The sequence below is a fragment of the Rosa chinensis genome, chromosome 6 (genome assembly GCF_002994745.2).
Source record: "Rosa chinensis cultivar Old Blush chromosome 6, RchiOBHm-V2, whole genome shotgun sequence".
Lineage (NCBI taxonomy): Eukaryota > Viridiplantae > Streptophyta > Magnoliopsida > Rosales > Rosaceae > Rosa > Rosa chinensis.
Window position 1 is genome coordinate 53,452,531 of NC_037093.1, and position 141,337 is coordinate 53,593,867.

General features: G+C 38.7%; 14 protein-coding genes and 2 long non-coding RNA genes across 20 annotated transcripts; 6 read left to right on the top strand and 10 right to left on the bottom strand.

Moving 5' to 3' along the window:
- Nucleotides 1–2,397: 2,397 nt before the first annotated feature.
- LOC112168721 (vicilin Cor a 11.0101) lies at nucleotides 2,398–4,746 on the bottom strand. Its single transcript, XM_024305621.2, has 3 exons — nucleotides 3,842–4,746; nucleotides 3,575–3,750; nucleotides 2,398–3,494 (listed from the first exon to the last, which is right to left on the bottom strand). Exons 1-3 carry the CDS (start codon nucleotides 4,506–4,508, stop codon nucleotides 2,640–2,642), a joined length of 1,698 nt encoding a protein of 565 aa, XP_024161389.1. The 5' UTR covers nucleotides 4,509–4,746; the 3' UTR covers nucleotides 2,398–2,639.
- A 154-nt stretch (nucleotides 4,747–4,900) lies between these two features.
- On the bottom strand, nucleotides 4,901–7,576 carry LOC112168722 (50S ribosomal protein L24). Its single transcript, XM_024305622.2, has 6 exons — nucleotides 7,449–7,576; nucleotides 6,464–6,542; nucleotides 6,277–6,372; nucleotides 5,601–5,704; nucleotides 5,363–5,499; nucleotides 4,901–5,265 (listed from the first exon to the last, which is right to left on the bottom strand). The coding sequence occupies exons 2-6, from the start codon at nucleotides 6,521–6,523 to the stop codon at nucleotides 5,183–5,185; spliced, it is 480 nt and encodes a 159-aa protein (XP_024161390.1). The 5' UTR covers nucleotides 6,524–6,542; nucleotides 7,449–7,576; the 3' UTR covers nucleotides 4,901–5,182.
- Nucleotides 7,577–13,577: 6,001 nt separating this feature from the next.
- On the bottom strand, nucleotides 13,578–18,241 carry LOC112174159 (serine/threonine-protein kinase AtPK2/AtPK19). The gene is made up of 3 exons (XM_040508582.1): nucleotides 18,060–18,241; nucleotides 16,489–16,855; nucleotides 13,578–14,639 (listed from the first exon to the last, which is right to left on the bottom strand). The coding sequence occupies exons 1-3, from the start codon at nucleotides 18,239–18,241 to the stop codon at nucleotides 13,641–13,643; spliced, it is 1,548 nt and encodes a 515-aa protein (XP_040364516.1). The 3' UTR covers nucleotides 13,578–13,640.
- On the bottom strand, nucleotides 17,730–19,970 carry LOC112173707 (non-specific lipid transfer protein GPI-anchored 16). Of its 2 annotated transcripts, none has more exons than XM_024311386.2 (5): nucleotides 19,577–19,970; nucleotides 19,432–19,458; nucleotides 19,266–19,328; nucleotides 18,025–19,164; nucleotides 17,730–17,931 (listed from the first exon to the last, which is right to left on the bottom strand). In XM_024311386.2, exons 1-4 carry the CDS (start codon nucleotides 19,890–19,892, stop codon nucleotides 18,974–18,976), a joined length of 597 nt encoding a protein of 198 aa, XP_024167154.1. In that variant the 5' UTR covers nucleotides 19,893–19,970; the 3' UTR covers nucleotides 17,730–17,931; nucleotides 18,025–18,973. The 2 variants fall into 2 exon arrangements, with proteins under 2 accessions (XP_024167154.1, XP_024167153.1); XM_024311385.2 differs by having other exon boundaries at nucleotides 18,025–19,167.
- Nucleotides 19,971–20,981: 1,011 nt separating this feature from the next.
- Nucleotides 20,982–22,300, top strand: LOC112174136 (non-specific lipid transfer protein GPI-anchored 5). Of its 2 annotated transcripts, none has more exons than XM_024311855.2 (3): nucleotides 20,982–21,382; nucleotides 21,465–21,605; nucleotides 21,997–22,300. In XM_024311855.2, the coding sequence occupies exons 1-3, from the start codon at nucleotides 21,064–21,066 to the stop codon at nucleotides 22,122–22,124; spliced, it is 588 nt and encodes a 195-aa protein (XP_024167623.1). In that variant the 5' UTR covers nucleotides 20,982–21,063; the 3' UTR covers nucleotides 22,125–22,300. The 2 variants fall into 2 exon arrangements, with proteins under 2 accessions (XP_024167623.1, XP_024167624.1); XM_024311856.2 differs by having other exon boundaries at nucleotides 21,468–21,605; nucleotides 21,997–22,299.
- Nucleotides 22,301–25,989: 3,689 nt separating this feature from the next.
- LOC112174338 (non-specific lipid transfer protein GPI-anchored 5) lies at nucleotides 25,990–27,063 on the top strand. Of its 2 annotated transcripts, none has more exons than XM_024312078.2 (3): nucleotides 25,990–26,415; nucleotides 26,491–26,628; nucleotides 26,801–27,063. In XM_024312078.2, exons 1-3 carry the CDS (start codon nucleotides 26,097–26,099, stop codon nucleotides 26,929–26,931), a joined length of 588 nt encoding a protein of 195 aa, XP_024167846.1. In that variant the 5' UTR covers nucleotides 25,990–26,096; the 3' UTR covers nucleotides 26,932–27,063. The 2 variants fall into 2 exon arrangements, with proteins under 2 accessions (XP_024167846.1, XP_040365530.1); XM_040509596.1 differs by lacking the exon at nucleotides 26,801–27,063 and adding an exon at nucleotides 26,734–26,765.
- Nucleotides 27,064–30,136: 3,073 nt separating this feature from the next.
- Nucleotides 30,137–34,061, top strand: LOC112172822 (F-box/kelch-repeat protein SKIP30). Of its 2 annotated transcripts, XM_024310310.2 has the most exons (3): nucleotides 30,138–30,438; nucleotides 31,239–31,289; nucleotides 32,597–34,061. In XM_024310310.2, exon 3 carries the CDS (start codon nucleotides 32,675–32,677, stop codon nucleotides 33,710–33,712), a length of 1,038 nt encoding a protein of 345 aa, XP_024166078.1. In that variant the 5' UTR covers nucleotides 30,138–30,438; nucleotides 31,239–31,289; nucleotides 32,597–32,674; the 3' UTR covers nucleotides 33,713–34,061. The 2 variants fall into 2 exon arrangements, with proteins under 2 accessions (XP_024166079.1, XP_024166078.1); XM_024310311.2 differs by lacking the exon at nucleotides 31,239–31,289 and having other exon boundaries at nucleotides 30,137–30,438.
- A 683-nt stretch (nucleotides 34,062–34,744) lies between these two features.
- LOC112174523 (protein AGENET DOMAIN (AGD)-CONTAINING P1) lies at nucleotides 34,745–35,369 on the bottom strand. Its single transcript, XM_024312305.2, has one exon. It carries the CDS (start codon nucleotides 35,286–35,288, stop codon nucleotides 34,830–34,832), a length of 459 nt encoding a protein of 152 aa, XP_024168073.1. The 5' UTR covers nucleotides 35,289–35,369; the 3' UTR covers nucleotides 34,745–34,829.
- A 1,236-nt stretch (nucleotides 35,370–36,605) lies between these two features.
- On the bottom strand, nucleotides 36,606–38,305 carry LOC112171559. The gene is made up of 5 exons (XM_024308720.1): nucleotides 37,896–38,305; nucleotides 37,738–37,797; nucleotides 37,400–37,631; nucleotides 37,009–37,270; nucleotides 36,606–36,919 (listed from the first exon to the last, which is right to left on the bottom strand). The coding sequence occupies exons 1-4, from the start codon at nucleotides 38,303–38,305 to the stop codon at nucleotides 37,172–37,174; spliced, it is 801 nt and encodes a 266-aa protein (XP_024164488.1). The 3' UTR covers nucleotides 36,606–36,919; nucleotides 37,009–37,171.
- A 501-nt stretch (nucleotides 38,306–38,806) lies between these two features.
- On the bottom strand, nucleotides 38,807–49,898 carry LOC112169118. The gene is made up of 2 exons (XR_002924568.2): nucleotides 49,809–49,898; nucleotides 38,807–39,323 (listed from the first exon to the last, which is right to left on the bottom strand). It is a non-coding gene; the product is annotated as an uncharacterized LOC112169118 (long non-coding RNA).
- A 3,387-nt stretch (nucleotides 49,899–53,285) lies between these two features.
- On the bottom strand, nucleotides 53,286–54,802 carry LOC121050037. The gene is made up of 2 exons (XM_040508583.1): nucleotides 54,318–54,802; nucleotides 53,286–53,811 (listed from the first exon to the last, which is right to left on the bottom strand). The coding sequence occupies exons 1-2, from the start codon at nucleotides 54,800–54,802 to the stop codon at nucleotides 53,346–53,348; spliced, it is 951 nt and encodes a 316-aa protein (XP_040364517.1). The 3' UTR covers nucleotides 53,286–53,345.
- A 1,366-nt stretch (nucleotides 54,803–56,168) lies between these two features.
- LOC112171560 (zinc finger BED domain-containing protein RICESLEEPER 2-like) lies at nucleotides 56,169–57,800 on the top strand. Its single transcript, XM_024308721.1, has one exon. It carries the CDS (start codon nucleotides 56,169–56,171, stop codon nucleotides 57,798–57,800), a length of 1,632 nt encoding a protein of 543 aa, XP_024164489.1.
- Nucleotides 57,801–61,006: 3,206 nt separating this feature from the next.
- LOC121049718 lies at nucleotides 61,007–63,072 on the bottom strand. The gene is made up of 4 exons (XR_005801139.1): nucleotides 62,961–63,072; nucleotides 62,589–62,849; nucleotides 61,377–61,556; nucleotides 61,007–61,099 (listed from the first exon to the last, which is right to left on the bottom strand). It is a non-coding gene; the product is annotated as an uncharacterized LOC121049718 (long non-coding RNA).
- A 305-nt stretch (nucleotides 63,073–63,377) lies between these two features.
- On the top strand, nucleotides 63,378–68,053 carry LOC112171561. The gene is made up of 4 exons (XM_024308722.2): nucleotides 63,378–63,451; nucleotides 66,136–66,605; nucleotides 66,653–67,147; nucleotides 67,524–68,053. Exons 1-4 carry the CDS (start codon nucleotides 63,378–63,380, stop codon nucleotides 68,051–68,053), a joined length of 1,569 nt encoding a protein of 522 aa, XP_024164490.2.
- An 11,847-nt stretch (nucleotides 68,054–79,900) lies between these two features.
- On the top strand, nucleotides 79,901–80,737 carry LOC112171562. The gene has a single exon (XM_024308723.1). The coding sequence runs from the start codon at nucleotides 79,901–79,903 to the stop codon at nucleotides 80,735–80,737; it is 837 nt and encodes a 278-aa protein (XP_024164491.1).
- A 19,552-nt stretch (nucleotides 80,738–100,289) lies between these two features.
- LOC121049816 lies at nucleotides 100,290–103,000 on the bottom strand. Its single transcript, XM_040508021.1, has 3 exons — nucleotides 102,274–103,000; nucleotides 100,460–100,552; nucleotides 100,290–100,353 (listed from the first exon to the last, which is right to left on the bottom strand). The coding sequence occupies exons 1-2, from the start codon at nucleotides 102,944–102,946 to the stop codon at nucleotides 100,482–100,484; spliced, it is 744 nt and encodes a 247-aa protein (XP_040363955.1). The 5' UTR covers nucleotides 102,947–103,000; the 3' UTR covers nucleotides 100,290–100,353; nucleotides 100,460–100,481.
- Nucleotides 103,001–141,337: the final 38,337 nt, after the last annotated feature.

Below are 141,337 nucleotides of genomic sequence, written 5' to 3' on the forward strand. Positions count from 1 at the left end.
TAAAGCGAATAGAGTAGCCAGAAGTGCACTCTTCGCTAATTGGTGCATGTTAGAATACATATTTTTTATTGATACTCTCGTTATTATCTCGAGATGTTCTCCTTATGCTTATTGTAATTTGGGGTTCATGTATCATGTCCCCCCCCCCCCCCCCCAATGTATTCTACGGTTTCATTAATGGTAAAGGCTTAAGAGCTGCCGTTCTGGCCCTCTTTCAAAAAAAAAAAAAAAAAAGAGAAGATTCTTCACCTTGATATTGTTTATCAGGCAATAATTGACAATATGAGGTGCCAATTCAGGAAATATATTTGTTAGTCCGTGCTCAAGTTCATCTAGGGTCAACTTCTCCACAACACTGCATTGATAATTACAATTAGTAATCATATTTTTTGCGAATTCCAACATTCCTAGAGCATTGTCCTCATTTGGTTGTCTATTATACTATCTGTTTTGGTAGATCATTTGAAATGACCTCCCAATTTTCCTGGCAATTCTGCTAGACGTTCGTGGATCTTGTGGTTTCTAGGTTAATTCTCAATTGTAGACTTGAAACTTTCTTTCTAGCCATGATCTTTTATCAGCTTGAGCCAAAAGTGATATATGTATAGTACTTTTTCCCTCTTGTACTGTTTAGAGGAGGGTAAATTAGTTATTCATAAACATCCCTGCAATGAACAACAAAAATCATTGAATTAGTGAGTATTAAATCAAAAGGCAAGACAAAAGTGTTATGAATATCTTGAAGGAAAACCTAAAAAGTATGCTACTTTGCAAAAAAAAAAAAAAAAGAGTTGGAATTGAAGGTAAAATTGAAACACCTCTAATATGGTGATAGGCTGACGAGAACGAGTTGCTAACTCAAGCAACTTGTGGAAAATGATTCACAAGTTTAACTTTATGAAGAACTTATAGTGGCATTGCAGATCGGACTAATTGGGCGAAGTGTTTCATCTTAATGTTTGTGTTGAAAAAGATGAAGAGAAAATCTAACCAATACGAAGAGTTTATTCATTTCAAGAGTATAATTCTTTTTTCTATATGATAATGAAATAAATGATCATGGTAGGGGACTTATGAGAGATTTCTATTTGTTAATTTTGGTTTCAAAATTGTTTCCATTGCTTGTCGGTGTTTTTTTTTTTTTTTGATTGAGAATGTTGTTGGTGCTTGTTATTTAGGTATATAATAGAGAAAAGTATACCGATACATAATATAAATTAGTTTGATCTAAAGGTAGATTGACACCATAAATTAGTGGGACTAGTTTGAGACTACTTTATCTTTGTATCGAACTAATTTTTTTCCTTTCTTTTGATGTATCGATACATTAACGTACTATAGAAGAATCTTATAAAGAAACGGTTCGGAAACTTTTCTAAACCATTATACAATTTTAATCTTCACTCCATTTGCATTTACTCATTTGCTTTGAATAAGTCAACATTTCTTTCTTCTCTAACTTTAGGTTACGTTCGGAGGGATGCCTTGCACCATCGTGTTTAAAAACATAACAAAAAATTCAACAATTAAGTTGAGATGTGATATCTCCGATTAAGTTGTTTAGAACTACTTGGAAACAAATCAGAAAAAAATTTGGTGTTGTTCAATACACTTCTGTTTTTCAAATGAAGTTTACTGATCGATCTATTAAACTGAAATTCATCAAGTAGCTGCTCTGCCTTTCTAGTTGTCTCAAACAACACCGTGCGAGCCGCATTGTCGAAACCAGTAGTATTAGGCTCCAAGGGCACTCAAAGGCGCATTGCATTTCTTGTGTCTCGAACCAGCAATCTCGGAACAAGTAACCTACCTCAAGAATGAACTCGGCAGCAAGGTAAGCCCCTTGAGCTGTCCTATATATATGTGGCAAATGTAGCAGACCAAGAAGCTACAGAAGGAAGTTGTTCCATTTCTAGTTTTCTACCATCTTTCTCAAATACAATCCAATGCAGGAAAGGGGGTAGCCCAGAAAAATCAGTGCCTGCTTCTCCCAAAAGTTGATCTGTTTGCTTTCCTCAATAGCCTCTGTTCTACCAAAGCCCTGCATATGCTGCTCATGCAATTTCCATTCATCATTTAGTCGACTATGCTCATCATTTGCATTTTTTATCTCCACATTTAGTTTATCAGGGTCTGGAGCTTGGACCAGGATTTTTCTCTCCATAGTCGAAACGAAAAGAAATGTCCTTTTGCAGATGAGAGGATCCAACCAAACTCAGAAATAGGCCTCGCATGTGAATAAGCTGTAAGCTGGATTCGGACATCCAAAAGAGCCCTCCACCATATGGCATAATTCCTTCAAACACAACATTTTAGACAGAACAAGTTCCAACAATCAACTCACTACCAACAAGCAAGAAGGCGGCATTGCAAGTAGAAAAGCAGGTAACCAAAGGGATCAAACAGAGCTTAAAATGATGAGCTAAAGTAGAAAAGCAGAAAGAGTCATCCACTTATTTAAGGGTGCTTAAACCCTACAGTTACATTGGAAGACGTACATATTTACATTCTCATTTCTCGTAGTCATAGAACCGAGTACTATAATATACATATCAGTATTAGCAACCTCAAAACTGCAGCAGTCACTTATTAGGCCTTTTCTTCACACCTTCCCACACAAAACCTCTGCTTAATTATTACTAAACCACTGACCACATACGACCCTGCTGCTGATTGTTCGGTCCCTCCAGGAAAAACTCGCCATCTTGCTTGTTAAAGATGCGGTCCACCTCTCTCACCGGAACACCGAATGCCAACTCCTTTGCCTCCCTCTCAAACAGACTCACCACATTCTTCTTTCCAGCCAGAGGGAACCTCACATTGTCTTTCGCATTCACCTCAAAGCAGATGACTTGTAGGTTATTGTTGCTCGAGGCAATGGCAGTCACCGGATGGCCAGCCGGCACAATAAAAACGGTACCGCGTCTCAAGTCCCCTCTTACATTCTGGTAGCTTGGGCTGCTGCTCCTCCGCTGACGTTGCTGTTGGTGTTGGGAACCTCCTTGGGAAGCAAGGTGGGGGCAGGCCATCTCGAAGAAGCCCTCACCATCCAAAACAAAGGCAATCTTGGTGGCTTTGGAGTTGAAGGATGGAGCAGTCATGGACCCTCGAGTAATGTTAGCAAAAGAGATTTGGAGGTCGAGCTCCTCGAGCTGTTTGTAGTCATTGGAATCGGCTTCAAAGAGACGTCCGTGTCGGTTTGACTGAGAAGGCCGCTTTTTGAACAGATTGAATGGGCCTGATTTCGATGATGATGTTGAAAATGGTGTTGATGGTTCATCACCATGGAAAGGCCAAAATCCTTCGCGGCCACGAGTACTGTGGCTCATCTTCTCAATTTGCTCTCTGGAGGCCTTCATGATGCTGCCTTGCCTCTGCTGCCCGAATAGCCTCTCCAGCTCATCTCTTTCAGTCTTGAAAGCCGCTTGAAGTACCTGCGGACTGAAAGCTTTGAAAAATGATTCTGGATTTTCACCACCTCCCTCATAAAATGTCTGTATATGGTACAAAACGAAAGTGTTACATATTGAATTTATGACCGAAAATCGCAACAGGTGGTTTGATTTTTATGTACCTCAAACTGATCAGGAAGGAAGACTGGGTGGAGGAGTTTCACAACAAACAGCTTTTCATTATCGTCCCTATTGATAATATAAACAGGTGTACCAGCTGGAACCCTGAGTATGTCTCCACGTTCAAGGTTATGGCTCTCTCTCTTCTCCCCTCTCACCATAGTAATGGTTGGTCGCCCTTAAATTTCACAGAGGGTAAAAAGTTAAAAGACAGATAAAGAGCACCTTGATGAACAAGAAAATGAGCAAAGGGGTTTAAAATGACTTACCCTGGAAGACGAAGAGAACACAGTCAGCATCATGATGGTGTGGAGCAACAAAAGAGTGAGGCTTGGTGACAAGAGAACCAATCCGGAAATTCTCAATGCCGCGCAGAAGATCAGACTTGTCAGTGAACTTCTGAAGAATCTGAACTCGGCCTTGATCTGTTTCAATTTGGGTCTCGAAATCCTGATCTTCAAACAAGTAGGGATTCTGGTCCTGTTGTTGTTGGCCCTGACCCTGATACTGATCCTCGTCATATCTATAAAAACTAGTACCTCCTCCTCCTTCTCTCCCTCGCTGCTTCTCTTCCTGCCTCTTCTGCTTGATGTAGTCATCGCATCGCTGCTCGCAGAGTTGCTTCTCTTGCTCATCATATCCTCTCTGGTGTTTGCACTGGTGCTTGCACTGCTTCAGCTCAGGGTCTCTCTCCTTATAGTCCAGACTAGCACTCACAGCAAGCAAAACAGAGAAGAGCAAGACAACCAAACAAAGCTTACTTTTCAACTCCATGTTTTCAGTTCTTGATGAAGAAGACGATCGTGGAAATGCTATATATATAATAAGCAAGGTGAAGATAATTAGATAAGAAGAGGGTTGAGGCCATGCATTGTGACGAGTGTCCGATTTACGTGTCATTATTGGGGTTTGGGTGATGACCATTATCGTCTCCATTGCCTCTTGCTAAGAACAGAACAGAGCTTCAAAATAAGATCTTTCATTTTGGCCTTTACATTATGTCTTGTAGTTGATCAGGACAAAAGCGAAGATGGGCGTTTGCAGTTTTGATCAACATGCAAAAGGGTTGGGAACTAGGGATAGCCGTGTCTATCTAATAAGACTTTAACCATGTCCATGTGAACTCACATGGCAGCAGCAACAGTACGGACAGTACGGCCTACCAAACAATTTCTCTGTAGACTTCTGACAAGAATATATAAGTGATTATAGTGGATAGAATTTCTGTCAAGATGAAGATGGTTAGAGCGATCTCATACACGTACTTTCCAGAATCTAGTTGAAGAAACTAAATTTGCAAAACCAACTGGATCAAGCGTTCACAAAGGAACAAGAAAACCAATACGCTTCATACTATTATTTGATGCAAGAACAGAGTGATTGATAATGGTTGTTCGTGAACTCATGACCTTGAATCTAAGAAGTTCCTATAGCAAACTGGTAATCTGGCCATGTAGTCTGTACAATATTCCAACAAAAATACGAATTGAAGCAGAAGTTCAGTACAAGAAATTCTTAGTCATTAGCCAGACTACGACTACTATTATGGCTGCCATCTTTTTTCTGCAAAATTTTCCATCTGACCTGCACTGACATTAAAACTAGTTCTCTCAAAGTTCAGGCATGCCCTTTCCTGTTTTGGCATCATATGTCTTCTCCAACACAAGATTCATAGGAGTATCCTTTGGACCAGCTGCAACCAAAGTTTATCACAAAAATATCAGCACAAGATTTTTTTTTTCTTTTTCTAGCAATAAAACATTAAAGATCTCAGGACTTCAGATACTTACCAACGGTAGGTCTTGGGGTAGTCCTCATCTTCAAGATTTCAGGTCGAGGGATTATAGATCCTGATGCTCCTGTGCCCCTTGCTACTCTAACTTTTGTTCCATCCTCAAGATATTTAACCCCAACCTTACAAGGCCTCCTGTACATTATGAAAATATTTAATCACCACACTAGAAGTGTAAGCAAATAATAAAACTCAACAACAATTGCCAATGTACAATGTTGTGATTACTTCCATACCCAGTTACTGGATCAACAACTTGCACATTTGAGGCATGAAGAGGAGCTTCGACAGTGAATATCCCGCCTTCATGACCTTGGCCTTGCTTGATATGTTTCTTTACCTGAAAAGGCAGAGTACTTGCTAACCAAACCCATCCCATTCATTGGAATACCCAAAAGCCTTGGTTTTGGAACAATTTATTTAAAACTAAAATATCAAAAGATCAGGGTTTCTCATATGGTTCATAAAAAATCATATGCAAATTTTTGATTGGATGATATACTTCCAGCCCTTGGTATAAAAGAGGCTGGATCTGAAATTTAAATCCTTCCTGCAGTTGATGGGAATGGTCCTAGATTTGAAGTCTAAACCCATTGGATGTTTCTGACAAGATGGGACTAAGATGAGCATCAAATGGAGAACTACAGAACTTTCATTAGTAATATTCCAACCATTAAAGACATATGGCACAGTTACCCAAAATCTTTTAGACCATATCTCTTAGACTATCAAGCATTCACAATGACAAATTCCTCTTATTCAATGGAGTAACAAAAGTGATGGAAGTCTTGACAAGTTCTCTCATAGAAAAAGTGTTGTGAGAATGAAACGGAATATAAGTTGCTCCAAAACAAGTGCAAGATAAAATAAGATTTAATCAAGAATATACCAATAATAGAGCAAGATTGATACCAGATTTTTGCCCTCCACAATTACACGATTCTGAGAGCGAATGACTCGCTTGATGACACCGGTCTCACCCTTGTCTTTGCCTCTTATGATCATCACCTGCAAATGAGATTGGAACACAGTTAATTTACAAATAAAAAAAAAAAAGACGAGAGGCAGAGAAGGAGGAATCTTCATGCATGGCCCTCACATTGTCTCCTCTAAGAACCTTCCAGTGCCTAATAAGTTTCTCAGCTGCTTTCCAACCCATTTGAAACAAAATCAGCTATCTGCAGAAGCCATGCACATACATTAACACAAAAAAATGTGCTCTTACACAGTTGATTAACAGCACTTCAAATCCCATAGCACAAGAAACAAGCACAGATACTTGCTTGCTTTTCTATCCTGAAATAAGGCCATTTTCTCATTTCAACAAGCAGGTTCACCAAATTGCAAGTTACGTTCGGAGAACGAAACACATGAAAGCTAGCACAGCGAGATTTGGTCCATTTCAGTGTAGGGTTTTGTAGGAATTTTGGGTTTTTCTTACTTAGTACTATTGAGACTTGCCTATTTCAAATCCACATGGTGATAAGAACAACCACTGAACTTGAGTGAAAGATAAATTTTCGTAAGAACGATGCCTGACAAGTGAATTAGCAAGTAACCAGTAACCAAATGGAAGAGGCCATGACTGGCAAAGGACCAATTACCAGTAACATTGTAAATTTAGTTGGAAGTCCTAATATTTAACGAAACATCCAACAAAGGAATTGCTACATACTTAACCAGATTTAACTTCAGAGCAAATTAGCAATAGTGTAGATTACAAATAAAGCAGATACTGAATGAAGAAACACACCCAAAGCAAATAAGAACAAATTGTAATCTTAGGAAAGAAAAGCAAACTGAAAGAAAATTGGAACTGGATTCTCAGCAATCTCAATCTAATCCATCAACAAGATGAGTTTTCAGTCTTGGAGCATATGGTGGAATATAGTTGGGCTCTTTTTGTTGCAAGTTCAAACTGATTGTTTGCTCTTATAATTTCATAGGTGATGCTAAATGAGACCACACACGGGAACAGACCCAAACCCTAAAAACACTTAGCAAGCTCTAAATTCATAGAAGCATAAGTGGAGAGAGTTATGAAAAAATTGAACTTGAAAGAGTAGAAATTGAAAGAAGCTTACCTTTGTAATCAGGTCCGGAAAACGAGAAATGGGAACGGAGAGATGAAAGGCGGGTTGGGGAAAGAAAGAAAAGCACAGACTGCAGCCGTGAGAGGATGATGGCGATGGAGATTACGAGGGTATATTTGTAATAGCCTCAGAGTATCTAAGGTTTTACCCTTTCTTTTTTTTTTAATATTTTTTTTTTAATGATTTTACTTTAGGAAATAGGAAGGGTATGAAAACTTTCACTTTAGGGAAGAGCATGGAAAAAGGTCCAAATAATTGGCATGGTGAGGTGGTTTCACCTCGAAACTTCTTTGCAGATTGAATGCCAAGGAGAATATAGAAAGTTGGTTTGAGAATATATAGAAAACTAGCCATCACCACATTTCTCTCAAAATAATTTGATGTGAATCTTCGTTATTTAAATTGACGTTTGTCGAATAACTCTCTCAGTGTTAAAATTAGTATGTGACTCACATTTTTTGTAAGAGAGGTATATATAGTCATTAGTGACATTGACGATTGTTGAGAGAGAGAGAGAGCTCCAACAAAACAGGGGAGAACTAGGATTTGGAGAGAGTAAAGGGATTTCTTCCGCCTGTTCGGCGGCGTCCCCGAGTCGACCATGGCTCTCTACTCATTGACGAGAAGCGGGTGTTGTCGGACGAGATCTTGGGATCGTAGGGTCTTGCTCTGTGAGTCGATTTGCTGGTTCAGGTCGAGTATGGCTCTTCGCTTCTATCAGGCGACGGTGTTGGTGGGGAAGACTGATGGTGGGCGATCGACGTGGAGGAAGGAGCCAGAGGCCAGATCATGGCAGCGGTACGCCATGGATAGTATGGCACTGATTTCTACTCTACGGTGTGTTGCTAGACGGAGGCAGCAGCTGTGGTGGATTTGGGCTCTCAAGATGGTGGGCATGGTGGCGGCACGGTACGGTAATTTTTCACCGATCTCCCGGTGGTAGAATTGGTGTGGCTTGCCACATGGTATCATCGACTTGGTATAATTTTCCGGTATCTAAATTATGGTTATTGGACAGTTTCGTGGCTCGTGGATGGAGCGGAAGTGTTTTGGATGAATTTCTATTCGGAAGTGTTTCGGACGAATTTCTATTCAGAAGTATGACTTTAGGGGGGGGCTCAAGGTTGACTTTTTATACGTTGGGATTCTCCAAAAACTTCCTTCACGAAAGTTGTAGAGCGCGTCGATACGAGTTCGTGGATATCTGGAACGCAGAATCAGAGTTCGTATGAGAAAGTTATGGCCATTGGAAGGAATTTCCATTTTGGTATAAGTAGAAGTTTCCCAAGTTGGAAACTTACTATTTCATTACTTCCATTTTCGGAAGTTCACTTTCTGTCTCTCTTCTCTCTCGGCTGCACCTTCAGAATCGAAGATATCCGGCTCACCCGACCCGAACCCGGACGATCCGACCCGACTTTTCCGGCGACGAAACTTTCCAAATAGGATCGTCTCCTCCATCTGGTCGTCCCTTTGGTGTCCTCTAGCGCCGATTCTCCTCCACTGCGGCGCTGCAAGGCGGTGCAGTTTGAGGATTTCGGACCATATCGGAAATCCTTGTTCCGACGTTGGCAAGGCTTCAAGTCTTCTTGGTTGAGCTCAGATCAGCCTCGTCGATCAATCCCTGGTGGTTGTTTGGATCGATTCACGTGAAACCTTGTTCAACTTAGTGTGGATTACTGTTCATGGCTTGTGAGGTAGTTTTCAACCCCTTATGCTTGTTTTCTGACTTCGAGCTAGTTATGAGAATTCACAAGCATGCTTAGATGAAGAACTTTGATGTTGGGAGTTTTGTGAAATAATGAGTTTTTAGCCGTCTGTGGTGGCGTTCCGGCGGTGTTCCGGCCACTTAAGGAACTGTTTTTGGTATTATATATGTTCCACTCGTTGATACGAGCGTTTCGATATATAATATGCACATTTTGGAGTTCATATGGAATTGTTATGATTTTTGCAGTTTCATACCAATCGATTTAGTCGATCCGTGAGAATTCGAGCGTCCGATCGACTTGTGGTTTGGTCACATCGATCGTGGACGAATTTCGGGGACTTTGGGAGGTCTCGGATGTGGTTTTGCCTCATTTGGCGTCACATTGGGAATTTTGGTTCGATTTAGGGTTTTGAACGTTATTCCTTGTGATTCGTTGACTGAATGAGAGCTATAATTCCTTAGGTACGTGACGAGGTATTCTTTGGATAGCTATTTTGGGTGGTTTGGCTGCCTTGCTCTGTATTGAAGACGCAGCGGGAGATTCAAGGTGAGTAATCTCACAAGGTTCATTAGTGAACGAATTACCTTTATCGTTTGTTGAGTAAATCTCACGATATTTGTTATAAGTATGATCGATATGTCGGAAATCCTTGTTTCGACGTCGGCAAGGCTTCAAGTCTTCTTGGTTGAGCTCAGAGCAGCCTCGTCGATCGATCCTTGGTGGTTGTTTGGATTGATTCACGTGAAACCTTGTTCAACTCAGTGTGGATTACTGTTCACGGCTTGTGAGGTAGTTTTCGACCCCTTATGCTTGTTTTCTGACTTCGAGCCAGTTATGAGAATTCACAAGCATGCTTAGATGAAGAACTTTGATGTTGGGAGTTTTGTGAAATAATGAGTTTTTGGCCGTCTGTGGTGGCGTTCCGGCGGTGTTCCGGCCACTTAAGGAACTGTTTTTGGTATTATATATGTTCCACTCGTTGATACGAGCATTTCGATATATAATATGCAAATTTTGGAGTTCGTATGGAATTGTTATGATTTTTGCAGTTTCATACCAATCGATTTAGTCGATCCGTGAGGATTCGAGCGTCCGATCGACTTGTGGTTTGGTCACATCGATCGTGGACGAATTTCGGGGACTTTGGGAGGCCTCGGATGTGGTTTCGCCTCATTTGGAGTCACCTTGGGAATTTTGGTTCGATTTAAGGTTTCGAACGTTATTCCTTGTGATTCGTTGACTGAATGAGAGCTGTAATTCCTTAGGTACGTGACAAAGTATTCTTTGGATAGCTATTTTGGATGGTTTGGCTGCCTTGCTCTGTATTGAAGATGCAACGGGAGATTCAAGGTGAGTAATCTCACAAGGTTCATTAGTGAACGAATTACCTTTATCGTTTGTTGAGTAAATCTCACGATATTTGTTATGAGTATGATCGATATGTGTTATGAGCAGGATCGATATTTGTTATGAGTAGAATCGATATTTGTTATGAGCATGGTCGATATTTGTTATGAGTAGAATCGATATTTGTTATGAGCAGGATCGATATTTGTTATGAGTAGGATCGATATGTGTTATGAGCAGGATCGATATTTGTTATGAGTAGGATTGATATGTGTTATGAGCAGGATCGATATTTGTTATGAGTAGGATCGATATTTGTTATGAACAGGATCGATATTTGTTATGAGCAGGATCGATATTTGTTATGAATATGGTCGATATTTGTTATGAGCATGACTACCCTATTGTCTTGGAGTTATTAGGTTAACTACGACTATAGTTGGTGTTAGTGGCATTCTGAGTGGATGACTATGTGTGTCTATATATATATATATTATGGGATATATATACATATGTATTCATGTATTAGTGGTTTCGTGGTGAATCTTTGTGATGATTGTCATGTAAAGCTTGTGTAGGAATATTTGTGTAATGAATCGATGACATCAGTATAGTGAATCTTTGTGATGATCGTCATGTAAAGCTTGTGTAGGAATGTTAATAGGATGGTAGATATATGTGTGATGACTGGCGATATCTGCGTGAATCTATGTGATGATCGCTATCTACATGATGACCAACGATATCTATGTGATGATTTGTAGGATGATTTCTATCTACGTGATGACCGGCAAAAATCTGTGTGATGATCAGTTGGACAATAGAAATCTATGTGATGATCAGTAGGATGATGGCAATCTGTGTGATGATCGATGAAATCTATGTGATGATCAGTGTGATGACAGCTCGGTAGCGGAGTTGAATTGTTATTAAGTTAACAAAGATCGAGAGGACTACTGTGATGGTCAGGGTTACCTACAGACGTCAGAGTGTAGGATTACTATGATTTGAATTGCTTGACTTAATGTGACCTCCTGAACTAAATTATATGCAGGGGTTACTATGAATTGTTTGGCTTGTTTTGATATGTGATTGCCTTTTTTCTTCTTGATTGTATTGATTGATGGTTTGATTTTCTTAAGAGCCACAGTGGTGACGAATTGTACCCTGTGTTGAGGATAGGAAGGTGATTCATTGATTTTCGCCTTTGATGTCATGTTGATGACAAAAGCTCCTAAGGGGGGAAAAGGGAATGAGTGTAATGTTGGAATTCGCCGTAGTGCTTTAGGATGGCGTTAAACATTGCTTGAGGAAGTCTTGTTTGACCGAAATTTGTGTAATTGGATGCTAGAATTGAGGTTCTGAGCATGAGGCTGTAGTCACCAGTTGACTTATGTAAACACATTATGGAAGGATATGGAATTGATAGCCGTAGGTGTGAACTGTGTGTATATCGTGTTTAGGTTGAGGTGACTTAAGAAATGTGTTTTGCTTTGTGGTTTTGAGTTACTCATACGATCTTCATAAGCTTACCGGATTTGTTGTGTGGCAACCTGGTGCACTATTCAATAGAATGGTGTAGGGGTTAATCCTGCAGGTCAGGGAAATCGTGACTGAAGCTGAGGTGGCGCCATTGCAGCTTTACGGTAGGAAGCTATCCTTGTGACTTTACCTTTGATGAGGACTTCCGTTGTATAGTTACTCTGAGCAGCCCTTACGTTTTATTTTGTTGTTGACAATTTAATTCGTAAGTTTGTGTAATATATAACTCTATGGAGCGAGTGTATATTAACTTTGAGGGTTCATGGCATCGGTTTAAAGGGAAAAAGATTCCAGGAATTTTGTATTGATGACTGAACGTTCACACATGTATAATTATGAGATTATATATATCGATTTTCTTGTGTGTAAAATCAGGGGAGTGACAGTGGTGGTGGCCTGCTGGCTGGGTTCCTGATGACAACGAAGAGGAGTACTGCGGCATCGTTTCTCTTTTATTGTTTAGAGTCTTGTTTTTGGTTAGGTTGGTTAGAGTCTTGTTTTCAGTTAGGTTGGTGGCTAGGTTTTTTTGGTCAATAGTTGGTCCGTCCTCTGTTGAGTAAGGGTTGGGTCAAATTGATGTGCCATGGAGGTGGTGTCTTTCCTGGGGACGAGTTGTTTTATTTTCGGTTTTATCTTATGGTCAATGTGCTGACAAGCGATCCTTGCACAGCACATGATCTGGCTTCATTGAGACACGGTGTGGAAGAGGGCGTTGGTTTTTATGGCGGTTGTCTTTGAGGTGTTATCGATATTCTCAGGATTATCTATAGCCTGTGACGTTGAGCGACTTTGTTGGTTAGAGGTTGAGCTCTTTTGGCTCATGGAAGTCATTCTTGACAATGGACCCGTAACTGGTTCGGCTTTTTGGGGAGGAGAGTGGGGAGTTCATGTCCACCACTGGTCATTCCCATTTGTAATCTTTGGTTTTGTTCAATAAAGGTCTCTTATTTTCTAAAAAAAAAGAGAGAGTCATTAGTGACATTGTTACTTAACATTTTTGGAGTCAATATTTAATTGTGATATCTCCTCTTGCTGCGCATTTTGTTGTTGAATGACTTAATAAACATTACTTTGTCTTAGCAATGATGCAATTTTCATCTCAGATCATTTTACCAACTTAGAAACATAAGACAAGTAATTGAATCAGAACTATATATTAAGCAGCTAGCTTGTAACCTTTCCGTGTTGCACCACATAAACTTGACAAAGCATTCATAAACTTGTTCAACCTTTGAGCCAACCTACCCTTATTGATCAGTCCTTTCTGGTGAAGTTATATGGTTGCACTAGCTGCAATCTGTTTCTTTGACAAAGCCACGTTATTGAGTTCAAGCTGTTTTTTTTTTTAAATGATACGAGCAGTAAATTTGTCGTAAACAAAAAATGATACTAACTCTAGAAATAATATAATTAATGAATCCATTAACTTGATATATAAATTATCCAAATGGTACTACTTTCCAGCAACATACGTAAAGAGTTGTTTATAATCAATTTTATGTACGCGGGGAAAGGGAAACATAGCTCAAAAAGGTTGTATGAGAGAGAAAACAGATAGAACTCAGTACATGCATGGTCTTAATTAAGAGGCTGCAGACCTAACATAACTAAAGCCGGAGAAGGGATTTCCAGACGAAGCCTTCGGACTAGCAGCCGGGGAGTCCACAAGTGGCATGTCAGTCCAGTAATTCTCAATGTTGGCAATGCAGTGCTGCCCGGGAACGTTAGGTCGGAAGCTCGGTTTGATTTCACGAGCATCCAATTTCTTCCAATTAATTTGCTTGAACCATTTGTGCTGCTTGACTTCATCACCTCCCAGAGGTCCACAACCTAGGCGCTTGCTTGTGTCCTTCGCTAACAAGCCTTTCAACAGAGAATGTGCTTCACTTGACAAAAAACTTGGCAACTTAATTTTCTCCTTTACTATCTTCTCTTGACATTTCTGACGGTTCCCAGTAAAAGGAAGCTTGCCAGTAAGCATCTGAAACAATACAATTCCCACACTCCACCAATCTGCTGCCTTATCATGGCCATTTCCCTGAACTATTTCCGGTGCCATGTATTCTACAGTTCCACATAGAGAATTAGACCTCGTGTTTTCGTCAAAGCTCTTCGCAAGCCCAAAATCAGTTAAAATGGCATGGCCATCTGCATCCAATAGGATATTTTCAGGCTTAACATCTCTATGCATTATGCCATTTGAATGAAGGTGAGACACCGCAGAAACAATCTCGGCTGCATATATTCGTGCCAGCTCCTCCAAAAAAAGGCCATGGTGGTAGAGTTGAAAGAAAAGCTGACCTCCGTTGACAAAATCCAGCACAAGATATAGTCTGTATTTGGTTTGGAATGAGTATCTAAGCTTGACAATGAATGGATGATCAACTTTTGTTAGTATATCCCTCTCAAATTTCATGTATTCAGCAAGATTATTCTTCATGATCTTGTCCTTTCGCATTACCTTCATCGCGTATATTTCCGAGGTTCCCTTCTTCCTCACCTGATATACTTTTGCAAATCCACCCTGCCCAACAATCTTCAAAACCTCAAAATCTTCGATGCCTACACTCTCACAAGGTGCCTTATATAGGGCACATAGAATAAACTTAATACAACTAAAAAACAAAAAAGAACAATTTATTATAGACTAAAACTAGGAAACCTAATTAAATAAAAATCGGAAATAAAATCCTAGATATTAAAGAATATTACGCAAACATATATTTGGAATCTCAACCAAGATTTCGCTCGAGAATCCCGGTATATCCAAAAGAGTAATTTATGATTAATTCCATCATTAAGAAGCCTATTTGAATACCAATTTTCAATATTCAAATCATTCTTCTTAATGTGCAGACGCTTCTTTCTTTTCGAGATTCTTTGTTGAAGTTGGCTAAAATCTCGTCCTACATCAGTCTCCTCCACCTGAAAAGAACTCGACCTCGAGTTCCTCTTGTATGCAGCTTGATCGTTAGTAGGAATAAAACATGATAAGCCATCAACTTCAATATTTTCGAAATTAAAAGGTATCACCATGAATCCAATACCGTAGACAAGTTTAGAATAAACATCTTGAAATTTGAACTCCTCCACTTGAAAAGGAATGGGCATTGACTTCTCCTTGGGTTGATCTTGAACACAATTAGGCATGCATGACATGGATATCGGTGTGATGAATGAATCAGCTTCCGTGTCCTTAATGAGTTTCTCTTCAATCTTCAAAGTGCCTTCTTCATGTTCCTTTTCACACACCTCAGGATGGTCATTCTTGATGTTCATCCTTTCAAGCTTGATTTTAATTTTGTGTGACTCCCACTGAAATAAATATGTGTTGTCTTTGCAAAAACCACCTTTGACGCTTTCATGCCATGGTATTCCAAAAAGCACATCAGTGTCGTCCATGTCGATCACATGACAAGTAATCTCTTCTTTATAAAATTTTCCCATAGAGACAGGAACTTTACAAACCTTTGTTACTTGTGCATATTCATCCTCTCCAAATGGAATCCAGTATGGATCACTCAGCTTCACTGTCGGTAATTGAAAATAATCCACAACTTTGTTTGCTACAAAGTTCTCTCGTAAACCACTGTCAATTATTACAGAGCATACCTTGTCTTTGATGACACATGTAGTTCGGAAGTCGTCGTAATCCGGCGTTGTGAATATCCAACGTTCCATGTTTTTTTTTCTTCTCTCTCTCTCTCTTTTTTTTTTTTTTTTTTTGGGATTGATGAGGTTGTCCTAGGGCGAATCCCTTGGCATGTTCCTCTTCAACGAAACTTTCTTTGATAGATACTCTACGACCAGCGTCGTTGAGGTTGGTGGTAGTGAACTTCTCCCTTGGATCGTCGTCTGCTAAGAAGCGGGCGATACCCGCTCTGATACCAAATGATGCGGGAAGCGTGAACACGATAGTAAGAGGCTCCGTCAAGCGTCGAAAGCCATATGAGATCAGGTAGAATCCACTAGCAATTACGGACACATCCGTAAGAAAGATAGAGAAACTTCTCTAATATTTGGGTTTTTATTGATAACTTGAATGAAAATTACAATCGAAAAGGTGCCTTATATAGGGCACATAGAATAAACTTAATACAACTAAAAAACAAAAAAGAACAATTTATTATAGACTAAAACTAGGAAACCTAATTAAATAAAAATCGGAAATAAAATCCTAGATATTAAAGAATATTACGCAAACATATATTTGGAATCTCAACCAAGATTTCGCTCGAGAATCCCGGTATATCCAAAAGAGTAATTTATGATTAATTCCATCATTAAGAAGCCTATTTGAATACCAATTTTCAATATTCAAATCATTCTTCTTAATGTGCAGACGCTTCTTTCTTTTCGAGATTCTTTGTTGAAGTTGGCTAAAATCTCGTCCTACATCAACTCTCACTCTTCAAGAAACTCTCTTCAACATTTTCTAGAGGATGCCCAATGACAGGGTCACCAACAAAAGGTTCCTGAGATTCTTTGATGGTTTCTTCATGGAGACAGTACTCTGCTAGGTCCACTGAATCTTCTGTGTTATAAATAGTCAGTTTGTTGAGGTTCAGTGAATCGCTTACATAGAATGAAGGACCAATCAAAGAGTGTGACCGGTTGTGAATGACGACGGGATCCGTACTATCTTGGAGAGAGGCAGAATTAGCTGAATCCACTAGGGTCTGAACTGGTACAGGACCAAATACATCTGAAAAGTCATGCTCAACTTGATGTGGAACTACAGCATCCATCATGCAAATTGGAAAATGCAACCGAGTCTGAATTGGTTTGCACTCGGGTCTGAAAACCATATTTCAAGTTTAAAGCAGGGATGCTAATTGCAGCGAGACAGCTTAATTGATCCTTGCATGGGTACATAACCCTCCAAGACAGGTGCTCAAATAGGAAACCTAATTCCTAAAGCAAGTTCTATATATTTTAGCTAGGAATAGGAAAGCTAGTTCTCTTGCCTTGTTTAAATAGGATAAGTATTTCCTTAAGTATTTCCTATTCCTATTTTGGCTAGGAATAGGAGAGATAGTTCTGTTTTCCTAAAGCAAGTCGTATTTTGGCTAGGAATAGGAAAGCTAGTTCTCATTCAAGGAAATCCGATGTGGTAATTTGTGGAGCATGTGGGCAAGAGCTTGGTCAGCCTGTTGGGGCTTGTCCTCTGTTTTGTTGTGCCGGAGAATATATATGGTATTTATTGCCAAGTCCTGCCACATGGGAAGAGATTGCCTGCGCAATAAAGCAGCCGGCATCGGAGCAATTAGTGATGATTATCCTTCATCAGAACCAGAGGGGGACAGATTGTTGCCCATATGTGCGCTTAACTTACCGTTCACCATATATATATAAGCAAAATAGAAGTCGAAGATGGCAATTTGCTTGACCTATATATTAGGTGCTTTGCAGGTCGATGTTAATGTAGATAGACATATATAATCAAAATCTATATTATCATGTAATACTTGTCTTGGCTAAAACCAACTCTGCTCATAATACATTGCTTCGCATTAATTGTAATGAGGTCGGATTGGGGTTTCCAAAGTTTTGATTTCGTTAGCTTGTTTCCTTTGCTGCATTTTATGATTTATGGGAGCTTTTGGCTTAGTTAGCTCTCCTCCCTTTTCAATTTTCATTTTGTTTAATTAAAGTTGGAGTATCTCGTCCCTTTTCAACCAAATTAAAAATAAAAAGACAACAAATTGTTTATTACATGTGAATTGATCAAACAGGTAGGAGTATGCAGCAAGATTTCTACATGAAACCTCCACCACAAAAACAGAAATTTAATGCATATTATTTAAGTGCTTGATGAATTTCTCATAGCTCTTCCTCAGCCATTGTCCAAGTTTTGATAGCGTTCAGCTAGCCTGCACCACAATGCAAATTCCACAAGTACAGATGGGGATTGTAATTAAATCTTCAGAATTGACTTGATACTATAGTTAGTAGTTAATAATTACCTCTAGTCTTTTCTTGTTCACATTGACCGACACACTTCATCTTACACTCAGAGTTGGTGATGCGGCCGACGCCATCTTCGGCTTCACAATCTTTCAAACAGGCGGCTTCGCATGCCTTGAAATTTTTCCCTTTTTTGTCAGCAGCCTCAGCCTTCCAAGTGTGTACTGCAACAACCACCACCAACGTCAAAAACACTGCAAGAAGCTTCTTCGCCATATTGGTCTTGTTATCTTTTTGCTTGTTTCCTCTGTTGTTTCTGTCTTTGTTTGTTACTTGTGGGAGGAAGGTATATTTATAGGGAGGTATTGCAGCTTATTTTAGACAGCACATACCTATACATGTGGAACTATTTACAAGTGGTTTACTTTGTCCAAATGCCTTCTAAAAACGCACCAAGAAATGGTCCTTTGCCTCACTTTCTTTGCATCCAAGCTAGGCATTTTCTTTTCTTGGGAAATGACAGATGTTTCACTGACACCAAAGAGGTGTTACATCGTCAAGGCGTCAAGCCAGACTTGATATCCAAAATGGCCAATCGTGAAGATTTATTAATGAAAATCAGGGCCGGCACAAAAGGGAATGCAAGGTGTACTACAGCAAAAAGGCGTCCAAATTTTTAGTCCATGTATGTTATGCGAATTTTACATATAAGAATTCATTTTAAGTCCAAAGATCATGCTCTATATTGGATGCAATCGGGACCAATATAACATACAAAGAAATTTTACTTCATACAAAAGATTGACTAAGAAGAACCCAAGAGGTTTATTCTAGAATTCCGTACGGGGTTTTCAAAATCTCATGGATGGATCCGACTCAATCCTTCAACGTCAGAACATCTTAGTTAAAACACTTGTGACAAGATTTGAATGTGGTATATATTTTAACATTGCAGAAAGGAACAGAGAGGTTAAGGTAGCTCCTAGCTGGCTGGCATGCATTCATTAGCTAGTAGGATTTATAAACCATGATTCCTAAAACTATGAGTAGCAGAGGTTGTGGAGAAACAAAAGATAGACTAGAGGCTGCAGTTGGTGTCAGCAGTGGTCGATTGATCGCAGTTGTCGGAGCTTCAGGTTCAACTGATGGAGATTCTGCTTCAGATTGTGGTGCAGGACCTGTTGCTACTGCTTTAGAAGCTGCTACGCGACCAAAATATGAATTAGTGCACAATTTCTTGGGAAGCATTGGTGGACAATTTTGAGTGAAGCTAGTTTCAAATAATCAATTGGTGAATTACCTCTTGGACTTAAAGGAGAATCAGCAGCTGTGGGGGAAATAGTTGGTCCTAGTAAGGAAGGACCTGCAAGTTCAAAGTATTTTAATAAAACATTAATTAATTGGTTACAACTTATATATGAGTATGTTCAAGCCTTACTAAAAGAATTACAAGAACTGAAGAATACCTGGGGCAGCTAAAGGAGTAGCAGAAGCTGCAAAATAACAACAAATGCAATATAAATAAAGTTAGCATAATTTCGGGTACAAACCGAATTGGCACCTAAAGAAGAACTCTTAAGAAAAATTCAAAATTGCGAGTCTCTCATTTACCTTTGCATTGTAGTGGCACACTCCCCATTTTACATGCTTTAGGAAGAGAGAGAGCAAGGGTTCTGTTAATGGGCAGTTGGATTGGAACATTGGCGGTTACTAAAAGGCAAGCGCAGTCCATGCTGGTCTTTAGGGCATAGCAACAGTCCCCTGTTGGCGATGAGCCATTGTTGGTACTCCCAGTTATATAATTCAAGCATGGAGTTAAGGTGCTAAGCTTTGAGGCTGTGCATGGTGTACTAATCTGCCCATTAACTGAAATTAGCAGTGAAATGAGTACTACAAGAACTGAAAGAAAGGGCTTGCAGGGTTCCATGATCTTGACCAATTAGGCAACCAATGGTCTTCGATAGAAGACTCTGGAATACTACTGCTTGGTCTGAAAACTGAGTTGGGTTTTGGGTGAAACTGAGGAGGCAGTTTATATTTTACTTACTTGGGGCTTAAACTATTAAAAAGTGGGTTTAGGTGGGTTTTGGAGTTGAACTACTCTTAACTAATTTTTTTCATGATTAGAGGAATCGGTTACTTGTAGAATTTGTTTTTTCATGGGGCGACGCAAGCTCTAGCTGTTGGCTTGATTCTGTGAAATGTGAATGCAAATCCTGTGGCAAAGTACTTGTATTAGTCTTTATCGTATCTGAGTTCATAACTCTAATTAATAATTTTTTTTTATTTTTTAGAATACATAACTCTAATAAATTAGACATTATGTTCAAGAAAATGCTTGGCATACAAAATTTGTTTTGTAGATATTGTATCACTACAAGACACATATTCTATTACAAAGAAAAAAAATAAAAAACTATTACAAAGAAATAAAGGTGATAGTGAATATGAACTAAAATATTGAGACATTATATGCCTATTAACTAGCTTCGTGTTACTTTCCACATTACTAAGATATCGAGTTTGATCAGCATCCAAGCTCAAAATATTGATTTAGACAATAAAATTCCCATACTATTTGGTGGAAAAAAAAATTACATACTTCCATGATGTAAGATTGTTATTGGGTCAATCGATCTAAGATACAGGTTTGAAATGAAAATGGGCATACTCTTTTCTTTTCTTTTTCTTTTTTGGGGTCAATGGAGCATATGTTTTTTTTTTTTTTGGCGGGAAATGGAGCATATGTTTTAGGCAGGCTATATACTACCAGCTTATTTTCTGGTGCACACTAGTAATGACAATATCTTTTAGAAGAATGACAATATCTTTTCTAACATTCGAAAGTTGTGACAGTATCTTCTCTAACATTCGAAAGTTGTTGTTTTTAGGTGCCCGCATAGACCTATCTAGTAGAAGTTGGCCACCCAAATACACCAATTTCTTTGTCTTAACAGAAAAGGTTTCCTATATAAATTCGATTCCATCTTTTCTTTATCCACACTCAAACCTCAACTTGAATTTTAATCATCATCTCCTCCAATCTTCTTATTCAGACTTTTGATTAAGGCTGCAAGAAACGCTTATAAGCGATCAGCATGGCATTCAAAGGAATTGAGATGGGTCTAGCCCTGATCCTAGTGACCATGCTACTGGGTCGAGCCACAGCTCAATCAAGTTGCAGTAGTACACTCACAAGCCTGTCTCCATGCCTAAATTACATTACAGGAAACTCATCAAATCCATCGTCTTCTTGCTGCTCACAGCTCTCAAATGTTGTTCAGTCATCGCCGCAGTGCCTATGCTCAGTGCTTAATAGCGCCGGTTCCACATTGGGCATCACAATAAACCAAACACTTGCTCTGTCTCTTCCTGGTGCTTGCAATGTGAAAACTCCACCCATTAACCAGTGTCAATGTAAGTAGTCCAATTTCATCTATCAACTAATGAGGTAGTTAATTTTTACTAGTTAGTTTGATTTTGAATGTGGTGAATTTAGCAGCTGCCAATGGACCTACAACTTCTTCATCAAGTACTCCACCAGCAATTTCCCCAGCTGGTTCCTCAAATGAAACCCCTGCAGATGCAGATACCCCTGAAGCTGCAATTACGCCTTCAGCTTCGGATGTTCCTTCAACAGGTATACGTTTAAAAGTTCAAAACTTCAAATAGTCAAAATGAAATATTAATTTGTTACCGAACTGTCAATTTGCACTACGAATGAGGCAATTCTATTTTGCAGTAGGGTTACAGGTATTAAATAGTATATCGATACAAGATGTCACATATTCTCATAGCTGATTTAGGTCCACTTTTAGTGTATTAACAAAAGATCCAAGACGTTATGGGGACTCGAGATGACCTAATTAGACCCAGTTTCTCTATTAGATGTTTTGAAACTCGATATGTTAAGCTTACACGCAAAATGAGGCTCGCATCTAATTTTGCCGTTAAGACCATCTCTACATATATATGCATTATCTTTAGCATTGATGCTAAATTCTAGCTTGATGGTCGACTAATGACTCCAGGAGGATCTAAAACAGTGCCATCAACAGACGGTAACACATCAGATGGAAGCAGCATCAAAGCCCCCCTTCATTTTGTGCTCTTCTTCATTTTCGTGATATCTTGTGCTTCAAGTTTCACCAAGTTTTAAGTCTTCTATAAAGATTTTCGACCTGTTCTGGTCCTTGTAATACTTCATTACTCTTTATTCTGATTGTATTTGGGAATTTGGTTGTTCTTGATATCCTGTTTTTTTTTTCCCTTTCTGTTTGGAATCTTGAGGATGGTGATTATTCTTTGTACTTTTACTTATTGAATGCAGTAGGGGATCGATAATTCTCTTGGTCCCCTCATTTTTTTATAATCATGATCTACCGCTGCAAGAGCAGTAGATTAGGCTTTTGTTTGTATACGATATTTGATTTGGACAAAAATCCATCCATCTTGCTAAAAAAGAAAGGAAAACAAACTGATGTAGGACGAGAATGTGCCCAGTTTAGCCAGAAAACCATAAAAGTAAAGAAGCGGCGTAGAATCAAGAAGAGTGATTGGAAAATAGGTAACTCACGCGTAATGAGATTATTAGCCGCTGGAATATTCAAGAAGATTTGGTTTTGGACCTTTCGAGTTACTCGTACAAAAAGTCAGGTTTTGATTTTGAATCAGATTTGACTAACTTTTGGCCAGAATGTCCGTTTGAGACGCATGATAGCTTTCTAGAATGGGAACGACGAAATCTTCAAGACTCACTTTAGTGAGCCCTATCAGATTTAGGCCAAAATATATCGTCTTAATTATCCGATTCGTGATTTCATATTTTTAGGCTAGTTTTACATTCTTTTTATTTTAGGTTTTCTAGTTTATTTTGGATTTGTTTTGTTTTAATCCGTGGGCTTTAGGGTTTCATTGTTAGTCGCCCTAGGGTTTCTTTCCCATATATAAGCAACCTTAAACGGCTGTAGAACTATCTTTCATCTTTTATCAATTAAATTGAGATTATTCTCTTTTATCTCTGGTGGACTCCAGAATTTTTTGCTTAGGTTTATTGCTGGTAAACCTAGTTATCAATCCGACTACGTCACAAACAATTAATTTGTGAATTCGAACATCATATTGAAAGAAATTTCACTAGGTACGCAGAGTGCAATTTACAATTTAAGTAAATTTATCACTCCTAGAATGTCTTTACTGACTTGGAAGGTGCTACGGGGTAGGATACTATCAGACGATTTTTTACAAAGAAGAGGAGTGGCTTTGGCATAGAGGTGTGGTCTATGTGGCAGGAACTCTGAATCATTAGCTCATATTTTTCTAGAATGTTCTTATTCCAACCAGATTTGGTGCTGCATGTTTTCTAAATTTGAGTTAGGTACTGTCCCCAGTTCATTAATTGAGGTATGGCAAGTGGGATTGGTTAATTGTAGTCCTCAGTTGAAGGAGTTGTGGTTGGCATGTTTTACCACTATTCTATGGTTTATATGGCTAGCAAGGAATAAAATGAAGCATGAAGGTCAAGGTTTCAATGTGGCAATAATTTGCCGTTTAATTGTTGGGCATGTTCAAGCTGCAAGTCGCATTGCTTCCGGCTATATGACCAACTCTCTTCTTGATCTTCAAGTGTTGAAGCATTTCGAAGTTCAATGCAAGCCGCGCCGTACTCTATCAGTTATTGAGGTTAATTGGTTCCCTCCTCCTTTTGGGTGGGTGAAAATAAATACTGATGGTGCTTGGAAGCAAGATTCAGGCCGTTGTGGTTATGGAGCCGTTTTTCGTGACTACAGAGGAGAATTCATTGGTGCCTTTGCTTCTAATCATAACATTCCTAGTTCGATAGCGGCAGAGGTAATGGCTGTAATTAAGGCTATTGAGCTAGATTGGATAAGGGACTGGAAACATGTATGGCTAGAAGTTGACTCTTTCCTAGTTCTAAACTTTCTGCAGTCCCCGGATTTAATGCCTTGGTAGCTTCGTATTGAGTGGGGTAATTGTTTATATCCTATTTCTCAAATGCAATTCCAATCTTCACATATCTTTAGGGAAGGGAATCGCGTTGCCGATGCATTAGCGAATTACGGTGCGACTTCTAGTGATTTGACTTGGTAGGATCTAGCTCCTCCTTTCATTGACAGACATTGTCAGAGTGACAGTTTGGGAATGCCAAATTTCCGTTTTTGTTAGTTGTTTTTTCCTATAGCTGTTTTCTGTTTGGTGTGGGAGGTTTTGGTTTTGGTTCCCCCTCCCTTTGTGTATTTTTTCTTTCTTCTTTAATAAATTCTCAAAAGTTAAGGTGGCTCCTTGCCTCTCTTAACCTTTGACTTCAGCCAAAAAAAAAAAAATTACAATTTAAGTGAACTTGAAAAGAGGGCATCATATGCTTTACAATTTTTCAAAAACCCCATAGCCAGAAAATTGGGGCACATCAAAGAGCCCAAAATAGAGTTCAACATAGCACGGAAGGAACTACAATTGCAAGTAGATACCAAACTCAAAGTGCCACGAGTTGTTCACGCCTCCCCTTCAAAGAATACGGTGCGAACCTGTTCGAAGAAACTGGGGCACTCTTTTTCTTGGAGGGAATCCACTGCTCATTGACGCAGTTCATATGAAACCTCAACTTTGAAAGTGGGCAAGCAATCTCTTCCCCAGTGTTTTCAAAGAAAACAACGTAATAATCAGAGTCTATCTTCCTGGAAATAGTTCCAACCCACCAAACGTCGTTGAGAAAAGCATCGACCCTCTGCCCTTTAAGACTAGAATACCTAGAAGGCACGATATTAGGTGGTAGAGGCCGCAATTCTTTCACCTTGAGAGTCTCTCTCAGAGGTGTAGATTCATCGTGCTCCTCCACAAAATGCTTGTACTCAACCAAGTAGTTGGTAACTTGGTACCCATATTTGCGACTATAGTTGCTTCCCAATATGAGCCAAGAAACCCTTCCGAGTTGCAGCACACTTCGACTGCATCTCCGATTTGAAATGTGCATTTTGATTGAAAAGCCATTAATAAATGTGAGAAAGAGTCACAATAATAAAAGACGAAGATTGTTTGCTCTTGAGATGTTCCAACAGTTGTCCTTATAGAGGAAAAGTTTTCCTCATATTATAAGGATACAACAATTCAATTAGCTTTTTCCAATTCCTCAAGGAAAATGATTCCTAATGTATAAGAGGGTTGGGATTCCTATTATTCACGAATGAACAATATTATTTAAAAAAAATTAACAATTTTATTGCACGAATCATGACCAGCATCAAAATAGTGGTAATCTGCTAATTAATTTATGAAATTATGTACCATTCAAACAAGTAGAGTTCTTTGCGATTCTAATTAATTAATTTGCATATTTTCAGTTCATAAGAATCTTAATTTGAGACCCTAAGTTTGATTGATATATGTCCAAACTCAAAACCCTAATATAAAGAAGAAACATTTTCATATCATTTGGTTTGGTGATGTAATAGTATTAATCTCCTGGTGTATCGCTCGTTAATATAATGACTTTGATTAGTGACACATGTTCAATTTTTTTTTTTTAGCTGAAAGATGAGTGAAAGAGAGGAGTAACCTCCCTAACACTCTAATGAATTAATCAAAGAAAAAGTAGATAACAAGAGAGGGGGACAAAACCAAAACCTCTTGAAGCAAACTAACAATTAAACAAACCTAGCAAAACCGAAACTGAAGAAGACCCATAATGTCACTATTACAATATGACAAAATAAAAGATGGAGGCACATCCCACCACACCAGCTAAGTTAACGACGTACCATGATTAGCCAATGCATCTGCAACTTTATTCCCTTCATGAAAAATATGAGAAGAGCGAAAAGTCATATTTGAGATGCAACTTAAACAATTAAGTCAACGAACATGTTCACTAGTATTGGGAAGCTGTTCTTAGGTGCCAACAACACCAATATAGAGAAGTTGGTCACCCAAATACACCAAATCCCTTATCTTAACACAGAAGTTTCTCAATATAAATTCATACCATCCCTCCCCATGCCATTCCACACAATCAACCTCCACTTGAATTTTAACCTCCATCTCCTCTAGTTATCTCTCCTTATTTCAGACATTTGATGCAAGCAACAAAAGTTTTAAGGCTCACATAGTGGTCAATATGGCGTTCAAAGGAATTGAGTTGGGTCTTGCCCTGGTCTTAGTGATCATGCTACTGGGTCGAGCCACAGCTCAATCAAGTTGCACCAGTACACTAGCAAGCCTGGCTCCATGCCTCAACTACGTTACCGGAAACTCATCAACCCCGTCGTCTTCTTGCTGCTCACAGCTCTCAATAGTTGTACAGTCATCGCCGCAGTGCCTTTGCTCATTGCTCAATGGCGGAGGTTCCACATTGGGCATCACCATAAACCAAACACTTGCTCTATCTCTTCCTGGTGCTTGTAATGTGAAAACTCCTCCCGTTAGCCAGTGTAAATGTAAGTAGTCGAATTTCCCTTTTTATATATCTAATGAGGTAATTAACATTTACAAGTTAAATTGTGGTGAAGCAGCTGCCAATGGACCTACAACTTCTTCAGCAAGTACTCCTACAGCGAGTTCCCCAGCGGATAATTCCAACAATCAAACACCCGAAGATGCAAATACACCTGAAGCTGCAATTACACCTTCAGCCTCAGATGTTCCAGCAGGTAGCTAGAAAATTTATATATATACGTACTGTATATGTCATGTTACCAAACTATCAATTTCCACTAATAATCAAGTGAATCTTTATGTGTTGTCCAATTTAACAGTCTATCAACAATATTAAGCATTTGATAGATGCTGAATTCTAGCTTCAATTGGGTTTAATTATCGCAGGAGGGTCTAAAACAGTTCCATCAACAGACGGCGACACATCCAATGGAAGCAGGAGCATCAACGCACTCCTTCACTTCGTGCTCTTCCTCATTTTCGTTGTATCCTGTGCTTCAAGCATCACCAAATTTTGAGTCTTTGGCAACTATATATATTGTGGTTATAAAAATATTTCGACTAGTTGCCCCAGTGGATTACGTGTTCCTTTATGTAATTTGTTCGAACTATATATTATGAGAAGATCTTATTAGAAAAATAAAATATTATGAGAAGGTAATAAATGATCGATCTCTTGGTGCCTTCGTTTCTAAATTCATAATCTAGTACTCCAGCAAGTACATAATTTTTTTTATTTTTATTTTATTTTTAGAAGAAACGAAAACACTTTCATTAAACAAGTTGACAACATTATAAATAAACTTGCCATAAACATGGTCCAATCAAAATAAGTTCCTCACACATAATATTATACTAACACAAACATACGCACTAACAAGGAATAAGAGATAAAAAAAAATTTCAGCAAATTGCAAATTTTGTTTTAAATGTATAATTGGTAACGCATGCTAAACCGGTTCCGAATTGGTTTGGTTCAGTGTACAACCATATTATAATTGTTAGAATTATGGTCCAATCAAAATAAGTTCCTCACACATAATATTATACTAACACAAACATACGCACTAACAAGGAATAAGAGATAAAAAAAAATTTCAGCAAATTGCAAATTTTGTTTTAAATGTATAATTGGTAACGCATGCTAAACCGGTTCCGAATTGGTTTGGTTCAGTGTACAACCATATTATAATTGTTAGAATTACTACACCAAACTAAAACTTATTTGGTCGATCGGTTACGATTAATTAATCGTCAAAATTGAACAAGATATCGATCCATTCCCAACAGATAGATCCTGCATGCCATAATGATATGCTAACGACCGGCCTCGAAACCAAAAGCGCCGCTAACTTGCTCGTTGGAGTACAAGCCACTAGCCGAACTAGACCAGAGGCTCTTCCGGCCAACACCATGATGCTACCTAGACGCACAGAAATACTATAGGCAAGTTTACTTACTTGAAATAGGAGGGAATGATTACGGGGTAAAAATATTCCTGCGTTTACTAACACATAAAGAAATCAGAATGATCAGGTAAAACTATTCATTCATGTGTTTACCAACACATGAAAAAATCGGAATGGGTGTAGGTCCTAACTCCTTGTCAAGAATTTGATAACAAAGGGGGGAGATGGATTCAATAGTCAAACCCTCCGGAATCAAGATCGATTCATTTTCTCTCCAATTCCAGTTGTTTCTGATTCATGATTTTTTTTTGTTTCCATTCTAAATAAGTAACCGTGTCATATATTCTCTAGCTACCTATATCTACGAACAAACAAAGTTAGGAATACCTAGAAAAAAGAGATCCATGAGAGAGAAGAACACAATAAGAAACGAGGTTATGAAAAAACCGACACCAAAACTAAATCTAGAAGAGCGGTGCCCTAGAACGTTCTCGATAGACACTTTTATTATTTCAATATACAACTATTAATTAACATTCAAATACCCAAATTTGAATTACACAGAGCATGAAATTAATGAATTACAATTACAAGTCAAAGAAAGTCCAAGCACATTATAACAAGTCATATTCTAGCACAGAAGCTGAATCCCAAAGAAAGATATCAAATCCATCAACTCCAACCACATAATAGGAAATCCTATAATTCCATGAGTTCGCTCCTCTCCTCAAAAGAAACTGGCGTGAACTCCTCTGAAAAAGCTGGTGCACCCATTTTCTTCGGTTTCTTCGAAGAAGTTGGTGCGAACCTTTTTTTCGAAGAAATTGGGATGCACCTTTTGTTGGGAGGAACCCAGACCCCATTGAGCCACTCCATATGAAACCTCAACTTTGAAAGCGGGTAAAGAGTCTCTATTCCAGTGGTTTCAAAGAAAACGAAGTAGTGGTCGGGGTCTTTCCTCCTAGAAATAGTTCCAACCCACCAACCGTCATTGATCAATGCATCGACCCTATACCCTTTAAGACTAGAATATTTAGATGGCACAATGACAGGTGGTATAGGCCGGACATCTTTCGCTATGACAATCTCTTGTAAAGGTGTAGATTCATTATCTTCGTCCACAAAATCCTTGTACTCAACCAAGTAGTTCGTACCCATATTTGCGACTATGATTGCTTTCCAATATGAGCCAAGAAATCCTTCCGAATTGCAGCACACTTCCACTTCATCCCCTATTTGAAGGGTGCATTTGGAGCAAACATTCATTAATGTGTATGTTATTTTTTAGATATTCTTATTATCTCGTTTTAATTATAAAGTTATACTTGCTCAATATATACGAATAGGAGAGAGCCCCTTCTTATAGGTAGATATTATGATCAACCCAAATACCCAATTGCTCAAGGAAAAGGGTTCCCAATCCTAATATATGATGGAAGAGAAGCCCGACTTCATCAATTATAAAAAAAAGTTATTCCTAATATAATAGGGATCGAATCAAAAGGAGAAGCTTTTGGCGGTGGGTTCACTTTCCTAATTGGTACTCATGGAATTGAAATAAAAATTGACCATCTCTCATTTGCTATCGACAAGCAGAGAACAACAACAAACAATATTATCAACCAGACAACCATGAAATCATGACTTTTGACCATTAAATTAATCATAGTCTCTAATCGTGTTCTGTAAGGCTTCAGCAATTTATTATATTTAAACTAGTCTATCAAACTTTCTTGCATTGCTTCTTTTACACGCAGAACACATCCATTTATGTTGCCCCTTCTATTTTGCAGTCAAACACCAACCTATAGCTTTCCACACACTTTTTTTTTAAATTTTTTTTTAAAGAGGATCAAAGGATTTCACTCATGCGCCCATGATAACTCGAACCTACGTACATAGGTAGTAGGCGCTCTAACCACTAAGCTAAAGAACCTGCAAATTATTATTTTTGCAGATCTTAAAAAAAAAAACAAAACACCAAAAATTTCATAGAAATTGTATATTAACATATCTCCTTACAGTCAAACCCTAATTCGAGATCTAATTAAGAAGTAATTCACACGATCAACCTATTTCTATATCAAACTGATATACGTAACGTAAAGAAATTTCATTATTTTAACATGGAAATACAATACCAACCAAAGAATCAAAGATCATGAAGAAAGCAAGGTCTTGGCCCTTGTTTAGGGGTGAGATTTTTCAACCACGTGATATGCACGTTTCACCTAAGAAGAAAGAAAAAAAAATAACGAAAATGCCATGGACTGAAGGAGATGAGAAGGAACAAGATAGTAGTAGTAGGGAATTAGGAATATCCCCAAATGTTGCTTATTGGGTTAATTTATTTTTAGGGTTGAGTGAATCAAAACACAGAAATTGAATTCCCATATCCCTTGTTCTGATATAACGCTCACAAACCACATTTCACCATACACGCAAACAACACAAAGCATTGATTTTTGTAACTCGGCGTTTTCCTCAGCTCCTCCTCTGAAAAGTCATCATCTTGGGCTTAGCCTTGAAGAACCAAACGCTACCCTTTATCTCTCTCTAGGAATTTGAGCACAAAGCCCAAATCTTTGTGTTCTTCACCCGTTGCTGTCTTTTCAGGTACATCCACTCTCTCTCTCTCTTTCTGTGAGGCAATTACAGTTGTTCACACTTGTGTTTATGGCCGTAGTTTGCGTTGTTTGTCTGAAATTGGTGTTTATCATCGAGTTTATCAGATACCCAGTTGGCCTTTTGTTCAATTCGAGATGGGTTTATGATTTTGTGAAATGGGTTTATGTTGAATGTGGAGAATTGTTCTTGGTTTACATGACTGGATGGTTGTTGAGCTGTTTGCTGGGACTTTGTTGAGTGTCAAATTTCTGTGCTGGTATAGATGAATGGCTTTGATTGGTTATACTTTTGGGTTGAGACTAAATATTCATATGCTTTGTTACCTAAGTAGTAATGTAGGTAAATGAAACCAAGTGCATAGATGGTGGAGTACGATGTTGTTTGATGAATTACCTGTTTTCTTTTTTGGTCTTGAATTTTATCTTTAAGGCATGAATTATGGAATCGTGATAGATAACCGGTATGTATTAGTTTGTTAGTTAGCCAGTTGCTGCTGAACCAGTTATGCAATTTGTATTTTCGCCTGAAAACAAATGGTTATGCTAACCTGAGAGTGGTGTCTGCGTGAGAGTTGAGATGCTACATGAGTTTGTCTGTCTGGTGTGTTTAAGTACTTGTAATCTTGTACTTGGAGATGTCTTGTTCAGGTTTACTGACAACAGCAAAGTTTCAATTGAACCTAAAAGGCATAGCAGAGTGTTGTTTCATTGTTTACCACATCATTTATATAACGCTATTATATTTCAAAGTTCAAAAGTTCAAAGATTTAGTTTTTTGTTTGTTTGCAGGTATTTCTGCCTAGAGAAGAGAATTGGGTGGTTTACGTCTAACATAAGCTGGTAAGTAAAATAGTAAGACGCTCATGTGGCTATGTGTCCTTTAGTATATCAGTATGAGAACAAATCTCAGTGGCTCTGACATGGGCATTTTCTCCTTTCCTCTCACTGAATTCACTAGAACTATTTTGATCCCTTTTATTTGTCTAGGGCAGTTGGGTTGGGTTTGATGTTTCTCACCTCATTTTAGTTGCTTTGCCCTTACTGAATATTTGTTTCTTTTGAGTGGGTAATTATTGTCAATAAAAGACCAAATGTTGTTATGTATTTGAAAACAATGGAGATCTTAATAGTTTATGGTCTTTGTGTTGGAAGTTAAGGAGTGTGTTAGCTCTGAAAGATAAAAGTCTTTGGTACAGCTTACCATCTTCAAGAGCAATGGTGGATGCCTTTTACATATATCTTGTATTTCTGAATGACTTTTCGTTCTGAAAGTTTTTGTTTATTCAGGACAAATTTAGCCAATCTTGCAACTTTAGTTTGTGCCTAAGATATCATATTGCTTATTGAAAATAAGGGTCATTTCATCTTTAGAGTTTGCTAGGGTGGTGATTGTCTTTGGTAACTGAACTTGCACACAAGGGCAATCCAATACACTTGATGATGTGATTTGTCTTGTTTGAAATTTTGTTAAGAATTCTTCTGTGGAGTTTGTTTTAGTGAACTGTATGATTTTAGGACATAAAAATAAGAATACAATTTGTCCTTTTTGAGCATTGGTGTCTGTAAAACTATGTCAAGAATTCTTGATGGGTGATTATCATGCTTGAATTTTGTTAAGAATTCGTCTGTGGAGTTTGTTTAAGTGAGATTTATGATTTCAGGACTTAAAACTAAGAATACAAATTGTCCTTTTAAGCATTGGTGTTCTGTATAATTTTTAAACTGAAAATGATGAACATAGCTCAAACATTGGGTGAAAACTTAAACTGCTGAAAACAAAAGGTAGGATTCTCTGGGTTTCAATCCTCAGGATTATTTGGTTGGAAAAAAAAATGGATCAATATTCAGGAACCACTCCTGTAAAAATGCTGACTGGAATTTGGGGTCAAAGCTTAAACTATCAAATTGAAGTGATTTGAGTAAGCAGTTAGTCCATCCTAGTTGATGGGTTACCTTTGGACATCTTGGCATTCCTTGGGCCGAGTCATAAGATGAGAAACAGATGTTAAAACATGTCACTTTATTAAATATTTGCATACACTTCGAAACTTTAATTTTGAGTTAAAGGAATCAATGTATTCTCTTCTAAGAGTCAAAGGAATCAATGTATTCTCTTCAAAGTGTAACCTTGTATTTTGATGCTTCAGATTGCTTGTGCCAGTGCTGTACCCAAGTAGCAACAATAACTGTGACGTATCATCTGAAACAGATGCACTGTGATTATTATGTCTGAACTGATTGAAGGTCTTCCTGACGCCGTTGCCCTTAGGTGCCTTGCTTGGGTTCCCTTCCATCTCCATCCTAAGTTGGAGCTTGTTTCCCGTTCCTGGAAAGCTGCAATTCATAGCCCTGAACTGTTTAGAGCTCGACAGGAGCTTGGGTCATGTGAAGATTTATTATGTGTGTCTGCTTTTGATCCAGAGAATTTATGGCAGCTGTATGACCCTCTTCGAGACCTTTGGATTACACTCCCTGTTCTCCCTTCTAGAATTAAAATCCTTTCTAATTTCGGTGCTGTCTCCACTGCTGGAAAGCTGTTTGTGCTTGGTGGTGGTAGTGGTGCTGTCGACCCACAGACCGGTGACCAAGATGGGAGTTTTGCAACCAATGAGGTGTGGTCATATGACCCTGTAATTAGGCAATGGAACTCACGTGCATCTATGCTTGTGCCTCGTGCAATGTTTGCATGCTGTGTTTTAGATGGAAAAATTGTTGTTGCTGGCGGTTTTACCAGCTGTCGAAAGTCAATTTCTCAAGCCGAAATGTATGACCCTGACAAGGATGTGTGGATTCCAATACCTGATCTCCATCGTACTCATAATTCGGCATGCTCAGGAATAGTGATCAGAGGAAAGGTGCACGTCTTGCACAAGGGTTTATCAACGGTGCAAGTCTTAGACAATGTGGTGAATGGGTGGACTGTAGAAGATTATGGTTGGCAACAGGGTCCAATGACGGTTGTTAAGGGTGCACTTTATGTGATGAGCAACGGACTCATCTGCAAGCAAGACAGGGAAGTGAGGAAGGTTCTGGTTTCAGCATCTGAGATTGGTCGCAGAATTGGGTTTGCAATGACTGGACTTGGGGATGAAATTTATGTGATTGGTGGGGTGATTATCCCTGATCAGTGGAACTTGGAGATCAAGCCAATGTCTGATGTTGATGTTCTGACAATTGGGGGTGAAAGACCTACTTGGCGCCAGGCAGCTGCAATGACACGGTGCCGTGGAACTATTCTTGGTTGTACACAGTTGAGAATTTAGGTATCCTTGTTATCTGGTGGTTAATTTTAGTTCGCATCCTAACGCTTTTCATTCCTACTACTAGGAATTAGCCTTTCCTGGCTCCCTTTCCTCTTTGTTTTTTCCTTTTTCCTTTGTAATCCATACTCTCCGCGATGTTTCATGTTATGATTAGCGGCTCGAGTTCGCTTGGAACTCCTATATACCCAGGTAACAGTAAAAGGTTCAGGCACCATTCGGAAGAGGCAAAAATTTAGGGGTACAAGAATTATATGAACTATTTGTCATGGATGAAGCACTTCTGTTCTATTTTGCTTTTTGTTTTAGCGTTAATGAACGAAGATTCTTCTATGTCACAGTTTTTCTTTTACATTGGTTTCGTTAATGTTGATTTCAGTGAGGAAACCTATCTAATCTACCACTTCGCCGGTTAATCTTGGTATGTAAATTTGATTAGGGAATCAAACACGAGAAGGTGAAGATAGAAAGTATATACGAATGGTGGGAGCCTCTCGCAACTATTCACCTCCCTCGACTTCGTTTCTCCCCACTCACGTCTCCACATCTGATCTCACCCCAGTCCCTCCCTCGTCTGCCCTCTCTTCTTTTTTCTCCTTTACCTCCCCTCCAAGGCGATATGGCCATTGTAGCCATGACAGCGAGATTGGCCGCTGCACTCACTATTCATGATGGCAGTGCATGGATTTAGCCATAGGTGATAATCCCTCGCCCGCCTTGTTCTTTCCTACTAGCTCGCCAATGAAGAAGACTTTCAGGGAAAGTATACTTCTTCAAAAAAGAGGAAAGCAGCGAAGGGTTTGGCGTGCCCTCACAACAATGGTAACCTCATACATTGTTGGGAGATTGGGACTCCTTGGATTCATGATTTAATTGTTGAATTTTCTTGTAATTGAAGTTGTAGCTAGGGGACAGTTTCTTTTGGAGCTGGCGCGCTGCTCTTACCTTTTTTTTTTTTTTTTTTTGGGAGCTGCTATTACCTAAATCAGTTTATGAATAAAGCTATTTCGAATAATAATAATAATAAAAAACAAATAACAAAGCCATCAATCAAATTGAATTAAGCGTCATATCTTTGGTACATAATAGGGGTTGTGTATTGGGACATCGTAAAAATTCATTATTCATCATCCATCTTGCGCCTCTTTTTGGAAGGCTTCTTCTGAGAAATCCACTTCCCGTTGCGCCAGTCTAGATGAAACCTCAACTGCGAAATCGGGTAAGCAATCTCTTCCCCGGTGGTTTCAAAGAAAACATAGTACTTATCAGACCCTTCCCTCCCAGAAATCTTTCCGACCCACCAACCGTCCCTGTCAAACGCATCAACCTTGTTATTATCGGAAAACCGAGAAGCCGCAATTCTAGGTGGCAGAGGCCGGACCTGGTTCGCCATGATAGTCTCTCTCAGAAGTGTAGATTCATCATGTTCCTCCACTAGATCTTTGTACTCAACCACGTAGTTTGTACCCATATTTGCAACTATGGTTGCTCGCCAAAATGAGCCAAGAAACCCTTCCATATTGCTAGACACTTCCACTTGATCTCCTCTTTGGAAAGAACGTTTTGAGTGAAAAGCCATTTCTAGCCAAGGATTGGTGAAGAAGAGTTATTACTGAAAACTATATTTTCCTTTGTGTTGCTCTGGCTGCACCTCTGGGCTCTGGAGACGCCTATACCTCTATACCTCCATTTTATAGGTAAACGGGTCTCAAGTCCTTGAGGAAACAGGAATTCTACACCAACCCCAAATCCACCTATCGCCCAAAAGCACTTTTGAGGTCAACGTTCTTTTTTAATTTTTACTCTTATTTGAGTACGACTACTTTTCACGAGAATATATGTTTTTATGACTAGTATTAAAAGATAAAAGATCAGTGGGCAAGTTTGGCATGGCTAGCTGTTTTATGGCACATAGTTTAAAAAACCTAGTGAAAAAATAAAATAAAAATAAAAATATTTTTCTATAGGCGGCATTGACCTAAAATTTAGAATACGCATATTTACCTCTCAGAAGGAAAAAAAAAAAAAAAAAATCATATTTCATAGTTTGGCACTTACACCAAAGATCAACTCGGAAGTCACTATGTTGAATTTGTATTTTCACATTAATGACTAAGTAACTACACCATTAAAATGAAGAAAAACAATTATCACGACACTACATTTTGGGTCACTCACCACTCCCCACAATGACTCGTCACTCTCACCTGCCTCCTCTCCTTTTAGGTCTGATTGAGTCCCTCAAGTGATCGGAAAAACTAAAAATTTTACAGGTGGGTTGCGACATCAAGTCCCCGTCCTTCTTCCAAAGCATGAGGTCGTTTCCGTTCTCTAGTTTTACAGCCTCACAAAAGGTAGGGCTTACAGCCTCAATCTGCCAAGAACTAGAAGAAAGCTGTCCTTTTTTCCTTCGATGGCTAGTAACAATATCTAAAGGATTCACCATTACTCTGTTGCATCTTCTAGATCATCATGTCCCAATTAATTGTTGCCACTTGCCACACCCTCAGATAATTAAGACTGATATGAGAGATTTTGGGAAATTTGAATGTAGAGAAGGTTATCTTATCGTCCAGCCCTTCTTCAACATTTAATTACAGAGTCATGCTTCAAAAGATCACTTGTGTGTAATTTTCTAATATTTTATGTAGTTGACAATGCATAGTTAAATATCATTTTTGTTTTTTTTTTTTTTTCGCTAAATCTTTAACCTCCGCATACTGAACTGAAATTACAAAATCTAATATTTTCGATCCATTAGATGTCTCAGAAAATAGGACAAAGCTAATTTGCATCTGGCAAGACATAAGCAATCCTTGGGAAATATTGAACACGCAGGGAAGAAGCATTCTACTTATTTTCTTCCTTCTCAGCCTCAGCGGCCTTCCTTCCATGACGGACATTGACCCACTCAGTAGAGAAACCACTAAATTAATTGTAACACATATGCCCTCAATCTTTTCCTTCAAGTAGCCAAGGTCAATAACCAAATTTTCTGTAGCAAACACACCTCTAGTTTATTGTTTATTGTCTCTGTAACGATGCTCATGAACTAGAATGAGGCTCTCTTGTTCTCCGTCAGATGAGTCCTCTCCATTCGACGAGTCATCATCATCGCATGAAGCATCAGTATCAGCTATAAACGAGTCAGTCCTCAAAAACATATTGTTCCTTACTTTTATGTTCCTCATTCCCATCTCTATGTCACTCCTTCAATAAGAGAAACAAGCCAAGCTCACAGAATAAGAGAAAAAATAAAGGTAGATAATAACTTGCAAGCATTTAGAAATACAACTTACAGAATGACTGATGAACTTCTTGCTGGCACTGCCTTCTTCCAATTTTCCAGAGCTCACCTTTCTTGGCTATTCTTCCGATCAATAGTCCAATTCATTGTTGGTCTGGCGATCTTCATCAGCTCTGTCACCCCGGAGTCAGGTCAAAACAGCCTAACATGTTTGTCTAATACCAGCAGCTCCAACAACTTGCCACAATAATGATCCTCCATTGTGATTTCCATTCATTCTTCAGTACATCTCTCAGAACCTCCTTAGCATCATTCTAAAGTAGGATTTTACAATAACCACAATGAGAAATTAAGTAAAAGAGGATGAACTTGTTTTTAAATGAAACGGATAGATTAAGTAATACCTCTGTATCTGATAAAAAAAGAAAAGAAAAAAGTAATACCTCTGTGTACATTCCAAGCATCAAGTGCATAAGGGTATGTGAAATTAGGTCTTCATACTCCGCCATGTCAATATTTCCCTCCTTATCAATTAATGGCCATTGCAGAGGTGGAAGGTCGGCATCAGCATCTGCAGACCATTCCAAGTATGGATGGAACTCCTTGCTTATTATCTTGTGACTTTTGTCATCCTTGAAAGCTTCTTTTTTGGTAGAGGAATCCTTCGAGGAGAATCTGTAAACAAACATGCTTTCAAATGGATTAACACAGGTCAATGACAAAAGTGTTTTCATTTTTTTTTTATAAGTCAATAGCAGAACCTGAAAGCATGTATACAGACCTGAACTTTAAATCATCAGTAGCACTTGAGTTGGCAGAAGTCTTGTCTCCATCACCAGAGCTATTTCATGAGAAAACATAAAGAAAAAAAGCATCAACTTTATCACAACTAGCAAACAACAATTGGACAAATTTTCTTATCTAGAATGCAAGCAATACCTGATTTGATACAGGTCGATGTGAAAAACCCTTTTAAGGAAATCTGGAAAGGGCTCGGGCTGAGTATACCAAATTGTTTCTTTTTCGAAATTACCAGTTTGTTGATTGAGCCTGATACCCTTAAACTCCAGTTGGTAAGTTCCATTCCATTTGTGTTCTTCACTTAGGACCCAAAGCTTGGTATACAAGAAGGCAAGGTCAGTGACCAAATTTCTGTCCAAAGCAAACAGACCTCTACTTTCCTGTTCATTGTCTTTGTAACGATGCTCATGAACAAGGATGAGGCTCTCTTGTTCTCCGTCAGATGAGTCCTCTCCATCCGATGAGTCATCATCATCGCATGAAGCATCATTATCAGCTATAAACTCGCCAAAGTCCTCAAAAACATATTTTATCTTCCTCGCTTCCATCTTTATGTCGCTTCTGCAATAAGAGAAACAAGCTAAGCTCGCTCACATAATAAGAGAAAAAATAAAGGTAGATAATATTAAGTGAAAAGTTACAACACTAATACTGCCATTATTCATTATGGTATGATAGATAATTGTGATGATGAAATGTATTGTGGCATGGTTCAAATAAGAGATGGTGTGAGTTATGAGATCAGAAATCAGGACAGGGCTATACTGCCTTGTTCGTGTATTAGCTTCCAAAGAGTTCCAAAACTCTAGAGTTTTAAAAATCAAGCCTTCTTTGATATCCAACAGGAGACAGAATGTGTACAAAACCAACCTAGATATGTATCAAACTCAGTTCCCTAATTCTTCTAACATTACCAAAAGATTGCCAAATTCTGTTTATGCAATTTATGGCCAGAGGTAATACCCTTCATCAACATACCTTAAGAGGGTTTATACTCTCCAAACCAGCTTTGACCGGATTAACCCTTGTCACGAACGAACTGCATTGCCTGAAAGGAAAAGAAAAGATAATCGATTAATAAAGACGTTGATGCAAAGTAGCAAACAAGTACGAAATGAAGTAAATGAAGAAAAAGGCAGCCAAGCGCCCAAGGCCATCCCTACTGCAGAGTGAATGGTGAAGAGAGATGCAACCCACGCAGCCCTTCAGGGCAAGCCATATTGTTGTGCAGCCTCCTCATCCAGACATTTACACAAAGACCAAGACACATACAGGCATGTAATTGCAATTAGAACTCACTAGTATCGGATCGAAACCCTCAGTTTTCTTAACCACAGCTAGAAGAAATTATGTTAAAAAAAAAAAAAAATCCAATGAAGAAGTTTTTGTCGCCTAGAAGATGGGAGCGGAGGTTCAGTAGATCAATTAAGACTAGGTGTATCCCGTAATTAGACTGGTCCATGAATACAAAATGGAGCATGAACCAACAACATTTCAGTCCAGAGTTGTATTTATCAACTGGTTTCTTCCCCTAACTTATTGGCTCAGGATCACTACCACACAATCCTGAAACAGTGATACTTATAAATACACACGAGTTAGAAAAATGTTCCCAAATTATTATATCTTAATGAAACTGAGCTAATCTATTAAATCAACAAAAACTAAGCTAAAGCATTCTTCCCAACTAAGGAAAATACAGAATAGGAAATTATCGAAACAGCCGGCTTTATCATCCTTTCGTTTCCTACAGTTTCTTAGTAGCCAAACAAAATATCCTCGTCAATACATAGTGCTGAATCATTTATCATTTTCACACCCTGGCCTCAACAAAAGAAAAAAGCGCAAACAGACCAAAATTCTAACCAAAGCTCTTGTGGTACCAATTTCCTGAATCTATATATGTTTCTTGAACGAGAAATCAATAATAGTAAAATGAAAATGCTCAATAAATAAAAAAAATAAAAAATTCTAGGAAAATTGGCAGGCATGCACGAATTCAATCTGAGCTTCCTTAATTTTCCGGTAAGCAGTATCTCAAAAAAAAATTCCGGTAAGCAAAAAAAGAAAAAGTGTAAAAGTAAAATGGGAAATGGAATTGTCTACTCATTTCATTCATAACCCCTTTATATAGGGATAAGATTACAACGGAAATATCAATTACATTTATGATACTAAATGCTGATTGAGCTGTGATTTGTAATTGCTTGATTCTCTCTTCGTCTGTTTCTTTGACGAAGGCACACAATATGTTTTTCCTTTAACACTCCCCCTTGTGCCAAGTCAAAGACGAAATGGTGCATGAGTTGTTGCCTCACTAAAAACCTTGCCAAGTAACAATAAAAACCCTGTGGGACAAAAATAAAACTTGGTCGAAGGAAAAGAGCACAACGCACCTTCTACATTTGAGAATGACATGTGTGTGTTAGACTCCCCCTGACGTCTACACCTCCCCCTGATACTTACATTAATCTAGGGAGCTTGGAAAGTCTTCGCATTCCTATGCTTTTCACATGTTTCTCATGACAGGACCCGCCCCGAATTTCACCCTGAAACCCGAGGTGGCCCTGTGGGGCCCACCTTAGGGATAACTCTACCAAAAATTCGGCAGAGTCACCTCTAAAATGGACTACCCGAAAACCTGTAAAACACACAAAACTCAAATATACTAATCCCAAAGGTTATGCAGAGCAATACTACTATACACAGGGATATAACAGAGGAGTAAAGGATCAAGTGATCCTACACTGCGGAAGTAGTGACAACTATGCCTCAAATGTCATGTACGCCCGACCTCCACTAATTCGCCTGCAAACTGGGCATTAGAAACCGAAAGGCACAGGGGAAAGTAGACGAAAAACGTTAGCGTGAGTGGACAAAATAAACAACTCAAAGGAAAAAGGATTTCATACTTTCCCACATTTATTCTCTTTAATAACCGATGCATGCAACAATTAAAAAAAATACATTTAGCTTTAAATCCAAGAATTTCAAAACGATAAATTGACTAGCCTCGCTAGTCACCACATTTGAAAACTATATCGTAAAACCGAAATCTCATTTCTCAAGAAAATAAGACCAGCCCCGCTGGATACAGTGAAAATCGGACTAGCCCCGCTAGTCAAGCAACAATAAAATATGGGGAAGAAGTTTCACCATACGAAAGAAGGGAGCCTCCCAGGCTCGGGTCGGAGTGTCCCACACTCTGGAGCATCCCATGCTCTGCTCTTACTCGCCCACAAACACATAGTAAGTAGGGAGGAGTTCTAATAGGCTAGCTAGCAATAAATATATATATAACGACCCAGGTATGGTGGGTAAAAACTAATAAAATCCCATAAATCTTTAAGGCTTCCCCATGTCCCACGAATAAAGAAAACACGGGTACGATTCCCAACCGTACCCGGAAATTCTCGTAAAGTCGTATAAATTAACAGCGTGTCCCACACGCTAAATAAATAAATAGGTTGTCAATGAGGCATTCCCAATGCCAAAACCAATGATCAAATAAATAAACACGAAAATAATTCCATCGAAATCCCATTTCGAAAATCTTTCCAAAAATCTCAAATCCACGAATAGGAATATAATATAAATAGCATAATTCCGGAAATCACCTCGGAAATAATTCGTCAAAAATCAACATCAATTATAAATTCGAATCCGAGCATAACAACTTAATAACCGAAACTCACAATCGGTATAAATCATAATTATTCATGAGAATCATTATTTAAAAGCAAATCCATGAGATCATTCGCAATCAACTTTATATGCTCGGAAAATAATATGTTAATAAAATAGAACATGCTTTAATAAATAAATGCATGCATCACTTATTTAAAACAAACGTCCACTCACAGTACTATTGGCAACCACGCAAACGAGTTCCTTCATCTAACCGTAGCTCGCGACATTGCCCTGTACACAATTATATTTCCGTAAACGGCAATCCGATAAAATAATTACGAACTTAAACGAAATCCAAAAATCCCTATCTCCAATACTTCTCAAATTCAACCCAAATCTCGTCCACAATTCTAATTCCTCAATTTACATATTCCATAATGAAAACGAGGGAAATCCGACGGCCGGATTTCCCATAATTCCACCACAAAACTCCAAACTTCGAAAATTCACAAACAATTCCAAACTCCTCCAAAATTCACCAAACTTCATATATAAGCTCTATGATAATTATAGAATTTAACTAGCTAAAAATTGAAATTTATAAACTACCCTAGCCGCCGCTACCGCCGCCCACAGTGGCGGCGCCGCCGCCACCATCTCCGATGGCCACCAAAATTTGGCAGTAGCACCTTCTCAACACACTGATTCAACTTCTCAACTACAACATTCCCAAATAACAATTAAAAATGGCCGAAATCGATTCAATGAACAAAAACCCAGAAATCCTCAAGAACCCTAGAATTTCAATTCGTCGATTCGGCATCTACACAACAAATCGTGATACAAGGCCATAGGGGAAATGATCAGTGATGAAAACCGAACCTTCGACGGCGATATGGGGACCGGAGGTGGCCGGAATCGCCGAAAATCGGCAAAAGCTTCAAACTGCAGCCGGAGGAGTTTTTCCTTCGATCCGTGGTTTTCCGGCCAAATCGTGGAAAACCAAGGTTGCTAGGGTGCTCGGAGGGAGGAGGCGCTCCTCTGGTGACCGGTGGCACGCCGGTTGGTGGCCGGAATCGCCGGAAATCGGAGGGAGAGGGAAAATGGTGGAACCGGAGAAGAGAGAGGTCGGGGGAGAGGAGAGAGAAAGAGCTGGGGTGGGTTTCCGGAAATGGAAACCTACCCGGGGTAAATTTCTATTTTAATCAAAAATTACCATGAACAGTAACTTCACATTTTTGGCCATAACTCTCGCATACGAAGTCCGATTTTTACATACCACATATGCACGCGCTCGGTTTAATGTCCTCTACAACTTCCATGAAGAACATTTTCTCAAATTTTGACCCGAACAAAAAGTCAACTTTTAGGGCCACTAAAAGTACTAAACCGAAAGTAAAAGTGAAAGTAAAGGTCGTTTACCGTCCCAATGACTAGTAAACCGGTGAATTTAGGTTCGGGATGTTACATCTCAAATGTGTCCTTAGGCAATGATTTGGTGAACAAATCTGCCACATTCTCCTTAGACCTTACTTGATTCATTTGAATCTTGAGGAGAGTCTGTTGTTGCTGATTGTAGGACAACTTTGGCGATATGTGTTTTGTGTTATCACCCTTAATATAACCTAGCTTCATCTGTTCGATGTCAGCTGCATTGTGTTCGTAAATGCAAGTAGGCTCTTCAGTGGTAGAACTCAAACCACTAGTCCCTCGAATATGTGCAATGATAGTTCTTAACCATACACACTCAAGAACCGCTTCATGTAGAACAATGATCTCTGAGTGGTTCGAGGAGGTAGCCACAAAGGTTTGCTTGGTTGATCTCCAAGATATCGCTGTGTTCCCATTGGTAAATACATAACCAGTTTGGGAACGATATGTGGGTCAGATACGTATCCAGCATCAGCAAAACCGACCAAAACGTCATTTGGCGTTTTAGTGTAGTGAGTGGCGTTTTCGCCATCAACATTTCCTTTAGGGATTGCAGTTCCATCTGCGGTCCCTCTTGTCTCTCTGCAGGGAAAGAACAGTCCTAAGCCAATGGTTCCTTTTAGGTATCGAAAATGTTCTTGATACCATTCCAGTGACACTGCGTTGGCGCTGAGCTAAATCTAGCTAACAAGTTCATTGAGAATGCAATGTCTGGTCGAGTAAATTGGACTAAGTACAATAATGCGCCTATTGCACTTAGATAGGGAATTTCAGCTCCCAATACTTGTTCGTCATCTTCCTTTGGACGAAATGGATCTTTCCTTGCATCCAAACTTCGACCGATCATGGGAGTGCTAGTAGGATGTGCTTTGTCCATGTTATATCACCTGACTTTTGGACATATGCAGACTGGTGGATTAACATTCCACAAACTCGGTGTTCTAGTTCACGACCTAGATAGAATCGAGTTTTCCCAAGATCCTTCATCTCAAATTCGGATTTCAAGTAGCTCGCGGTTTCTCTTATTTCATCAAGAGTACCAGTTATGACATATACTACTACAATTTGCAAATCCGGAACTTGTTTTCTTTATGAATACGCAGGGGCATAATTCATCGTTCTTATATCCCTTCCCAATCAAGTAGTCACTTAGACGGGTATACCACATCCGTCTGGATTGTTTCAATCCATAAAGTGAGCGTTTCAACTTAATTGCAAACGCACTCTGTGGTTTAGAGTCACTTGACTTGGGTAATGTAAGGCCATCAGGCACTTTCTTATATATATCTGAATCTAGATCCCCATAGAGATATGCAGTAACCACATCTATGAGCTGCATTTCCAGTCCTTTGGAAACTACTGAGCTAACTAAGTAGCGGAACGTTATAACGTCTATTTTGGGAGAGAATGTCTCCTCGTAGTCAATTCCAGGGCGTTGTGAGAAACCTTGCGCCACAAGGCGAGCCTTGTACCTTAGGACTTCATTCTTCTCATTACGCTTTCTGACAAAGACTCATTTATGTCCTACAGGCTTTACACTTGGTGGGGTTAGCACTACCAGACCAAATACCTGTCTCTTTGTCAGAGAATCTAATTCTACCTGGATTGATTCATTCCATTTAGGTCAATCTGCTCTTTGTTGACATTTTTCAACAGAGCGTGGTTCGATATCATCGTGCTCTATGATTCCTTGAGCAACAGTATATATCATCAATGTGTATGGAAGATCTTTCTATCAACTCATGCGTACTCTCGTAATCCTTTGAGATTTCTTTGTTCTCTGGAATCATTTCAAACATCGGAGCGTCCTCCAGTATTGATTCATGGACATAACTATAATCAGAGACAATCTCATGAGAGGGATTCTATACATTGATGATTGGTTTGTGCCTTACTCACCCTCTTCTTCCTTGGGTGAGTGTCAATCGAACCAAGTGACCTCCCCCTCTTCCTTGGGGAGCCACGGCCTCAACCACACCTCCACTAAGTGCGGTTGTAATGCCTCTATCTGCGGCATCGTACCCCTTGTTGGGGACTTCTAACCTTGCAGGCACATTTGCAGCTGGTATATGTGATCTCGTCACTTTTACGATATCAGTAAATGCATCAGGCATCGAATCTGCTACATTCTGAAGATCGATTATTCTTTTCACTTCACTTTCACTTTATGAAGTGCGGGGATCAAGATGAGACAGAGTGGGGACAAACCACGACAATTCCTGTCGTTCCCTTGGAAAATCCTTTTTCCTATCTCCCCCTAACGACGGGAAGACTGTCTCATCAAAGTGATAATCCGCAAATTTAGCGGTAGAGAGATCGCCTGTCAAGGTTTCCAAATAGCATATAATTGTTGGGGATTCGTATCCAACATAAATACTTAATCGTCTCTGAGGACCCATTTTGGTGCGCTGTGGGGGCGCAATAGGCACATATACTGCTCAACCAAATATGCGTGAGTGTGAAGTGTCAGGCTCATATCCAGTTACCAACTGGTACGCAGAAAATGGTTGGCTAGCTGTGGGTCTTAAACGAATAAGTAAAGCTGCGTGCAATATTGCATAACCCCATGCAAATATAGGCAGGTTGGTGCGCATAACCAATGCCCTAGTCACCATCTGTAGCCTTTTGATGGTGGCTTCTGCGAGACCATTTTGTGTATGCACATGGGGTACAGGATTCTCTACATCGATCCAAATAGATATGCAATAATCATCAAATGCTTTTGATGTAAACTCTCCAGCATTATCAAGCCTTATAGACTTGATAGGGTGATCAGGGTGGTGAGCCCTTAAACGTATAATCTGTGCTAGGAGTATTGCAGCATTTCTTGTGGACAATAAAACGACATGTGACAAGATTGTCGAAGCATCCACCAGAACCATAAAGTACTTGAATGGTCCGCATTTTGGATGGATAGATCCACAGACATCTCTTTGTATCCTTTGTAAGAATGGAATGTTTTGTTTTGTATCTTTAGCATAGGAAGGTCTCGATCCTGTTTTTGCTAATGAGCAGGCTTTGCAAAACGAGTGATGTGCTTTTGAAATAGTCAATGAGGCATAATGGGAGGGAGGTAGAGCTTCTGGTACTTCAGAAAGCAATGACTGCATTTGAGCAATCCTAGAACCGACACCTTGCAGTGTGGCAGATTTTTCTCCTATTTTTCACTCGAAAGAAGGGATGTCCGTGTGAGTTCTTGAAAAATACGGATCATCATGTCACGACCTCGGTGCCATAGGCGGTCATGCAAAAGCCTGTATGAGTCAGGGTCCCACATTTCGTTGTTGGTGACAATATAAGATTCAATGATCCAAATCATAGTGAGGTACAGTCCACTAGATTGACTCATAAGTTTCTCTAAAATGCGTTTCCTTCCACATTCATTAGAGTTAATATCAAGGTATTCAGTTCCATTCTCACGGTGTGTTGTTACATGATAACCGTTGGCACAAATATCTTTGAAACTTAACAAGGTTCGATTAGCTCTTGGTGCATATAGAGTGTCTATGACTTGAAATGTTGTGCCATTAGGCAGCAAAAATTTGGCAGTTCCTCGCCCTTTTATTAGTTGTGATAATCCAATCATCGTAGTCACAGAGGAATTTTAGGCTTATTAGTTCAATGAATAATTGCCTATTTCTTAATATTGTGTGGGTAGTCCCACTATCAATTAAGCACTCAAGTTCTCCTCCATTCATTCCTACAAATAAATGGGAGGTATTTAGAAAATATAACTCATATTCTTTAGAGTATTTCTTATTTGCGTAGGATGGTATTCTTTTCATTCTAATAAATTTTTTTTCTAGATGTATTGCTTTACATCTTTATAGTGCTATGTCGAACCATGTAAATATGTGTAGTAAATAAATTTGAATAAATTCAGTGCTTCAGAATAAAATTCAAAATTTATTAATAAGCCAACGATAATCAAATCAAGGTCTTGTTCAGAAATCTTATTCATCAATCCATGATTGAAAATAAACTTTAAGACCAAACAATAGTCTAATTAAAAATGAGGCATTATGCCTTCACAACTGTCTTTGGAAAATAAAATGAATAAAGCAGATCAGTCAAGATTGAGAGCATCCATTGACTTAGCAAGTTCCTCTTTGCCATTGGAGTCTGCAACTGTAAGGTTGACGTCTAGGTCATGACCTCCTTCTTCCATATAGTGAGCCACTTGTTCTTTAGACTCTCTATACCTCTTGTAATTGGCTGCTACTCTGTTGTTTGCTTGGCAGTTCTTGTACCAATGCCCAATAAATCCACACCTATAGCATGGTTCATTGTCAACTCTTTCCTTTGGCATCTTGTTTCCATGATCCCTGTGTCCCTTTCCACGTGGTGCATTGTTGCCACGTGGGTAGGGATCAGCACGTCTAAACCCCCTTACATTGGAGTTATTTCCACCTTTCATTTTTCCATAATTAGCCTCGGGAATTTTCTTTGTCCCAGTGGGCCTGGCATTGTTATTCAAGAGAATCTTATTTTGTCTCTCAGCCACTTGCAGTAGGCTTATCAACTTATTGAAGGTTGTGATTCTTTTGTTGTCATAATCCAACTGATACTGGTTCGCTAGTATAAAAGCTGAATTAGGAAAGGTGGTAAGATTCTTGTAGATCATATCATCTTCTGTGATTTCCCTTCCACAGAAATTGAGACGTGCCTTTAGGCGCAACATGTCCTTGTTGAAGTCATTGACCTTTTTATAGTCAAGCAAGCGGATTCCATTCCACTGAACAGCCAGTCCTGGGAGCAAAGTATCGTGAATGTTCCCAAAACGTCCTTTAAGGGCATCCCACAATGCTTTGGGTGTCTTCAACTGAAGGTACTCCCAGCGAAGGCTGGGATCAATATGTCGCCTCAGAAAAATTAAGGCATCTGCTTTCACCTTATTAGATAGTTCATCATCTTTGGGATCAGTAATGGTGGCGGTGTAGTCTTTTGCCACAAAGGCAGTTTCCATATCGGAAACCCAACGATGGTACTCAAGTCCTTCTGAGTCCAAGATGTCAAACTCAGGTCGAGTTGGATTAGCCATCTACATAAAACAAGAGAGAAGATATAAATTACGCAGTCATAAAGACATCCACGTAAATTATTTTCCAAATATATGAATTAGATTTCAAGACCAAGATTCGTAATGGTCACATTTTTTTTCCGATGCTATGTGAAAATACTTTATCACAGTAAGTGTGTGTATAATGCGCATGAATTTTCATTATCATGGCAAAATGGAATTTTATATGTCGTATTACAAAAATAACTATAATACATTTAATAATAAATAAGACATAGCATATATAAAAATAAACTACATGACATGCTCAAATTGCACAAATATATAACAAAATATATGCTACACATAATAATAGCAATAATATATCATGCGTAAAATAAAATGTAAACAATAGCATAATATAAAGGCATGCTTAGGAATAATTATATAAGAGTAAATAAAATTCACAAAACATGCTCACAATTGCATAATAAAAACATAAGCAATAAAATATAAAGCATGCTTAAACATAATTATAAATCATGCCTAAATATAATGATATAAAACATAAATAATAAGGCATGCTTAAAATGATCAAATTTATCTAATTAAACATGCTTAATAACAAAATAAAAGCATAAACAATAAAGTATAAAGCATGCTAAAAAAAATATAAAATTCACATGCTTGGTTAAAATCATAAAAGAAAATAAAGAAAACATACTTGATTTCGAGAAAATAAAACGATCCTAGCACACGCGAGTGTTGATGCAGGCGTGCGTAGCGATGTTTTTGGACTTGAGGTTTCTCCCTTTCTCTTTTCAGCAGTGGGCCCGGAGGCCCTTTTTTTTTTCTTTTCTTTTATTGTTTTTGTTTCTGGGCCGGTGGCCTGTTTCTATATATATTTTTTCTTTTCCTCTTTTTTTTTTTTTTTTTTTTTTTGTGTGGGCCGCAGAGGCCTGTTTTTATTTTTGGGCCGGGTCTTTACTTTGGCCCTGGTCAAGTCCTTTTTTTTTTCTTTCTTTTTCTTTCCTGTCTTCTTCTTTCTCTGCTTCTCCTTCAGGGGCTGGGCCGTGCTGCTCCGGCGTGGTGTCCGGCTGATCGATCTAGAAGTGCTGCCGGGCGCTGGTGTCCATCGGATCGATCTGGAAAAACAGCCGAGCGCTAGTGGGCTGTGCAGACGATGCTGGTCTGCAGATGGGTGGACGCGAACGCAGGGGCGCTGGGTGCGGGGCTGTAGGCAGCGAGGCTAGGCTGAAGCTGATGGAGGCCGTGACTGGGGTTTGGCTGCCGGTCTGTGGAGCGGTGTCGCTGGGCTGCTGCTGCAATTCTGGTGCAGCTGCAAATCAGAGGCGCTGCTGGGAGGAGAGGGCGGTGCTGCAGGTGAGCGACTGGGAGGACGGCGCCGGATTGTGCCGGAATTTGGTCTCAGTCGGAGCTGGGCTCGGAATCGTAGCCGGGTCGGGCCTTGGATGAGTTGGGTGCCCTTAGCAATTCGATAGAGATGGAGGCTGGACCGGGCGGGGCCGATCTGGTGGTCGGGGAAGGAGTGCAGCTCTGGGCAAGGCTGAGGCTGGCCGGTTGAGGGTAATCTGCTGCCGGATCGAGATGGGCTAGGCTGGTGCTTGGCCGGAGAAGAAAAGAATTTTTTTTTTTTTTTGGGTTGCGGCAGAAAGAAAAGGAAGAGATATTTTTTCTCTTCTAGGGTTTTTTCTATTGGCTATTTGCTCTGAGCGTGCTGATAACGTGTAAAAGTAAAATGGGAAATGGAATTGTCTACTCATTTCATTCATAACCCCTTTATATAGGGATAAGATTACAACGGAAATATCAATTACATTTATGATACTAAATGCTGATTGAGCTGTGATTTGTAATTGCTTGATTCTCTCTTCGTCTGTTTCTTTGACGAAGGCACACAATATGTTTTTCCTTTAACAAAAAGAAAAATCTCAGATTTATCATTACAAGAGTGATAAAAAAAGAAATACCTGGCATCACCGATTTCATTAAAATCTTCATTGTAAAAGGATGGGTCTATTCCCAGGGCTGAGTTCAGACATCTTTACGGAAGAAGAAGAAGATGATGGACAAGAAAGAGGCGACACTGGGATTTGGTTAATAGGGTTTTGATAGTGAGGGGAGAGAAAGAGAGAGAAGGGGGCTGATATCAATGTCAGAAAAAATCAAAGTTAAAATCTGATTGCAGAAACTTTTTGAACAATAATTTTGACCAAAGTAGACTAGTGTACGCTAACAACTACTTAGGGCTGGGACAGTTCGGGTTTGATGATTTCTAAAGTCTGAAACCGAGCAAAACCCGAACCGACATGGATCGATTCGGTTTCACGATTTTTTGGTTCCATTTGTGCTTGAATCTGATCTAACTCTATTTGAATCCCAACATCTATAAGACTGAAATAATTGGTACGAAGAATTGAAGAAGAAGTGAAGAAGGAGGAGGAAGAGAGAAGAAAAAGAAGGGTCGAGGCGAAGAAGTGAAGGAGGAGGAGGAGAGAAGAAAAACTGAAAAAGAATGGAGGAGGAGAAAAACTGAGGGTCGCGGCGAAGAAGTGAAGGAGGAGGAGGAGGAGAGAAGAAAAACTGAGAAAGAATGGAGGAGGAGAGAAGAAAGAGAATATAGAAAGAGAAGGGGAGAGGTGGGTGGCCGACACTCCAGAGAGAGAGAGGATGAGTTTATAATTTAATAAAAGAAGAAAGATGCAAGTGTGGCAGATAAACCAAAAAATGGAGGGAGAGGATGAGTTTTATAATTTAATCAAAGAAGAAAGAGGCATGTGCAGAGAGAAAAAAAGAAGAAGATGTATATGTGGATGGGTGGGCCCGTGGGCACATCAAGCTAACAGTTAACATTAAACAAAGTAAAATTATACATTATTGTAAAACCATCTCGGTTCGGGTAAAGACATAAATTAATTATGGGAACTGAAACCGAACCGGCTGCTAGCATAGAGAACTGAACCGGAGCAAAATAGCTAAATTTATGATAGAAAACCGAACCAATCAATTAGGATCGGTTCGAACCGGTTTCTTGGTTTTTTCGGGTCTAAAGTCTCAGCCCTACTAACAAGTAACAACTGCCATCCAAAGATCAGTGTGTGTGTTTGAATCTCCCAACTGAATCACCGAAGAGTCCATTTGTTTTGGGCTTTAGCTGTTTTTCTTTTTTCGGCACAGTATCGCTGCAATAAACTGTTACCAGTTGTATTGGCACAAGAAAATTAGGCTAGGCCTAGGCGTCCCTGGTCAGAAGTTGTTGATTGAATCCTCTATATCTGCCGCATAGTGCAAGTACATATTCCACAAGAAATATAAAATTACATATAGTAGAATTGTAGACACCAAGTATTAGGGGTCATCATGGGCCGGGCTAGGGCGGCCCTACCCTAGATTTTAGGGCATATGGTAGGGCCGGGCCGGGCCAAAGTTAACAAAATTTAGGGTCGGGTAGGGTAGGACCGAGACTTAAATATGCTAACTCTTACTCGCCCGAAAAGCCCGTGTCACTAGGGCCAAAAGGGACGGGTCGGGCCAGCCTTCCAAATAGGGCTAAATAGGGCCGAAATGGGCCTTAATTTGTTTAACAAAAAAAAAGAAATACATTATTCTTTTTTCCTTAAAATGTGGCTCCATGGTCATATAGGCAATATAAGACTCATTGTTTTTTGTTGATCATATTTAATATATATATATATATATATATAGATTAACTTATAAGTTATAACATTTATAAATATTAGTTAATGAGGTTATATTTAATTAACTATCTCTCTAAATCTCTAAATTAATTTTTATTTAAGAAAGGAAACAAGAATTAAAGAAAATAAAGCTTAAGAAATCAATTACCAAAAAAGAGATAAGTTGTATGCTATAAAAAAAAAAAATTTATTTTTAAAATAGAAAAAATAGAAAATATTAGGGCTTAAACGGGCGGACCTAGAGGGTCGGGCCGGGCTTGGCCCTAACGGGCTCAAACGGGTAGGGTCGAAGGGTCGGGCCGGGTTTCAATTGCATGGCCCTTAGCCTACCCTATTTGAGAAAGGGTCGGGCCGGCCTGCCCTAATGCAAGGGCCGGGTAGGGCTTCAGCCCTATGGGCCGGGCGGGCTTTGGGCAGGCTTAGGGCCGAAGAGTCAAATGATGACTCCTTACCAGGTATTAGTCAGAATCATAACAGTACATAAATCCATTACATTTGTCGGAGGGTACATCTACAAAAGCCAACTCGTTACCCATCTCTAGTGTATATGATACGTTGAAGATAATTGTCTATAGAATCATCATTTTTCTATAATGTATGCAGAATTTTGGAACAGTAGGATATTTGTTCCCCAAATTTAACAAAGCCACCCTTGAATTTCTGCTGCCAACCAAAAAGGACAATATGCTTGAGTAGATGATGCTTAGCACTGCCGTATCGTTTATGTTCCATTCCTTAAAATCCCTAGTAACTTCAACAGTTATGCCATCGTCAGTAATCAAGAATCGAAGCAGAGAGGGACACGTATCATCAATGTATCCCATTAAATCCAGACTTTGAAGCAAATTTTCCATTTGAAAGGACCATGGAATATAATTATTGTGATCAGGTATCTCTATTCTTGATGAATATAAGGATGAGCTGCAAACCACGACGGGCCCAAGATGAAAAATTCAAGGACTGGCTTTCAAGAATTGCAATACTCTTTAGTCACTTGAAGATGAAAACACTTCAATGAGAATGCTTCATTACATTAAAAAAAAAAAAAACAAAAATTTGCGTCATTACCAATAGCAACTGTGTTGCGCTTATACCTAACAAGAAAATAACAACCTTCAGTTTTCATATGGCATTGGACTTCAAAAAACAGGAGTGGAGTGACCCTTCGTGGGATCGATTGTGGTCCAGTAAATTTTAAGAACCAAATGAGAGGTGATCACCGTTCATGTGATTCTGACTAGCCATGATGAGATGGGATTTAAGCTTATCTGGAGGGGTGACCCTTTGTGGGATATAAGTTTTTTTTAGAATGCGGGATTTAAGCTTCAGGATTATGAGAATGGGATTAAACACCAAAATCTAACATTGAATCATCAAAAGAATCTACCTTCGATTGAGAATGATACGCCAGAATAATCACCACCGCCCCTTATCATGATAAGCTAGGGAAATAGGAATTGTATGCTTCAGTCGAACTATGTCACAATGTGCAGCAATATGCTCTCTTCCCCTTCTTTTTTTTCAAACAATTCAACACTAAAATTTCCAATAACGTATCTGCGTATACAATAGCTTTTCCCTTGTTCCATATGTTGACTTTTTTACACTCCAATATTCTCTCAAGGCTAAAGCACTCCTACTGTCCTACATGCTTCAATACAATTAAGCACTCCGATTTCACTCAATGATATGGCTCTAATCACAGTAGATTGGATGATTCAATGTCTAAATCAAAGTCAAGAATCTCAAGTATCGCTATGCGTGAACCGAGAGCATAGTGAACATCAAATCGCATCGTCTGCATCCTCATCAGTCATCATCTTCCACCAATACAAATTCAATGGCCCCATCCACAACTGCATTGAAATTCTCCCAATTCCAAGTGATCAAGATCTCCTCAGGTAGTGGAATCCAATGATCTCCCAACTCCACTATATAAGAATAATCTGGGTCCAGAATTCCCCCATCCCTATTAGCCAGGATCTCCCAAACTGCACCATCAAAATCTTGAACATTATTGAAATTATCCTTATTAAGCTCAGCGACCATATGATCTCTCCATTCATCATAAGCAGCCTCTACCGGTAAAACATATACTCTGAACATTACTGGGTTGGGATCATGATGCTGATCCTGACCAGCCCCAAGAGCCTGAGCAGCAACAAACTCTATATCCTGATCCTGTAGATGAGCCCCTATATCCGGATCACCAACAGCCTCAGCATGATCATCAAAATCGTCTACACCCAGAGAATCAGCAGCCTCTTGAAGCATCCTTCATTGTCAACCACATAGTTATTTTCATATTAGTTTTTACTCATATGCATGAAATTGCAATTCAAAAGTAGCCTCAAATAAAGATCTTTAGTACTTTCCCCTTATCATAACTGAAAATTGTTATAAGCATAAAGCTAGCAAGTGTTTGATTACAATATCCAGCCATGAGAATAGTCCATCAACACAAAATGGTATTTATTTCACTAGTTTACTTCCACTATATGTAACTAATCAATGCAAAGCTCTAACTTAATCAACAGACTTGTGGAGAGGCATATATAAGTAAACAGGTTGCTTTAATATGTATAAAATTATAAAACAAGAACCATTTGGTTTTCTAACAAAGCAATATATTATCATACTCTCAAAAGATAGGAAAATTGGGACAAGAAATTCAATCTGGGTTCCTATATATAGCAGAAAATGGCAATCAGAATCAGTTTTTCATCGAAATTCCCAATCTGCAGTGAACATACAAAATTAGAGGGATAGAAACGCACTGACCGAATCGTCCCCGTTTCCTTTTCATCACCGACTTCTTCGTACACCTCTTCCCTCGCCGATTGGCCTTCGCTGGAATTCGCCTTGTGGACCTCTTCGGACTTTGCCTCTTCGTCTTTGCCGGAATCCGCCTTTTGACTGCGCCGGACTAAGCCTTTTTGACTTTTTCTGACTTCGACGGAATTCGCCTCTTTCATGTCGCCGGACTTCGTCTCTTGGACTTCTTCGGACTTCACGGCTCGGTCTTTGCCGGAAATCACATCTTGGACTTCACCGCACTTCGTATCTTGGAGTTCTGCGTCCTTTCTGGCTTTCTTCGTCGTCCTCGTCGATAGCTCACGCCGCGCGTCAGGTGCAGACGTGTCACTCGAACCGGAAGCTCTCTGAGTTAGGCTCCGAGTCGGTGGCCGAGTTCCTGCTTCTTGAGTCCGATTCACCACCCCCGGGCTCTGGGCCGGCGCCGGTTCCGATTTGCGCTTCGACGTCATGCTGTTACTAGTAGAGCGTCTTGACAAGGAAGCCTCTGTCTCGCTCTCTTCTCTTTCTCTCTCTCTCTTCGATTCCGTTGGGGCTTTCTCTCTCCAGTTTGTTACCGGTTGTTAGGAAATTTTTTTTTTGTGTTAGTACTAATACATTTTCAATTTCCCGCCTTCACAACAAATTGACGGCTAGGCCCACAGAGGATTTAAAGTATAAAAAATTTAGTATACGAGTTACGGTTGGCTGTCGCCGTCTACGTCTACGTCTACGTCTACTAGGGCTGGGATTTTTTAACCGAAAACCCAAGGAACTGACCCGAAATGGTCGGTTCGGTGCGGTTCCAATCGGTTCTTGATCTGACACTTTCGGTTTCATATAGAAACCAACCCGAGGAAGAGGGTATCGGTTCGGTCCTGGTGTTTGGTGTTTGTCATCTCTTAGAACCGAATATCCCCATTAATCGACACGTTGCCTAAATCGACTAAAGCCCTAAAGGCCTAAAGTGCTAAACGCCTAAACAGGTCAGAACCCAAAAACGCCTCCTCTCATGAGTTCTTCACTTCTTCGCCTCTTCCCCAGTCCTTCAATTAATCGATTCAAAGTTTCAAACCATTCCCACTCTCGTTGAGATCGCCATTTGCCCATTTCGATTTCGAGTTCGATTTGAATACCCAAACATTTCTTTTTCATCCCCAACTTTCCATTCTCGTTGAGATCGCCATTTCGATTTCGATTTCGATTTGAATACCCAAACATTCCCAAACTCAGTACAAGGATGAAGGGAGTTGAGGATGAAGGGAGCGAGCTCTGATCTGTCCAAGGAGCCGCAGAGTGGGACGAGGTTGAAGAGCTCGGGTGTTGAGAACTTGAGATCAAGTGAAAGCCGATCACTTGGTGTTCGTAGAAATTGATCACCATCTGCCATGTTAGCTTTGCAGGTTTGTAATCTTTGATTCTTTGTTATAAACTTCATTTGTGGTGGTCTAAGAATCTGATTGCCTTGTTTGGTTTGCAGTTTTGGTGTTTCTCAGCTTGGGGAGATTTGTTCTGAAGGTATTGTAAGTTTGTAACCGTTGATGATTCTCAACTTTAAATCTTTAATGTAGGACGAAAGAGAGCAATCGTGGATTTTAACATGCAAACTTCAAATTTTATGCAGGCTCATTGCCCCAAACTTCTAGTGACTGACAATCTGGGTCCAACCAGTCTGTTGCTTCTGATTCTGAACAATCTAAGCCATCCTCTGCTTGCAATGAAATCGTTATTGCAAGCAACAAGACGGAAGCAAGCAAGGCTCGAAGCACTGCTCCTGTGAAAAGAAAACGAGGAGAGAAAGGCAAACAAAGGTCAGATGTCTGGGATCATTTCACGAAGATGGATCATCCATTAATTGACAATATTGATGGAGTTCAGAAGGTGATTGGCAATACCAAACAAGCTCAATGTAAGTATTGTCCGACGCATTTGGCATGCAATCCTTATGATAATGGAACTTCCTCTCTTAGGAAACACATAGAGATAGTCTGCAAAGGGTACCCGGATAGAGTTAAGGTTGAATCTAGGCAACAAGTGTTAACCAATGATGGTAAAAGAGGGCAGGGTAGTTTAGTTTATGTGAATTGGAGTCAGGATAATTGCATTGAAGCTGCTACTCATATGATTGTTGTCGATGAACTTCCTTTTAGTTTCATTGAAAAACCAGGGTTTAATTATTTTTGTAGTGTTACTGTGCCTCTTTTTAAAGTCCCTTGTAGAGGAGTGATAATGAAAAACTTTCTTCGCATGTATGATGCGAAGAAGGAGGAGTTGAGGAGGGAATTGAAGTCTCATTGTGTTAGTTTGACAACTGACACTTGGACTTCTTGTCATAATATAAACTACATGGTAGTTACTGCTCATTTTATTGATCGGGGATGGACAATGCATAAGAGAGTGCTTGCATTTTGTGTAGTTCCAAATCATCATGGTGTAACAATTGGTAAACTGTTAGAGTCATGTCTCATTGATTGGTCAATTGATAAAGTTTTAACAGTTTTGGTTGACAATGCATCTGCGAACAAGCATGCTATTGATTATCTTAGGAGGAAAATGTGTAGTTGGGATATTAAACCAGTTTGTGAATGTAGGTTTATGCATGTGAGATGTTTAGCTCATATTGTAAACCTCATTGTGAGGTCTGGTTTGAAGTTGTTAGAGAGGTCAGTGGCAAGCATAAGGAATGCTGTCAAGTATGTTAGGAGCTCAGGTGCTAGGTTAGAGGAATTTGAAAAGGCTGTGGAGAAGGAGAAAGTTGAATGCAATAAGATTTGCATTTTAGATGTTCCAACTAGGTGGAATTCCACATTTCTTATGTTGGACACATCTTTGGAGTTGAAAAAGGCTTTTCAGAAGTTGTCTGATGATGATGAAAGGTACTGTAGCTACTTTGATGAAGATGAAGAAGTTGCTGAAGATGAGGCAAAGACTACAAGTAGGAGGAGAGTGCCTACGAAAAGAGTTGGGCCACCAACTAAAACAGATTGGGACAATGCAGCCATTTTTGTGAAGTTCCTGAAGGTCTTTTATGATGTGACAGTTAATGTAAGTGCTTCACTTACCCCTACTGCACACAAGTCCTTCCATGATGTTGTAACCATTGAAGTTGAGCTTGAAGAACTAAGCTCAATTGGTGTAGGGCCTGATTCAAGTGACTCTGACATGGTATTGTATGACATGGCAGTTCAAATGAAGTCCAAGTATGACAAGTATTTTGGTTCCTTGGATGACATGAACCAACTTTTCCTAGTTGCTGTGGTCTTAGATCCTAGATATAAGTTGAGAAACATTGGTAGAGTGTGTGAGGTGTGGCTGAATTTGCCTAGTGGGGAGATCAAGAAGAAATTGGAGGAAGTGAAGCAACTTACTAGAGAACTTTGTGACTTGTACAGTGAGTCTAATGATGCATCAACTGGAGGACAGAAGAAGAAAACACCAATTACTAGTGAAACAACAAGTCGTAATAGTTGAGGCAGATCGAGGGTAGTAAGTGGGAAAAGGGCTGTTATGCTTGAAGATGGGAATAGATAGCTTGAAGAAAACAATGAAGTTGTTGTGGGACATGAAGTGGATCGTTATTTGTTGGACCCTATAGAAAAACCTGAAGTCAAGCTAGGAGAAGAGGATGATTGGAAGATTTTTGATTGATGTAAGCTGAATGGAGGTAAATATCCCAACTTGCAAGCATTGGCCAGAGATGTATTAGCAATACAAGTGTCTACAGTTGCAAGTGAGTCCAGTTTCAACACTGGAAAAATGGTGATAGATCCATATAGAAGCTCTTTAACTCCGAGGATAGTTGAAAAGTTAATATGTCTGCAAAATTGGCTAAAGTCTGATTCAATTATGGGGGAATATGTACCAAGTATAGAGGAAATGGAGACCTATGAACAACTTGAAGCTGGTATGTGTTTCTGACTTTCCGTGCTTAAAGACTTGAATTTTTATTTATTTTTTCTCTGTTAAAATTTCCCTGAACCATACTGATTTGTTCTTTTTTTGCAGAACATGAAAAGGAGGACAGAGACAAGGCTAATAATGTTGGTGGATCTGCAGAAGCACCAAGTGTGAAAACAACAAAAACCAAAAGTAGTGAGGCTTCAGTTTCAGCCCCTACAACCAAGAAGAAGAAACTTAAAAAATGATGTAGATTTGCTTTGTCAGGGTATGAAGTTTGCAGTTTGCAGATTTTTAATTTTTGAAGGCTTCAATTGTTTTCTCAGTTTTTTTTATTTCATTTAGTTAATGGCAGTTTAGTGAATGGCAGGTTTAGAATTGAACAATATGTCATAATCTTAATTTTTGAATAATGCAGAATTGCTTGTATCATTGTATGCCTATTCGCCTTGGTGATTGCTCATTTGATTCTTGGATTGGTGGAATGGTGTAATGAGGAAGCTGGGAGGAGTCTGCATCGCAGCCATTGCTAATGGAGTTGTGCAGATGCTTATTGCTTTAAAATATTTAACCTATTATGGAGTGTGTCAAACTGCTCATTGTGATTCTATTGAAAACTTGGAATGTTGCAGACTTTAGAATTTCAGACTTTCTTGTTCTGTTTCATACTTTTAGTCAGAATGTTTAGTTGTTTGAAACTTTCAAAGTTTCAATTGTTTCTGCATTATTTGTTTTGTTTCAGACTTTCAGTTTGTAGTTTCTACTTTGCATTTGCAAGTTGGACAGTTTGGAACGTTGTAATGGCATAATGGCATGTGTTTATGACTTTGCATATTGCAATTTTGCAGAATTTCTGTCACTTTTGTTAAACATATCAGTTTTGAAACAGGAACCTAAAAAACCGAGAACCGAACCGTATGTAATCGGTTCGATCCCATCTCGGTTCCTAAGATGAAAAAATGCAAACCCGAACCGAAAATATACTAATCGGTTCGGTCTCGGTTCCAATGAAAAACTGCCAAAATGGGACCGATCCCAGCCCTAATGGACTGTCTCTTAGATTTATGAAAGAAAAAAATTTGTATTAAAAATTCTTCATGTTTTATATTTTATATTTTTAAAAATAATAATATATTAATAAAAAATAATATTTTATTATTACGAAACGGGCCGGATCATTAACGGATCGAATCGACTTAAATCCTATTTGATCGGTTAAATAAACGGGTTAACGGATTCGGATCATTAACGGATCAACGAATCAAAATTTTCAATCCAAACCCGTCCAATAGCCACGGATCTGGAGCAAGTCCAGATAAAAATCCGATCCATTTACAGGTCTAATCACACATGCATGCTTAAGTTAATATTTACAAGACCACAAATACATAATAAATATAACACACATATTTATCACACATGCATGCTTAAGTTAATATTGATGAATAGAATTACTAACCTCATGTGGCCGTTAATTGAAGCTCGCACTATGTCAATAAACCCATCAGACAACAGCCGAGGACTGTTGTCTGATTCGAAAATTTTCTGTTGTCTAGTAGCCTGATATCTCTTAGGCCTTCAGACGACAGATATTACCCGTGATCTATATTTCACTCAAACAACAGAGGCAGGCCAATAATCTGTTGTCTGATTATTTCCAAATATGCAGAATTATGACTTTCTGTTGTTGCAGATGTAACAAAACGACAGTTATATATTGTTATAAAGGTTTTTGCACAACATCTTTTCATAAAACTCTATCGTTTGTATTTCACTAAGACGACAGAAATCTGTTGTCTGAATATATGGAGATTTGAACTATCTTGGATTTTTTCTGTTGTCTGAATCAATTGTGGACAACATATATTTCTTATGTTCTGTTGTGGCTTTCTAATTAAAATGACATAAATCTGTCGTCTGAATATATAGAGGCTTGAACTTTCTTGGGTCTTTCTGTTGTGTGATTCAATTAGAAACCACAGTTATATGTCGATGTATAAGACCGTTAACAAAAGACCTTTGCTTGAATTCTGTTGTTTGATGTTGGTTTAGACGTCAGCTTTATTTGGTTCGTATGTCTTAGTAAGTGCAGTTGCACGACACCATATTAAGAAATCTGGTCTAAAAATTTTAATTGTAATGGTAAGAGAAACACTTCAATCAAATTATCATTATAATTGATTTCATTTGAAAACGTACAAGTATCCAGATCTCATTACATCAATCAAGCAAACTATAACTGTACGAGTTAAATCCACATAATATGAAAATACCAGATCATCTGGTGCTCTAAACTGCTCTCCCGACCAGCCACACTTCATCATCTTTCTTAAGCTCTCGAGCTTCTACCCTTGCTCCCCTTGCTCTTCTACCAGCAATGCCATATGAAAGTTCCACACCTACAGTTTCAAACAACCTTGAAAACATACATTTATGTAACTTGACCTCGGACATCTTGTTTGTCTTCATAGCTGCAACCACAAGTTCTGTTGTTCTACTCTCTTGGTCCCAAAAGCTGTCAAAGAAAAGACACAAGTGTTCTAATAACTGGACTCATATAATTACATGTGAAAAACAATACACTAAACAAAGAAATAAAAAATAGCATAAGAAAAATATACATAGAGTTTACTATGTGGTATTGAGCACACGAAGTGTGCCATACTTAGAAAAGCAATGCATTAGAAAATGTAAGATTGCTTTATTTCCAGTGCAAGTAAGAGAAAAGGTACATAAACTTACTTGCTCTAAACTTTATAGACCTTGTATGACCATTTTTGCCCTGATAGATCTCTGTTTCCTTGATCTGATCCTTGTAGAACAACTGGTCCCAGTACTCCCAAGTTCCATGTCTAAAAAGTGAAGACCATTTTCTGTGACAACATCAACCAGCATTAGTTCAGTGACAAAAGGAACAAATAGTTACATACCCTTAGCATCTAGAGAGTTGCTAACATTTATAGTAATTAATGGTCTGATATTAGGCACTACAATTACTTTGCTATGACACGACTTCCTTTGGACTTAGCTCACTATGTAAATACTACTTTTATGATACAATGAGAAGCAAAATGCATGATACATCAAGCTGTACAACTAATAGAAAATATACCAGATTCATTACTCATGTCCTCTTTGTGTATCTACTACCTTGGTCAAAGACTTCACTGCATCATTTGTTCCTCCAAGTTAACTTATTAGAACAAAGCATAAGTCTTTAAATAACAATATTTTGCAGGGATAAATGAAGAACTAAACTTCCATTAAATCCAACTGCTTGATTTCAGGTCCACTATGAATAGTTAATTTCACTGAACCTCCTTTAGATCCCTGAAACAATTAGGAGAAGTGGATATAAATGAAACAAGAAACTTAATTAGTGGGAAAGAATGTCATAACTAGGAAAAACTATACTACTCAAGTAAGCAGACAATACTCAGAAATTCAAACTGTTGAAGATAAAGAGCATATTCATATTCTTAAATGATATAGGGCTTTCAACTATAAATTTGGTGTACTAACCAAATAAACAACCTAATATTAGTACTTACTAACAAAGCCACTTTAGATGTCGATCATAAAGAATTATAAGCACAGTTTTCAACCATCACTCCATGAGTTACGTTTTCCAACTATAACTTCAGCTAAATCAGAATTGAATTGGCAAGAAAAGGACAATATATATATATATATATATATATATATCCTCTATGTTAATGAGCAAGCTAGCAAAGAGGATTAGCATTGTAGCTAAAACGTTATATTATATTTATTAGATATGGTCTAATTGCGTCCTCCTCAATATATACTTTTTAGCTAGGCATTCTGTAATTTTCTTATTCAAACCAAAACGCAATAAACTAATCTGATTGCAAATACACCATTAATATTTAGATAGGCAGAACTGGAAATAAAAGTAGAGGATTTTCAATCAATGAAGTGATCGATGGGCAAAATGTTACTCATTTTGAAAATTGAAACAAAACCCAAATACAGCTTAGCAAATAAACAGGTCCACAATATTGTAGGGCAAGTCCTAGGTAGTAAATTAATTTATGTCTATAGTTCAAGGTGCACTAATAAATTTATGTGAAAACATTACATTTAAAATTGATTATCTATAACAACTCTTAGGGACAAAGATCCATTAAGATTGTTCCATGAATCCAAACAATGTCTTCTTGGACAACTGGTAATTAACCAATTGAATCTCCTCAGAAATTGAATATCAATGTGTGTATTAGATTCTCATATGTGTGCCATACTCAATTGATTTGAACAGAGGCTAGGTTCAGGATAACGAAATGAATCAGGAAGACAGATTGAAACTTTGTATGTAAGCAGACAGTAAACCTGACCAACCATTCCTTGTGACCCTGTAAACCTTCTCAGTTATTCGTCTTCACAGCAATTAACATGCCAGTATCAAGCTTTGCAGTTGTTGATGTATTGTCATCAACCCACCAAACTGTGGGGTCTTTCTTAGAGTGGCACCATAATTTGAAAAAGACAAAAGATATAGAACTTTTGCTTGTTTGGGTGTTTCTTGGCTTTCTTCATCTGCTTGGCCTTTCCTTTGCTACACTTATCAACTGGAGAGTAGCCTTTCGTTTCCCAACTCTCCTACAAATAAGATGCACATATTTCAAATATACCACATGTATCAAACCTTAACAGAGATAATTAAGCAAAACAAAGTTTAGATAGGTAAACGGAAAGAAAACGCTAACTAACCCATCATCTCCTTCTCAAATCCACGAAAACCCATAAACTCCTGCAATTCGAATCCAAACCCCCAGAAAGTTGGTTCAACTCCTTCTCTGATTTTAGAGACAAATATCATACCTTTGAAAGGAAATTCGAACATAACATAGACAAAAGATAGTCCTGTATCCCAATTCGAACATAACCCACCAAACAAAAATCAAATTTGAAAGGAAATTTCCAATTAAAACCCTAAAACCCAATCCAACAGAAACCCTAAATTGATTAACAGTTAATCAAAGGGCTTACCCAAAAATAGGGATTGAGACCGATGAAATATTCTCAATTGCAACACCAACACGAAGCATGAGAAGGATTGAGATGGTTTGGCTGGTTTGGATCTATGGTTTGAAAAAGTAATTGAGATGGGTTATGTGTTTCACAGAGATGGGGGATGAGGTTCTTTTGTATTTGTCGAAGCGAGATGGGGATGGTGGGCTGAGGTTTTTCTGGGTTTTCAGGTTTGATTGGAGGAGAGTTCGGATTTGGCAAGAAATTTGGGTTGTGGGCGCTGGGTTTTCAGTTTTACGCGAGGGAGAGGGGAAAAAATTGGTTTGAGGACGCTGTGCAGAAGAGAGAAGTTTGGTTTGAGTTTTCAGATTGTTAAATTTATCGGGGAGGAATAGTTTCACTAGTTGTGCCAAAAAAATATAAGTTGGAACACAATCAAGACTTCAACAATCCCCATTTATTAGACAACAGTTTTCTGTTGTCTAAACACGACCCCTATTCTCAAAACTAACTTACCATTGTATATCATAGTACTCAGACAACAGTTTTTTATTATTCTGTCGTTAAAAAAAATCAGACAACAGAAAACAATCATTCTGTTGTCTGAGCTCTGTCGTCTGATGAGTTTATTGACATAGTGTCGATCTTCTTCTCTGTGCAATCCCCTTAGCCACTCTTGTAATGGGGTTTGTGAATAATGTATGTGTGTATGCGATGAATAGACAAGGGACCTTCAGCCTTTATTTATAGGTATTGAACATAGTTCCTTGATCCCATTGGGGATTCTAAGTGCTACACCTGTACAAGTATGAAAACCATAGTCATGTAGTCTATGGATTTATTCCATTAACAGATTCATATTCCAATACAAAATTGATTCAATATAGTTTATGTTATTTTAATATAAATAATTAGGTAATAATCCGTTGGGTCTTGTTAAATGTATCCAACAAATCTCCTATTGTACCTGGCATTATTGATACCAGCACTCTGGTGCTGCTCTGTGATCTTGGAATCTCAAACTCTGATTCAAGATTCATGGCTTGCTTGCTTCATCTACAAGCTTTCATTGACGGACTTTCATTTTCTGATTTTCTCTATCCGTCTTTGTTTCTCTACCAGTTTGGAGATGGAGATGTTAGGGCCTCAGATTGATTTGGACAGGCGGAGGGATTCCTCAATCTTTGGTCTCATTTGATTCTCTCACATTTATTCAGTACCGTTGCTTGGTTTTTTATTCATCTTTTTCAGATTAATGTCCGAGCTATATGATTAATGATGACCGCCACTTCAACATGGAAACCCATAACCTAATGTTCCAAATGTTGAAATCTTCAATGCCCAAATGAAAATTCTACAATCAGATGAACGTACTATCTGAGAAAGAAATTTGGTGTTTTTAATGGAGAAATTTTCAGTTAGACAATTAAACAAATCATTAGTAAGTAGAAAGTTCATATAGAAGTGGATCGTACGGGGAAACTGAGGAGAGAAGAATATTGAAGGTTGGAGAGATTTGATGGAGAGTTGGGGAGGAAGGGATGAACATTGGATACAATTATGGGAATAAAAATGGAAATCAAATGAGTATTTTTTATTGCTGAGTAATGGAAAATTGTAGAATTCATTTAACAAGACACCCAACGAATTGGGTAAAGGGTTTTCGTGTGTGAATAAACTCGTACTTTGACTAATTATTTGCTATAGGGGAAATGATCATTTACCCAATTTTGGGGATATTTAACCCCACTTACCCAAACACTCTATGAGATTGCCCACTTAATCAACAGTTTTCATTTTTAAACCCCAATTACCCAACCTTTTCAACACGTGCCTGTTTTATTCAATTTTCCTGACGCTTTTGCTCCTCTATAACTGAAACACTTTCAAATTGTAACAGAAATGTGATTTAGGGAGCGAAGCTCTCCGATTTTAGAGAGAGAGGATCGGCTGGATTTGTAGAGAGAGAATCTCCCTGGTTTTTGAGAGTGGAGCTCTATCATTTTAGAGAGAGAGAGGAGCTGTGCGATTTCTATAGACAGGAGAGAGAACCTCCCTGGTTCCGGTTTGTGAAGCTTTCCGGCGATTTCGGTATGTGAAGCTCTTGCGATTTGTATTTAGAGCTAGTGGTAGAAGATTTGCGATTCATAGAGAGAGAAAATCTGCGGTGATTTTCACATGGATGGAGATCGAGATGCTCTTTGTGTTCCTCCACTGCGGTTTGCTTTTGTTTCTTTAGCTCTATCTAATCTGTTTGGCTTTTAGCTCGATTTAATCTGTTTGATTTTAGGAATTTTTTTGTACGAATTGTTGTCTTATTTTCGAACTGATTTTTCTGAATCAGAGCTTCGTGTTATGTTTGTTTTGGTTTTGAATTGTTTTTGTAGTTTTGATTTGAACTTCCAGGTGTTTTTGAGTGCATTGTGTTAGTTTTGAATTTCTGTATTAATTTCGTGTTTCTTTTGGTGAATTCATGCTTGGATTTGGGTTTGAGCTGTTTCCGAAGTGTTGTGGTAGTTCTGATTAAATTTTTGGGAGGCAGTAATATTTCTAGTGGGGGTCAGTAATGTGTGTTCAATGATATTTTAGTATCTATAATTGTTGCTTACTGATGTTTTATTTGAATGCATTGCAATTTATTACATCTTCCAAATTGTTTTTGCTGTTTTGACTATATTATTGGGGACCAGTAGTGTGTGTATTGGGGGGCAGTAATGTTTTTTATGTGTTATTAAGTCGCTGTAATTGTTGTCTAGTTATCCTTTTCATTATTTTAAAAGTAATTTGGTACTGCTTCTATTTCGTTTTGGTAGTTTTGATTAAATTATTGGGGGGCACTACTCAATTTATTGGGGGGCAGTAATATGTGTTTTAGGTTTAATATTAGATTCGTTCGACTGTGTTTTCTTCACAGGTCTATGGCTGATCCTTTGGTTGCTAGGTGCCTTTACTCTGGCAAAGGTTACATGATTCCTTTGAATCAATGCATGAGCTACTCTGAGTTGTATGAAGACATTTTCCGTACATTCCAGTTTTTCCCAAGTGATATTATTGAGCTTCAGTATTCAGTTCCAGGTTGTGAAGTTTGTTTTCTTCGTAATGATCGTGATTTCCAGATGCTGTTTTGCTCTGCTAGAATACATAGGTTAGAGTGTGTCGATATTTCAGTTTTAAAGATTGGGGGAGGTTGTCGGAGAACTTGTTCGGTGGATAGTGGTTCAGAAGTTATTGATGAAGATGATTATTTGGGTGATGCATTCAGGACTGAAGTTCACAAGACGTATTTGTCTGATGAGTGGAGTTCTTATATTCATCATGTCTTGGATAAGTTTCATGGTGCTGCTGAGCTCTGTGAGAAGCTCAGGAAGTATGCAATTGCAGTTGGTTTCGAGTTTGTATTCCTGAGAAATGATTTGGACTTATTCATGCAGTCTGTGCAAATGTTGGAACCGAAGGTTGTGATTGGCATCTTCGTGCTTTTTCATCATCTGCCAATGGTTGCCCTTATATAACAGAGTTGAATAATATTCACACTTGCAAGGGTGTAGTTAGGACTCAAAAGCCCAAACTTTTGGGATCCAAGGTTGTCAAGTCTTGCATTGCTGCTGATGTTAGCTATAATCTTTCATTGAAGCCAAGGGAGATTATGAGCAAGTTCAAATCAACATATGGGTTTGATATTTCCTACAAGGTTGCCTTGAAAGCAAAGCATCGGGCCAAGGAAGAGATTTATGGTTCCAATGCAGACACGTTCAGCAAGTTATCTTTGTATAAGGAAGCTGTTTTGCAGAGTAACCCCGACTCTTCTTTTGTGTTGGAAGTTGAACCATCTACAAATCGTTTTCAGAGGCTTTTCGTAGCTTACGGAGGTTGTGTAGAAGGCTTCCAATTCTGTTTGCCTGTGTTGTATGTTGATGGAACGTTTGGTAAAAGCATTTACTAGGGGCATATTCTGTCTGCAACTGGAAGAAATGGGAATCAAGGTAACTGTATTGTTTATTGCCCCCCCATAAATTTATTTTTGGCCCCCAGTAATATTGGCTTTTGTTATAGTTTCATCTGTGTGCTTAATATTTCTTGTTTTAGTTTCTTTCATTGTGATAGATATCATTTTTACATTGTTGTGCGACGTTGTGATAGTTTCCTGCCGTGCAATAACAACATTATTGGCCCCCAGTGGACTGATTTTCCTGTGATCTGGTTTATGCAAGTTTCTACCCTCTAGCCATATGTTTTTGTGATTCTGAGACAGATGCAAACTGGACATTCTTTTTCAAGCATTTGAAGAGTCTGCTTGAACAGATGCAAACTGGACATTCTTTTTCAAGCATTTGAAGAGTCTGCTTGAACCTCAAGGAAGAGTTATCACATTTATTAGTGATCGGGGTGTTGGATTGTTGAGTGCTTTCGATAAGGTATTTGCTGGTAATCCTCATATGTTTTGTTACAAGCACTTGGTGGCGAACTTTGCCGGTAAATATAGGGGTAAAGGTAATTTAAAATTGATAGAAGATGTTAAGCAGAAGTTTTTTAAGGTTGCATATTCCTCTACACAGAAGGAATACCGTTTCAATTTGCGGTTGCTTAGAGCAGTTGGTGGTGCCGATATTATTGACCCTTTTCTTGTTGAATTGCCTGTGGAAAATTGGTGTCGTGCATTTTATACTAGCTGCCGATATGGAATTATGGCTAATGGGATTGCTGAATCATTTAACTCTTGGATTGCAATTGAGCGTTTGATGCCAGTCTATTGTATGCTGGACCAGACAAGAATTAAACAAATGGAGATGGCGGGTAAAAGGAGGGAAGAGGCAGAATGTTGGACCACATAACTAACTCCCAAAATGGAGGAAAGGTTGAAGGTGCAGATGGAGAAATCTCGTCGTTTCAGTGTCCATTATTCAAGCCCTGGAGTTTATGAGGTTCGATCTGACTTTTCATATGTAGTCAACATTTCCAATCATGCATATTCATGTGTTAAATGGCAGATCAATTGTTTTCCTTGTCCTCACGGCCTTGCTGCATTACAAGCTGCTTCTGAAAATGTATATGATTATATTGATAAATACTTTCATGTTGATATGTTCAAGAAGAGCTACAGTTTTCCTATCCGTTCGATAACCAATGTTGATATGTCTTCTTCGGAATCTGCTTCTGAATGTATATTACCTCCCCTTCAAGTCGGTTGGAGAGGTTGAAAAGAAGCTGATTCGTTGTGGTCGTTGTGGCAAAATGGGCACTCATAACAAGTTAAGCTGCACTGAACCTCTCGCTCAGCAGTAGTATATGTTTCTGTAAAGAGTTTTCAGGTTTTGAATTTGTCTATTAGGGGGCAGTAATTGGTTTATTGGGGGCCAGTAATTGTTTATATTCAGGCTCAAATAATCATTTTTCTTTTCAGATGTCAGATTCTTACTATTGGGATGATTAAAATTGCATTTACATAGCTGAAGTTCAATTTTCCAACAGGTTTAATGCTTACAGGTGGTTTCTGGGGGGCAATAAACATATTAGTGCCCCCCAATAATGTCATCAATTCAAGGACTCCTTGTATATTCAGGCTCAAACAATCATTATTCTTTTCAGAATACAGAATTATACTTTTGGGTTTATTGCAGTTGCTTTTATATAGTTGAAGTCAATTTTCGAATAGGTTTGAGCTGTTTTGAGTGCATACAGTTGGTTTCTGGGGGGCCAATAAACAAATTCCTGCCCCCCAGAAATGTCATCTTTTCAAGGACACCTAGTAATTTGAAACCCTTTTCAAATGTTGCTAACAAATTTAAATACCAACTGAGATACTTCTGACCATCTTCTTAAATATTAGTGGGGCCCAATAGTATTATGACCTAAACAACAAAAATTATTGGGAGTTAGTAACATGTCTACTTTGGAGCATTTGTGTAAAATGCCTGCTTCTAATTGAAGTCAGCAACAGTATATTATATCATCCAATAATGTAGTTCATTTCACCATAGTTTGAAGATTAGGCTAGTACGAGAACTTTACAATCCCTACTCTTTGGATATGAAAACTACATGTCTAAATATGTTAAATATAATCTCATGCCTCACTTTCTTCCCGATAGTAGGTGCATGAACCTCTCAAGCAATCTTTTCCTCATGTTGTCCCCGCCTTCCTTGGTTGGTTCTACGCCATTTACAATGCTCTCCATGTAATGGAGCATAAAGGGCCCGCAATCACCACTGTAAAGAAGTAAAAATAATTTATGTTTAGGAATGTAGGCAGCAACGACAAATGTTACACAACTATTAGGACAAATAGTTTGCTTTAATGTACTTACGATGATGGGTTCTGTTGCAGGCAGTCAAAGTCTTCATAGAGTTCATAGTCTGTCTCCACAACGTTATTCTGTAAGATCCAGTTCCTGGTTTGTTTTTCCTCCTCGGTCATTGCTTCTTCAACAATAATCAGGTTTTCCTTATCATCTTCGCCTTAGCATTTTTCTCGAGTGACATCTGGATCTTGGCTTTCTCCCGACATTCTCATCTTAGTCAAGTTCACAGCATGTATGAATTTCTTTATGTGCTTTACCTGTTTTTTGCAGATATAGAATTTTAGTTCAACAAAAGCATGCTAACAGTATTGAAAACATAAGACTGCATTTGTGGAATTACTACATACCACTCTTGCTGCATTCAGGTGGTACTTCTCCTCATTGGTGAATTCATCTATTGGTGGCCTAAATGAATTCATATGACTGAAGATCCTTTTTTCATTGTCAATTACCAGCAAGGTGTAGTGCATGCTTGTGGTGTGGTGAATTGGTACTAGCACCTTTTTGAAACAGAAGACTGTCCACAGGGGTTCATAAATCATTGTCTCGACACCACACTCAAAAGGTCTAGTGTCCTCATCTTGTTCTTTGGTCTGTTCATACTTTATAGCATAGTACTGTATACAGAACGTAACCAAGTTAATTCAAGTTAAAACTAAAAATTATCCTTGAAACTGGTGCAAGTTTTGATTGTTTAGTAGGGGCAGTAGACACATTACTAGGGGGCAATAATATGCCTACTGGCCCCCAATAGACCGACATAGAACACTTGATTTTCATTCAATATGAAAGAAATAAACATAACATCTTCAAAACACAAAATGATATATATTCAGTACCAAAAATTAGGCAATAATCGCTCTACTGCCCTCCAGTAGACTAATTACTGCCCCCCAGTAAACACAAAGAGTACTCCATAATTCAGCCTTTTACACAGTGTTGCTTTCCAATAAACACATAACTCAATGTATTTGGTTTAGGCTACTTACCCCTGCGTATACTGTGAGGAATCCCACTTGCGCATTTTGCTTTTCTGCATCAGACTTCAACAAGTCAATATAAACGCTGATCACCTGCAATTATGTAAGTGGATTTTTCATCAGAACATTATAAGTGAACAAGAGAAAGGAAAATTGCATGAATTGATGATTTTACTGGGGGGCAGTAATCATTATACTGGGACCTAATAAATCATTAAATGGAGCCTTTTGAAAGACTTACGTCAGTTTCGATGTCCCCCTCTTGGATGATTACTCTTAGGTCGTGCTTGGTGATCCGGCGTGGAAGATCACTGCTGATCCAGTACTCGGTCCTATTCAAACAGAAACATTTGTTTCCAATGCAGATTTTATCAGTATGAAAAACGGAAATTGAATTGTTACACCAATTTTAAACCAGGCTGTGTACTTACGTGTCTTTCACAGCAACGTTGAAGAAGTCTCGATAGTGCCTTGCCACTGCTGGGTCTAGTGTCCTCCATGTTTGTTTATTGCATTTGACTCCCTTAACCTTAATCTTGTGTTGCATTTTTCTCTGGGCTTGCGGCATGATTCCTGCTTTCTTAGGTGCAGCTCGCTTCGTCATTTTTGCTTCTTCCGGAGTGTCGTACTCCTACTCCTCCTCTCTAGCCTTCTTGGTAGCTCTCCGGTATGTCTTCACGTTCTTCACTATAGAATGTATCTCCAGAGTTTTCTTCTGTTGTTCCTGTTCGGCATGGGTCCCTTCCTTCTATTTTTCCTTTCCAACTAATGTCATCACTTCTTTCTCAGCAATAATCCTTATGATGTTATCGAGCTGTTCATCTTCCTCTTCATTCCCATGTTCTTGTTGCCCTGGTTGAAAACGACTTTCATATTGTTGTTCAGGTACTTCATGTGCAATAGGAAACGCTGACGTCACCGTGTCCGTCAACTTTCCCACACTGGCTGCATAATACGTTTCCTCTTCGACGCTTGGTTCAAAGTTTGGATTTTCATCCTTAACTTCATCTTGGGGGACCACTTTCCACTTGAAAGGAACTATCTCAAGGTGTCTTTGTGGTGGGGGGACCTCTCCTTTCTCCTTTTCAAGCCGGATGTACAACGCCCTGATGAGGTTATTTTTTGCCATCTTTTCAATTTCCAGCTCTTTAATCCTCTCATCGGCAACCTTCAGCTTGCCCAATAGATCTTTGTTATGCGCATTCAGTTCCTCATTTGCTTTGGCAAGCCTTCCTAGCTTTGCCTCCATTTCTTTTGTGGGCTTTGTCTCACCAATGGCTGCCTCCATCTCCCTGATTAGTTCCTTGATATTCCCTGTCAACCTTTTATTTTGTTCCTCTTCCGCTTGGCTTGCCTGGGGTACCTGCAAAAAATAGAACCAAAACCATCAAGTTATTGGTCCCCAATAATGTGTTCACTGGGGGCCAGTAATAATATTATTGCCCCCAGTAGACTACCATAAAAGCTCATATCTCCATGTAAACAAGTCAATGTTTTAAAGATGTAACCAAGAAACATTAGTTATTCACTTCATAGGCTTTGTTTAAGGTATCTATTGCTGGCCCATTACTGGGTCCCAATAATGTATCTATTGCCCCCCAATTATTGGCAGAGACAAGCTCAGTTGAGCCACTCACCCAGTTGTCAAAGCTTGGTGTGTCCTGCACCTCGTCACCCAGCTCGAGGTCTTCCAGTCTAATTTTCGCAGACCATGGTCCAGCTTTTATCAGATCCTGTTACATTTAACAAGTCATTACTGTGTAGTAAACATTGAAAAGAACATAGATGTAATGTTTTTGTAATTTGCTTACCACGGCTAAGTTCTCGTTCATGTACATCTGCTCCAGGCTAAATATTTCCTTTATCGACCATCGGATGAATCATGGAGTTTCATTCTGCTTTCCAGGTATCCAGGTCTTTGCCTTGGTCTTCTCAAGGAACCAGTAATAGATGAGAAGAAGGCATCCATTCAAAACAGATGGACTATTCCTCCTACACTTTTGTAGCCCTTCCATCAAGAAGTTCAGAATTAATCTTGGCCAGTTGTACATGTTTATGTTCTCAATCCGTTCACATAGGCGACCATATCCCATGTGATCTGAGCACTGGTTCGGGTGAAGAAGAATGTACTGAATAAATATGTGATCATTACCACGGCTATCTTCTTGGCATCTTTCTCTTCTGCCGGCTTTGTCAACTCAGTTACCAGCTTTGATTCCACCTTTGTTATGAGGACAACCTGCTTCTTTAAAGGGCTGCCAAATATTGGGGAGTCTTCCATCTCTTCCCTTACCACCCTCCTGTTCACATTGAACACTTCTCCTTCAGCCGGAAGGTGAAATAAAGCCGTGACATCCTCCTCCGTTATTTCCATAACAACATCCCCAAACTTCCACTTGTTGTCTGTGTGGTCGAAGTGCCTCATGAGTATCTCCAGGTCCGCTTCATGCTTGTGGAGCTGGATCTCGGTTATCTTGTCCTGCCAGAACGGTTCCATCATTTTACCAAAGTCGGTACCCCTCAAAATCTCTTTTGTTTTGTCTGGTATTCTATCCTTGTGTGCGTTGACCATTCTCCAGAATGCACTGAGCGTGCACTTCTGTTGCTTCCACTCAATCTTTGCTTTCTGGGTCTCTTTTTTCTGCTCTTTTTTCATTGCCCCTTTCTTTTGCTTCTTGGCTTTCTTCCTCTTTGTTTTTTCTTCTTCTGAATCCTCTTCCTCTTGAACTGGTTTCCTTTTTGGTTGTTGTCTTGTTTTGATTACAAACCTCTTCGTTGTCTGTTCACCTTCTGATTCTGATTCATCTTCAGTCGATCGTCCTGAATCTTCATTGACTTCTTCTTCAGCAGATTCTTTGTCAGAAATCTGTTCTGCCTGTTGTCGCTTCCTCTTTCTAATTTCGTCAATTTTTTTTTGCAGGGGTTGGTTAAACATTGTCTCAGTACAGTTATCTGAACTCTCTGAACTCCAGTCATCTTCTTCTGAGTCACTCATCAAGGTGAATTTTGGTCTACCCATTCTACACCAAAAACAAAACCAAAATGATCATTCTAAAATAGCTAAGAGAAGGGTTCTGACTCCGTATGAAGACATTATTGGGGGGGGGGGCAGTAATGTGTCTACTGCCCCCCACCAAACCATCAAAACTTGGACCAGTTTCAAGGATTCACAGTGTATTGCACTTTATCACAAAGAAAACCAAAATGATCATTTTATAATCAACAAGAGATGATGACTGTCTCCTAAGAAAGACATTATTGGGTGGTACTAATGTGTCTACTGCCCCCCAATAGACCATCAAACATTACACCGCTTCCTATGTTTCACAGACTATAGAAGTATTCATACTCAAAACAACAGTTAATGTCTAAAAACCCCCATTATGAGGGTCAATAATATGTCTACTGCCCCCCACTAGACTGACAAAAACCTCACAATTTGCATCAAATATTACACCGCTTCCTATGTTTCACAGTTTATAGAAGTTATTCACACTCAAAACAACAATTAATGTCTAAAATCTCACATTATGATGGTCAATAATATGTCTACTGTCCCCCACTAAACTGACACAAACCACACAATTTGATTCATTTATCGACTACTGCAATTTAACACTACATTTACATTGGAATAGCAGTTTTCAGTCCGTCAATGAATAAAGCAGTGATCATTGGCCCCCAATACGAAGTCTACTGGGGGGCATTAATGTTACAACTTTTATGGTTAGGACTCCACAATAAACTTTCAATCACACCTCATTTTATCTAAATTAACAGTTTGGAATTGACAAACAACATTCGTATTAGATTTTCTCAATTATGAACCAGAAACCCTATATTTCACCGATTTCGGAACATGCAAAGTCGTTCGAGAAATTTCACACATATGTAACCAAAATGAAACTTCAAACTACTTTAAACGGAAGATTTTGTAATAGGTTCCTCAGAAAACATGAAAAAAACTGGAAAACGGAGTCGGAAATTGAGTTTTTACCTGTTTCGATATCTTCGAAGCCGAAAAAGGTAAAACAATCGCCGGACCTTGAAGCGTCATCTCCGTAGAATGGTGAGAATCCATGAGAGAGAGAGAGAGAGAGAGAGAGAGAGAGAGAGAGAGAGAGAGAGAGAGAGAGAGAGAGAGAGAGAGAGAGAGAGAGGGGGAGAGAGGGAGTGAGTGAGGGAGTGAGGCAGAGAGAGAGAGAATCGGGTATGGAGGGGGGAAGAGATTTGAATCGGTTTGACGTTTGATACAGATGGTTAACTGACGAGTAGTGCGGTTTTAGTGTGGTGGCACTACCGTAATAACATTTTTTCCCGGAGCCTAGATGAGTCTTGACACTGTCGAATTGGGTAAGTGGGCACAAACAGTTGAAGGTGGAGTGATTGGGCAAATATTGGGCTAAAAATGGGTAACTGGTCACATCCTCATTTGCTATATACATAATTACCCACTTTGGCTGTTAGTTAATTATGGGTTTTCATTAATTGCATGTATTGAATATTTACAACTAAATTACACTTAATGGCCGAAATGGTAAGTGATGATATTCTGTAAAAATTAATTGATGTGTCCGTGACTCCATGTAACTGCTTAATAATGGACATAAGCAAGTCACTCAGAGTTGCTACGGCCAATCCTCGCTGTAGTGACAGATCCATAATTCAAAATCGGGGTGGAGTGGGAATTTTTATTTTTTGAACTAAAATGATAAGAGAATTTAACATAATGTCAATATTTAACTAATTAAAGAGTGTTTCTAAACGTACCCAACAAATGACATTTATTCCCCATCATAAACAGCAAATTTAAATGATATTTCTACTACCTAGATCAAGCCTACATCAAATTTCTCATTGACCTATAATCCCTATATATAATTATATACAATAATGTAAGCATCAAGATTCAAGACTCTTTAAGCACCAAAGTCCAAAGAGTGCAGGGTCTGAGGAATGTTGTTTTGGGCTATATTTGTATGAATTCCTTACATGTGAATCAAATATATATGGAAGTCTTTTTACACCTTCAACCAGAAGCTTTCTATTTTAACTTAGCCAATTAACATAATCCTTCTGCGCACCCACACACACACACATATATATAGGGTTAAATACTATTTACTCCTTGAACTTTCAGGGAAAAAACAGTTCAGTCCCTGCCTTTTCAATTTCACACGTTTACTCCCTCATCTCTCAATTTTGAACCAATAGGTCCATTCCGTCAAAAAACTCTATTAAAATGTCTATTATATCCTCAGTTCATCTTTTTTTCTTTTTCTTAATTTTTTTTTCCTTTTCTGTTTATCTCTTCTTCTTCCACCACTCTTCTCCTTCAACATCAAAATTTCTAAAGCGACCAAATCAATCCGAAACACAAAACCTCTCTTCATCTGCTCAATCAAAAAAAGAAAAAAAAAACAAAACAAAAGAGAAAAAAATCTTTTCAAAACAAATTAATTAAAAAATTTGAGGGTAGAATAGACATTTTTGGTCAGAGAATAACAAATTGGACCTATTGGTCCAAAATTGAGAGATGAGGGAGTAAACGTGTGAAATTGAAAAGGCAGGGACTGAACAGTTTTTTCCCTGAAAGTTCAGGGAGTAAACAGTATTTAACCCATATATATATTAGCAGCATAGCATGCATGATTAGCGGACAATTCTCAAGTTCACTCCTAGGGTGAACGAGCATATTCACCCCATTGTTAATTAACATACTTTTACTTAATAAATTTATAATATCCAACGGTCTATATCTTAAATTAGCCTTTATAGATCATCTCTGTAAAAAATCAATCAAATCGGAAATCATTTAAATATCTATTTGAATCAAACAAATGGATGGTTCTAACAACACTTACTATTATTATGATGAATCGTTCATGTATTTCATAGAAATGAATAACTAAATGGTCTTCAATTTGATTGATTATTTACAGAGCTAATTTTTGTATTACGTTATACAACATGAATGGTCGGATTAAAAAATTATAAAGTTATTATGTCTTAATCGCAAGAGATGGTGAATATGCTTATTCACCCAAATGGTGAACCTAAAAATTGTTCATGATTAGCATCTAATCATATATAATGTTTGCTTTTATTTGACCTTTCACCTTTCGCTTTCTTTCTGCAATGAAATTGATGACAGACAACATCTGTTTTTAATTTTCTGATATATATCATCACCATCACCATATGGTGTTGTTATAATTTGCGGGTGGGATATTGTGATTCCTGTTACTGTAGGTTAATTGGGAGTTTGGTACAGCCAAGCTAAAGCTATATTCTCTCCATGGATGAGCAGCAGTACGCTAGTAGTATTTCATCTAGAACTGACAGAAAAACGATTGAGAAAAACAGGAGGAATCAGATGAAAGCCCTGGCCTATACTCCAAGCTCAACTCTCTTCTACCCCATGCCATTAACGCTCAAGGGTCTCTTTCTCTCTCTCTCACACACAAATTGCTCAATCTAAACTCTCTTTGCTTCTCAGACTATCACTACTCTCGAAGATCCACGTGTTGAGAGAACTAAAGAGCAAGGCTTTGGAAGACGTACAATTTCATAATCCTATGCAAAACTTAATCCTCAATGATCATACGAAGGCAGAAAAATGTTGGGCAGTGTCGACAGACTTGTTTTTCCCTATTTTTCTTTGGAACAAGTCATGATATTGTGATGTTTATCATACACTCATTTTACATTTACGTGAACAAAAAATTATAGTTTATATGAATCAAAATTACAACACTGAGTACTTCAAAAAAAAATTACAACACTGAGAATAAAATTACCATATTCATTTACACTATTTACATATAATTAAAATAAAATAACACTAACAACAATTTTGTTCAAAAACTTATAGCAATGTCGTAGATGGTGTATTACCATTAATAGAACTAACATTACACAAAATAGGACACATGTTACAACTTTGTCATCACATTTGTAAATGCGTGCATTGCATACATGCACGTCTTATAAAATTTTTCCTTTTGTTTCGGTGCTGGTGTTTGAAGTGGAGGTAATTTGGGGACTTTGCTGGGTTTATTTAAATTTTTAATAAAACATTAACCGCTTCCAATAATTAGATTGCTAGGTGCATTAAAAAATTTGTTGGGTATATTTAGAAACACTCTTAAGTAAAGTATATTAGATATATATTTATTGAGACTCCAAAAATAGAAACACAACCGAAACCAATATCAAATAGTTTACTGAAAAATAAAAAGAAGGCAAAAAGTTACTAAGTTTTGACATGTTCGACACTTGACTCACTGACTTTTCAAAAATATCACTTAAATCACTCACATTTAACATTATCTTACACTTAACTTACTGTTCGTTAAATCTCCCCTTAAAAACCGTTAAAGTTGAGAGTATATTTGTCTAACCATTAAAAATGATTTTCTTTTTTCTTGTTTAAAGTCATTATAAATTTTCTTTTTCAAGTTTTTCTTATAGTTTTCTGAAATTTCTAGTAGAAAAGCTGGATATAGGAAGAAGAAATAATATTTTAGAAAAAAAAAAAAGGAAATAGGAAGAAGTAAAAGGGAGTTCGTTAAATCTCCCCTTAAAAGCCGTTAAAGTTGAGAGTATATTTGTCTAACCATTAAAAATGATTTTCTTTTTTTCTTGTTTAAAGTCATTATAAATTTTCTTTTTCAAGTTTTTCTTATAGTTTTCAGAAATTTCTAGTATAAAAGCTGGATATAGGAAGAAGAAATAATATTTTAGAAAAAAAAAAAGGAAATAGGAAGAAGTAAAAGGGAAAAAAAAAAGGATATACATGAGTTTCTTTTTAACCAAAATAAAAAAGTGTGAGTTTCTTCATGCACAAACTTCGATCCGAAGAAGAGGGTTTCTTCTCTCTTAAGCTGGATATCAGCAAGGCTTATGATCGTCTTGAATGGACTTATTTGCAAGCTATTCTTACAAAATTGGGGTTTGCTTCCAATTGGATCAATATGGTAATGAGGTGTGTGACCTTTGTTAGCTATGCAATCCTAGTCAATGGTGAATCTTCTGAGAAAGTGTTTCCGACAAGAGGTATTAGACAGGGTGATCCACTCTCACCCTATTTCTTTATACTATGCACTGAAGGCTTGTCTGCCTTAATTTCTCAGGCAACACAATTTGGTACTATACAAGGCTTAAAAATGTCTCCACAAGCACCAGTGTTACATCATCTATTTTTTGCAGATGATAGCCTCCTTTTTGGGGCAGCAACGTTGGATGAATGTTTGGCCTTCAAAGGTATTCTCAACACTTATGAACAAGCCTCCGGACAAAAGGTCAATTTTACTAAAAGCAGTGTAGTGTTCAGTAATAATGTGCAGCCTCAGCTAAAGGAAGTTTTAACTGCAGTGTTGAATGTCAAGTGTGTTGAGGAACATGATCATTATCTAGGCCTACCTCTACGTGTAGGCAAATCTAAAACAACTAGATTTCAGTATTTGAAGGATAAAGTCTCAAAAAAGCTTGTTCATTGGAAGTCAAAGATTCTTAACAGTGCAGGTAAAGAGATCCTCATCAAAGCTGTGGCACAGGTAATGCCAAATTATGCTATGAGCTACCTTCTACCTAAAAGCCTCTGTGATGACATTCATAAGCTCTGTGCCTCCTTCTTTTGGGGTGACATGGACGGAAAGAAAAAGATCCATTGGAGGAGTTGGGAAAAGCTTTGCTTAACAAAGAATGAAGGTGGTTTGGGTTTTAAGAATATCTATGCATATAACCTTGCCATGTTAGCTAAGCAAGGGTGGAGGCTCATCACCAAACCTCACTCTCTTGTAGCGCATGTTTTCAAAGCTTGCTACTTTCCACATTGCTCTTTTTGGGAGGCAAACTTAGGAGATGCACCGTCTTATTCCTGGAGGAGTATATTGGATAGCAGACCTTTGCTCAAAGCTGGTACTTCGTGGAGAATTGGAGGTGGTACTTAGATTAGCATATGGAAGGACCAATGGATACCAAATTGTCCTAAATATTTTCTTCAGAAACCTGTAAACACTGTATTTGAAACAGTAGCAGACCTCATTGATTCCACAACTAGAACCTGGATTCATACCTCAGTCAACACATTGTTTAGTCCCACAGTGGCAGCAAGTATCTTATGCATTCCATTGAGACAACATCCTACCCCGGATAGAGTATGTTGGACTCCTAAGAAGAGAGGTCTCTTCACGGTGAAGAGTGCTTATTGGATAGCTAGGCAGCAGGTTCTAGGAAATGTTTTAGCTTCATCCTCGAATGGTGATCCTTTTTAAGTACTTTGGAAAGGTATTTGGAAATCAAAAATTCCAGGTAAGGTTCAGATATGTGCATGGAGAGCGTGCAATAATCTTCTCCCTAAAAGAGAACAGCTTTTGAAGAAAGGTTATGATGGAGATATGGGATGCTTGCTATGCAATCACAGATTGGAAAGCACAGAGCATCTATTTTGCCAATGCCCTACTGCCATCTCGCTACTGTCAGGTGCACCTTTCTTTCTTCAGTCCTCTATTCTACCTAATTTAGATTTCAAAGAGTGGATGTTGGAAAAGGCTATGAATCTCAAACTTGAAACCTTTGAGAAGCTTCTTATGATCATCTGGGGTCTATGGAAGAACAGAAATACAAAGTTGTGGGAAGACAGTGCTCAGTCTTCAAATGACATTATGCTTGGGTGTTTGACCTGGTTGGAAGAGTTCCGACAAACTCGACAAGTGCCTGCTACACAGATCCAGAATGTAGCGAAAAATTGGAAGCCTGCAGAGATCCCCAAACTCAATGTAGATGGGGCCTTTGTAACACAAGCTGCATATGGTGAAACTGGTGGTGTTCTAAGAAGCTCAACTGGAAGCTTTATAGCTGCATTCATGAAGCCAGTGCAGCATGTCAATTCAGCTCAACAGGTAGAGCTCCTTGCCATACGAGAAGGTTTAAATTTCCTGAAGACATTACGTCTCCAACAAGCAATCATCGAGTCAGACTGCTTACTGGCAATACAAGATCTAGCTCGTACTGATGTAAACCTATCTGAACTAAGCAATTTAGTGCAAGACATCCAACAAACAATTCAAGTTATGCAGGGAGTTCAAATTAGTTTTTCTCCCAGGTCATGTAACAAAGTGGCACATCGATTAGCCAGTTTGGCTTTTGACGATGGGCACAGTGAGGATTGGCATGCAAGGCCTCCAAGTTGTATTCTAGATTTAATTACCAAGGATTGTAACCCCATATTATAATCCTATCAATAAAACTTTAACCTTTTTTTATTGAAAAAAATAAAAAAGTGTGAGAGGAACCCCCACGATCCAAGTTCGAACCTGAATTGTAGAGGTAGACGTTAGGGCTAGGATCGGTCCCATTTTGGCAGTTTTTCATTGGAACCGAGACCGAACCGATTAGTATATTTTCGGTTCGGGTATGCATTTTTTCAACTTAGGAACCGAGATGGGACCGAACCGATCACATACGGTTTGGTTCTCGGTTTTTTCGGTTCCTGTTTCAAAACTGACCTGTTTAACAAAAGTGACAGAAATTCTGCAAAATTGCAATATGCAAAGTCATAAACACATGCCATTATGCCATTACAACGTTCCAAACTATCCAACTTGCAAATGGAAAGTAGAAACTACAAACTGGAAGTCTGAAACAAAACAAATAATGCAGAAACAATTGAAACTTTGAAAGTTTCAAACAACTAAACATTCTAACTGAAAGTATGAAACAGAACAAGATAGTCTGAAATTCTAAAGTCTGCAACATTCCAAGTTTTCAATAGAATCACAATGAGCAGTTTGACACACTCCACAATAGGTTAAACATTTTAAAGCAATAAGCATCTGCACAACTCCATTAGCAATGGCTGCTATGCAGACTCCTCCCAGCTTCCTCATTACACCATTCCACCAATCCAAGAATCAAATGAGCAATCACCAAGGCGAATAGGCATACAATGATACAAGCAATTCTGCATTATTCAAAAATTAAGATTATGACATATTGTTCAATTCTGAACCTGCCATTCACTGAACTGCCATTAACTAAATGAAAGAGTTAAATACTGTTTACTTCCTATACTTTTAGGGTTTCATCGTTTCAGTCCCTGACATTCGAATTTCACCTAAAAAGTCCCTGAACTCTCAATTTCCTCCCAATTCGTCCCTACCGTCAACCTTCAGTCAAAATTGTCTGTTAAGATGTTGATGTGGCAACTTGAGTTGACACCTGGCGCCACTTGAGTCGACACCTGGCTCCACGTGGATCCACGTCGGTTGTAAAATGATGAAAACAACCCTGCCTCTATTACGGTGCGTTCGATCTGATATAGTCGAAATCAGATCCTAAACTCCCAAGAAACCCTAAAAAATCGATTTTGTGAGAACGGATCTAATCTCTTCCAAGTTCCAAACTCCCAAAAAACCCAGATCCGGCAACATTGCAAATCGAAAACCCAGAACCTATCATGTTACTAGGAGCGAGGAAGGCAACCTGAGTCGAAGAAGAACGACGTTTTGTGGTGGCGACATGGTCGCGAACGATGCTGATTTGTGGGTTCCTCGAGCTACAGACTGGGAGAATGAGAAGGATGAAATCCCGAATTATGGTAAGTTTTGGAGGGGAACTATTCATCTCCGATATGAAGGGATTGAAGATGACGAAATCTACGGTTTTGAAATACAAAATTGGGGGGTTTTTAAATTGGTTACGCCTTCTGTTTCTGGGTTATTGCAATGGGATTGCTGGTAGCTAAAAATGGTTTTTCTTAGTGTGGTGATGGTTTCGAGTGCTAGGGTTTGATTAAAATTTGAGGATATGGTACGGTTTATGGGTTTCTGCCTTTCTGGGTTTCGAGAAAGATGGCTTATTGTATTGAGTGGTAATAGAGATTGTGCCTACTATGTGTGTGGGTTTAGTGAATTGAGATTTGCATTCGGTGGTTGTTGAATTTGCTAGGTTGGCTTTTAATACTGTCGAAATTGTGGTTGGATGTGTAGGTTTGGCTTTTAATATTGCTGTTTCTGTCTGGTTTCTGGTTGTGGTCCTAGTTTGGCTTTTAGTAAAGTAAAGAATTGTGCTTGTCTTTGTCTCCCATGTGTGAAGAATATTGGCCCTGTAAAGGCTTTTTGTTTGGTTCCTTTTTGTTTTAAGCTATTCATGGAGGCAGTTTGGTTAAGTGTTTTTTGCATTGACTAAATGTTTTTGGTTGACCATTTTCATTGACTAACTATTTTTAATTGACCATATGCATTGACCAACCATTTTCATTGTTGAATTTGCAGAACATCCAGACTATTTTACGGTTAAAGTTTATCATGGAGGGTGCTTGAGGCAGGGCACATATGTTGCTGGAAAGGTGGATTACTTTGATAACGTAGACAAGGACAAGATGTCCCTTGTAGAGGTTGACAACATGGTTAAGCAACTGAATCCGGGATATGAACACCAAAGAATCGACTACTGGTATAGGTGTGGGGATGAAACTGATGAGTTGATGAAATTGGAAACAGATGCAGACGTGATGGTTATGTGTACAGCTATTCCCCATTGGCGGTTGATCATACTTTATTTGGACCACATGGAGCTTAAAGGGGTGTTTGGGGAAGAGGATGAGGATTGCTTCATATTTGAAGATTTCTTTTTCAGTCAAAAAGGTAGTTGTGGGGTGGTCATAGAAGAATTACCGGATGAACCAACAAAAAAGCCAGGTGTGGTGATTAAGGAGATATCAAATGAACCAATACCAGGAAGAAGCAAGGGAATTGAGATCAGAGAGGTTGACCAAGACCATGTACCAACTCAAGCAAGCACAGCTTGTGGTCTTAATCCAAAGGACAAGGGAAAACAGAAGCTGTTGGAGTATACTTCAAGTGGTAAGCAAGGCTCAACTGGAGGGAAAGTCACAAGTGGTGGAGGGCAGTCTAGCGTCCAAAGGCAATCTAGTGTGCAAGGGCATTCTAGTGTGCAGGGGATGTCTAGTAGTGTAGAGAATGAAAGTTCAGGTCTTCATGATGTAAATATCGATTACTTCAATGCTATTCAGACCTTTGGTGGATTGGAAGGGATTTCTGATGATGGGGGCAGTGAGGAAGGGGTTTCTATTGAAGATGACAGTGAGGAAGTCAGTTCTGGTGAAGATGGCAGTGAGGATGATGACTATGACCCCCAGGCCAATGATGAGGAGTATGAACAGTATGGTGATGAGGACAATGAGGATTGGATGGAAGGAGTTGTGCATGAAGTAGCTACACAAAGAACACCTAAAGCTGGTGTAAAGCTTACTAGTAGTCAAAGGGAAAGTGAGCAAGAAAATGTGACTGAGTTTGAAGATAATGAGGCCATGTTTGGTTTTCAAGATTCTGATGATGAGAATTTGGGTTTTACCATAAATTCCGATGGGGAGCTTGAAGATGAAGGACTGGAATTCAATCCCAAATCTGACATGAAGAAACCAGAATTTAAACTAAAACAGAAGTTTGCCACAGTTCAAGTATTGAGAGATGCATTGAGGGAGCATGCTATTCAAGGTGGATGGGAATATATCTTCATCTAGAATGATAAGACAAGGCTGCGGGTTGTATGCAAGGAGGACAATTGTCCCTTCTTTCTGTTTGCTTCCAAAATGCAGCATGAGAGCACTCTCATGATCAAGGGATATGATGGTACACACAAGTGCACAAGAAAATTTAACAATAGCATGGTGAAGCTTAGATATTTGACAGCAAAGTTTAAGGACCAGATTGTGGTTAATCAGAGTGTGAAGCCAGGTATGAAATTTCAAAGTCTAAATGTGTTGTCCATTTGTGTTGCTTAATTATGTTTGCAGTTGTGTTGCTTTACCATATATTAAAGTGTTGACTGTTTGTTTTTGCAGAATCTCTTGCAAAAACAATGTCCTCAACCATTCGAGCAAGGGTTTCCAACTCAATGGCATATAAAGCTAAAAGGCAAGCTCTGTTGGAATATGAGGGAAGCATTCGAGAGCAATATGCAAGGCTTTGTGATTATGGCAGGGAGCTTTAGAGGGTTGATCCAGCAACCTCTATTGATATTAAGTGTAGTTTTCCTAAAGGTAGCAAGAGGCCAGTTTTTAAAAGGATGTATATTTGCTTGGGAGCTCTAAAAAATGGCTTCAAGGCTGGATGCAGATCTATCATTGGACTAGATGGGGCACACCTAAAGGGACCTTTTGGGGGGCAACTGTTAATAGCTGTAGCAATTGATGCAAATAACACATCATGGGTGGTTGCATATGCGATGGTGGAGCTGGAAACCAAGGATGCATGGATATGGTTTCTGGAGTTATTGGTGAAGGATCTGGACATTGAACATGAAGGAAGGGGTTAGGTGTTTATAAGTGATAAACAGAAGGGTTTAATACCTGCACTTGAAGAGGTAGTCCCAAGGGCTCACATTAGATTTTGTGTGAGGCATATGTGGACAAATTTCACAAAGCCCTTTTCGGGAAAGGTCATGAAGGATCAAATGTGGGCTTGTGCGAAGGCAACCACCTTGCCTTATTTTCAGAAAGAAATGAATGAGATGAAAAGCCTAGATAATGATGCCTACAACTGGATGACAGGTACTTTTTTGTGCTTTTACTTGCAATATTGTTCCATTTTTCTATTTTCTTTAGAATATGATGTTTTTTATCGCAACCTAATTGATTATGTTTGCAGCACCTGAGAGACCAGCTATACATTGGTGTCGGGCTTTCTTCAACACAGATGTGGACTGTGACATCATGATTAACAACATCTGTGAGAGTTTCAATGCCTGGATATTAGATGCTAGGGGTAAGGCTCCTGTGACTATGTTTGAAGAATTAAGGGTAAAGCTAATGAGACGGATTGCAGTGAGGAAGGAAAAAATGGAAGGATACCATGGGAATATCTGCCCCAAGCCAAGGGCTATTATAGAGACAAACAAGGATAAGGCTGCTGTGGATTGTATTGCAACATTCAATGGTGGAGACATTGCTGAGGTTGACAATATTGAGGGATCAAAGAATGTAGTGAACCTTGCAATGAGGACATGCACTTGCAGGAGGTGGGACTTGACTGGAATTCCCTGCAAGCATGCTATTTCTGCCATTTACATGAAGAGGGAAGACCCGGATGATTATGTGGCAGCTTGCTATCTCAAGAAGACCTATATGAGTATCTATAGCAACCTGGTCCAGCCTGTTAATAGCATGGATTTATGGTTTAGAGGTGAGGATCCACCTATCTTACCCCCCAATATACAAGGCAACCTGGAAGACCAAAAACAAAAAGATTCAAGCATGCTTCAGAAAAGGTGACAGATGGTGGTGTTAAACTAGGAAGGGTACAAAGATCGCTGAGGTGTCGTAATTGTAGCCAAGTTGGTCACAACATCAAAAGTTGTCAAAGACATTTACCCCCAAAAGAAAAGAAGACTGCAACATTGAATAGGAAGAGGAAGAATTCCAATGAGGAGGGACAAACTTCTGAAAATCAGGTAAAATGGGAGTATAAAGTACTTATATGACTCAAGTAATTGTCATTTGAAGTGTGGTTGTCAATTAACATGGTTATTACTTGTTCCTTATTTGTTGCAGTCCAAGAAAGCCAAGAAACAGTCCATGACCAATAATGAATTGAGGCAAAAAGCCAAAGAAAGGGCAGAGTACCAAAGGGTAACCTAATTGATTATCTTTTCTATATCTCCATGTATGTAATGCTCAACCTTTTTTAAACTCTGCTCATGTACTTCTATTGGGTTTTTGTGTATGTTTCCAGAAAAAAAATGGCTGCCTTGAAGGCATCAAGGTTGGAAGTAAATTGGTCGGCTCTAAAAGCATCAAGGCCTCAACAAGCTGCAGCATCTGCTAAGCAAACTTCGAGGCCTGTTCAAGCTGCATCTGCCCCAGCAGGTTCAAGGCCAGTCCAATCTTCTAAGGCATCAAGGAAGCAAGATACAACAGCTACAAGGTCCTCTCAAAGGATCAAGCAATACTCAGGTAAAGGAGATGGAAAATAGTTGTCGAAATGGAACGGACATTAGCAAGCAGATTATTAATTTTTAGGCATCCTTTTTTGGGCAACCTTGTGCTGTGACACTTGGTTGCTAGCTCTAATCTTTTGATAAGATGATTAGAGCTATCTTCTACTTGAACAATTATTGAGGATGTAATGCTCAGATTTTTCTTATTTTGGGTAAATTAGATCTCTGTTTTGTGGCTTGCTATTGCTGAAAATACCATGTGTTTTGGGTTTATTATGAATGTAGGTGAATGGTTGTCTTGAACCTTCATAGTTGATGAACCTTAATTGCTCAATTTATGCTTCCAGCTTACTCTAATTGTTTGGGTTATTATGCCATGCTTCCAGCTTACTCTGATTGTTTGGGTTATTATGCCACAAAAAATTAGCAGAAATCATTTTTTGGTTTATGATCTATGTGATTTGGGGATTTGGAGCAACAAAATTGATCAAGTTAGGAGTGAAAAAATGGAAAAATTGAAGCACGGGGTAAGTTGGTCATTTTTCCTTTGAAATTTAATGCACCCAGCTGACTTGGCATGGAAATGACTGCCACCTCAGCGAGATAACGGACTGTTGGACGGAGGGTTGACGGTAGGGACGAATTGGGAGGAAATTGAGAGTTCAAGGACTTTTTAGGTGAAATTCAAAGGTCAGGGACTGAAACGACGAAACCCTATAAGTATAGGGAGTAAGTAGTATTTAATCCTAAATGAAAACAAAAAACTGAGAAAACAATTGAAGCCTTCAAAAATTAAAAATCTGCAAACTGCAAACTTCATACTTGACAAAGCAAATCTACATCATTTTTTAAGTTTCTTCTTCTTAGTTGTAGGGGCTGAAACTGAAGCCGCACTACTTTTGGTTTTTGTTGTTTTCACACTTGGTGCTTCTGCAGATCCACCAACATTGTTAGCCTTGTCTCTGTCCTCCTTTTCATGTTCTGCAAAAACAGAACAAATCAGTATGGTTCAGGGGAATTTTAACAGAGAAAAAATAAATAAAAATTTAAGTCTTTAAGCACAGAAAGTAAGAAACACATACCAGCTTCAAGTTGTTCATAGGTCTCCATTTCCTCTACACTTGGTACATATTCCAACCCCATAATTGAATCAGACTTCAGCCAATTTTGCAGACATATTAACTTTTCAACTGTCCTCGGAGTTAAAGAGCTTCTATATGGATCTATCACCCTTTTTTCAGTGCTGAAACTGGACTCACTTGCAACTGTAGACACTTGTATTGCTAATACATCTCTGGCCAATGCTTGCAAGTTGGGATATTTACCTCCATTCAGCTTCTACCAATCCAAAATCTTCCAATCATCCTCTTCTCCTTGCTTGACTTTTGGTTTTTCTATAGGGTCCAGCAAATAACGATCCACTTCATGTCCCACAACAACTTCATTGTTTTCTTCAAGCTACCTATTCCAATCTTCAAGCATAACAGCCCTTTTCCCACTTACTACACTCAATCTGCCTCTACTATTACCAGTTGTTGTTTCATTAGTAATTGGTGTTTTCTTCTTCTGTCCTCCAGTTGATGCATCATTAGACTCACTGTACAAGTCACAAAGTTCTATAGTAAGTTGCTTCACTTCCTCCGATTTATTCTTGATCTCCCCACTAGGCAAATTCAGCCACACCTCACACACTCTACCAATGTTTCTCAACTTATACCTAGGATCTAAGACCATAACAACTAGGAAAAGTTCGTTCATGTCATCCAAGGAACCAAAATACTTGTCATACTTGGACTTCATTTGAACTGCCATGTCATACAATACCACGTCAGAGTGACTTGAATCAGGCCCTACACCAATTGAGCTTAGTTCTTCAAGCTCAACTTCAATGGTTACAACATCATGGAAGGCCTTGTATGCAGTAGGGGTAAGTGAAGCACTTACATTAACTGTCACATCATAAAAGACCTTCAGGAATTTCACAAAAATGGCTGCATTGTCCCAATCTGTTTTAGTTGGTGGCCCAACTCTTTTCGTAGGCACTCTCCTCCTACTTGTAGTCTCTGCCTCATCTTCAGCAACTTCTTCATCTTCATCAAAGTAGCTATGGTACCTTTCATCATCATCAGACAACCTCTGAAAAGCCTTTTTCAACTCCAAAGATTTGTCCAACATAAGAAATGTGGAATTCCACCTTGTTGGAACATCTAAAATGCAAATCTTATTGCATTCAACTTTCTCCTTCTCCACAGCCTTTTCAAATTCCTCTAACCTAGCACTTGAGCTCCTAACATACCTGACAACATTCCTTATGCTTGCCATTGACCTCTCCAACAACTTCAAACCAGACCTCACAATGAGGTTTACAATGTGAGCTAAACATCTTATATGCATAAACCTACCTTTACAAACTGGTTCAATATCCCAACTACACATTTTCCTCCTAAGATAATCAATAGCACGCTTGTTCGCAGATGCATTGTCAACTGAAACAGTTAAAACTTTATCAATGGACCAATCAATGAGACAAGACTCTAACAGTTTACCAATTGTTACACCATGATGATTTGGAACTACACAAAATGCAAGCACTCTCTTATGCATTGTCCATCCCCGATCAATAAAATGAGCAGTAACTACCATGTAGTTTATATTCTAACAAGAAGTCCAAGTGTCAGTTGTCAAACTAATACAACGAGACTTCAATTCCCTCCTCAACTCATCCTTCTTCGCATCATACATGCGAAGAAAGTTTTTCATTATCACTCCTCTACAAGGGACTTTAAAAAGAGGCACAGTAACACTACAAAAATAATTAAACCCTGGTTTTTCAATGAAACTAAAAGGAAGTTCATCGACAACAATCATATGAGTAGCAGCTTCAATGCAATTATCCTGACTCCAATTCACAGAAACTAAACTACCCTGCCCTCTTTTACCATCATTGGTTAACACTTGTTGCCCAGATTCAACCTTAACTCTACCCGGGTACCCTCTGTAGACTATCTCTATGTGTTTCCTAAGAGAGGAAGTTCCATTATCATAAGGATTGCATGCCAAATGTGTCGGACAGTACTTACATTGAGCTCATTTGGTATTGCCAACCACCTTCTGAACTCCATCAATAGTGTCGATTAATGGATGATCCACCTTCGTGAAATGATCCCAGACATCTGACCTTTGTTTGCCTTTCTCTCCTCGTTTTCTTTCACAGGAGCAGTGCTTCGAGCCTTGCTTGCTTCCGGCTTGTTGCTTGCAATAACGATTTCATTGCAAGCAGAGGATGGCTTAGATTGTTCAAAATCAGAAGCAGCAGACTGGTTGGACCCATATTGTCCGTCACTAGAAGTTTGGGGCATGATGGAAAAGAATGAGCCTGCATAAAATTTGAAGTTTGCATGTCAAAATCCACGATTTCTCTCTTTCTTCCTACATTAAAGATTTAAAGTTGAGAATCATCAACGGTTACAAACTTACAATACCTTCAGAACAAATCTCCCCAAGCTGAGAAACACCAAACCTGCAAACCAAACAAGGCAATCAGACTCCTAGACCACCACAAATGAAGTTTATAACAAATAATCAAAGATTACAGACCTGCAAAGCTAACAGGGTAGATGGTGATCAATATCTACCAGCACCAAGTGATCGGCTTTCACTTGATCTCAAGTTCTTAACACCAGAGCTCTTCAACCTCGTCCCACTCTACAGCTCCTTGGACAGATCAGAGCTCGCTCCCTTCATCCTCAACTCCCTTCATCCTTGTACCGAGTTTGGGAATGTTTGGGTATTCAAATCGAAATGGCGATCTTAACGAGAATGGGAAGTTGGGGATGAAAAAGAAATGTTTGGGTATTCAAATCGAACTCGAAATCGAAATGGGCAAATGGCGATCTCAACGAGAGTGGGAATGGTTTGAAACTTTGAATCAATTAATTGAAGGACTGGGGAAGAGGCGAAGAAGTGAAGAACTCATGAGAGGAGGCGTTTAGCACTTTAGGCCTTTAGGGCTTTAGTCGATTTAGGCAATGTGTCGATTAATGGGGATATTCGGTTCTAAGAGATGACAAACACCAAACACCAGGACCGAACTGATACCCTCTTCCTCGGGTCGGTTTCTATATGGAACCGAAAGCCTCAGATCAAGAACCGATTGGAACTGCACCGAACCGACCAGGGTTTTCGGTTCAAAAATCCCAGCCCTACAGTCCATCACCCAAGATTCCAAGAAACATTAAGAATTTTGATAATGTAATTCTACTTTTGGTGATACTTTTCATGTTTTAATATTTTATTAATATTTTATGAGGTATCATGATATAAAATTTAATATTACTATTTAAAATTTTAAAATATTTAAAATTATAAACGGGTCGGATTAGCAGATCGGGTATTCGTTAATCCGGCGGATATTGATTTGGATTGAGCTATCAATGATCCGCCGGGTTAATAGAGCGGGTTTGGATCGAATTTTTTTTTTAAGTAAACCGATTTGGATTTAGGTCGATCCGATCCAAATCCGGTCCATTTATAGGTCTATGTGTGATAAATATGTGTGTTGTATTTATTATGTATTTGTGGTGGCCACATTTGGTTTAAGGAAAGGAAAGGAAATCAATTCCTTGCTCTTTCCAAAGGCATAGGAAATTGCAATTCCCAGCAATTTTCTTTTCCAGTGTTTGGAAATACTAGGAATGTAGTATAATACACATTTTAGTTTCCATTGCAGGAGTAGTGCAAAAATCATAAAAACAAGAAGTACAGTTGGTTATATTAGTAAATAATGATTTTGAACAGGGACAATTTAGTAATATAATTTTGCCAGTGGGTGGGGCCATGGGGGGGGGGGGGAACCAGTTTCCTCCTCTTTTTCCTTTTATTTGGGAATCATTTTCTCTTTCTTGGCCATCCCAAACAAAGGAAAACATAAGAAAGGAAACACTTTCCTTTCCCAATACCCAGATTCCGCGAAACAAACACAGCCTAGATCATGGTGTCTGGGTTGTTGCTGCAACAAGTCAAATATTCAACTAGACATATCATGTTCCAAAGGAAGAGGAATAGAGGATTGGTAATGAATTGATGAATAGTTGTTACTCCTAATTTCTAATCAAATCTTTGCTTTCCTTTCCCTTCCCTTTAGGCCTCGTTTGGTTCATGGAAGGGAATCGATTCCATTGTCTTTCTCGTGGGGACGGGAAACTAAAGTTCTTGTTAGATTTCCTTTTCTATGTTTGGTAAAGCAGGGAAAGAATCCAGGAAAGATAATTTGATTTCCCTTCCGATGTTTGGTTGGTGCAAGAAAGGAAAGTAAAAATATATCAATGTTTCAATAATACCCTTCTATTTTAAAATAAAAACAACCTGGAATGAATTTTTAACACTACCAAGGGTACTCAAGCAATTAATGATAGGGTATTATTGTCCAAAATTATTGCAATTAATGCTGGAAAATGGGATGGGAAACTCAATCCCATGAAGTTTGAGTGGAATGAGTTTACCCCCAACTTTCCCTTATGTCAGGAAAACATTTCCGGACTTTGTGGTTACCAAACAAAGGAAAGAAATAACTTTCCTTTCCCAAATCCTCAAATCCGTGAAACAAAATAGGCCTAAGGGTAAAGTCCTCATATATATGGTAGCAGAATTATAATGAAGTGCACTTTTTGGTGCCTATAAACTTTTAGGAAGTCTTGTACAACCCTCCGTTAGCCTCTTTAGTACTTCCATCTTATGCCGACGTGGCGGCCATGTGGCACTCATGTGAAAACAATGACAAGAGTAAAATAGTATTTTTATTCATATTTGGAATTATAGTACTTAAAATATTGTACATTTATAATTAAAATATATTTTGACACGTGAAAAAATAAAAAGTAATTCTTCATTGTTCTTGGGATTCTTGAGGCAATTAATTTATGAACTTTTATTTGCATTTGATTTTTTTCATGAAAATGTTAATATATATGAGAGTGTTTCTATTGGGACCTCTAAATCTACTCACTTGACCTCACTCTATTATGAATTTTTAAATGTCATATATAACCTACTATAAAATGACTATTAAGGACAATAATTATACCCAAAAAAATATTATATTTATTTTATGTAGACTTTCCAATTCAATAAAATTAGATTGTATTCTTTATTATTTTCCTTATCTATTTTTCATTTTTCAATTTCACTACATACTCATTAAAGCATTCATATATATTTAATAAGAACTAAAAATATTATTAAGATAATGTGACATAAAAATGTATGATATATTGATATATATGTTGAACATGCATTGGTGAGGGAAAACAAAATAAAGCTTATTATAATTTATGACCTGAATCTAAGTATATCCATTATATTTGCAAAAAAAAAAAAAAAGAGTAGCAGTTAAAAAGTATATATATTTTAATAATTAATCATGAGGTACAAAAAGTAGAGAAAATAAATAAACATTAAGAAAAAATGATTTCTTCATTTTCTTTAACAGCTAAAATACAAAAAAAAAAGAAACCACAAAATAGTTCATGTTATTTTCTTATTGATTAGAAATTAATTTTCGAAACTCAATACCTTGTGTTTGATTTTTTTTATATTTTATTGGAAAAAAAATTTATGCATGTTGTTTGATTAAGGTATGTATTTGTAGTTAAGATTTATAGAGTAATTAAATCATTGAAATGACTAAGTTTTTTTATTTTAAAGATAATAATTTGTTTATGAGTGAGGTTATTTGAGGAATTGTAGTGAGGTTTAGTGAGTAATTTTAGTATTTAAAAATTTGATAAGAGGTGTACAAAGCAAAGAGGTCAAGTGAGTAAATTTGGAGGTTTCAATAGAAAAACTCTATATATGAACTTGGGTCAACTAATAAGAATTTTTTTTTTCTCGAACAATTAATAAGATTAATTAATGGAGACTGTAGGTAAATCTAGATATTCACTAAAATTATAGCTTTTTTTTTTTAAAGAAATGTGGATTTCATTAAACTCATGCCAAGATGGTCATTACATATCATTCTGCTGCCTTCAACTAGACAGATCAAAAAGTTGTGGTTAGATAACTACTGTAATACATAGAAATAGACCACCTATATTCGAACTAATCACTCACTTATTGAAAGCGAGCCTATAAATTATGGAAAAATGCAAGACATATATAGTATACTGGCCCCTACCACACCTACCTTTATATTTTTCTTGCCTTTCAAGCTAGGGATAAGGGGTTTTGCCAGGAACATTAGCCTCAATATAAGCAAATCATCCTCAAAATCGCAAATTCAGGTTCCTGCAAAAGATGAACCCAACAGATGGGTTCTGATTTGGGCCCAAATACCGCCTAAAGCCTTGGCCAGATTTGATCTGGACACGCAACTCTTATTGAGCACTCGAACCCAGCAACTCTGCATTACTGCCTGTTGTGATTGCTTCTGCAACATCGTCGTCAACAAGTCGTCGATTAAGCGAAGCTGACTGTCAAGCAGCCACCAAACCAGCAGCCTACTACCACTAGATCTTTTGGACCCAAAAGTCAAAACCCATAAACTCACCAGGCTCTAAGCCTAGATAAAGGCCGAATAGGCCCATTCAACATCAAGCCTAGTTGGATTGCCGTAAAACCCCAAGACGATGGTGCTGACACAAGAGGTACCACCATCGGAGTCTTTCTTGTCATGGAACTCCATCTAACTGAGTTCTTGTAAAGGCATGTGTGTTTCCATTCTCGCCTGCCATACAAAGATGAGATGGAGCCACCAGGCCAAAAGATGGAGTAGACAGGAGGACGACGATCCATATCAAATATAGAGAAGCATGCAGCCGCTCCGCCTCCTCCATCGAACTCATCCAGAATTGGGCATGGGTTTCACCCCACAATGATCTGGGCACCCAGGCCATCCAAATCACCAACAATTGCAGCCAAGAGGACCTGTTTAATGACTTCGGCAAGCATGTAGCCTCACCCATCTACTAGTCCCAATGATTTGACAAAAAGCTTGATTGAGGCTGCATGCATCTTCACTTTCTTTGGTGGTGTAGGTGACCCATTGCTACTGACTGTGAGCTCCACAAGTGTAAGCTTCAGTTTCTTAGGAGAGGCAAAGGGAGAGCTAGGCCTTCCTCTATTCGATGGAGGATGTTCCGTACTAGGTACCAATGCAAGTTGCTTGTTGGCTTCCTCATAAGCTTGCAAATTTGCATGACGGAGAACCATAGGTTTGCGCATTTTGGAGGAAGAACCAAAGTTAAACAAGCTTCTTACCATACACTACACCAATTTTAGAATCAGACAACACATATCAGACGACAGCAAACATTTTAACTGTCATCTGAATTAATCAAATGACAGCAAACATTTTAACTATCGTCTGAATTAATCAGATGACAGCAAGAAATATTCTGTCGTCTAAGTTTTCGATTCCAAGAACAGTTTTTTCTTGGCTCTTATGCAATAGCATTTCAGACAATGGTTGATTTTTTTTATGTTGTCTGAATGAATTAATTAAGACAACAGTTATTATATTATGTTGTCCAAGGTTGATTAACACAATGGTGGATAAAAGATGTTGTCTGATTGTTTTTAATCACACAACAGTTATTACTTCTTTGTTGTGCAATTACTATTAATACAATGGTTGAAAAATATGTCGTCTGATTGTTTTGTTTCACACAACAGTTTTTTAGTTGTCTATTGTGCCACTCTCTTTCGGACAATGTACTGAAATTGATGTTGTCTAAGTTTTAGGTTTCAACATGCTAGCGCGTGAATACTTAGCCAAAATTTTAATTTTCACTCTTCCCTCCATTAATTTGGCAAAATTTTACTTTGATGTCGACTAGTATTTAAAGAAACTAACCCTAGAAACCCAACGCGCTCTCTCTCTCTCTCTCTTCCTCAGCCGCACACCCAATTCTCTGTTCTCTCTCCCTTCCATTTCTCCTTGCCATGGTTAGAGACCACCATTTCTGGCCACCAATTCATGATTCCACCACTACCAATCGAACAAGCACCTCAATACGATCAAAACCCAATCCCAGCACCGCCATGCACCGACTCCTGCCTCCACACGTGATCCTCCAAGCGGCGACACTGCTGCTCCCTTACCTTCATCGATTTCTGGCAGCCATCTTGCAACTCCTCCACCACCGCTTTGATTCAGTAGGTTTTGAACTCTCCTTTTTGTCAAAATCGAAGCTTCAGTTCTAAAGATTATGCATTTTGTTTTGCATTTTCTAAATTTGGATATCATGTAGGTCTTGAATGGAAAAGTTTGAGTGCTGAAGCAGAGTAGAGTGGTTATGAATATGAGATGGTTCAGAGGTAGAGAAAGGTAAGATCTCTAGTTTCAAATTGTGGATTCAGATTAGTTGATTTAGATTATATGGATTTCTAACCTTGAGATTTCCGGACTTGTAGGAAACAACGGAATTCAGTGGAAGGAGAACTCTTGATTGGACTTTGTTGAGCTCTTCTTCTATGTTTCCGTACATATTGTACGTCTGTTCGCCTGCTTCACACATTTGGGTTCACAGTTCAGTAATTTAATTTATGTTTCTACCCATATATACTTGTTTATATCTTTTTAAGTTGCTTTTCTTTCTGGGCATCTTGTGCTTGAAATTATTTAAGTACTTGAAGTTACTACTTTTCTCGGTGTTAAACTGTCTCAATTTCTTGGAAAATAGAACACTGGTTTCTGCTCAATTAAATTAATGTCTTGGTTGTGAAGAATTACAGTTGTCTAGTACCTTAGCTTAGAAAATTAAACATGAAGTTGCCATAGATATGTGTTGATTTTTTGTGGATTACTCTTTTCTTTTGCTCTAAGTATTGGTATTAGCTTCGATTTTGTTTCAGTGCTTCAGTTTAGGCTATGTGGTCTTGGAAAATGTGCAAAAAATTAAACTGAGTTTTCCGTATGGTCCAAGTGATTTTGGGTATGGATTTAGTGTTAATAGATACTTGAATGAGGATGAGCTATTTAGTGTTTGTCGATTATTAGATTACATTAACCAGGTGGATATATATATATATATATATATATATATATATATCTTATCATCTATTTTTGATGTATTTATGTTTTCTTGACTTGGCATTTTTTGGTGATATAAATGACTTCTATTGATCTGTTATAGTGACTTATGCTTCCTTTTGTAGGAAGAAAATAGCTGATTCTGATAGTTAATGTTGGTATTCTTTCCCCTTTTTCTTCTAATCGGGTTGATACTAAGTATAAAAGCATTAGATTGATTGAATTTGGGGGTAGTGCTCTTGATAGTTGTCATGGTTCTATGACTTCTATCTATTATCTTGTGCTGCTGCCAAAGAAAGACAAGTCTATTGTCCTTATCTTGTTCTCGTTTTCAGTTTTCTGCATTTATCGGGTGGTTGTCTCTTCCTGAACAGTGTCTTTTTGTTTCAGCTAGAGACTACGTCACTGCCTTGAGCTTGCTGGATTTCAATACCTTGGTGGACTAGTGAGTCGACTCCCCCTCTCCCTCCTCCTCTCTTCCCAACCAAAAAGGTCCTAGTATCAATACTAAATAAACAATATGTTCTTATTATATGTTCTGGATTTTAAGCAAGTGCTGTGACAGTTTTAGCTTATTCACAGTGGCAAATTATATTTGACTAACTAGTAGTGTCAAAAGTTAAACCGAATGTAATTGAGTTAAAAATGTGTTCATTTATTTCATTCTTAGTAATGTTTGTTTTGAATCTTTTCTTAATAAAGTATTGTAATGTTCTTTGTCATAGTACTTTTAATGGAAATTGACCATGTCATCATACATAAAGCATCATAAAGAAGAAGAAATTAACTAGTTTTATAGTTTCTAGGACTATTGAACTTGTGTGCTGGGTTTTGGACCATATGTGTTTATTACAATATTTTCATAATATTTCTTGTTTTAACAACTTCAGGGACAGAGATGGATATGTACAAGGGGACTGTTGATACAGAAAGGGATACTACAAGCACAACCCCAGGGAAATGGTGAAGGTATGGGCTGAGAAAGAAAAAAGGAATCTGGATAGGTAAGATGGACAACGATCTTAACTTATTTCTTGATAAGTAGATTATGGCGATATCATATACAAAGAACTGCTTGGCTTTAACTTAAACCATAATTACGAAGCTGGGATCTTCCTGCTAATTGATGATAGATGGGTTGGTGTACATATGCAGGATGGTGAAAAATGGAATTACATGCCCAACTGCAATTGATATAAAAGATCATGTTCTGGTCATGAAATTCATAGGTATATATTACCTATTTCTTGAACAAATATTGTGATGGGTATAGCAAGTGCTACTTGAGTTGGTTCTCAACCTCTCTGGTATTTGTTTAACATTAGTTAATGTTATGTAATTATAGGTATGTATGTCAAGATCACGTTGGATTTCTTTGTACATGTCTCCCTCAAGGAATGAAGGATCATGTGCAGTTGTATATGTAGGGACTAGATGTTATAGAGTAAATTGATAAATGATAAAATTGTCAATGGAGTCTAAAGATATAGGTTCTTAGAGATAATGTATGACGACTACCACATCTCATATTTTAATGCAATTTTCTTGGAGTTCCTGGACATATTTTAGACATCATCACCATTGACTTTCCATATGCAGTTAATTTTGGAACTTGGTCCGGACATTGAGGAGCTCACAAAAACAGGAGGTACCATAAAGGAGTTTGTTAACCCAAAGTAAATCTTCTCTTTATTACAACCTTAAATAGTTTCTGCCACTGGGGCATGTATTTTGGTTTATTAAATTCAGTTTATTTGCATGCTATCAAGAAATTAGAGATTCCATATAACTTTCAATATTCCTTATTTCAGTTTGTTCTCATTTGCGTCTCCAAATCATTTAATCAATTTAGTCTAAAATGTAGATTCAGAGTACTTGTGCTACCTACTCTTCATTCTTTTATTTTTAGTGCATGCTAGACTAGTGGTAGATGAGATAATAAGCTTGGGATCTCCTTTGCTTTTTAGTATACATCACCTGATCTAGTATTTTTCATCTTACTGCAGATACAAAGATGCTAGTAAGACTTCATTCAAGCCCTCAACTCGGCTAGTGTATGATGCAAGACTACCCAAAAGCATGGGAAGATCATAAATGCTCAAGCTTCAATCATATTTTGTACTAGTGCTTTCACTTTTTGTTAGACTAGTATGTAGCACCTAAATGCATATATGAAACTATCTAAACAATGGATGTATTAATTCCTCCGTTGGGATGAAATAGTTTTTGAAATTAATGGATGTGCTTCTGGAGTCAAGGACGTGTTGTGGATGTGTTGTTTTTATTGTGCAAAATGTATGTTTTTCTCTTCTATAGCAGACAATTCAATACCACCAGCAAACCATTGTCTAACAAATGAACATAACAAGAATAGAAACAAAAAAACTGTTGTGTGAACCGTCTATCTACAATAGTTTTCAAACCTATTCAATTGTCCAACTAGATATAACACAACAAAAAATTAAATAATTTGTTGTCTGAAGTTAAGGAAAACCACAGAGAATAGGAAAGCTACTATTGTATGACTTGATTTCAGACAACAGTTTGTTACAAGATGCTATATTATGAAACAATGATACACAATGGCTACAGGCTTATTCTATCGTCTTGTTTGAATTCAATCAATGGTAACCAGCTAGTCAGATGATGTACAAGCTTCATTCAGACAACTGCTGTACAAGCTTCATTCAGACAACTGTTTATTTATAAGCCAATGTTTTCTGACTGTTAGTCACAAGTTTCTCTCTTCTAGCAGTTGTTGTCTGAAATTGACTTGCACAAGAGTTAAGATATTCATCGTTGTTGTTCTTTCTGGTGTTCAGACAATAGTCATGTAAGTCGCTGCTGTTGTGCGAAATTTCTTCAGACGACAGTTTTGTCCTATTGTCTGATTCACCAATCAGACGACGGTGAATCAGACGACATTGAGATAGACAATAGCAACGTGCCTTATCAGACGACAGTGAAAAACTGTCGTTTGATTCATTTTTTGGCTAGGAGGCAGAATGGGCATTTGGATCCCCTGAAAAAGAAATGCACCTCCATTGAAATTGCATTGCGCAAAAGGATGATCCTATTCTTCCTGTCTCCATGTACAGGAAGAATAGGATCATCCTCTCAATTCATAGACATAAATTAATGCTACTAACTCATCAGTGAAGACAATAAAGAAATAGATCGATTATAATCTTTGCATTTAATTGTGAAAATGAATCTACAAGTCCGGAGTTCATCTCATAAAGCTTTGATCTGACTCACAAGTTCTAGTCAAAGTTACAAGATTTAAATAGAATCGTTGGTAAGAAAATACCTTGATTCTGAAACCAATTAAGTTACAGAAAAGCTAACAAGACAATCAGATCGATATTGCAAGAAGCATTATGTAGGAAAGTTTTCATTCAGTTGGTTCCTCAGTAACCTTACTATAATTATTAAAGTTGACCCACAGAGATCGATCCGTTTCTAGCTAGTTCTGCCACAGTACAAAGATAGACAAGCAACGGACTACACAAATAAGTATGCTGTGACACAAACACAGTGCAACAGCTGACTGTAGAACAGGTAGAATGTAGAATACAAAATAGCTGGACAGAGAAAACTCAGATTGTGTATCTACACGCGCGCGCACAAAGATATCTTATAATATATTGTATTAGTTATAAACAAATCTGCATAGGGGTATCAAACTCGGTTTATCTCCTGATTCTTATAACACAAGGAAAAGATTGCCAATTCTGTTAATGATGGCCGGAACCCTTCATCAAACATACCTTAATATTGTCAAGTGAGATGCCAGGAACACCCTCCAAACAGCCATCTCACCTGATTAGCGCCGTTGTCTTGAATGCACCACATTGCATGCTGGAAAAAGATAAAGAAGATCAGTTAAAAAGAACGATATATATGATGCAAGTAGCAAAAAATAAGTATGAATTGGAAATAAAAGGGAAGTGCACAAGGCCCTTACTAGTGCAGGTTAATGGCGAAGCCTATTTGCTCAGTTTCCCCACATAAGAAAACCAAGCAGCCCTTAAGGCCACATATTGTTGTGTTACACACCCTAAACCACATGATGACTTTCATATTAGCAAGACAGTCATAGGCATATAATTGCAATACACATTCACTAGCATCAAATTGAAACCTTCAGTTGTCAAGAGGATGGAGATAGAGGAAGTCATCAAAGTGAATCCAGTAATGAGACTAGTCCAGTAGTCCATGAACACAAAATACAACATATATTTGCCAACAACACTCCAATTTAGAATTGCATGTATTTATTCACTGGTTTCTAGCACTAATTGATCAATTCAGTAGCTTTACCACTGCCTGCTGAGTCATCCTTGTAGATATGCACATGTGCACAAGTTCAACAAAGGTTCCTTCAGTACGTAGCTATAAATTTCATAATAACAAAACAGAAGGAACAAGAGATCTATGCATGATAATTGATATTCAGTACAACCGCGTAACATAGTGCATGCTAGCTGACATTTTCTTTTCGCTTTTTCTTACTCTTGACAAAAATTAGGAAAGAAAGAGGCAGAGTGATTAAAAGTGGAAGCGGAACTTGTCTTAATTTCTTTCCAAATTCATAAAATTTCCCAGAAGTTTCTTATAGGTGCCTCAGAGAAACGAGTGACTGAAGTTGGCATAAGTAACTATAGTTCCTTTGTTTGTTTATTTTCTGACAAATTTGTGCCTGTTTGGGTAATGGATGTGGAGAGGTCACTTATACGGTGATATGCTAACATTACTCTGCAGGTCCCCCCAAGAAAACATGTAGAGAGTTAAGCACTCACTAATGGCAGTTCGATGATGAGGAAAAAATAAAACTAGAAAATATCACAAGTACTAAGTAGCCTTCTCCATAAAATAGCTAGGGGTATCAACTAGAGTGGAAATGTTATAAAAGGATTTGATTGAATCACTAGTAAACAAATATATACACAATCCAGCAGTAGTCAACCTAATTTCAAATGGAAAACTGCTGAATGACTATCATGAAAATAAGCAATAAATATTTTAAGGATCCTGTCAATTTTTTTTCACTAGTTGCGCATCTCTGAAAAGATGGTAAAACATCATTTTGAGATACTTCCTGGAAACTATGAAGATCAAATCAACACCGAAATGAAGAGAAATTGATTTTCAAAAACGAAAATAATAATAATAAAGGAAAATGAAGAGAAGTTGAGCATATATATGATGCAGCAGACCACTCCAAAACAAAGAGAAGAGCAGGCTGGTGCCTGGTAAGGTGGTGGGTAATGGACAAAACAGCAAGAAAAGCAGCACGCATGCAGTTACCAAACTTAACAGCGTAATTCTCTAATATGAAACCTTGAAAGAAAATGCCTACATCAGTTATAAGGATAAGTTCTCTAATTTGATCAGAAAGAGAAATAAAATTAACAGCGTAGGCTTTCACCTTGCAATTAAACACTGCTTGTGATGTTGATAAAGTTTACATCTACTTATTGCAAAAAACACAAACTACATTTGCTTTCATTCTAGCCTGCTTTCTGTCTAGCCCATAATTTTACCAAAATGAGAAATGAAATTTGACAAACTCAGTTGAGATTTGAGAAGGCCAACTAGGACACCCGATTTACAAACTCGGTTGAATCCATAAATGGAATCCTCTTGATTCTTCATAATTGAAGAATTTGTCAAAGTGTCGGGTGATCGTCCTATCCTTCATATTAAAAACACCCATATCTCTGCTTTGTATCGGAAGGACTATCTTATTATTCATGAAGTAGATGGAATTGGGCTTACATGATCCAGAATAGTCTGATGCCTCGATTGTGAAGGAAGAACTACATTTACTTAGGAAAATGGTTCTGTTCCCCAAGCTCCTAACCTCCGAGTCCGACCACGATTTGCTGTTTGTAAATGGGACCTCAAAAACCCTGCAGCCAAATGTTAATCCTTGGTCTTCACACTTGGTGGCTGTGGTAGTAAACAGAACCACCAAAAGAACCCCCGCTGATTCCACTAAATAGTGCTCTTTAATACGCACATTAGGACCTAAAAGTTGTTCCTCTGGAAATTCTGGAGCAACAAGCCTTATTTCTTCTTTGTCAATATCAAAAACTGAAATGCGGCTCGAAAGGTGCACGAAATAGAACTGTCCTTTATAATAACTTAGATCCATTATTAAATCTCTCCATGATACTATGCATTTCCAATTTTCACCTAGCCCTGGCCTGCAAAAACCAAATCTATGACCTGATTGAAACATGACTATGTAATCCGATGTCCAAGAAGGGCTCGATGATAAGGCAAACTTCCCTAACCGGAAACCAGAAACAACGCTGCCTGGCAAAGACCCCCGTACATCTGGGAGCTCAACTTTGGCATGATTTAAAGGATGCACAAGACTCCATTCACACCCTTTAGTTTTAGATACAATCACCAGCCATCCAACAGATGAAAAGCACATCCTCATTCTTGTTTTTGGTAATATTTTTGGTAGGTTAAGTTTGTAACTGATCTTATTACCTTTTCCCTTCAGACTGTAAAACTCAACTGCCTCATTCAAACCCTCAGTCTTGTCCTTGAAAGGCGGCCTGATAATTTTAGGAACCGGGTTACGGACCAAGATGGGAGGAGGCCGTTGCCAATAAGAAAGTGGAAGCAAAAGGAGAGGAACTTGGTGTGTTAATAATCTAAATGCAATATTATTAGGGTTTTTCTCCTTTACCTCAGTGGCGCCTGATCTCCATGATTTGCAAACTGCACCGAAAAAAATAAAATCTTGCAAGGAGTCTGTCAGCCGTTTGGCAACAGAGATGATAAGCTCTTCGGGAAGATCGTACGACCAGTTGCGCGCCATCGAGATTACTCTTTTTCTCTGGTAAACTAGGAGGACCGGAGAGTTTGACATCGATCTGTGTTCTTTTCTGATCATCCATCAAGTCATCAACACACCCCGATCAGTAGTGTTGCCGGCGTTTGGATATGGTGCTTCTCTCTCACTTTGAAAAAACTCTCTCCTCACATACATGAATCTCTCGAATTAAGAGATGAGTCTCATTTATAGCATAGAGTCCAAGTTGCAGTAGGTTGTTGAGACCCACTGAGTATCTTTAGAAATTTTGTAGGCAAATTTTAGCCAAGCTATCTAAAATGCCATTTGTTTTTTTGTTACAAAGTTAAAATGTTCAAGTAAATCCCTATTTGTGTGTCTGGCCCAAACTCAAGGTTACTTGACCTAGTGGTAATAGGGTTTAATTTAGAAGAATCTAGAGATTATTTTTCCTTGTATGATTCAGACTCTATGCCTTATAATTCTCCATATAAAGAGGCCTCTATTATCAATGAGAATATACAGCAAATTCCTCTAAATTTCATTTTCTCTACAACATGTTATCGACACGAAGCACTAATCATGAAACCCAAAAAATCATAGCCAACAAAACCTCGCAGTGGTCCCTGCGTTGCAACTCATCGCTAACCCTACCAGCTTAGCCTCACTGCCCCTACAGCGCCCGCAAACGCTCGCCTGCTCTCACGCTTGCGACCTTGCGACCCCGGGACACCGCGACACTTTAACCACGCGAGCACGCCTTGCATCTGCTGCCCCCGCAGCCCCACGCTCGCTCGCTGCCCGCGCAGCTCCTACGCGCCCCTGCGCTCGCTGCTCCACGCATGCGCGCTCTGCATCTGTTGCCTCATAGCCCTGCAGCACGCGCAACCTATTCCCGCAGCATCCTCTCGACCTCGCGGCATCCTTGCAACATCTCCGTAGCAGCCTCGAGGCATCCCAGCAGCATCTCCGCAGCACCCCTCGGCCTCACGACTCTGCGAACCTGCCACCCTGAGACTCCCCAATACCATGACTCCGCGATTCAGCGATCCCGGCGACTTCGTGACCATGCTGCAATCCTACAAGTCTGCTTGCTTGCACTAGGACTGAAGCTCATCTCCAAATCCTATGACAAGGACCAAATACGTTATGCAATCCTAAGAGGTATATTTTACTAAAAGTTTCCATTTTTAAAGTTTTTATTCTTTTTCTCTTCTTTTCTCGGGGACTTGCACCCTCATTTCTTCTACCCCCCTTTCTTCTTCATAGGGGAGACCAATAGCCTAACTGTGGGGGTTCGTGCTCACTCTAAGCTTGAAGCTTGTAGAGTCCTCCAAACTTAGAGTTTGTTGAGATGTTATGATCGACCACAAACACATCATTGTTTCGATCTAATCCAATTTCTCTTGGAATCGGATTTCTTGGAAGCGACTACGCTCAGAAATCCCTAAATTTCTTTAAGCGACTATGCTAAGAAATTTCTATTGTTTTCGTGGTAGCCTTTTTCGCTCCGAAACTAACCCTAATTTATTGTTCTCTTTTAGGATGAATAACCTGAACAAACTGGACTTAACTCTATTGGGAACAACTGGCTCTGGATATCACAGGTGGGTTCGTGATGTCCGCCAGCATCTCAAGGCTGATGGAATCCTGGATACGATTCTCTAGCCTAGCCAGGACGTGCTGCCTGTTGAGTAAGCTCAAGCTTTGGAAGCAAATAGAGTAGTCTTAGAGGCAAAAAACAAATAAAAGAAACTCATAGCTTCCTCCCATATCTTTTTTTTTTCCTTTTACTTCTTCCTATTTCTTTTTTTTTTCTTTCTAAAATATTATTTCTTCTTCCTATATCCAGCTTTTATACTAGAAATTTCATAAAACTATAAGAAAAACTTGAAAAAGAAAATTTATAATAACTATAAAAAAAAATCATTTTTAATGGTTAGACAAATATACTCTCAACTTTAACGGCTTCTAAGGGGAGATTTAACGAACAAGAAGTTAAGTGTAAGATAATGTTAAATGTGAGTGATTTAAGTGATATTTTTGAAAAGTCAGTGAGTCAAGTGTCAAATATATCAAAACTCAGTAACTTTTTGCCTTCTTTTTATTTTTCAGTAAACTATTTGATATTGGTTTCGGTTGTGTTTCTATTTTGAGAAAAATGCACCAACAGTTCCTCAACTCTTGTGCACCGGCCAGTTTGATACCCAGACTCACAATGGTATCAATGTGATACCTAGACTCAAAATTTGCTATCAACGACGTACTTCCGTCAAATTTCCGTTACGGTTCTGTTAAAGAGGTGACGTGGCAAGCACGTGAAGGGAAAAAAAAGGGAAAATGACTAAAATAGCCAAGTTCGATAGCTTCAATGATTTATCTATCCTCGAAATTATTTATTTATTTATTTAAATAATTCTTTTTATTATTTTTCTCTCCTCTTCCTCTTGTCTTCCAATTTTAATTTTTTTTCCTTTCTTCCTCTGCGACAACGCACAACCGGACCACCAGAAACTCGCTTGATACCCTCGATTAAAACCAGAAACCAAAAATGATGAGAGCTCATTTGCTCTGGTTCGCTCTTGACTGATCTCCTCCACCGGAGCTGCAATTTCTCACCTGATTTGGAAAGATCTTATTATTGACCGCACCACTCTTTGCTCTGATGTAAAATCCAACCTCACCAAACTAACAACCGGACCAGACCAAAAAAAAAAAAAAAAGACTCACAACCAGACATTTCTTTGCGATGATCAAGTCAAGGATTTGAGCGATGATCAAGTCAACTCGATGAAGGAGGCCTTCATCTTCTACGACACCGGCGACGACGACAAGATCGCCTTGTCTGAATTAATTGGAATCCTAATGTGGTCCCTGGGCGTCATCTCTGACGATGATTCGCCACCTTCTGCCTCCGCCTACGATAAGTCACACGCCCCCTTCTCGAGTCTGTTCCAATTAGTCTTCGGCGACATTGTCAAGCCTCTCCAGCCTCTCGCCCAGTTTCTGGGTCTCCGCAAATCTTCCTCGTCGGCGAAATCCGCTAAAATGGAGGGTCGATTTCGGGTTAATACTCAAACCTAGAAGCATTATAACTCAGCTCAATACTCAAATCTCCAAGAGCCCACAAAAACCCAACTGTTAAAACATACACACCCCAAGTTAAAACGAGAATCACAATCAGACAAACCCCATTTGGATTCCTAAAAACCCAAATCCAAATCGGAAATGAGAATACAAATTCGAGCTGAAATTTTTTCATAAGTTCAAAATAATTGTGTAGCGGTCGCCACTCTCACTCAAAAATATAAAGAGAAGGGGTTATGGGAAGAAGCTCCACCATTCAACCCGGACCCAACAAGCCTTCGCTTGCAAAAGACACCATCTCCGGCGAGGGTCTTGATGACGCCTTCAAGCTATTTATCTATTTTTATTTTTTATTGATATTTCTGTCAATAAAAAATTTTAAAAAATAAAAAAAAAAGAAAGAAAAAAGGGAAAATTCTCATATACCCCAAATCTAGTAATATACTTCCCATACACCCCAACAACTTATTTTTATTCCCACTCACACAAAACTTGCCACTTTTTTCTCCCAACTTTTCAAAATCACTCACTATTCATCCCACTACTACCCCTCTCCATCATCTTTTTCTTTCTTATCACATCTTTATTATTTTTTTTGATAAAGTGTGGTGGGCTCATCTTGAAGTTATTTATCTAGACTATATTTGCAGCTATAATTCATTATCTATATTCAAAGGTAAGCAGTTAAATTTACTATTCATAATTTCAATCGTTGACATACTTGAGTTAGTTGCTATCTGTAACAGTACTAGCAAAGAATTGAAAAAAGAAAGAGAAAAGCTTAGAAAGTTGAAAAACTTTAGAGATCATCTTAGCAGAGAAACTCCCAACTACTGGGATATCTTCTATAGATTGCAAACAAGAATCTATAAAATTGAACAAGATATTGAAGATATCTTATATACTCTTCAAGAGGAATAAAAACCTCTTGATTATTTGAGCACTGGTTAGATCCGCACCTCACTGGTATCAGAGCTTGTAAAATAGCTCAAAAGGGGAATCCCCAATGGGGACAATGTCTGATTTAATATTAGAGAAGTTGAATTCTATACTAAAATCCTCTGATGAGAAACATCAGATCCTCCTGAAAGAATTATCTAGATGTCAAGATCATCTAAAAAAACTACCTGCTATAATCTACCAATTTGAAAAATTGGAAAACAAAATAGATTATATCAAGGAACTTCAAAAAACGGAAGAAGAAAAACTAATAAGTGTTAGTAGAAAAATCAATGAACAGCAAAAAACGCTGGATTCTATGAAAAATATACTGAAGGACAAGAAAGTGCCTACAGTAAAAACAAAGAAAGCTAATGGATTTAAACCATTAGAAAAACCAGATAAGAATCTTGTTCCTAACATGATTTTTCTGGAACCATCTACTAGTCAAACTAGCATTCGGTATGAAAACCCGAAAGTGCAAGAGATGTCAAAATGATTACCATTTTCGGGAAAAAGAAAGGAGTACAACTCCTAAATGTTGAAGAGTTTGAATCCAATGAAATCGAACATGAGGTAAAAAACTCCTCAATTCCAAAGTTAGATTTCAAACAAATCTATAAAAGGGGAACGTTTGATCTGATGGATAGCCATCACTTCAAATTACTTGAATTTACGACCCCCTCTACAACAGGAGAAACAGATCTGCTGATGATCACTCCTACAGAAGTTGCCCGAGAAAGAACAAAAAATTATCAATTTATGCATATTGGAGCAGTCCAAGTAGGCAGAAAACTTCTTGCCCGAGAAGGCATAAACTGTTCAGTTCTATATGTCCTCCAAGACAATAGACTAACAGATTTTCAAGCTAGTCTGTTGGGAACCCTTAAGGCATCTCTATGCAATCAAGTGGCATACTTCAACTGCTTCCCGAATTTCTCAGCCAGCTTGAAAGATGCAGCTCACTATCTAAGACTGAGAGTCAAGACAAATGACATATCAATGAAAAAAGATATGCAAGAACTGGCTATAGTATACAGAATATACTATAAATTGATGAGTACCACGGTAGAATTGAAAACCAGGATATCAAATATCCTAGGTCTTACCACTGGTTTCATCACTAGCCAGAAGAATCATTCATAACAGATTCACAAGGTTACTTGGAACGAAGTAACTTTTCCTATTGAATGGAAATTATCTGGTCCGAAAAAACCAGCAGAAAATGCCAAAGCGGCAATATATGAAGGCAGAAAGACTGGAGATATCAGTCTAAAATTCGATGATCATAGAAAAAGTGACGTCTGTCCTGAGAATGTTAGGATAAACAACAATCTTCTCAGAAGAAGCTACAGCACTAGAGAAGCTAGTGTTAGTGGTACCAAATACTTTGAAGAACCATCAGAGACCATCACTGAAGAATAACTAGAAGCTGATCTGAACAGACCAGTAAATATGCTTAGAGCATAAAAGCTCTATGACCTCTATGATGAAGCAGAATATTGCGAAGATCCTGAACGATTATAAAAACTAATCGAAAAAATGAAAAATTTCAAACCAGGAAAGGAAAGAAAACTCCTTCCTTATCAGGATATTGAAATGGAAGAAGGAGATAGCTCCAAAACTTTCATCACCAGAGAAAAAGGAAAAGTGAAACTTCCTTTTTAGAAAGCCCCTACGGGCAAAACTGGAGAAAGAAATTCTCAAAGATTTATCCCAGAAGACAATATACCCAGAGTACCAATTTCCTCTCATGGTATCTGGTTAAATCTAGACAAAGCTCTAGACAAGAGAAAAACTCTTAACCAATGGGTTGATAGCCTGATGATGGCTTCTGCTCTAACCCTTGAAAAATTTGAAGCACCAGATCTTCAGGTGTACTATGAAACTACTCTCACTGGAGTAGCAAAAAAGTATTACTTCTCTTTCAAAGAGACTGCCAGAGGGAAAAACTGGCTAAAAGAGATAAAACATTCAAAATCTCCGTATGATTTTGCAGTACCCCTGTATGATCAGTTCTGTAGAGAACCCCTCAAATTTAAGTGAGAAGGCTAAAAAAATGGCCAAATCAAATATCTATGCTCTCAAAATCTGTGACATGAGATATTTTGAAGAATACTTGAATGAATTTCAAGAATATTACTGTACAATTGGTGAACTAGAAAATACTGATCTAGTCAACTTGTTGCACAGGAAACTCCCTGAACCATGGAGAACAGCTGTGAGAGAAAGCATAGCAGAAAAACCAATTGAAAGATTTTCAGTTGGAGGAATTGCCAATAGAATCAGGCAATTACTAAAAGAACAATGCAAAACCAATCTTAGAGCAAAGATGGCCAAGAAATAACTCAAAGGAGTTGAAAATTTCTGTTATGGAATACTGGATATGCCCACCAACTGGGGATGTCATGAATCCAAATTCCACAGAAAAAGAAAAGAAAAATATTACTCGAAAAAATTCAAAAGGAGTAATAAAAAAAAATTGGAAATTCAAGAAAAGTTCCAATTACAAGAAACAATAGGATGAAGATCCTAAAAAGAAATTCTTCAAGAAAAAGAAGAATAATAGAGTCAACCATCAGAATACTCAACCAGGCAAGAAAGCTTGCAGATGCTAGTTATGTAAAGTTGAAGGGCACTATGCCAATGAATGCCCAGAAAAGGGTAAAAGATCTACTAAAGCTCTATTTGAAGAATATGAGCCTATAATAGAAATAGCAAACATAAAAGGCTACGAAATAGCCTATTCTGATGATGAAGATGATGACAGGTCAGTATACTCTGCCTGGTCTGACGAAGAAGAATCATCTGATTCTGAAATAGATTATGAAGACGAGTATTTGGAATCTAGACAGATGAACGTTCTACACGTCAAAAACTGGGAAGAGAGTAAGACGGAAGCAATAACGTCTTCTTACCAGGTGAGCCCTGGTACATTCGTTTGTGACTACTGCCTATGTCACGAAAAGAATGGACTTCCTATGTTCTGTGAAAAGTCAAAAAAGACTTATCACAAAGAATGCTTCATAGCTGAAGCAAGAAGAAAAACCAAAAATGGCCTTGTCAGCCAATTGGTAGAACAAGAATATGAAGAATATTTCTCTGAACAAAAAGAGAAAAAGGTAGAAGCCTTGTTCCAAGAAATTCTGGAACCTTCTTCCTAAAAAATAAAAGAAGAAAAAATTGATGAAGAAAAAATCGATGACAATATTGAACTGGTTGAACCACCAGAAATTGTTCCAGAAGAATGTAAACCATTCATTCCACAGGAACAAGCTCAAAAAGATGAGCTTCAAAACTCGAAAGTCGTCTCTACTAGTAGATACAACAACTACATAGAGATCAGACTCAAATTCCCTAATCATAAAAAATATCATCTACATGCATTTGTAGATAATGGATCGGGATTTACAGTTGCAAAGAGATTTGCAATTCCAAAAACACTCTGGAAAGAAGATAAGAAAATAACAGCTACTGGTGTTACGTTTGATGGAAGCCATCTTACGATGAATAAAGTAGCAAAAAATGTTCATATCACCATTGGTGGAGGAACATTTATCATCCATAATGTTTGGCAATCTGAAGGCCAAGGATCAGATTTCTTGTTGGGAAATGATTTTATTCTCCAACAGAGATTCATCCAGGATGAAGAAGCTATAGGCTTCAAAAAAGGAGAACGGGTGTTCTGGGAGGATAGGCTTACTCAAGCCAAAAGTGTAGTAGGTCCAAATTTTACTACACAATATCAGAGATCGCAACAGAATAGTGGTGATCTTACCCCCTATAAACCCAAATTTGAAACCATCCTCCAAATTAAACAACAAGAAGAACTACTTGTTGAAGAATTATCATCTGAGGATGAAGAAGATGTAGAAGCTACTTTCATTCATGAGCATAACCTCAAGCACTTTCAGAATAAGCTTGAGTCTCAGAAAATTCCCACTCTTAATAAAATCAAGAAACTACTCTAGCAAAACATTGATGTAGATCCTCAGAAGTTTTGGGAAAAAGACCCAGTGGTTTGTGAATTGAGATTACATGATATGAATGCCATCTGTCATGTCAAAGCTATTCCTTAGTACAAAGAGGAATATCAAAAAGAATTCAAAAAAGATATTGAAGATCTCCTGAACAAGAGATTAATTCAACATTCCACTAGCCCTCATCATACTCCAGCATTCTACTTAAGAAATCATGCAGAAAACCTCAAAGGAAAAGCTAGAATGGTAATTGACTACAGAGATGTCAATAAGAAGACTGTCAAAGACGGTTATCAAATTGCTCAAGTAAGAGTACTGATCAACCAGCTCAGAGGAGCTAAAGTCTTTTCAAAATTCGATGCAAAGTCAGGTTTTTGGCAAGTCAAAATGCATCCTGAGAGTGTTCCTCTCATTGCATTTGGAACTCCACAAGTAAATTACGAATGGTTAGTAATGCCTTTTGGTCTAAAACAAGCTCCCTCAATCTTCCAAAGAAAGATGGACAACATCTTCAAACATGTTGTGGAGTTCTGTGTCGTCTACATTGATAACATCCTTGTCTTCTCTAAAAACAGAGAAGAACACATGAAACACCTCCACGAGGTTGTAAAGCTGATAGTTCAACATGGAATTATCCTAGGAGAAAAGAAAATCTTCTTTATCCTCGATGAAGTTGATTTCCTAGGAATAAACATAAAAAATGGAGTGATAAAACTCCAACCTCACATCCTTGAGAAAATCTGGAAATTCCTAGATAGAATCCCTGATGCCAAGAGTCTAGAGAGATTCTTAGGAGTCATAAATTATGGGAGAGATTTCATTCCCAAAATCTCAGGACTAACAGCAATGTTATCTCCTAAGACAAGTTCCAAGAGAAAATGGAACTTCACTGCAGATGATGAGAAAATTGTAAAGTAGATAAAAAATCTCTGCAAAAACCTCCCTCCTCTGCAACAACGAGAAGAAGATGATGAAATTATCCTCCAAACAGATGCGAGTGATAATTACTGGTCCGGTGTTGTTCTGGCAAAAATGCCAGGAACTAACATTGAAAAGATCTGTAAATTTTTTAGTGGTAAGTTCAGCCCTTCAGAACTGAATTATCCCACAGGGGAGAAAGAAATTTTGGCTGTCAAAAAAACAATTTTAAATTCTCTAACTTTTCTTGGAAAACCCTTTACTGTCCGCACCGATTGTGCTAGAGTAAAGAATTTCAAAAATTTTAAACTTGATAAAGCTGCTGATAGAGGAAAACTAGCGAATTGGCAATTATTTCTTAACCAATATGATTATAATGTTGAATTAATTGCAGGAAACAAGAACTATCTGCCAGACGCCTTAACCAGAGAACTGGCCATGTTCGGTCGAAAAGATGACGATGAAAGTCGAAATCCCAGAAGCAAAAGATCTGGGAAAGAACATGAACCTGCTGAGGATCCTAAAGAAAAAATCCTCAAAAGATTCCTGCTAGGTCCAAAAGGACTAGCTTCAACTGATCAATCCCAGGGTAAAGGATTGGTTAGCCCGTCTCAAACGGCAGACAGTAAAGGCTCATCAAGACCGTTGACGGCTGTTGCTTTGCCAAAAAGCAAACCTACTCCAACTGGAGTAATTAATGTTTTAATTATGAACTTCAAACATTTGATGCTCCTATATTCAGAACTGGTAGGAGGTTAGCTTACCACCAGAAGGCAATCCTGGATAATCTCTTATTTGCCTTTCAGGAAAGAAACAGTGGTATTATGTTCCCAGATTTGTTTGCCTTAGCTGCAGAACTCCATGAAAATGCTAGACCACAGCATGAAGAAATTCAAATACAGCGGAGTGTTGTTAGAAGTGAAAAAATTCACTCTCTTGAAGATCCAGAAAATGCCCGAATTCCTATCATAGCACTAAAAGAATCAGATTGGTTCGAATTCCATAATCTGATAAGAATGCATAATTCTGAGGCCTGTATTCCTCTAACTCTCTTCATTATTTCAGGACCTTATGTTGGAAGATACTTAGTCAATGTTCAGAGTGAGCATTCTCAAGAACACAAGCTTTGGCTTGTTGAAAATGGTTTTGTCCATAATCTGTGGACTAAAACAAATGATGATCTCAAGGGACTGCCCCCTATTATTGTCAACACAATCAAGAATGTCAGAAAAAATGACTGCATGCTGAGACTGAAGTTCAGATCTACTCCACCAGAATGGATACACAAAACAAATGGTGAAGTTGAGTACATTTCTCCATATCATTATGTGAGAATCATTCAAAGAAGATATCTTCAGCCCGCCTAGGTTGCTTACAATGGCCAACCAAACTCAAGCATTCCATGGATGAAGACCATGTCACTAGAGTATATCAAGAAGATCATCTCTGAAGATACCAAGAATACGTTCTTGGCAGCAGGAGAAAAAACAATTATCACTGCTTACGATCATCCTGACGTAGTCAGCAGTGACCTTTTCCTATCTCTCACAAGAAAGGAGATAGACTCGACACTGACATGCTTACAGTGGGTTGAAAAGCTAGAAACAGACAACCACTACAAAATGTATGTTGATACAGATGTCGAAGACAATGCAACAACTGCTCGTATGACCCAAGCAGATAACGACTCATTTGTCCTTGGTCACAATTCAGAAACACACGAGAACATGTGAAGCAGCAGGTGTAGAAAGCACCGAATGTACTTTTGGATCTTCCCCAAAAGCTACTTTTGCTTTTCAAAAAAGAAAGGTGAAAAACATCTCACCTAAAGGAATCTGCTTTTCCCCGTCCGACCTCCACCAGCAGGAGCACTCAGGAAAGCAGGAAATCACGAAGTCGTTCTGTAGATATAGTTGTTTTGAATTCCAGTTTGGAGTCCGCTCCCTCTATAAGGAGCTTTAGGTTTCATTGTAAGGCATTCGAAAATTTCCATATCAATTCTAGAATCAAAAAATTTGAGAAGAACCATATTTTCTCAAGAAGTAAGAAAGCCATAGTAGCAGTGTGCTCTTTCCTTCCTGTCTAGTGTGAAGTAGTGTGCTTTCATTACAAGTAAGTATCTGTAATCATTCTTATGGATAGCTAAACAGCTTCTTAGCTGTTTACCTGAGAATGAGGCTCTGAATTTTAGTCGATCTGTAAATTATGTTTAAATAAATAATTTCAAATTGCTCATCCACCTTGTCAATAATGTTTTAAATTCTAGTTTGCCATTTTAAAATGTTTATAAAAGTTTCTGCCTTATCCCTGTACTATTTTTAGGCTTAGACTTTCTTTTCTCTAAGAAAAAATTGGACTCAGCTTAAGATCGAAGCAAGCAGCAGTGATTCCGCCTGTTAAAGTAACTGTTAAGCAGGAAGCCGTTAGGTGAAAATTAGGCATGTTGAAGGCTAGTTTTGTTTTTTTTCAAAAGTGTGAACAGTTTTTTCAAGGAAAAAGCAAAGGTTAAACCCAAAAGTCAGCATAGGACATATGGGGCACTAGTTTAGAAAAGACTACCCCTATAGGTCTTTTCCCCTAAGATTTGTGTAAATGGGCACAATACAAACTTGTTGGTGCAAGTGGGCACAATACATGTGATTTCTGGGTAAAACAGGAATTAACCCTAGAAAAAAACCAATTAGGTCTACTATTTGGATAAAAGACATGTCTGCCCTTTTTTTCCCTCCATGTGCTTGCCACGTCACCTCTTTAACGGAGCAGTCATGGAAATTTGACCGAAGTACGTCGTTCATAGCAAATTTTGAGTCTAGGTATCACATTGATACCATTGTGAGTCTGGGTATCAAACTGGCCGGTGCACAAGAGTTGAGGGACTGTTGATGCATTTTTCTCTTCTATTTTTGGCGTCTCAATAAAATATACGTCTAATATACTTAAGAGCGTTTCTAAATGTACCCAACAAATTTTTTAGTGCACCTAGCAATCTAATTATTAGAAGCGATTTTTAATGTTTTATTAAAAATTTAAATAAACCCAGCAAAGCCCCAAATTACCCCCACTTCAAACACCCAGCACCGAAACAAAAGGAAAAATTTTATAAGACATGCATGCATGCAATACACACATTTACAAATGTGACAACAAATTTGTTGTCAAAGTTGTAACGTGTGTCCTATTTTGTGTAATGTTAGTTCTATTAATGGTAATACACCACCTACGACATTGCTATAAGTTTTGAACAAATTCATTGTTAATGTTATAATTTTATTTTAATTATATGTAAATAGTGTAAATGAATATGGTAATTTTATTCTCAATGTTGTAATTTTGATTCATACAAACTGTAATTTTTTGTTCAAGTAAATGTAAAATGAGTGTATGATAAACATCACAATTTCATGACTTGTTGCAAAGAAAAGTAGGGAAAAACAAGTCTGTCGACTCTGTACAACATTTTTGTGCCTTTGTATGATCATTGAGGATTAAGTTTTGCATATATAGCTAGGATTTTGAAATTGTACGCCTTCCAAAGCCTTGCTTAGTTCTCTCAATACGTGGATCTTCGAGAGTAGTGATAGTCTGAGAAGCAAAGAGAGTTTAGATGGAGAAATCTCTGTGTGTGTGTGAGAGAGAGAGAGAGAGAGAGAGAGAGAGAGAGAGAGAGAGAGAGAGAGATGAGACCCTTGATTATAACAACACCATATGGTGATGGTGATGATCATATATATCATAAACTTAAAAACAGATGTTGTCTGTCATCAATTTCATTGCAGAAAGAAAGCGAAAGGTGAAAGGTCAAATAAAAGCAAACATTATATTTGATTAGATGCTAATCATGCTATGCTGCTACAAAATATATATATATATATATATATAAATATATATGCAGAAGGATTATGTTAATTGGCTAAGTTAAAATAGAAAGCTTCTGGTTCAAGGTGTAATGTCGGGGCATTATCTTTTGAGTCTTTTTTTTCTTTGAAAGCTTTCATGAACAAATAAAATCATAAATGAGATTTGAAAATGAAAATGAATAATAAAAGTAATATAAATTGTGTTTCTATTATTATAAAGCTTTGGAGAGAGAATATGCGACGCAGCTTCTTCCAAATTCTAGCAAACCCTAGCCGTCATGGCTGGGAATCCAAGCAATGCCGGTCGGCGCCAAACCTAAGCGGAATCTTCTCCGCCTCTCACTGCCTCCTCGCAGTGACCCAACGTCGATCTCAGTCGACAAGCTCCCAACCCGACTGCCTCTCCACAATTTCTGGGGAAAGGGACTGTTTTGCAATAGCCGGACTCTCACGCTGGAGGAAATTAACGAGGGGGGATTTCAGTCAGGATTCTGGTCAAATCTAACCAAATAGAGCACGGCTCAAGGCCAGTGATGGGTTGCCTAGTTTGGCGATGACTGGGTCACACTAGCTGGGAAATCTAAGTGGATGGCATCCCGTAAGTGCAGCAGCGGTTTCGACAGTGAAAGGGATCGGCTTGATGTCGGATGTGGTTTGGCGCAATAGAGGCTCCCATTACCATATAACGACGATTGGAGGCATCCGGTCTCAAGGAGCGGCAACGATGCAATCTGGGTGCTTCTTTCCTGTAAGGGCGACGGTGGCAGAGGCGGCTACTGTGACAGCGAAGTTGACTGACACAAAGAAGGAAGAGTCCAGTTGGGTTGGGTGCCCAGATCAAATGTGAGGCCCAAATCACTTTGGAGGCCCAATTGTGTTAGGGTGTCCAATTTCTTTTGGGTGCCCAAACAAAATTGGATGCAAAAACTAAATTCAAATTTGAAGCTCAAAGTTTTGGGACATGTTTCTATGGGGTTTCGAATTTGGGATCCAGAAAGCTGGACCCAGCCAAACCTCCTCACCTTAACTTGGATGGCAAGGAGAGATTTTAGTTGTTTGTTGAACTATGTCTATGTACTATGTTCTAGATTTTTCATAATTATAGGCTTACTTTCATTTGTGAGTACTGATTGAATAATGAGTGGTGCTACCATGTCACGTCTAGACTTGCCCATAGATAGCAAGGGAAGGTATGTATCCGTGCCATTCTGGCCTACGTTGAATGAAAGTTGTCTGGATTGATTCAAAAAAAAAAAAAAAAAAGGTGTAATGTCGGGAAAAAAGACTTCCATATATATTTGATTCACATGTAAGGAATACATACAAATATAGCCCAAATAAAACAACGTTGCTCAGACCCCTGCACTCTCTGGTGCCTTAAAGAGTCTTGAATCTTGATGCTTACATTATTGCATATAATTATATATATAAATATTTATATATATATATATATATATATATATGGATTATAGGCCTCAATGAGAAATTTGATGTAGGCTTGATCTAGGTAGTAGAAATATCGTTTAAATTTGCTGTTTTTATGTCATTTGCTGAGTACATTTAGAAATATTTTTTAATTAGTTAAATATTGACATTATTGTTAAATTCTCTTATCATTTTAGTTAAAAAAATAAAAATTCCCACTCCACCCCAATTTTGAATCATGGATCCGTCACTACAGCGAGGATTGGCTGTAGCAACTCTGAGTGACTTGCTTCTGTCCATTATTAAGCAGTTACATGGAGTCACGGACACATCAATTAATTTTTACAGAATATCATCGCTTACCATTTCGGCCTTTTTGTTTTTACCCCCATATTAATGAAAACCCATAATTAACTAACAGCCAAAGTGCGTAATTATCAAAGGTAAATTTATTATGTATATAGCAAATAATTAGTGATTGATAAGGAAATTAAAATAAGAGTTTATTCACAGTTACACGAAACCCTTTACCCAACGAATTGGGGTCTTGTTAAATGAATTCTACAATTGTCCATTACTCAACAATAAAAAATACTCATCTTGAGGTGTGCACACAAGTTCAATTTCCGCTACCAATAATCTCTCATTTGGTGGGTAATATAGAAAATGTCCTGCATAATTCCATACCAATGGGCTGGGCTGGGACACTGGTCAGTTTCGTAAGTCCTGTTAGGTTGAGATCGTAGGTTTGCCCTGGCCCTGGTAGTGTAGGAAGCCTCCCTCTTACCTAAACTTTTATGTACCAAAAAAAAAAAATACTCATCTGATTTCCATTTTTATTCCCATAATTTGTACCCAATGTTCATCCCTTCCTCACCAACTCTCCATCAAATCTCTCCAACCTTCAATATTCTTCTCTCCTCAGTTTTCCCGTACGATCCACTTCTATATGAACTTTCTACTTACTAATGATTTGTTTAATTGTCTAACTGAAAATTTCTCCATTAAAAACACCAAATTTCTTTCTCAGATAGCACGTTCATCTGATAGTAGAATTTTCATTTGGGAATTGAAGATTACAACATTTGGAACATTAGGTTATGGGTTTCCATGTTGAAGTGGCGGTCATCATTAATCATATAGCTTGGATGCTAATCTGAAAAAGATGAATAAAAAACCAAGCAACGGTACTGAATAAATGTGAGAGAATCAAATGAGACCAAAGACTCTGAGGAATCCCTCCGCCTGTCCAAATCGATCCGAGGCCCTAACATCTCCATCTCCAAACTGGTAGAAAAACAAAGACGGATAGAGAAAATCAGAAAATGAAAGTCCGTCAATGAAAGCTTGTAGATGAAGCAAGCAAGCCATGAATCTTGAATCAGAGTTTGAGATTCCAAGATCACAGAGCAGCACCAGAGTGCTGGTTTCAATAATGCCAGGTACAATAGGAGATTTGCTGGATACATTTAACGAGACCCAACAAATTATTACCCAATTAGTTATATTAAAATAACATAAACGATATTGAATCAATTTTGTATTGGAATATGAATCTGTTAATGGAATAAATCCATAGACTACATGACTATGGTTTTCATACTTGTACAGGTCTAGCACTGAGAATCCCTGATGGGATCGAGGAACCAAGTTCAATACCTATAAATAAAGGCTGACTGCATATGTATCAAACTCGGTTTAGCTCCTGATTCTTATAACGGAAGGAAAAGATTGCCAAATTCTGGTAATGATGGCCGGAACCCTTCATCAAACATACCTTAATATTGTCAAATGAGATGCCAGGAACAACCTCCAAACAGCCAGCTGACCTGATTATTAGCCGTTGTCTTGAATGTACCACGTACATTGCATGCTGGAAAAAGATAAAGAAGATCAGTTAAAAAGAACGATATATATGATGCAAGTAGCAAAAACAAAAGTATGAATTGGAAATAAAAGGGAAGTGCACAAGGCCCTTACTAGTGCAGGTTAATGGCGAAGCCTATTTGCTCAGTTTCCCCACATAAGAAAACCAAGCAGCCCTTAATAAGGCCACATATTGTTGTGTTACACACCCTAAACCACATGATGACTTTCATATTAGCAAGACAGTCATAGGCATATAATTGCAATACAAAGTCACTAGCATCAAATTGAAACCTTCAGCGCTCATAATGATAACTAGATGGTTTAAGTTGTCGAGAGGATGGAGATAGAGGTTTAGTCATCAAAGTGAATCCAGTAATGAGACTAGTCCAGTAGTCCATGAACACAAAATACAACATATATATGCCAATAACACCCCAATTTAGAATTGCATGTATTTATTCACTGGTTTCTAGCACTAATTGATCAATTCAGTAGCTTTACCACTGCCTGCTGAGTCATCCTTGTAGATATGCACATGTGCACCAGTTCAACAAAGGTTCCTTCAGTACGTAGCTATAAATTTCATAATAACAAAACAGAAGGAACTCTGATCTTGATGCATGATAATTAATATTCAGTACAAACATAGTGCATGCTAGCTGACATTTTCTTTTCGCTTTTTCAAACTCTTGACAAAAATTAGGAAAGAAAGAGGCAGAGTGATTAAAAGTGGAAGCGGAACTTGTCTTAATTTCATTCCAAATTCATAAAGTCTCCCAGAAGTTTCTTATAGGTGGCGCCTCAGAGAAACGAGTGACTGAAGTTGGCATAAATAACGATGGTTCCTTTGTTTGTTTAATTTTCTGACAAATTTGTGGCTGTTTGGGTAACGAATGTGGAGAGGTCACTTATACGGTGATATGCTAGCATCACTCTGCAGGTCCCCCAAGAAAACACATAGAGAGGTAAGCACTCACTAATGGCAGTTCGATGATGAGGAAAAAGTAAAACTAGAAAATGTCACAAGCACTAAGTATAGCCTTCTCCAAAAACTAGCTAGGTGTCAACTAGAGTGGAAATGTTATAAAAAGATTTGATTGAATCAGTAGTAAACAAACATATACACAATCCAGCACTAGTAAACCTAATTTCAAATGGAAAACTGCTGAATGACAATCATGAAAATAAGCAATAGATATTTTAAGGATTCTAGTTATTTCCTGTCAATTTTTTTCACAAGTTGCGCATCTCTGAAAAGATGGTAAAACATCATTTTGAGATACTTACTGGAAACTGTGAAGATCAAGTCAACACCAAAATGAAGAGAAAATGATTTACAAAAACGAAAATTATAAAAATAAAAGAAAATGAGGAGAAGTTGAGCATATATGTGATGCAGCAGACCACTCCAAAACAAAGAGAAGAGCAGGCTGGTGCCTGGTAAGGTGGTGGGTAATGGACAAAACAGCAAGAAAAGCAGCATGCATACAGCTACCAAACTTAACAGCGTAATTCTCTAATATGAAACCTTGAAAGAAAATGCCTAAATCAGTTATAAGGATAAGTTCTCTAATATGATCAGAATGAGAAATAAAATTAATTAACAGCGTAGGCTTTCAACTTGCAATTAAACACTGCTTGTGACGTTGATAAAGTTTACATCTTATTGCAAAAACCACAGACTACATATGCTTTCTGTCTAGCCCATAATTTTACCAAAATGAGAAATGAATTTTGACAAACTCAGTTGAGAAGGCCAACTAGGACATCCAATTTACAAACTCGGTTGAATCCATGAATGGAATCCTCTTAATTCTTCATAATCAAAGAATTTGTCAAAGTCTCGGGTGATTGTCCCATCCTTCATATTAAAAACACCCATATCTCTGCTTTGTCTCGGAAAGACTACCTTATCATTCATGAAGTAGATGGAATTGGGCTTACATAATCCAGAATAGTCTGATCGATGCCTCGATTGAGAAGGAAGAACTACATTTACTTAGGAAAATGGTTCTGTTCCCCAAGCTCCTAACCTCCGAGTCCGACCACGATTCGCTGTTTGTAAATGGGACCTCAAAAACCCTGCAGCCAAATGTTAATCCTTGGTCTTTACACTTGGTGGCTGTGGTAGTAAACAGAACCACCAAAAGAACCCCCGCTGATTCCACTAAATAGTGCTCTTTAATAAGCACATTAGGACCTAAAAGTTGTTCCTTTGGAAATTCTGGAGCAAGCGAGCAACAAGCCTTATTTGTTCTTTGTCAATATCAAAAACTGAAATGCGGCTGGAAAGGTGCACGAAATAGAACTGTCCTTTATAATAACTCAGATCCCTTACTAAATCTCCCCATGATACTTTGTATTTCCAATTTTCACCCAGCCCTGGCCTGCAAAAACCAAATCTATGACCTGATTGAAACATGACTATGTAATCCGATGTCCAAGAAGGGCTCGATGATAAGGCAAACTTCCCTACCCGGAACCCAGAAACAACGCTGCCCGGCAAAGACCCCTGTACATCTGGGAGCTCAATTTTGGCATGATTTAAAGGATGTACCAGACTCCATTCACACCCTTCAGTTTTAGATACAATCACCAGCCATCCAAAAGATGAAAAGCATATCCTCATTCTTGCTTTTGGTAATATTTTTGGTAGGTTAAGTTTGTAACTGATCTTATTACCTTTTCCCTTCAGACTGTAAAATTCAGCTGCCTCATTCAAACCCTCACTCTTTTCCTTGGGAGGCGGCCTGATAATTTTAGGAACCGGGTTGCTGACCAAGGTGGGAGGAGGCCGTTGCCAACAAGAAAGTGGAAGCAAAAGGAGAGGAACTTGATGTGTTAATAATCTCAATGCAATATTATTAGGGTTTTTCTCCTTTACCTCAGTGGCGGCTGATCTCCATGATTTGCAAACTGCACCGAAAAAAAGAAAATCCTGCAAGGAACCTGTCAGCCGTTTGGCAACAGAGATGATAAGCTCTTCGGGAAGATCGTACGACCAGTTGGGCGCCATCGAGATTACTCTTCTTTTTGTCTGGTAAACTAGAAGGACCGAAGAGTTTGACTCCCGTGGTCTTTACTGATTATCCATCAATTCATCAACACACCCCGATCAGTAGTGTTGCCGGCGTTTGGAAATGGTGCTTCAAACTTCTCTCTCACTTTGAAATCACATACATGAATCTCTCGAACTAATAGATAAGTCTCATTTATAGCGCAGAGTCCAAGTTGCAATAGGTTGTTGAGACCCTCTGAGTATTTTTTTTATTTTTTATTTTTTTTAGAAATGATAACTACTCGTAGGTGTTAAAGGAAAAACACATTATGTGCATTCGTCAAAGTGACTAACGAAGAGGGAATCAAGGAATTAGCGATTACAATCAATCAGCAAGGATTACGGATCAATCAGTTTTTAATGTCATCATTGAAATTGATATTTCCGTTGTAATTCTCTCCTTATATAAAGAGACTATAAAATGAAATGAGTAAACCAATTCCGATTTCATTTTACTTTTACACGTTATTAGCACGCTCAGAGCCAATAGCCAAAGAAAAAAAAACTCTCTTCTTGTCTGCCGCCACCCTAAAAAAAAAAAAAAAAAAAAAAAAAAATTCTTCTTGTTCAGACCGCCCTCACCTAGCCTTCAGCCTTGCCACTTGCAACACACGGGCCTCACCCCGCCTGCAGCACATCACCAGCCTCCACCCATCCCATCGTCTCCAGCCTAACCGTGCACCGGCCTACTGCCCCGCGCGCAGCGCCCCAGCAACAGCAGCACCTTCGATTCAGCCCAGCCCGCGCGTCTGCGCAGCCCCCTTGAGCGCAGCACTCTGCGCCCTACCCCCCCCCGAACGCATAGCCCCCGCGTTGCATCCTCGCTGCCCTGCCACAAAGGAGGAAGCCAACACCTGCAAACCAGAAGAAGAAGGAAGAAGAGAAACGAGGAAAAAAAAAAGCCCGTGGCCTATTGCTGAAAAGAGAAAGGAAGCGGCTAAGTTTTTCTCAAGCCCAAAAAAATCGCTACGTACGCCTGCATCAACATGCGCGTGCGCTAGGATTGTTTTATTTTCTTGAAACCAAAGTATGTTATCTTTTATTTATTTAATTTCATACTATGGTATATTTAATTATTTATAATTAGATTTTTTTTTAGCATGCTACATTATTGCTTATTATATATGTGATATATATTCGTGGAATCTAAAACATGTGAATTTCATTTATGTTTTCTATTTTTAAGCATGCTTTATATTTTATTGTTTATACTTTTATTATAAAATTTTCGAGCATGTTTAGTTAGATTAAGCATGCCTTGTCATTTATGTTTTATATGATTATCTTTAAGCATGATTTATATTTTTTTTTACGGTTTAGTAAAATTTCAAGCATGATCTGTGAATTTTATTTACGCTTTTATAATTATGCCTACGCTTGCATTTTCATTATGTTATTGTTTATATTTGTGAATTTTTTAGCATGCCATGTACCTTATTTTTATATATGCTATGTTTTATTATTACATGTGCTATGGTTATTTTTAGAATACTACATATAAATTCCGTTTTGCCATGATAATGAAAATTCATGCGTACTATACATATACACTTACAGTGATAAAGCATTTTCACATAGCATCGAAAAAAAATGTGTGACCATTACGAATCTTGGTCTTGAAATCTAATTCATATTTTTGGAAAATAATTCACGTGGATGTCTTTATGACTGCGTAATTTATTTCTTCTCTCTTGTTTATGTAGATGGCTGATCCAACTGGACCTGAATTTGACATTTTGGACTCAGAAGGACTTGAGTACCATCGTTGGGTTTCCGATGTAGAAACTGCTTTTGTGGCAAAAGACTACACTGCCACCATCAAAACTCTCACTAACCCCAAAGATGATGGACCGTCTGAAAAGGTGAAAGCAAATGCCTTAATGTTTCTGAGGCGAAATATTGATCCTATCCTACACTGGGAGTACCTTTAGTTGAAGACACCCAAAGAACTGTGGGATGCCCTTAAGGGACGTTTTGGGAACATTTATGACACCTTGCTCCCAGAACTGAACGTTCAGTGGAATGAAATCCGCTTACTTGACTACAAAAGGGTCAATGACTTCAACAAGGTCATGTTGAGCCTAAAGGCACATCTTAAATATTTATGTGGAAAGGAACTCACAGAAGATGATATGATCCAAAAGACTCTTTCCACCTTTCCTACTTCAGCACTTATACTAGCGAACCAGTATAGGCTGGAGTATGACAACAAAAGAATCACAACCTTCAATAAGCTAATCAACCTTCTGCAAGTGGCTGAGAGGCATAATGAGGTTCTTTTGAGCAACAATGTCAGGCCTATTGGGACAAAGAAAATTCCTGAGGCTAATTATGGCAAAGAAAAAGGTGGAAAGCACCCCAAAGCAAAGGGGGTTGGACGTGTTGATCCCTACCCACGTGGCAACAATGCACCAAGTGGAAAGGGACCTGGGGATCGTGGCATGGGTTGTGGAGGCCCTCCTAATGTATGGCGCAGAGATGGTGATGCTGGCCCTAGTGGTCATGGAAAGAAGGTGCAAAGGGCAAGTAAGAACCCTTCAGTCAAACAGGAAAGAGTTGGCAATGAACCATGCTATAGGTGTAGAGTCATTGGGCATTGGTATAAGAACTACCAAGCAAGCAACAGAGTAGCAGCCAATTACAAGAGATATAGGAAGTCTAAAGAACAAGAGGCTCACTATATGGAAGAAGGAGGCCATGACCCAGGCATCAACCTCACAATTGCAGACTTTAAAGGCAACGAGGAACTTGCTCAGTCAATTGATGCCCCAGATTTTGACTGATCTGCTTTATTTATTTTATTTTCCAAAAACAGTTGTGAAGGCATAATGCCTCATTTTTAATTAGACCCGTACTTGGTCTTAAAGTTTATTTCAATAATGGTTTGATGAATTAGATTTCTGAACAAGACCTTGATTTGATTATCGTTGGCTTATTAATAAATTTCAAATTTTATTCTGAAGCACTAAATTTATTCGACTTTTATTTACTACACATATTTACATGGTTCGAAATAGCATTATAAAGATGTAAAGTAATACATTGAGAAAAAGAAAAAATTATTAGAATGAAAAGATTGTCATTCTACCCAAATAAATACTCACCAAGAGCTAATCGAATCTTGTTAAGTTTCAAAGATATTCGTGCCAACGGTTATCATGTAGAAACACACTGTGAGAATGGAACTGAATACCTTTATATTACCTCTAATGAATGTGGAAGGAAACACATTTTAGAGAAACTTATGAGTCAATCTAGTGGACTGTACCTCACTACGATTCGGATCATTGAATCCTAAGCTGTCACCAACAATGATATGTGGGACACTAACTCATATAGGCTTTGGCATGACCGCCTAAGGCACCCTGGTCGTGACATGATGATCCGTATTTTAAAGAACTTACACGGACATCCCTTCTTTCGGTCCTAGTACTTCTCAAATGCAGCCATTGCCTTCTGAAATACTAGAAGCACTACCTCCCTCCCATTATGCCTCATTGACTATTTTAAAGGCACATCACTCGTTTTGCAAATCCTGCTCTTTAGCAAAAACATGATCGAGACCTTCTTATGCTAAAGACATAAAACAAAACATTCCATTCTTACAAAGGATATAAGGAGATATTTGTGGACCTATCCATCTAGAATGCGGACCATTCAAGTACTTTATGGTTCTGGTGGATGCTTCGACACGCAGGTCACATTTCGTTTTATTGTCCACAAGAAATGCTGCATTTACAAAACTCCTAGCACAGATTATACGCTTAAGGGCTCACCACCCTGATCACCCTATCAAGTCTGTAAGGCTTGATAACGCTGGAGAGTTTACATCAAAAGTATTTTATGATTATTGCATGTCTATTGGGATCGATGTAGAGCATCCTGTACCCCATGTGCATACACAAAATGGTCTCGCAGAGGCCACCATCAAAAGGCTACAGATGGTGGCTAGGGGATTGGTTATGCGCACCAACCTACCTATATCTACCTAGGGTTATGCAATATTGCACGCATCTTTACTTATTCGTTTCAGACGCACTGCTAGCCAACCATTTTCTGGTACCAGTTGGTAACTGGATATGAGCATGACATTTCACACTTAGGCATATTTGGTTGAGCAGTATATGTGCCTATTGCGCCCCCACAGTGCACCAAAATGGGTCTTCAGAGACGATTAAGTATTTTTGTTGGATACGAATCTCTAACAATTATACGCTACCTGGAACCCTTGACAGGTGATCTCTTTACCGCTAAATTTGGGGATTGTCACTTTGATGAGACAGTTTTCCCGTCGTTAGGGGGAGATAGGAAAAAGGATTTTCCAAGAGAACTACAAGAATTGTCGTGGTTTGTCCACACTCTGTCTCATTTTGATCCCCGCACTTCACAAAGTGAAAGTAAAGTGAAAAGAATAATCGATTTTTAGAACGTAGCAGATTCGATGCCTGATGCGTTTACTGATATCACAAAAGTGACAACATCACATATACTAGCTGCAAATGTGCTTGCAAGGTTAGAAGTCCCCAACAAGGGGCACAACGCCGCAGATAGAGGTGCTACAACCACACTTAGTGAAGGTGTGGTTGAGGCTGTGGCTCCCCAAAGGAAGAGGGGGAGGCTACTCGGTTCGATTGAACTCACCCAAGCAAGAAGAGGGCGAGTAAGGCATAAACTGATTCATTAATCATCAATGTAGAGAATCCCTCTCATGAGATTGTCTCTGATTACAGTTATGTTCATGAATTAATACTTGAGGACGATCCGATGTTTGAAATGATTCCAGAGAACAAAGAAATCTCAATGGATTATGAGAGTGCGTATGAGTTGATATAAAGATCTTCCATACACATTGATGATGTATTTGCATACACTGTTGCTCAAGAAATCATAGAGCACTATGATATCAAACCACGCTCTATTGCAGAATGTCAACAAAGAGCAGATTGGCCTAAATGGAAAGAAGAAATCCAGGCAGAACTAGATTCTCTGGCAAAGAGACAGGTATTTGGTCCGGTAGTGCTAACCCCACCAAGTGTAAAGTCTGCAGGACATAAATGGGTCTTTGTCAGAAAGCGTAATGAGAAGAATGAAGTCCTGAGGTATAAAGCTCGCCTTGTGGCGCAAGGTTTCTCACAACGCCCTGGAATTGACTACGAGGAGACATACTCTCCCGTAATGGACATATAACGTTCCGCTACTTAGTTAGCTTGGTAGTTTCCGAAGGACTGAAAATGCAGCTCATGGATGTGGTTACTGCAAATCTCTATGGGGATCTTGATTCAGAGAGAGAGAGAGAGAGAGAGATATATATATATATATATATATATATTTGAAAGTGCCTGATGGCCTTACATTACCCAAGTCAAGTTACTCTAAACCATGGAGTGCGTTTGCAATTAGGTTGAAACGCTCACTTTACAGATTGAAACAATCCGGGCAGATATGGTATACCCGTCTAAATGACTACTTGATTGGGAAGGGTTATAAGAATGATGAATTATGCCCCTACGTATTCATAAGGAAAACAAGTTCCAGATTTGCAATTGTAGCTGTATATGTCGATGATATGAACATAATAGGTACTCTTGATGAAATAAGAGAAACCGTGAGCTACTTGAAATCCGAATTTAAGATGAAGGATCTTCGAAAAACTCGATTATGTTTAGGCCTTGAACTAGAACACTGAGTTTGTGGAATACTAATACACCAGTCTGCGTATGTCCAAAAGTCAGGCGATTTAACATGGATAAAGCGCATCTTACTAGCACTCCTATGATCGGTCGAAGTTTAGATGCAAGGAAATATTCATTTCGTCTAAAGGAAGATGACGAAAAGATGTTGGAAGCTGAAATTCCCTATCTAAATGCAATAGGCGCATTATTGTACTTAGCCCAACGCACTCGACCAGACATTACATTCTCAATAAACTTGTTAGCTAGATTTAGCTCAGCGCCAACGCAACATCACTGGAATGGTATCAAGAATATCTTCTGATACCTCCGACTTGGGACTATTCTTTCCCTACAGAGAGACAAGAGGGACTGCAGATGGAACTTCAATCCCTAAAGGAAATGTTGATGGCGAAAGCGCCACTCACTACACGGAAACCTCAAATGATGTTTTAGTTGGTTTTGCTGATGTTGGGTACCTCTCTGACCCACATAAAGGTCGTTCCCAAACTGGTTATGTATTTACCATTGGGAACACAGCGATATCTTGGAGATTAACCAAGCAAACCCTTGTGGCTACATCCTCGAACCACTCAGAGATCATTGCTCTACATGAGGCGTTCGTGAGTGTGTATGGTTAAGAGCTATCATTACACATATTCGACGGACTAGTGGTTTGAGTTCTACCACTGAGGAGCCTACTTGTATTTATGAAGATAATGCAGCTTGCATCAAACAGATTAAGCTAGGATATATCAAGGGTGATAATACAAAACACATTCCGCCAAAGTTTTTCTACAATCAGCAACAATAGACCCTCCTCAAGATTCAAGTGAATCAAGTAAGGTCTGAGGAGAATGTGGCAGATTTGTTCACCAAATCATTGCCTAAGGCCATATTTGAGAAACACGTGAAAAACATACGAATGTGAAGACTTTCCAAGCTCCCTTGATTAATATAAGGATCAGGGGGAGGTGTAGACATCAGGGGGAGTCTAACACACTCATGTCATCCTCAAATGTAAAAGGTGCATTGTGCTCTTTTCCTTCGACCAAGGGGTTTTTTTTAGTCCCACAGAGTTTTTATTATTACTTGGCAAGGTTTTGAGTGAGGCAACAACTCATGCACCATTTCGTCTTTGACTTGGCATAAGGGGGAGTGTTAAAGGAAAAGCACATTATGTGCCTTCGTCAAAGTGACTGGCGAATAGGGGATCAAGGAATTAGCGATTACCATCAATCAGCAAGGATTACGGATCAATCAGCATTTAATGTCATCCTTGTAATTGATATTTCTGTTGTAATTCTCTCCCTATATAAAGGGACTATGAAATAAAATGTGTAGACCAATTCCAATTCTATTTTACCTTTACAGTAGGCAAATTTTAGCCAAGCTATCTAAGATGTCTTTTTTTTTTTTTGTACAAAGCTAAAATGTCATTTTGGCTAGTCACTAGAATAGTTTTCTCTATTTTAATTTTGAATTTATATGATTTATTAAATGAAGAATAAATAGCGTAAATACACTTTATACATTAAAAAAAAAAAAAACTTTGGCTCACCTCACTCTTACATATGCTAGTGAATATCGAACTCATGACCTTTACAGTATTGAATTATAACTTACCAACATGTAATAGCTCACAGACTATAAATTATATAGAAGGGTTTTTGTTCATTTACCCCATTTCTAGGGATTTCTTTTCCCATTTACCCCATTAAGTTGTTTTTAATTCTCTCTTATCCAAAACACTCTAAAGAGCTATTCCCTAATACCCCACTAAGGTTTTTATTTTTTATATTATTTTACTCTCACTTCTTTGTTACTTAGAGAGAGAGAGAGAGAGAGATATATACCATTGGAGACTTCGCGGAATCCGGCCAACTTTCGCCGGAATTCTGTCACTAGTCGGCAGAATCCAGTCACCGATCGCTACCCACAGGAATTTTCTAAAAACATCTATTGCCACCCAATAGAACTTTAGGTAGTTGGAATGAGAACTAACATTCCTAAAATTAGACAAATAAAACTTTGATTAAAGAAAAAAAATAAAGAGATTATATCAATTTTAAAACATCTGTTGTCCTTCAATAGACGTCTATTACCCCCTAATAGACATTCAAAACTTTTTTCTTTCCTTCTGTCCCATTACTTAAAAAATAATAATAATTTGGGCACCCAAGTCAATTGCTGGACCACCTCCGCCCTCGTCTTCTCATCCGCCACAACCTCCAGCTTCTCCAAAACCCATCCTCATCGTCCTTATATCCAAAATAGCTGGCATCAATCCTCTTGTAAATGTCATAGTGTCATACCTCGTCCGCGCTTCCTCAAATCAAGAGTCTTCTCAAAAAGCTCCCCGACATCCGGCAGCTTCTTAGTAGCGTAGAAGCAGCGGTAATCGGCGTCGTCAGATCCGACCAAAACCGTCGCCAAAGTCGCCTGCAAGCTGCTCATCCTCGACAGTGACGACGCCTCAGGTGACTGGTGGCCCTATACCAATTTAAACCGGAGCAATGATTTGACTGTGATATGCGGCAATGGCGGCAGACAGGTGGTGACGGTTGTGATCAAGGTGGCGACAGTCCTCCGTCGCTCCCCGTAGTCCGCTTGCAGAAGAAGGTACCGACGGTCAAGCGTGTTCGGGTTCGAGCAGTCAGGAGGGTTCATTTGGCGTTTTTGATGCACACACAGGGGGAGAGAGAGAGAGAGAGAGAGAGAGAGAGGCCGTCGGTGTGCCATTGAGTAGTTTCTAAATTTTTCGGGGGTAGAATCACCTTTTGAGTATGTAGTTAGGTTAGTGGGAATAAAAATCTCTTACTGGAATAAGTGGGATAAAATCTCTTACCGTACATAGAATAACTTAAAATGAATGTTTTAAATATTAGAGAGCTTTATTTAAAACATTCATTTAAGTTATTCTATGTAATTTGGGAGCAAGATATCTAAATATTAAAATTGACATCCACTTAGAAGTCAAGTGCAGCTGCTAAAATTGACTAAAAAAAAAAACTAAACACGATCTCCAAAATTTGTTAAGAAGTCAAGATAAAAAGTCTGCTAAAAATGCTCATAGAGTCTTAAAAGCATAAAAGTAAATTTTTTAAAACCCTTATTTTCAAAATATCTAAGGTAGGTTTTTTTTTTTTTTTTGAAAGTTATGCAGGTGCTTTTGCACGGTGAAACAAGAACATATAAATAAAATCAATTTTGTCATCTCTACCACCTTTTAAACATAGTAATTTTTTGTTTTATACATGAATAAAACACGTACTTACTTTTTTTTTTTTTAAACACTTCCGTACTTAGTATTTTTTTTAAAAAGAAACTCTTTAAATTTTTCGTATTTTTGAAGCCAAAAGTATTATACACGATTTTACATTATTTAACACATGTTATTAAAAATAACAAATATAAATTATTTTTTAAGTTAAAAATTAATTAAAAATATTTTGCTGAAATTTTCAACGAACTATTTGATAAAATGTCCGAATAATACACGTACGTATATTTTTCATACTACTACGCGTCTCGTATTATCTATGCTTTTTGTTTTTGTGTGAGAATACGGGAACCAAATATGAAGCAAGATAGATTGAGAGAGAGATGACACCGCGTCTCGTATTATCTATGCTTTTTGTTTTTGTGTGAGAATACGGGAACCAAGTATGAAGCAAGATAGATTGAGAGAGAGATGACACCGCATGTATAGTGGTTCACCTTGCCCATGAGGCAAGGCTACGTCCACTTAGAGATTCTATAAGAGTGAGGCCAAGTAACCTTTGTAGTGATACAAGAGTGAGAATCTTGGATCCCATCCTATTCTAAGAAGGGGAGGACTTCCTTTTATAACTAAATGATGTCTCTTTCTATTCTATATTTCCGATGTGGGACACAATGCATATATTGCTTCTCTTGAAGCCTTTTGGAGAGCATGGGAGGGTGGCTTCCTGACGAGATATCGGCCGACCTCCCATGGCGAGGTAGCTCGGGTGCCGGTCTATCGGATGCATGCCATAGGCGGGGCTAGTCATGTCACAGAGACCATTTACGAGGTCGTTGGTTAGGCTTGGCGGTATGTGATGTGTGGTATCAACAATTCCTCGAGTCCCCGAGTAAGAGGTGCTTCTTGGTTGGGGAGTTTAAATTTGATGCCGCCAAGTATGAGTGACGTCCTTGTAGAATTTCATACTCATACTAGTCCACCAACTCCGTAAGTAAGAAGGGTCTCTTCGAGTCTTGTGAAGTTTCCATGGTAGGTCGGTGCCATAAGGGCCCATCATCGAGCTTGTACCTGCAAATAAGATGTGTACAAAGAGCATATTGATTGCACTAGGGCAATTTAAGTGACATTTGAGTCAAATGCATCGAGGTGCATGAATGTTTATATGAGATGCATGTTACACATTGTGTGTATGCACGTATTATGTAGTGTTGACATACGGAGTATAAGTCGAAAATGTACGTGGTTGTGATAGTATAACGAAGTGCATATGATGCACAGATGTGTGATGAATATGATGACACATACATAATGATATGTATATGTTGTATGTATATGATGCACATGTGTTAGGTAAGGGAGTGTTGTTACTCGCCGAGTCCCCTAAGTCACATAGTTAGTAAAACGAAAATTTGGAATTGGGTTATGCTCGAAGATGTTGGCGAGGCTGAGCATAGAGCTCCGATATCGAAGTAACTATTGGCCATACTAGCGAGACTATGGAGTGACCATGATAGTCCCCTAAGTATAGGTTAGAGGAAGAAACGTTAACTTACTTAACCCGAACATATAAGCCATAACTTGATTGTTGAGCTCATGTGCGACGAGACTGTAAGAGTTGAGTACATTCATGTCGAGTAGGTGATAAGTTGTGTGAGTTTTGTCCTATGGTCTTATTAATGGGATGTAAAAATAATTTAATTGTTGCGATCAACAATAGGTGAAAAATTCAATATTTCCATTAGTAGACCATAACACGAAACTCACACATATCGTTGAGGCATAAGCGTGATGGTTGCAGATACCCGGAGAGTATGAGAGCGAAGCTCATTGATAGTCCCGTTCGAGTACTACCTCTACTTGTGATAAGTAGTACAAATAAGTCCCATGAGTGTAGAAAATGCTCAAGAGTTTAGATGACTCAAAAGCAAAGGATTGGACCTTCGCTTACCCCTTGGGGGTACCTTGCTCACGATAAGGATATTAATGCAAAGGACTGGACCTTGGCTTATGTAAGGGAGCTACCATTTAGTTATCCCGTTGGGATACCTCGCTTGAGTAGATGATTTATGAGGGCTTGAGCCTCCTTGACCTGGTGGGGTCGAATGAGGGCATGTAAGCCTCATTTACCCAGTGGTGCGGCCCTGGGTACAATGAGGGCTTGTACCTTTGACCCCATTGGGGTACCTCGCATGGTTGGAGGGTTTATGAGATGCAAGTTGCATTATTCAGTGAGTTTCACATGTATGTATGTAGCAATTTTAATTGACATGCAATTAAATAAAGCATGACATTAATAAATAGGCACAATGGATATGATATCAAAATTATCACACTTTGTAGGCATATGATTAGATTATAGTAATCTTTATTGAAGCATGTAAAGTATTGCATTAGCTTAAAGTGTAAGAGCATAAGTGAGAACTTATCTGGAGCCTATCGAAAGTAATAAGATATTGGAATTGTTGAAACATGAGATTCCATGTTTTTTTTTTCTTCTATACAAATAAAGTCCTCCTTGTGTAGTTGACTGATTATGTGCTCGATGGGAGGGATTCGTCCTCCTCAGAAAAATTGTTGAGCAACAGTTAGTGATCCATCCTACTTTGATCAATCAAATATAGTTAATTTAATTGTATGCTTTAACATGGAGAAGAATGAGAATCATAGTGTATTCACTAGCAGATTTGTTTTGCATGAAAGTGGTGCACAATTGATCATGCTTCACATAAGGTGCACTGTCATTATTTGTATAGTAAATCGCCGTGGTCTAGTAGCTACATGGGTGAAGTGAATATAAAACTTTTTTTTATCATGGCAGCAACCTTAATTAAAGAGTATTAGCTAGACAGATGGTCTATGTGTTTAATCAATGTATACTAGTTGGTTTGCGGTAAACTAGAGTTGTCACATATATGCACTGAAATTGAAACAATTTATTTGTATACTTCCAAAAATATGCATCATATAATGGTGATAATTGAGTAACCAATAATCATGTAAAAGTTGGATTTTTCAGCTTTTTCGCTTGAGTTTTTCTAATTAGACAGAGGATCTTGGATTATTATTGCCAATGGTGCTTGACGCTTTGCCAGCTCCATGTAGAAAACTTTGGTGCTTTGCTGTTTGTAATGCCATCTGGTGCATCTGGACTGAGAGAAATAAATTGAGGTTTGATGATAAGGTTTTTTCCTTGGCAAATTTCAAACACTTTTTTCTTCTTTCATTCAAGGACTCTACTTCTCTTTATTTTGCACTGTGCTCTTCGTCTTTGGGTTCTCTGCCCGCCTTCCAGTTACTGGGTTTATCACCTATACGGCTCAAAGCTCCAAAATTTATTCCAGTAAGATGGGCCCCTCCTCCTATGGGTTGGCTGAAGGTAAACACTGATGGGTCATTTCGTAGCCTAGAGGTAGCAGGCTTTGGAGGATTATTTAGAGATTTGGATGGTTTATTTAAGGGTGCCTTTGCCCATAGAGTCATTGTTAATAGTGCAATTGATCCTGAGATTCTGGCAGTCATTGAGGCTCTTCGTGTTGACTGGGCAAGAAGTTGGACACATGTTTAGCTTGAAACAGACTCAACTCTAGTAGTTCATTATTTCAATTCGCCCAATCTAATACCTTGGAGGTTCAAAAGTGGATTGGTTGAACTGTCTGCACTTTATAGAGAAGGTAACTCTTCAGCTGATGCTCTTGCTAATTATGGTGCTCAAAATGATGGTTCTATTTGGTGGACTTCACCTCCTAGGTTCATTGTTGGACCCTATGGTCAGGATCTATCTTATGTTACTCATTATCGTTATGCGTAAAGACATAGGTTTTTATTTGCTTTTAGTTTTGCTAGTGTCTATGAATGGGGTTTGTCTCTTCATTGTCTTGTTTTTGGTGGTTGGGTCTTGGTCTAATCCCCCCAACTTTTTTGTATTTGTCAAGTATTCTTCTTTTAATAAAATAGGGGGATGGGGGGTGAGTTTTCAGAGTGTGGCAGACCCTTCTCCTTCGGGATTAAGGGTGGGACTTGTTCCCTACATTTTCTGACTCCGAGGAATTAATATTGCTTAATCCCTTATTATTAAAAAAAATGTAAAGGGTACTATTAATGAAATGGTGAAAGAATTGTGCATGAGCTAGCAGTCATCTTTTACCATGTTAATATGTTGTATGAAATTTGTGGACTAGGAAATCATGTGTAGACACATAATGCTCATGATGTGTCAAATGCGTAAGTGATGTAGTGAGAGTAGTGAACCAACCGATTGTGCATGGTAGTCATGTCTCATACACATGTCATAAATAAGAAACAAAGAAACCATTGAGATTGGCAAAGCAAGGGTGAGATTTTAATTGAATTAATGTGTATATAGACCACTTATCTTTGAATAGAGGCTGGGTGTCCAACGACATCAGTATTACCGGGTGGCCAGAGAGAACCCATCACCTTGAGAAAATCGATGACCCAAGCTCAGAGCATATCACCGAGTGGTTGCTGCACTAAGATCAACCGGTAGTTGACTTCGCTTGTACGAGCAAGACCACATAAAGGAAGCATCGAGCTCTCATGTTCAGGAACTAAGGTGCACTGCCGGTGAGGCCACAGAGAAAAGCTGCTGGGATGGGTCACCGGGTGTCCAGAGCAAATCACTCTTTCTTTCTTTTCTTTTTTTTTTGGGTGAATATCACCAAGGTGCCAATGATTGCTAGATTGATACTAAGCAAGCTTGCTTTTCTTGCGGGAGCGGGAGCACTGAGGATTGTCGGTGGCTTGTGATCTCCGAGTTGAGTATACAAAGTTTCAAATTAACTTTTCAGGTGCCCATAGCTTCCTTTTTGAAATAACCTGCGTACTTGGTAGCACAGTGCTGGTACCGGAGGCTTCGATCAAGAAGTTGAGTCGATAGAAGGTCATGGTGTCGACAGCGGGACTCGTGGGATGCGAGGGTTGTCGGGAGCTGAAAGTGCTGCCGGTGGAGGTACCAGTGATGGTACGGTGCATATCACCGATGTGTTGTTTACCAAGGTTCTGAGTCATAGAGACCGGGAGCGACGAGTCACTGGGAGGTGCTTATTGAGAAATCGAATCCAAGATTTGGTAAGGGTGGTCGGTATGTCAAACTTGCTGCCGAGAACTGATTTTACCGGGATGGGTCAATGAGTGGAGCTACCGGGATGCTTCACCGAGTTGTCGATGTTGTCATGTCATACGGGACCAAGTGATTGCTAGACCACTATAACCGAGCTTAGAAGTTCCAAACGCCAATCCTAAATGTCAATGATTGACAAGGTCGTCCGGGACGTCCGCAGCATAGCCTGGGTCGAAGATGATGGTTATCATCGAGAACTCAGGATCCCATGGAAGTGGTACCGGGTACCAGAGACTCGAAATTGGACTGGTGAGGTTGTTGTGATCCGGTGTCGGATATTTAAAATGTCAAAAGGGAAAGGATCACCGGGATGTCGAGCTCTGGGTGCAGAGATAAATATCCAGGGTGCTTGTCCAACATGATTAGTGGGTCCAAGTAGGAGTCAGTGCCTTCGGGATGAGTTGACTTGCAAGGCTACGAGTCTTCGTGCAACTGGACTTTGACTTGCGTGGGTTGTGATGTGTTGCATGGCAATGAGATGGATGCATGGACGAGCAAGAGTTACTGTTAGTGTCTTGGTGTCGAGGAGTGACCGAGCGGGTAGATTCATGAGCAAGGGCACCCCGTTGCATAGTTACATGTATGAGGGAGAGCTACATGTGCAAGTAGGGCTACACGACTATTCGTCTCATGAGGTCCAAAAAGAATAGTTGACCTTGGGAGTAGAGTTGAGGATGCGGGGTGTGCGCGTACCCACTGACTCATGTACCCACTGGCTCGTGTATCCACTGGCTCGGATTCAAGGTCGGAGGTTCATACACTCCTCCTAGGGCCCCTCATTCTAGCGCTTTTCTATGTGAGAATACGGGAACCAAGTATGAAGCAAGATAAATTAAGAGAGAGATGACACCGCATGTATAGTGGTTCACCTTGCCCATGAGGCAAGGCTACGACCACTTAGAAATTCTACTAAAAGTGAGGCCAAGTAGCCTTTGTAGTGATACAAGAGTGGGGATCATGGATCCCATCCTATTCTAAGAAGGGGGGGGACTTCCTTTTATAACTAAATGATGTCTCTTTCTATTCTATATTTCCGATGTGGGACACAATGCACATATTGCTTCTCTTGAAACTTTTTGGAGAGCATGGGAGGGTGGCCTCTTGACGAGATATCTGCCGACCTCCACCATGGCGAGGTAGCTCGGGTGCCGGTCTATCGGATGCATGCCATAGGCGGGGCTAGTCATGTCTCAGAGACCATTTACAAGGTCGTTGTTTAGGCTTGGCGGTATGTGATGTGTGGTATCAACAATTCCCCGAGTAAGAGGCGCTTCTTGATTTGGGAGTTTAAATATGATGTCACCAAGTATGAGTGACAACCTTGCACACTAGTGTAATTTTCATAGAGCTCTATATTCTCAGGAATAGATTCTCACGTTGAGGCGTCCCCTAACGATAACCATAACCCGGAAGATACTCATGAGACGGATTTTGAGTGTCAATGATCAAAGGATTGGAGTGTACCAAAGTATTCTTCGAACCCACAGGCCTCCCATGCATCCTTGATGGGGCTATGGCCCGTAACGCCAGAGTGCCACTCTCTTTGGCGTTGGCGCCATGCCTACCCCCGTGTAGGGTGGCGTTACGTCCTCTCGTTGGGACGTCCTTCCTTGCAAGTATGTTTGCAGCATATCTGTGTGATCTCGTCACTTTAGTAGGGATCCAGATGAGACATAGTGGGGACAGACCACGACAATTCCTGTCGTTCCTGCTGAACATCTGTGTTTTTGTCTCCCCTAACGACGAGAAGACTGTCTCATCAAAGTGACATCCGCAAATCTAGCGGTAAGGAAATCGCCTAACAAGGGCATTAAGTGGCGAACGATTGTTGAAATCTCAAATCCAACGTAGTTGCCCATTTGTCTGTAAGGACCCATCATAGAGCGCTATGGCGGTGTAATTGGCACATAAATGACACACTCAAATATGCGTCAGTATGATATTTGTACCCAATCACTAGCTGTAACGTAGATGTAGATTGAGTGGCAGTGGGTCGTAGACGAATTAGCATAGCTGCATGCGATATTGCATCACCCCAAGCGGATATAAGTAGATTGGTGCGCATTACCAATGTCTGGACTACCATCGTAGTCATTTCCTTGAGACTATTTGAGTGTGTTCATGGGAATATAATGTCCAACATCAGTCCCAATGCAATAACCATCGAAAGTCTTCGATGTAAACTCTCTAGCATCGTCAAGTCCAATTGACGGAATAGGATGATCTGGAGAGTGAGCCCGTTGTTGTATGATATGTGCCAGGAGTGTAGCATAAGCAGCATTACAAGTGGACAATGGCACAACACGTGACCAGCGTGTTTGCGTGTCAACCAACATCATGAGATATTTAAACGTCCGCAAGTCAGTTGAATCAGTCCACAGAATTCCCACAGATTCTATGTAAGAACAGAATGAGTATTGTCATATTCTTTGCATAGGACGGTCTCAGTCCTAACTTCCCTTAAGGAACAGGCTTTGCAAAATGAGTGAGGTGTCTTAGAAGCAACCAATGAGGAGTTTGGTTGGGCATGAGCGTCTGTAGCACTATTAGAAGCAAAATGTGTGACTACATCACCCATCATAGCATTGGAACCATGGAAAGTGACATCCATGGCGGCATGGCCATGGTTGGCGCCATTTATGGCGTTGTCACAAAGGACTTTTACGGCCCTACGGCGGCTAAGGACAGTGCCAAATGCGGTGGTAGGGGCGGCCACACTAAGTCCGGGAATCAATTTTCGATTCTCTTGCTTCGTTTCGCTCAAAAGAATGGATGTCAGTGTGAAGTTTTTAGTAGACGGATCATCATATCATGACTAGGATGATCTATCATGTCGTGACAAAGCCAATATGTATCTAAATCCAAGAGATCTTCTCTCATAACTTCATTGGATCTAATAGCTCGAATTGTGATATAGAGTCCATTAGAGAGACACATAAACTTCTCTAAGATACGCCTTTGTTCGCAATCGTTAGAGGCATTGTAAAGGAACTCATTTCCGTTCTCTACATACGTTTCGCATGGAATCCATTGACTATTCATAGGTGCGATTTGCCCTAAGAGCGTAGAGAGTTTCTATGATAGTAATCAAGGTGCCACTTGGCAGGGGGAACTTGGGCTATTCCATGTCCTTGAATTAATACTGATGGCTTAGCCATAGTAGTCACAAAGTCAATGCTCAGAATCAAAATAGAGTCATAATGAAAAGAACTCGAAATTTTATTCATAAGCCAACGGAGTTACATCATTGTCTCTTTGACCAAAGAAAATCTAATCCAAAATGCTAGCTAATGCAAAACAATGGTAGTTGTCTAACTTCTTTCGGTAAGTCCAAAATAAAATGTGACCAGGTGAGCAGAGAGATATCGGTGGAGCAAGGCTCGCTTAAGTACCACTAATCTCATAACCTTCCTAGACATCACACTTACTTTGGGTGAGCCTACTTTGAAGAAAGACTAAATCATTGGAATTTACTACAAAAATATATGGCAATTGCCTATTATATCTCTTGGAAAATAAAGACTTAAACAGAATTGGCGATCTATTGATCCCAGCCAGATTTGTAGTCTTCAACCCTTCACTCTAGATCATCTCCTTGATCTTCTTATTCCACATAGTGAGATTCTCTTGCTTCACAATATGCTTTGTAGGAGGTAACAATTTCTTCACGAACTCTACAAATGTGTGCCCAATGACCGGATACTCCACATCAAGAACATTCATCTCTTTGCTCAGACTCCATTGATTGAGGGGCTTGGAAAGCGTCATTTAGATGGCTCTTAGTATTGGTGGCGCCACCAACATGGCCAGAGGCGTTGCCTCCCTTTCTCTTTCCACGTTGATCTCTTCGGTTCCGTGTTTGCCTATTATGGCGGTTACCTTCTCGAGTAGAGCGATTATATGGACCAGAACGTCCAGAAGTATCCCTGAGATTAGGGTTTCGCTCTTGGCGCATTCTTTTAGGGGCGCGACTATAATTGGACTCCGGAATATTCTCTGTTTTCAGGGATCTCGAATTATAGTTCTTTACAAGGATGTTGTCATGCTTTTCAGCGACATTCATAGCTCCAATAAGCTCATGAAACCCTGTGATCCGTCCTGCGGTAATATTGATTCGATAGTTCTTAGCAACCATCAATGCAGAGACGGGGAAGGTAGAGAGAGTCTTCTCAATCAACATCGCATCTGTGATATCTTTTCCACATAATTCCATTAAGGATTTAATGTGAAGTGCTTCCGAGTTGTAGTCAAGAACTGACTTGAAATCACATAAGCGGAGGCTATGCCATCTCACTTCTAGGTCAGGAAGCAGGGAGTCATGGACGTTGCCAAATCTTTCTTCGAGTGAGACCCATAGCCTTCTAGGGTCATCTTCATTCATACACTCGTACTGGAGTGAATCATCCATATGACGAGTCATTAGGATAATGGCTTTCACCTTATTTGCCTCTAAGGCTGCTCTATTTACTTCCAAAGCTTGAGCTTGCTCAATAGTTAGCACGTCCTGGCTAGGCTCGAGAATCATATCCAAGATTCCATCGACCTTGAGATGCTGATGGACATCACGAACCCAGCTGTGATATCCAGAGCCAGTTGTTCCCAATGGAGCGAAGTCTAGTTTGTTCAGGTTATTCATCCTCTTAGGATTGTGGAACATATTTGGTCCTTGTCGTAGGATTGGAGACGAGTTTCAGTGCTAGTGCAAGCAGACTTGTAGGATTGCAGCATGGTCGCGGAGTCACGGGGGTCGAGGAATCTCGAAATCATGGGGTCACGGAATCACATATTCAAGGGGTCGCGAGGTCGCTGGGTCACAGGGTCACGAGGTCGCGGGCGAGTTGCAGTGACACTGGGGTCGCAGGG

Coding starts and splice junctions, on each gene's coding strand:
- LOC112168721 (XM_024305621.2), bottom strand. CDS start 4,508: ATGGAGACGATAATGGTCATCACCCAAACCCCAATAATGACACGTAAA. Junction 3,751..3,841: donor TGTTCTCTTCGTCTTCCAGG/GTAAGTCATTTT, acceptor GTGAAATTTAAG/GGCGACCAACCATTACTATG. Junction 3,495..3,574: donor TCCTTCCTGATCAGTTTGAG/GTACATAAAAAT, acceptor TACCATATACAG/ACATTTTATGAGGGAGGTGG.
- LOC112168722 (XM_024305622.2), bottom strand. CDS start 6,523: ATGGGTTGGAAAGCAGCTGAGAAACTTATTAGGCACTGGAAGGTTCTT. Junction 5,500..5,600: donor GTTGTTGATCCAGTAACTGG/GTATGGAAGTAA, acceptor CATAATGTACAG/GAGGCCTTGTAAGGTTGGGG. Junction 5,266..5,362: donor TACCCCAAGACCTACCGTTG/GTAAGTATCTGA, acceptor CTTTGGTTGCAG/CTGGTCCAAAGGATACTCCT.
- LOC112174159 (XM_040508582.1), bottom strand. CDS start 18,241: ATGGCGAAGAAGCTTCTTGCAGTGTTTTTGACGTTGGTGGTGGTTGTT. Junction 16,856..18,059: donor AACTCTGAGTGTAAGATGAA/GTGTGTCGGTCA, acceptor TATGGTTTTCAG/ACCCGAGTGCAAACCAATTC. Junction 14,640..16,488: donor TTGGGCATCCTCTAGAAAAT/GTTGAAGAGAGT, acceptor GCCCTATATAAG/GCACCTTGTGAGAGTGTAGG.
- LOC112173707 (XM_024311385.2), bottom strand. CDS start 19,892: ATGGAACCCTGCAAGCCCTTTCTTTCAGTTCTTGTAGTACTCATTTCA. Junction 19,459..19,576: donor TGTGCCACTACAATGCAAAG/GTAAATGAGAGA, acceptor GTTATTTTGCAG/CTTCTGCTACTCCTTTAGCT. Junction 19,329..19,431: donor TACTCCTTTAGCTGCCCCAG/GTATTCTTCAGT, acceptor TTGAACTTGCAG/GTCCTTCCTTACTAGGACCA.
- LOC112174136 (XM_024311855.2), top strand. CDS start 21,064: ATGGCATTCAAAGGAATTGAGATGGGTCTAGCCCTGATCCTAGTGACC. Junction 21,383..21,464: donor ACCCATTAACCAGTGTCAAT/GTAAGTAGTCCA, acceptor TGGTGAATTTAG/CAGCTGCCAATGGACCTACA. Junction 21,606..21,996: donor TTCGGATGTTCCTTCAACAG/GTATACGTTTAA, acceptor TAATGACTCCAG/GAGGATCTAAAACAGTGCCA.
- LOC112174338 (XM_024312078.2), top strand. CDS start 26,097: ATGGCGTTCAAAGGAATTGAGTTGGGTCTTGCCCTGGTCTTAGTGATC. Junction 26,416..26,490: donor TCCCGTTAGCCAGTGTAAAT/GTAAGTAGTCGA, acceptor GTGGTGAAGCAG/CTGCCAATGGACCTACAACT. Junction 26,629..26,800: donor AGCCTCAGATGTTCCAGCAG/GTAGCTAGAAAA, acceptor TAATTATCGCAG/GAGGGTCTAAAACAGTTCCA.
- LOC112172822 (XM_024310311.2), top strand. CDS start 32,675: ATGTCTGAACTGATTGAAGGTCTTCCTGACGCCGTTGCCCTTAGGTGC.
- LOC112174523 (XM_024312305.2), bottom strand. CDS start 35,288: ATGGCTTTTCACTCAAAACGTTCTTTCCAAAGAGGAGATCAAGTGGAA.
- LOC112171559 (XM_024308720.1), bottom strand. CDS start 38,305: ATGGAAGCGAGGAAGATAAAATATGTTTTTGAGGACTTTGGCGAGTTT. Junction 37,798..37,895: donor ATCGACCTGTATCAAATCAG/GTATTGCTTGCA, acceptor CTCATGAAATAG/CTCTGGTGATGGAGACAAGA. Junction 37,632..37,737: donor ACTGATGATTTAAAGTTCAG/GTCTGTATACAT, acceptor GTTTGTTTACAG/ATTCTCCTCGAAGGATTCCT.
- LOC121050037 (XM_040508583.1), bottom strand. CDS start 54,802: ATGACGTCGAAGCGCAAATCGGAACCGGCGCCGGCCCAGAGCCCGGGG. Junction 53,812..54,317: donor AAGGAAACGGGGACGATTCG/GTCAGTGCGTTT, acceptor TTGACAATGAAG/GATGCTTCAAGAGGCTGCTG.
- LOC112171560 (XM_024308721.1), top strand. CDS start 56,169: ATGGATCATCCATTAATTGACAATATTGATGGAGTTCAGAAGGTGATT.
- LOC112171561 (XM_024308722.2), top strand. CDS start 63,378: ATGGGGGATGAGGTTCTTTTGTATTTGTCGAAGCGAGATGGGGATGGT. Junction 63,452..66,135: donor AGGTTTTTCTGGGTTTTCAG/GTTTGATTGGAG, acceptor TTTTCTTCACAG/GTCTATGGCTGATCCTTTGG. Junction 66,606..66,652: donor GAAGTATGCAATTGCAGTTG/GTTTCGAGTTTG, acceptor TTATTCATGCAG/TCTGTGCAAATGTTGGAACC.
- LOC112171562 (XM_024308723.1), top strand. CDS start 79,901: ATGGGATGCTTGCTATGCAATCACAGATTGGAAAGCACAGAGCATCTA.
- LOC121049816 (XM_040508021.1), bottom strand. CDS start 102,946: ATGAGGATGTGCTTTTCATCTGTTGGATGGCTGGTGATTGTATCTAAA. Junction 100,553..102,273: donor ATCAGACTATTCTGGATCAT/GTAAGCCCAATT, acceptor CATGTGGTTTAG/GGTGTGTAACACAACAATAT.